This window comes from Ovis canadensis, chromosome 13 (assembly GCF_042477335.2).
Source record: "Ovis canadensis isolate MfBH-ARS-UI-01 breed Bighorn chromosome 13, ARS-UI_OviCan_v2, whole genome shotgun sequence".
NCBI lineage: Eukaryota > Metazoa > Chordata > Mammalia > Artiodactyla > Bovidae > Ovis > Ovis canadensis.
In genome coordinates, this window is record NC_091257.1 from 58,610,969 (window position 1) to 58,752,635 (window position 141,667).

Sequence of the window (141,667 nt, forward strand, 5' to 3'; positions counted from 1 at the left end):
TGGAAAACAAAACTAAAACAAGGTGCCAAGTGGAGAATAAAGCAATGAAAACAAAACTATCAAATATGTTGAAAAGAAAAGAAAGGATATGCAAAGTGAAATAGATACAGATGAAGAAGATTTATACACATTAAAGATTAACTATAAGTGGAAAAGAACAGTAGGAAAGGCAAACGAAGGAATAAATGTAGAAAAAATATGATAGGTTTAAAAAATTAAAAATTATGATTATAAAAAAGAGAAAAGAGAAAAAAATAGAAGAAGAAAGAAAAAAGGGGCAAAAAAGGAAAACTCCACAGAACTGCAAAAGCCTAATGTAGAGGCAGAGGTTTATAACAACAATAGAAGATGTGATTGAATATACACATATACATAGACACTCATAAGCAAAATCAAAACAGTACAACAAAAATTAAGTACAATAATAGATTGATCTGGTGAACAAAGGAAACCAAAAATTATGTCTATCAGAACAAAACTAATTAAAGCACAACCTGGAAAACAAAACTAAAGCAAGGTGCCAATTGGGGAATAAAGCAAAGAAAAAAGACTAATATGTTGAGAGGAAAGGAGAGAAAGAAAAGAAAGAAAGAATAGACATGCAAAGTTAAATAGAGGTAGATAAAGACTTTTATACATCAAAGGTTAACTGCAAGGGGGAAAAAAAGTAGGAAGAGCAAACAAAGAAATAAATGTAGAAAAAATAGTAGTAGGTTTAAAAAGTTAAATTTAAAAAAGAGAAAAGAAAATAAAAGAGGAATACGCCACAGAACAGCAAAAGCCCAGCGTAGCGGCAGAGGTTCATGACAACAATAAAAAAATGTGACTGATGAAAAAGAAAAAAAAGCTCAAAAGTTTAATTAAATTTCTTAGTGCCAATAAAACTGACAAAAACAACAGAGGGGGCAAAAAAGTAAAAAAAGAAAAAAGAAAATCCAAGAGAATCTACAGAACAAGTAAAAAAATAAGAATAATAAATGCTTTTCTTGAGTCACTGCTGTCAGAAGCCTCCTTGCTGGAAATCACAGTCCACCTCACCTCCAGCACTGTACTGATCTCTGGACCTGCTGTTGGGGCTGCTCAGATTCTAATCTGGTCCTACCCCTGTGTGTTCTTGCCTCCAATGTGCACAGCTATCAGAGCTAGTGCGTTTTCTTTTGTGGGAGCTCTCAATGGCCTTTTATGTATTCCATAGACACAGAGTCTGCTTAGTTGATCATGTAGATTTAATCTGCAGCTTGTATAGCTGGTGGGAAGGTTTTGTCTACTTCCTTAGCCACACTGCCCCTGGGTTTCAATTGTGGTTTTATTTCCACCTCTACATATGGGTTGTCCACTGGGGTTTAGCTCCTGAGGCTGTCCTGGAGGGCTTGGGTTTGCCCCTGAGAGGGCCAGGTGTGGAGGTGGTGCAGCTGCTTGGCTTGCGGGGACCATGGCGGCACCAGGTGTACAAGGACATGGACTGCCTCCATGGCAGGGGTTACGGCCCTATCAGAGTCTTTTTTTGAGACTCTTGTAGCTCGCGATCAGAAGACCTCTTTGGCCAGTCTTTGTCCATAGCTCTGACTGTTCAGGCACTTAGAGGGCTCCCTTGCTGGGGGTCCTTCTTTGTTGTTTGGCATATCAGGCACTTAAAGGGGCACCCTGGGTCCTACTCTGTAGTTCAGTGTCGCAGGGCTTTGATGGGCCAGCCTCTCTGCTGTTCATCTGCCAATGCTGGCGGGTGGGGAGAGAGAGGCTATGGTGATGGTTCCACCCCTCATGCATGACTCAGCAGTATCGCCTTGCTTCCACAGCTGCCAGGTTTTCCTCCACAAGCATTTCCCACCACAGTCTCCTCCCGCACATCCCCTCGATCTGTCTGTCCACAGTCAAGAGTAGCCCTCTCACTGGGATTGCTCCACAATCCCTAAACTCCAGCTCCCAGCCACTGTCCCTTCCAGGAGACCCATGTTCCTGCCCACATATATATGGCTGTGTCAAGGACTGTCTGATTCTCATTCCATTTAGGCTGCCACAGAGCAGCTGTTTCACTCTCAACCTTAAATGTTTCCCCTCTGACTCAGACAATTGCCCTGCTCTGGGGATCAGACCCCTGCTTTAGTTCCCACACCCAGCGAGGGCAGGGCCAGTCCTACAAACACTCCTGTTTTTCCCTCTCATTCCTTTGTCCTACTGAGTTTTGCGTGTTTCTGTATATTCTTTTCCACTTGTCAGGTACACCTGTCTGCTCTCAGCTGGTGTTCTGCATGCACTTCTGTGTCTGAAGGTGTATTCCTGATTTATCCAAGGAGAGAGATGTACTCCATGTCCACCTACTCCTCTGCCATCTTGTTCTCCCATGGTCAGCGTTTTGATGAATTCTTCATTCATTGATTTACACAACAAAACTTTATCAAACACTTTTAATAAGACAGTGTTTTGTCAATACATAAAGCAGACAAGAATGAAATGAAAGGAAGAAGTGTCTTGAGGTGACAGTCTAGTGGAGGGTGAGGATGGTGAATGAAATCACAAGTCTTTAGCTGTTAGAAATGGATCAATGCCCTCTGGGAAATGACTGTTTGCAGAATCTTGCATTTCTGACACCTGAGATGCAGAGGCACTGACTAACCTTCTTGCCACACTAATTCTTATTTGTACAGGGAACAGTCTTGCCACATAGAAACTGGCTCCCTCCAGAGAAATGGAGGGTGTCCTCACTGGCCAGTAATATGAAGAAAACATCTCCATCCAGAGAAAGGGCAGGCATGCTGAGTGCTTCGTGTTGTTGGTCCAGGCCCCTAGACTTAACCTTTTCCTCCTATAATCCAATCCATTGCCTATTTAGATGTCATCTTGTCCCACCACTTCAACCTTTAGAAATGAAGAATCAAGGATGAACCTTGCTGTGGTGAACATTTTCACAATATTTATGTACACCAGATCACATGGTAACCTTTAAGACTACACACTGAGATATGTCAACTATGTCTCAGAAAAGCTGAAAAACAATATTCTTACATTGGCTATGGCATTTGTTGTGGGTGATAAACATTCTGTCTTTTACCAGCATCCATGAAACTGGGGCAAGGTGATTTGAAGGCCTGCAAAATTTTATATTCTTCATGACTTCTAACAGTGATATGGAGAGAAAGAAAGCAGGGAAGGGAATGGGTCATGCTGGGAAGTGGGAGGGTTGGGTGCTCTTACAAGAGAACATTCTTGTGTTCTAACCTTTGCTCCAGTCATACTGCATTCTGACTGTTCTAATCTCTAAGTAAACATAGAAATGAAGCACGGGTTGATATAAGTTCAAATCTTATTAATTAAGAAAATATAATTATTGCTGAATCACATTGTTGTATGGCAGCAACCTACACAACATTGTAAAGCAATTTTCCTCCAACTAAATGAAAATTTTAATACATAAAAAAAATGCTGCATAGTTCTGGGCTATAGGGAATGGAGGAGTGAATTTTACTTAATAGGGGCAGGCTTTGTGTCTTTGACCCTGGAACTGAACAAGAATTGCAAGAGCAGTTTTGCATCAGTTTGCCAAAGCCATGTCTGTGTACATGTGACTGGGAATCTAGTGTTACCTGGGTGGCGAGTAATGAGCTCTCTTCCTTGGATCCACTAGATGTGTTGTGTACCTTAAATGTGTTGCGTCCACCAGGTCAGGGTTCTCCCCCAAAAAGGAAAGATGTGTTAGAGATGAGGAACACAGACTTGACTGAAAGCAACTTAAAAAGTTTGTGACCAAATAATGAGATGAATGACCCTGAATTTCTGTATGTTTGAGGAGTAGTCCTTGATATGTTTCTACTGTGAATGCCAAAATTCAAACATGAAACCTTCCGGATACTGTCTGAGAGAGACTTTCTGTGACCTGATGTGGGATCTTTTCTCCCAGCTTGGTCTGAAGTTGTCTTATAGCCACGTACTCTTAGGTGGTTGTATTAAGACTTTTTCCTTGTTTCTGTTTTGTATCAAAAATTAGACATTGAGAGCCCGAAGCAGTAACCCTCTCTTTTCCCTCTGTAGCTGGGCTGACCACCATGCAGGCAGCTGGACCTGAATGCACAAAGGACTTGGGACAATGGGAGTCTCTGTGAAGCTAGTCCCTGAAGATGGGGGTACTCCCAAGTCTTGGCTCTGTATCTAGAAGAGAGGATGTTCTTCAGCTACAATTTTGCAAGAAAGATCAATTCCAAGAAAAATGAATAACTGTATTTTCTTCTTATTCATTTGAATTTGTGGGTGGAAACCATGAACACTATATTGAGGAGAATTTTCTAGTTATCAGAACAAGATCAATAGGTGTGCTTGCTCCAGGACATGAAGAAATAGTTCTCATTGAAGATGGAATGGACGAACACCCAGCAGATGTTGAAATGCACATTACCTAAGAAGAGATCTTTGAATGCTTGCTCGCATATATGAGCATTTCTTGTACACTATGATCAACCCCTTCTATAAGAAAGATGTTTATTGATGTAACACTTTATTCCTGTTGTGATCTGCTCACACTTATTCTGTGAAGGCAGGAGGAGAAGGGGATGACAGAGGATAAAATGGCTTAATGGCATCACTGACTCTATGGACATGAGTTTGAGTAAGTTCCAGGAGTTGGTGATGGACAGGGAAGCCTCGTGGGCTGCAATTGATGGGGTCACAAAGAGTCAGACACAGCTGAACAACTGAATTGAACTGAAGAGGAGCTCCTTGAACACTTCCTTGAGAATCTGAGATTTCTTTTATATTATTATCAGCGCCTTCTATAATAAAGATGCTTAATGGTGTAGCACTTTATTCCTGTTGTGATCTGATCACACTTATCCTCTGATTGTGACTGGCTTTCAAGTTTCCTCAAACTCTGAGATCCAGTAAGTGCAAGAATATAAAGATGAAGAAGAACAGGTGGTGGTTCTGAGACGTGGAGGGGAGGGAACAGAAGCAGGAGCCAGGGAACATGACCACAGCACCAGGGCCACCGTCACCTGGAGCTTACCATCATCCTGTCCACAGTTACTATGGTTTGGGATGCACTGTGTAGAAAACTGGAGTTAAAGAGAAACAGAAATGCCTACTGGAGGGTGTGGAGAGAATATACCAGAGTGCTTGGTGTGATGTTTGTGGAACAATGTGTTTCCATTCTTGGGTGTCAGCTGTTCACATAAAGACTGACACAATTTCTGCCATGTCCATGTCTGCTGGTGGGGAAACACTAGGACTAGTTCAAGGTGTAAATCCAAATGCTCTTAGAAAATGCTTTGAATTCAGTAAGGAAGAGAAATGGTGGTAGTCATCACAAACTCAGAAAGAAGAAATTAAAACTTTACTTTTTTCTTCAATAGGTAGGGAAATTCAGAAAGTTAATTATGGAAATAGACAGCAAGGAGATCCAACCAGTCCATGCTAAAAGAAATCAGTCCTGAGTATTCATTGGAAGGACTGATGTTGAAGCTGAAACTCCAATACTTTGGCCACCTGATGTGAAGAGCTGATTCATTTGAAAACACCGTGATGCTGGGAAAGACGAAGGCAGGAGGAGAAGGGAGACAGAGGACGAGATGGATAGATGGCATCACCGACTCAATGGACATGAGTTTGAGTAAACTCCGGGAGTTGATGATGGACAGGGAAGCCTGGTGTGCTGCAGTCCTTGGGGTCACAAAGAATTGGGCACGACTGAGTGACTGAACTGAACTGAACTGAAAACATTAAAGAATAAAGGTCACTAAGAGAATTGGCAGTTGAGCCAAGTGATTTGAGATAAAGTATTAGGGTGTTTCCAGAAAGTTCCACTTCATTAAGCTTTATCATAAATGTGATTTGCAGGTTTTTTCCCTTTCTGTGGACTGAGTTTTCATAACCTTTGTGTTTAGTTTCCTTCAATGCAAAAGCATTCTGAGTTTTGATGAATACTGATTTACCTATTTTTTCTTCTCTTGCCTGTGCTTTGGTGACATATCCAAATCTAGTGGCATGAACTTCCCTTCTAGTCTTCTAAGGGGTCCATATTTGTGTCTTGTATGTGTGAATCTTTGATGCATAGTGAGGTTTATGTCTGTGGGAAGTGAGTGTGTTCACAATTGGGCACTTGAAACAAGTGTAAAATACCCACTCTTTGCAGATTTGTGCCATGTCTTGACTGGCCTTCACTAGTTAACTTGGCATGCTTTAGTCCTGGGATTAGCCCAATAGTCAAGCTGAGGGCACTCAGTTCATTTCTGAGTGAGCCAGCATCTTGCCTGGAGGAGGTGTGCCTCTTTGGTTCCCCTGAATGTATGGCTGTTTTAAAATGTTCTGTCCCCAAAATCCACACTCCGTGTCTACTCAGGGTTTTATATGTTCTAGCCTACCTCTCCACTCTTACTCCCGTGTCCCTAGCACCATATATATAGTCTCCCCTGCAACAGTAATGAGCTATTTTGGCTGCTCTTCAGTTTAAGCCTAGGCTTAGGTGAAACAGACATCAGTCTTTGGGCAGCCCCAAACAGGTTGGAACATTGCATTAAGGTTTTTGTGATCAGTCTTGTTTGCTGGAGGCAGCTGGGAACAGTTCTGCCACCCATTATAGATCAAGACTTCACTCTTCAAGTCAGGGAAGAGGTAAGTGTGAAGAAAAACACAATAAAATGTCCTTCCTCTCTGTTCTGGAATTTTCTTGATTGTGTGTTCAATGTGTTCCTATAGATTTTGATTGTTTGATTTCATCTGGTTTCTGATTGATTTCTCACATTTATAAGGGAGAATTCAACACTTCCTAGCTCACCATTTTGCTGACCTCACTCCACGTGTTAAATTTTATTTGACTTCAAAACATCCCATTGTATCAATGCATCTTGATCTCCCTAACTCTTCCCTTATTTGTTACAATTTAACTTGTGTACAACTTCTTCATTTATGACTAACTGTTGAGCAAGATAATAAAGTACATGAACTCATTATCATTTCCATTATGATATCTTTCTAAAAGTTATGTAACTAAGTCCAAGGATTAACCCCTGTAAAGGTCTGTTTGCACACTGCATATGGTATCCAAAAACTATTAATAATTAATCTCCAATAAACACTTTGTCAGAATGTGTGGTTTTAATATTCTTTTCAGGATCTCACCACTGTTGGGTCTGGATAGCAACATAACTAGGCTGGTGGGAAAAGTAAAAAGGCAAATTTATTTTGCTTTGGTTTTCTTTATTAAGAAATAAGATTTTATAAAATGTTTATTAGTCACTCCCTTAAATTGTGTGATTCTGTGAATGTGTGTATGTATGTATGGTAAAATAGTTAAATTTTTTCAATTGATGTTTGATAAACATTAGGCTTAATATTGGAAAAATGAAAAAAATTGTGTGGAAGTTTCTAGTCTAACATATGGTCAATCATTGTTCAATCTCATCATTATATAATTTAAGATTGCATTCATAAAGAAGCAAACAAGTCAATTGGCTTCAACCCTCTTCTTATGCCCTGGGATTGGTTTCACCTTGCCCCTCCTACAATATGTCTGCTAACATTGGAGAGTGCAGCTGGGGCGTGACCGTCCTGGTGTTTATCAATTGTGAAGGCAGAAGGGAAAAATCAGAGTCTGCTTAGTCAGAGAAATGACAATGGATCCCAAATACCAGAAGAAAGTGAAGCTTAATGATGGCCACTTCATTCCTGTTCTGGGATTTGGCACTTTTGCACCTTCAGAGGTAAGAGTAGTGATTTGGGGTTGAGATAACAATAGTAAGTGGCTGTAACATGAGTGGAAGAGAACTTCAGTTGCCAAACACTGAGCTCCTGTGGGACTCTGGGAGGATATCGTGGTTCCACTAACCAGGCTAGAACCATGCCCTGTAAAAGGGGAGAGAGCATCCAGTCTCCACTCTGCATCAGGGTCTGAGGCTGTGCTCACCTGCAGATTACTCTGGGTTCCCCTTCAGTTTCCATCTCTTTCCCAGCTTGGCAGAAGAGGTGAGACTCGGCTGTTGAGAACACTGACTGTCAGCTGTTTGGCTTGGAGGGCAAGTGCAATGGTGGGGTTTCTTTGTATATTTCATTCCAGAACTCTTCCCTCCTTCCAAATTTCACCCAGAGCAGTATTTGAGGTGGAAGGTCCTGAAGATGAGGTGACTGGAATCTAATAGGAGAGAATTGCTTTTCTACTGTGGGATACCTGCTCGGTCCAGGCGACACATGGCAGCTATGCTTTGCCTTGTGATTCTGTTTCTGCTTGGAAACTTTTTCCAGTGGGAACTATAGTATCATTTGAAGGGGTAAGCTACAATATTACAGGTCAGGCTTCATACTGTATCCTTGGGTTTTGTAGTGTATTTTTATTAGAATATAGTTTTCAGTGCTTGGGCATAAGAGAGACTAGTGGACAAGTCTCTAGACTGGAAGCCAGAAACTTTGCTGTCCATCTTGTCTTTAGAGTACATAGTTGTGACAAGGGACTGCTCTCTAAACTTTGAATCTCACTTTTCTAATTTATAGAATAAAAGAAACTATTCAAAGACATTTTGCAGATAAAAGACAGGGATTGTTCACTTTGCAAAATATGATGAGTGGAGGGAAGGGTCCAGTTTAGTACTGGGCTCTCTACATTCCACAAGGCACGCGATTGTCAGGAAAACCAGGACTAGACCCAACAGGGGGAACTTGGACCAAGCAACTACCTCCTTGAAACAGGAAGGATCCTGGATTGCAGAAATATATTGAAATAGTATTCAGCTTGAAAAGGGAAGTTAATTCCACCATTTGCAACCACACAGGTGAACCTGGAGAATAGTAAGCAAAGTGAAATAAGCCAGAAATAGAAAGACAAATACTGCATGTTCTCTTCATATGTAGAATCTAAAATATTGGACTCATAGAAGCAGAGTGTAGAGGAATGGTGACCAGAAGCTGGGGACACGGTTGGGAAGTATGGAAAGATGTTGGTCAAAGGTCCAGACCTTTTGTAATGTGATGAATGTCTGGAGACCTGATGTACAGCATGGTGACTATACTTGAATATAATGGGTTATATTTTGAAATTTTATAAGCGAATATATATTAAGTATCCTCACAAACACTCCCCAAAGTTAGCTATGTGAGATGATGGATCTGTTAACTATCTTGATTGTGTTAGTCATTAACAATAGATAGTTACATGAGAACATCACTTTGTATAGATTTAATAGATACAGTTTTTCTTTGGTGTTTTCTCTGTGATATGCTGGTACACATGGATCTTAGAAGATTTCACCTGGTTTCTTGATGCCTTTCAGTTCAGTTTAGTTGCTCAGTCATGTCCAAACTCTTTTTGACCCCACGGACTGCAGCATGCCAGGCTTCCCTGTCCATCACCCATCTCCCAGAGCCTGCTCTTACTCATGCCTATCGAGCCGGTGATGTCATCCAATCATCTCATCCTCTGTCATCCCCTTCTCCTCCTGCCTTCGATCTTTCCCAGCATCAGGGTCTTTTCCAATGAGTCAGTTCTTCACATCAGGTGGCCAAAATTTGGAGCTTCAGCTTCAGCATCAGTCTTTCCAATGAATATTCAGGACTGATTTCCTTTAGAATTTACTGGTTTGATCTCCTTGCAGTCCAAGGGACCTTCAAGAATCTTCTGCAACACCACAGTTCAAAAGCATCAGTTCTTTGGTGCTCAGCTTTCTTTATGGTCCAATTCTCACATCCATATGTGACACTGGAAAAAAATCATAGCTTTGACTAGACAGTCGTTTGTTTGCAAAGTAATGTCTCTGTTTTTTAATATGCTGTCTAGGTTGTTGGTCCTAGCTTTTCTTCCAAGGAGCAAGCGTCTTTTATGCCTTCATGGCTGTAGTCACCAGCTGCAGTGATCTTGGCGCCCAAGAAAATAAAGTCTGTCACTGTTTCAATTGTTTCCTCATCTATTTGCCATAGATGCTTATTGATACCACCTTTAGGTAATAGGATCAGTAGTTTGGTGAATGGTGCTTATTGGTACCTCTTTTTTCCTCACATATTTCTATCTGAAATCTAGTACATGTCTCCTCTCACCATGCCCCCCTCAAAGAGAATAATTGTAACTTTCTCATCATTGGTGTGTGGGAATTTTAATTTTAATTAAAGTCTCTTTACATCTTTGAACTTAGACCATAGCAGTGTGATTTAATACGGGCTAATGAATCTGAGCTTCCCTAGTGGCTCAGATGGTAAAGAATCTGCCTGAAATGTGAGAGACCTGAGTTCAATCCCTGGGTTGGGAAGATCCCCTGGAGAGGGAACTGGCATCCCACTCTAGTATTCTTGCCTGGGAACCCCATGGACAGAGGAGTCTCATGGGATACAGTCCAGTCTTGATGCTTTTATCATACCTCTTGTACCTTTGTTGATTTTGCTTCAGACATCTCACAGTATAAATCCTATCCATGACTACAAGTTTATTCTGAGTCCTTTGGATTCTTCCAGCAAATCACTGAAACTACTGGTGGGCTTGGGGCCCTCTGATGCCTGTGATCAACCACTGATTACATGGGGTTGAAGGGTTCTTGGGTGCCCATTTAATCACTGACCAGGAATGTTCAGGGAAACTGTCATGGGTCCGTCACTATACATACAGATCTAAACAAAGGCATGAAGAAATGTTAGTTCTTAGTAAGATCAAGCTTTGTCTTAGCAATCTCTTAATCATGTGGATATTCAACAACTGCTTTTCTTGCTTACATAGGTTCCTAAGAGTGAAGCTCTGGAGGTCACCAAATTTGCTATAGAGGTTGGATTTCGCCATATTGACTGTGCTTATTTGTACCAAAATGAAGAGCAGGTTGGCCAGGCCATTCGAAGCAAGATTGCAGATGGCACTGTGAAGAGAGAAGACATATTCTACACTTCAAAGGTGCTGTATGTGTTGTGTGTGTGCACGTGTGTGCAAGTGACTGGGGGCAGATGACAATTACATAATAGGACCAGTAGTTTGCTGAACAGTGCTTATTGGTACCCCCATTTCACATATATTTGTATCTTAAATCTAGTATCCTTCTCCTTTCACTGTGTCCCCTCAAACAGAATAATTATTACTTTCTCATCATTGGTGTGTTCAAATTTTAATTTTAAATTAAAGTCACTTTACTTCTTTGAACCTAGAGCAGAGCAATGTGGTTTAGTATGGACTAATGAATCAGGGATTCCCTGATGGCTCAGATGGTTAAGAATCTGTCTGAATTGTGGGAGACATGAGTTCAATCCCTGGATCAGGAGGATCTACTGGAGAAAGAAATGGCTACCCATTCGCGTATTCTTGCCTGGGAATCCGATGGACAAACGAGCCTTGTGGGCTACACTCCAGGGGTCCCAAAGAGTCAGACACAACTGAGTAGCCAAAACTATACTACATTTACTTAATGAATCAGACAACCTGGGAGCAGATATAGCTTTTCTTACCATCTGGGAAACTTCTCGAATTTCTACACATTCTGAATCTCAATTCTCAGCTCCAAGAGCAAGAGAGCATTTGAGAGGCACTTTGTACATTACACAAAATCTAGCCAAAGTGTCTTGAATTATGTTCTTCTCACATTAATATGTTCAAACCACTTTTCCCTACAGTTATATAAACAAGATAGCAATTTACTTTGAGAAGATGGATTGTTTGATCAAAGTAAACTAAGTTTGTGCTTTTACACTCCATCAAGCATAGTTCAGTTGGTGGGCATGGTAATTATTTGATAAAGTTATTTATATCTTGATTCATTTCATTCCATTGTGAAAGATACACTGATGACAAATTCAATCAAATAATGAAATTTACATGGCTAAGTTAGATAAAGAATGGAACTCAAGAAGAAATGGAATGGTTTTTCCCATGGTCATCTCTTTCTAACAGATAATAACGCCTAATTATTAAGTAAATGAAGACAAACTCAATTACATATAGCAATCATTTCCCACAGCTTCCTTTGTTTAATCACTACAGGTTTGGTCCACTTTCCTTAGACCAGAGTTGGTCCGACCAGCCTTGGAAAAGTCACTGAAAGATCTTCAACTGGAATATGTGGATCTCTATATTATTCATCTTCCAGTGGCTCTGGTGGTAGGTGATTTGTGTGATCAGCTCTGTTTTATTTCTTGGGTCAGAATGTCTATAACTTGCATGGATGGTTGACAAGATTTTTCTTAGTAAGTTGAAGGAATGATTACACTAGAGTTCAGTTCAGTTCAGTAGCTCAGTCGTGTCCAACCCTTTGCAACCCCATGAATCACAGCACACCAGGCCTCCCTGTCCATCACCAACTCCCGGAGTTCACTCAAACTCATGTCCATCGAGTTGGTGATGCCATCCAGCCATCTAATCCTCTGTCATCGCCTTCTCCTCCTGCCCCCAATCCCTCCCAGCATCAGGATCTTTTCCAGTGAGTCAACACTTTGCATGAGGTGGCCAAAGGATTGGAGTTTCAGCTTCAGCATCAGTCCTCCCAATGAACACCCAGGACTGATCTCCTTTAGGATGGACTGTTTGGATCTCCTTGCAGTCCAAGGGACTCTCAAGAGTCTTTTCCAACACCACTGTTCAAAAGCATTAATTCTTCAGCGCTCAGCTTTCTTCACAGTCCAACTCTCACATCCATACATGACCACTGGAAAAACCATAGCCTTGACTAGACGGACCTTTGTTGGCAAAGTAATATTTCTGCTTTTCAATATGCTATCTAGGTTGGTCATAACTTTCCTTCAAAGGAGTAAGTGTATTTAATTTCATGGCAACAATCACCACCTGCAATGATTTTGGAGCCCAAGAAAATAAACTCTGACACTGTTTCCACTGTTTCCCCATCTATCTGCCATGAAGTGATGGGACCAGATGCCATGATCTTAGTTTTCGGAATGTTGAGCTTTAAGCCAACTTTTTCACTCTCCTCTTTCACTCCACTTGGCCTTGGAGTACACTAGAGTAGTAAATAATCATTTGTGATCATCATTTTAGGGAGGTTCTTTGAATCTCTTACCTGCCTCCAAGAGAAATGTGTTAAATAATCTGAGTGTCTCTGCCTCAAAATCTTGAGGACGTAGAAATAGGCAAGTTATGTGCATGGTGCTGATTAGGGATCTAATTGGGGATCTCACTGCAGAGTTCGATGCAGAGCACTGAGTGCTGACACGGCCTCACACCTGTACAAATGAGGTCTTCTCATCTCTCCCCCAGTCATGTTTCATGGATTTGGTGGTGTCCTTCTGGGTGGGTCTAAACCTCACAGTCTTCTCAGGACTCCAGAGAACTTGCCTCCGCTGTTGCCTGTGTTCATGGTGATGTTTGCAGACTGCACTTAGCCATTAAGAACTGTACTAAGTAGAGGGGAATTTTTCCAGTTGTTTCAGTGGTTAAGACTGTGTGCTTTCAGTGCTGAGTCAGGGTGTTTTGAGGGAGAGGGTTCAATTCCTATTCCGGGAAATAAGATACAGCAAACCCATGGCACAGGCAAAACAAAGTAACAAGAACAAAGTTTACTATGCAGAACTCGTTTTTAGAATGTAGAATTCTGCTAAAGCCATCCTTTGCCAAAGAGTTTATTGGACTATGTAGATGGCAATTCCCATCTACATAGATTTAAGGATTCCTAATACTTGACAGACATGCTTCCCTTGTGGCTCAGACGGTAAAGCGTCTGTCTACAATTCGGGAGACCTGGGCTCAATCCCTGGGTTGGGAAGATCCCCTGGAGAAGGAAATGGAAATCCACTCCAGTACTATTGCCTGAAAAATCTCATGGACAGAGGAGCCTGGTAGGCTACAGTCCATGGGGTCGCAAAGAGTTGGACACGACTGAACGATTTCAGTTCACTAATACTTGACAGAAATTTCTCTGTTTTTCTATTCCTTATAATGACATCACTCATGGTTTCTTTTATTTTTATCTCAGCATTTTCCATGGGTGGCAGGATGACCTTGATCTGTTCAAGCCCCATTGTCCAGAATATTGAGAGTATATCTGCTTCTTCCACATAGCTTATCAACCTAAAGAGAACCTTGCTGGATCATGTGTATGCCCTGTAGCTATCAGTTGTTCAGAGTGAAAAGGAATTCTGATATTTAGTCCAGGTCAAGATTGCAATATTTCTGCCAGCAGTAAGGCATAACTTACTGTCACTCCCTGCACAATAGAGGCGTTTTGCAAGAGGAAAGTATAAAGGGCACAAAAAATTTCACTTAAGGCATTGAGAATTCCCAGGACAATGTAGGAAAATTATATCTATCAAAACATATAGTATGTATAAGAGAATACTGGAAAACTGCCTTCTAAAGACATTGCTGATAACTCCATTTGCAAACCTCTTAGCAAATATTAGTATGAAGAATGTAAAGAACCTCACGGAGGTTTAGCGTCCTATTCCCAGATGTGCCTGGCAGGCTGGCTAAATGTGGAGAAATCATTTGGTGACATCTTGAAATGACTGCTTCTGTTCCAGCCAGGGGAGGCAATTCTTCCAACAGATGAAAATGGAAAACTGATATTTGATTCAGTGGATCTCTGTCACACGTGGGAGGTGAGTCTGGGGAGGAGAGAATGAGAGGAGGAGCCAGAAGAGGGGGAACCTCCATCATCTCTTCCACCTGTGAGAATGGGCTGTGAACCATCACACTCTGCAGTTCATGAATCTAAGGGCTGGGATGCTGGGGTTGTGGGGAGGGAACCATTGTTGAAATGTTCACAGAGAGGAATGGAGGAGGAGAATTTGGGACAGTGTATATAGGCATCTCTTTCTTTCCATGTGACTGTCTTCTCCAGGGTTTTCTAAGAAGGAGATGCTACTTCTTCTTCTTGTGTCATGACCTTTCCCCCCTTTATCTCCTTGATAAGCAATGCTAATTCTTTACCAGAGACCCTCTTAACGATTTTTCAGCATTTCTTATTGCTATATTACCCATGCCAAGTGACTGCTCACCACCCCTCCCTCCCAGGCCCTGGAGAAGTGTAAGGATGCAGGGCTGACCAAGTCCATCGGGGTGTCCAACTTCAACCATAAGCAGCTGGAGAAGATCCTGAACAAGCCAGGGCTCAAGTACAAGCCCGTCTGTAACCAGGTGAGCAGTTTGGCTCTTTTCCCTCCTGCTCTTCAGAACCTCCTTCTTGCACTGGAGCCTGATATCTGTCTGTCCTTCCCTCTTGCTCATCTGACATTTGTGGACAGAGGATTCTACAGAGCTCAGCCTATGTCTGGACTGTGTGAACAGAATCTATAACAGTATCTTTGATAAACTCTGGGTGGAAAAGTTGGGAATGGCTTCCTGCTCAATCGTGTTGGGACTGAGGGAAGGTAACAGAGGTGAAGGAGGTGAAATTCCTCCAGAACTTAGAGGAAGGAGGCATTTCCCTGAGTTGAAAGCATGACCAGAAATCAGGTGTGAAACTGCTTGGATGAAACTGTGTACAGGAAGGAAGACCATGAAAACATGGAGAGGGAAGTAAATACAGAAAAAACCAGGTGAGACAGGTGTTGTTTGTGTGTGGTTTAGATGCCTGAATCCTTAGTCTTGGTGTCCCAGCTTCAACAGGGAGCACAGTACAGAGAAATGTGCTGGAGACTATGAGAGTCACCCAGGGTAGAGCATGAAGTTAAACACTTATGTTGATCCTAACAGGTGATGGAAGAGTTACTCTGGAATTAGAGCAGACCTTGTGATTTCAGTTCAGTTCAGTTCAGTCCCTTAGTCATGTCTGACTCTCTGCAACCCCATGAACTGCAGCACGCCAGGCCTCCCTGTCCATCACCAACTGCCAGAGCTTATTTGAACTCAAGTCCATCGAGTCATTGAGGCCATCCACAAATCTCATCCTCTATTGTCCCCCTTTTTTCCTGCCTTCAATCTCTCCCAGCATCAGAGTCTTTTCCAATGAGTCAGTTCTTTGCATCAGGTGGCCAAAGTATTGGAGTTTCAGCCTCAGCATCAGTCCTTACTATGATCATTCAGGAATGATTTCTTGTGAGATTGACTGGTTGGATCTCCTTGCAGTCTAAGGGACTCTCAAGAATCTTTTCCAACACCACAGTTCAAAAGCATCAATTCTTCGGCCCTCTGCTTTTTATGGTCCAACTCTCACATCCATACGTGACTACTGCAAAAAGCATAGCTTTGACTAGACGTTCCTTTGTCGGCAAAGTAACATGTCTACTTTTTAATATGCTTTCTAGGTTGGTCAATTTTTCCTCCCAAGGAGCAATCATCTCTTAATTTCATGGCTTCAGTCACCATCTGCAGTGATTCTGGAGCCCCCGTAAATAAAGTCTCACACTGTTTCCATTGTTTCCCAACTATTTGTCATGAAGTGATGGGATGGGATGCCAGCATCTTCATTTTTTGAATGTAGAATTTTAAACCAACTTTTTCACTCTGTTATACTTTCATCAAGAGGCTCTTGGTTCATCTTCACTTTTTGCCATGAGGGTGGTGTCATCTGGATATATGAGGCTATTGATATTTCTCCCAGCAATCTTGATTCCAGTATGTGGTTCATCCATAAGCAGGATGAAAACATACAGCCTTGACTTATTCATTTCCCATCTGGAACCTGTCTGTTGTTCCAGGCTTCCCTGGTGGCTCAGATGGTAAAGCGTCTGCCTGCAATGTAGGAGATTTGTGTTTGATTCCTGAGTCAGGAAGATCCCCTGGAGTTGAAAATGGCAACCCACTCCAGTACCCTTGCCTGGAAAACCCCATGGACAGAGGAGCCTGGTAGGCTACAGTCCATAGGGTCACAAAGAGTTGGACATGACTGAGCAGCTTCTTTTTCCTTTCCTGTTGTTCCATATCCAGTTCTAATTGTTGCTTCTTGATCTGCATACAGATTTCTTAGGCAGGTAATGTGGTCTCGTATTCTCATTTCTTGAAGAATTTTCCAGTTTGTTGTGATCCACAGAGTCAAAAGCTTTGGCACACTCAATAAAGCAGAAGTAGATTTTTTTCTGGAACTCTCTTACTTTTGCAATGATCCAGCAGATGTTGCCAATTTGATCTCTGTTTCCTCTGCCTTTTCTAAATCTAGCTTGAATATCTGGAAGTTCATGGTTCACGTACTGTTGAAGCCTGGCTTGGACAATTTTGAGGATTACTTTACTAGTGTGTGAGATGAGTGCAACTGTGTGGTAGTTTGAGCATTCTTTGGCATTGTCTTTCTTTGGGACTGGAATGAAAACTGACCTTTTCCTGTCCTGTGGCCACTGCTGAGTTTTCCAGATTTGCTGGCATATTGAGTGCAGCACTTTCACAGCATCATCTTTCAGGATTTGAAATAGCTCAACTGGAATTCCATCACTTCCAATAGCTTTGTTCCTAGTGATACTTCCTGAGGCCCACTTGACTTCCCATTCCAGGATATCTGGCTGTAGGTGAGTGATCACACCATTGTGATTATCTGGGTCGTCAAGGTCTTTTTTGTATAATTCTTCTGTGTATCCTTGCCACCTCTTCTTAATATCTTCTGCTTCTGTTAGGTCCATATCATTTCTGTCCTTTATTGAGCCCATCTTTGCATGAAATGTTCCCTTGGTATCTGTAATTTTATTGAAGAAATCTATAGTCTTTCCCATTCAATGATTTTCCTCTATTTCTTTGCATTGAGCCCTGAGGGAGGCTTTCTTATCTCTCCTTGCTATTCTTTAGAACTCTGCATTCAAAGGAGTATATCTTTCCTTTTCTCCTTTGCCTTTCAGTATTCTTCTTTTCATAGCTATTTGTAAGGCCTCCTCAGACAACCATTTTGCCTTTTTGTATTTCTTTTTCTTAGGGATGGTCTTGATCACTGCCTCTTGCACAATGTCATGAATCTCTGTCCATAGTTCTTCAGGCACTCTGTCTACCAGATGTAATCCCTTCAATCTATTTCGCACTTACACTGCATAATTGTTATGGATTTGATTCGGGTCATATCTAAATGGTCTAGTGGTTTTCCATACTTTGTTCAATTTAAGTCTAAATTTGGCAATAAGGAATTCATGATCAGATCTACAATCAGCTCTCAGTCTTGTTTTTGCTGACTGTATAGAGCTTCTCTATTTTTGGCTGCAAAGAATATAATCGATCTGATTTTGGTATTGATCATCTGGTGATATTCATATGTAGAATCTTCCCTTGTGTCGTTGGAAGAGGGTGTTTGCTATGTCCATTGTGTCTCTTGGCCAAACTTTGTTAGCTTTTGCCCTGCTTCATTTTGTACTCCAAAGCTAAATTTACCTGTTACTCCAGGTGTCTCTTGACTTCCTACTTTTGCATTCCAGTCCCCTATAATGAAAGGACATCTTTTTTAGGTGTTAGTTCAAGAAGGTCTTGTAGGTCTTCATAGAACCATTCAACTTCAGCTTCTTCAGCATTACTGGTCACAGCACAGAGTTGGATTATTGTGAGATTGAATGTTTTACCTTGTAAACAAACAGAGATCTTTCTGGTTTTTTTGGAGATGCATCCAAGTACTGCATATCAGACTCTTTTGGTGACTATGATGGCTACTCCATTTCTTCTAAGGGGTTATTGCCCACAGTAGTAGATACAACTAATGCTCATCTGAGTTAAATTCACCCATTCCAGTCCACCCAGCCCACCCATCCAATCCAATCATGATTCCTAAAATGCTGATGTTCACTATTGCCATCTGTTTGACCACTTCCAATTTGCCTTGATTCATGGACCTAACATTCCAGGTTCCTATACAATATTGTTCTTTACAGCAATGGACTTTGCTTCCATCACCAGTCACATCCACAACTGGGTGTTGTTTTTGCTTTGGCTTTGTCTTTTCATTTTTTCTGGAGTTATTTCTCCACTGATCTCCCGTAGCATATTGGGCACCTACTGACATGGAGAGTTTATCTTTCAGTGTCCTATCTTTTTGCCTTTTCATGAAGTTCTCAAAGCAAGAATACTGAAGTCGTTTGCCATTCTCTTCTCCAGTGGATCATGTTTTGTTAGAACTCTCCACCATGACCTGTCCATCTTGGGTGGCCCTACACAGCATGGCTGATAGTTTTATTGAGTTAGACAAGGCTATGTATGGTCCATGTGATCAGTTTGGTTAGTTTTCTGTTATTATGGTTTTCATATGTCTGTCCTCTGATGGATAAGGATAAGAGGCTTATGGAAACTTCCTGATGGGAGAGACTGATTGAGGAGTATGGCAGGTCACTGCTGATCGGTACCTCTGTAGGAGGGACTCAAACATAGTTCTGGCTCAGTCTCTGTGTCCTGGCGCAGAAAAGGTTTGTTTAGGCCCTCCGAGGTCCCTGGCGGGTATGAGGTTTTATTCTAAATGTGATTTTGCCCCTCCAAGATGGAGAAGCACTAAACAGTCAGCAAAAACAAGACCGGGAGCTGACTGTGGCTCAGATCATGAACTCCTTATTGCCAAATTCATACTTAAATTGAAGAAAGTAGAGAAAACCACTAGACTATTCATGTATGACCTAAATCAAAGCCTTTATGATTATACAGTGGAAGTGAGAAATAGATTTAAGGGACTAGACAGAGTGCCTGATGAACTATAGACTGAGGTTTGTGACATTGTACAGGAGACAGGGATCAAGACCATCCCCATGGAAAAGAAATGCAAAAAAGCAAAATGGCTGTCTGAGGAGGCCTTACAAATAGCTGTGAAAAGAAGAGAAGTGAAAAGCAAAGGAGAAAAGGAAAGATATAGGCATCTGAATGCAGAGCTCCAAAGAATAGCAAGAAGAGATAAGAAAGCCTTCCTCAGTGATCGATGCAAAGAAATAGAGGAAAAAAAAACAGAACGGGAAAGACTATAGATCTCTTCAAGAAAATTACAGATACAAAGGGAACATTTCATGCAGAGATGGGCTCAATAAAGGACAGAAATTGTTTGGACCTAACAGAAGCAGAAGATATTAAGAGGTGACAAGAATACACAGAAGAACTGTACAAAAAAGAGCTTCACGATCAAGATAATCATGATGGTGTTATCTTTCACCTAGAACCAGTCATCCTGGAATGTGAATTCAAGTGGGCCTTAGAAAGCATCACTACGAACAAAGCTAGTGGAATTCCAGTTGATGTGTGATGGAATTCCAGTTGAGCTATTTCAAATCCTGAAAGATGATGCTGTGAAAGTGCTGCACTCAATATGCCAGCAAATCTGGAAAACTCAGCAGTGGCCACAGGACTGGAAAAGGTCAGTTTTCATTCCAATCCCAAAGAAAGGCAATGCCAAAGAATGCTCAAACTACCGCACAATTGCACTCATCTCACACGCTAGTAAACTTATGCTCAGAATTCTCCAAGCCAGGCTTTAGCAATACATGAACCGTGAACTTCCAGATGTTCAAGCTGGTTTTAGAAAAGGCAGAGGAACCAGAGACCAAATTGCCAAAACACTGGATCATAGAAAAAGGAAGACAGTTCCAGAAAAACATCTATTTCTGCTTTATTGACTATGCCAAAGCCTTTGCCTGTGTGGATCACAGGCAAAATTCTGAAAGAGATGAGAATACCAGACCACCTGACCTGCCTTTTGAGAAACCTGTAGGTAGGTCAGAAAGCAACAGTTAGAACTGGACATGGACCAACAGACTGGTCCAAATAGGAAAAGGAATACGTCAAGGCTGTATATTGTCACCCTGCTTATTTAACTTATATGCAGAATACATCATGAGAAATGCTGGGCTGGAAGAAGCACAAGCTGGAATCAAGATTGCCGGGAGAAATATCAATAACCTCAGATATGCAGATGACACCACCCTTAGAGCAGAAAGTGAAGAGGAACTAAAAAGCCTCTTGATGAAAGTGAAAGAAGAGAGTGAAAAAGTTGGTTTAAAGCTCAACATTCAGAAAACGAAGATCATGGCATCTGGTCCCATCACTTCATGGGAAATAGACGGGGAAACAGTGGAAACAGAGTCAGACTTTATTTTTTTGGGCTCCAAAATCACTGCAGATGGTGATTGCAGCCATGAAATTAAAAGATGCTTACTCCTTGGAAGGAAAGTTATACTAACCTAGATAACATATTGAAAAGCAGAGATATTACTTTGCCAACAAAGGTCCATCTAGTCAAGGCTATGGTTTTCCCAGTGGTCATGTATGGATGTGAGAGTTGGACTGTGAAGAAAGCTGAGCGCTCAAGAACTGATGCTTTTGAACTGTGGTGTTGGAGAAGACTCTTGAGAGTCCCTTGGACTTCAGGGAGGTCTAACCAGTCCATCCTAAATGAGATCAGTCCTGGGTGTTCATTGGGAGGACTGATGCTGAAGCTGAAACTCCAATCCTTTGGCCACCTCATGCAAAGAGTTGACTCATTGGAAAAGACTCTGATGCTGGAAGGGTTTGGGGGCAGGAGGAGAAGGGGAGGACAGTGGATGAGATGGCTGGCTGGCATCACCGACTCAATGGACATGAGTTTGAGTGAACTCCGGGAGTTGGTGATGGACAGGGAGGCCTGGCATGGTGCAATTCATGGGGTCACAAGGAATCGGACATGACTGAGCAAGTGAACTGAACTGAACTCAACTGTCTTGCTGGGGTTTCTTTTTTGCCCTTGGATGTGGGGTATCTTGTTTTGGTGGGAACCAACATTCTCCTGTTGACAGTTGTTCAGCAGCAAGTTGTAATTCTGGAGTTCCCACAAGAGAAGACAGGCACATGTCCTTCTGCTTTGCCATCTTGAAGACTTGTAGATTCATCATCCCCTGAGGCAACATTTTTTCACTGGTACTGTTTCATGGGGGCCTTTTGGTTAATAATGTGTACCGAAAATGCAAATTTTTCTTTGTCTTGTGGAGCTAAGGGAATTGTTGAAAACAATCTTTAAGATCCAGAACTATAATTGGCCAATTCTATGGTATTGCCGAAGGGGATGGGAGTCCAGGCTGCAAGGTTCCCATGAGTTGCATTATTGCATTAATAGCTCAAAGCTCATGAAGCAGCCTCCATTTGCCTGATTTTTTATGGACTGTGAAAACTGGAGTATTCCAAGGACTAATACTCTCCTCTATGTGTCCTGCTTGAAACTGTTCTATCAAGGCTTGTAATTGTATAAGTTTTTCCCTTGCTAGAGGTCATTGATCCACCCAAACAGGTTTAGATGTAAGCCATGTTAGAGATGTGGCGTGTGGTAGCAGAGAACTTTAGTGGTGTTTTAGTCACTAAGTCGTGTCTGACACATATGACCCCATGGACTGTAGCCTGCAAGGAGAGTCCATGGGATTCTCCAGGCAAGAAATCAGGAGTGGGTTGCCATTTCCTTCTCCAGGGGATCTTCCTGACCCAGGAATCAGACCCGGGTCTCCTGTAGGCAGATTTTTACCAACTGAGCTATGAGGAAAGCCCAGAGAAACTTTGCTGCTGCTGCTGCTGCTGCTAAGTCTCTTCAGTCATGTCCGACTCTGTGCGACCCCATAGATGGCAGGCTACCAGGCTCCTCCATCCCTGGGATTCCCCAGGCAAGAACACTGGAGTGGGTTGCCATTTCCCTCTCCAATGCATGAAAGTGAAAAGTGAAAGTGAAGTGGCTCAATGGCCCTCAATTAGCCCTTTTCTGTCCAGTTTCAGCCGAACAGATAAAGGAGACGGATCTCCCTATAAATTCTTTCCTAGCTCTTTTGCTGGTTGGCATCCCATTCTCGCCATCATATGATCTGCCTTTTCCTCATTGGAGGGAACTAGGTGCCAATGGGCAAGCGGATCTCTGCCCCATAAATTACAGGGAATGTCTGTACTAAAAGGTTGAAAGTGAGCAAGTGGTTTTTTGGGCCCTAGGCAAGGAAGAACTGTTGCACTTTAAGCAAATTGTTGAGGTTCCCCCAAGCCTGATTATCTTTTCCTGGGGTTCAGTCAGGGGCCAATCAGCTGGCCATCGAGGAGAAGTAATGATGGAAATGTCAGCCCTAGAATCTACGATTTCAGAGAACGTTTTTGCTTGGATTTTAGCCTTACACGTGGGCCGATCTGAGAGTATTTGTTGAGTAAAGCACACTACTTGATCACCTGTGCTCCCAAATCCTTGTTCTCCTCTGGTGACAGGATTATAGTTGTTAGGGGCATGGTAAGGCAAGAGAAGGGGTTTAGCAATTTGTTGAGCTTGCGGAATGACATGAATTAATGAGAGAGAGCCATTACTTTAATTTCTCCTGAATAGCTGGGTCAATAAGGCCAGGAAGAATTTGGAGGCCCTTAAGGGTAAGGCCTGGAGAAGGCAATGGCACCCCACTCCAGTACTCTTGCCTGGAAAATCCCATGGACGGAGGAGTCTGGTAGGCTGCCGTCCCTGTGGTCGTTAAGAGTCAGACACGACTGAGTGATTCACTTTCACTTTTCACTTTCATGCATTGGAGAAGGAAATAGCAACCCACTCCAGTGTTCTTGCCTGGAGAATCCCAGGGACAGGGGAGCCTGGTTGCTCCCGGCTATGAGGTCGCACAGAGTCGGACACGACTGAAGCGACTTAGCAAGGGTAAGGCCACTTCTGTACAGAATGAGTTTTATGGTGCCTGGTGGAATGGGATCTTGGATCCTAGTAGGGATTGCTACTGGATGGTGGTAGGAGGGGGATCCAATTCACTAATTTAGACAGTTACTCAGGTTGGGAGGTCCAACCCAAAACTTCCACTGATAGAGACTGAGAGGCTGGAGATAGCCTGAAGGGTGTGCTGGAGGTCCTCACAGTGTATGCCCACACTGTTTGTGGGGCCTGGCGCGGTTTCCGGGCTGCAAAAGGGAACTGTTTTTATGGAATTTTGATCTGCATTGATTAGCCCAATGATTGCCTTTTTGGTACCTAGGATGCAGGTGTTTTATTTTCACCAGTAGGCGGAGCTATTGTAACATCTATTTTGGGCCCAGAACAGCAAACCTTTTTCATATGTCCAGGTTTTCCACATTGAAAGCATTTGGCATGAGAAGAGCTAAAATTATTTTTAAAGGCAGCACAAATTGCTTGGGCTAGCTTGATTTGTTTGTGAGTCTGTGTACGAACATTTTGACACTTTCGAACAAAATCGGCAAGGCTGCCATTTTGACGAATAGTGTTAAGGGCGGCCTTGGAATCTTTATTGGCATTTTTATAGGCTAATTGTTTTACTAAAATGTCCTCTGCTCTAGGACTATTAATTTGATAGCGGAGAGCAGATGAGAGCTGATCTAAAATTCAGTGAAGTCTTTTCTGGGTCTCTGTAATATTTTAACAAATGAACCAGTAGGCTCGCTGAGTCTCATACTGATTGCCGCCATTTCAGTAGCATTTTCAATCTGTACATATGCTCCCACCAGTATACCTTAATAAGTCAATTAGGCTATTGGACTGGTAAATTGCCCTGTGCCTATGACCATTTCAAAAGTAAGATTATCTCCATTGGCCAAATTAATACAGACTTGCTCTTGGCACAACTCAGTATAAGAGATAAAAATCTGTAAATTTTGGGGACCACTTAAAGCTGTTTTGGCTAGCATTTTAACATCATAAGGAGAGCATCTCCTATGCAAACAAATTTCCAACAGCTCCCATGTATGGATACAGAGAATTGACCCCGTTCAGTCTAACACTAGATTAGTTCCTTTAAAACCTGAAGTCAAAAGTTTCATGGGTTGCAATAACCTGAGTGGGATTATTGGGGTTGGGCCTGTAATCAATAGGGAAAGCAAGATGGTCTTCAATGTCAAAAGCACCCATAGGAAGGCCGGAGGCCATGGCCTGCTGAAACCACGTCAGCAGCTTGCCCTCCAGAGACATTTCTGGACCCAGTGGAGGCGGCGGTGGTGGAAAATTGAGCTTGGGTGGCAAAGGGGTGGAAGGGTTAACAAGATGTTTGAGGACACCATCTTCTCACATTATTTCTCAGTCTGTCAAGGGCATAGAACCAATCGCACTAGCCCCCAGGTGTTGAATACCATCACAGGTATGCAATCCCCTCTCCTGTGTGCTGATTTCAAATTTTCTTCCACTGGATCCCAATTTTCAGTATCTAGAGTGCCTTCTTCTGGAAACTAAAGATTCTATTTAACAACCTCTCTTAGCAATTGTGTCAATGGCTCCTCTTTCACCTGCACTCCTGCGGTCTGGAGGAGGTGCCTTAAAAGCTGGAGATGATGTTTCTCAGCTTTACTCAAGTCCTTCCCCATGGACACCCTGATGTGGACAACAAGGGGCTTCCCACCCTTAGAGTTTGAGGGGCTGGTTGTGATCCAGGCATCTCAGCTACCGCTCACTGTCTTTACTTTGAGTTTTTTCCCTCTGGGGAATCCTTCCCGACTTCAGGTCCCTGTACTCGGGCCACCTGCCATGGCCAGTACAGAGGGTGAGAAAGACCTGAACCAGGGGCGAGTGCGTAATGAAAAGACAGACACATCTAATTTGCAAGCAGGGAATCAGGGGACCCTCCTGCTCTCCATGGCAGAAAGCCTAGACATCTCCTTTCAGCCCCCACTTTTATGGGCAAAAGTCATGAGATCACTAGGAAAGAGCTATACTGGGGAGTTTGATCAGCACACCATAAAGAGGGAGTAAAGGTGAGGCTCTGCTGTTGATCAGGAACATTTGTTTTGTTTCCACGGGGATGGACGCAGGGGCTGGCAGTGAAGCGGAGCAGAGAGCATGCCCAGCCCCAAGTCTGTCCATTTAACATGCTTACTAGCACAATCATGAGGGCACCGTTTGCCGCACCCTCGAGCCATGGGGCAGGTTCTGGTGTCTACTCTGCCAGGCTGCAACAATATTTGCTGACCTGTGTCTGATTGTGGTTCACATGTAATTTTGAGTCATCTGAAGCTCTTTTAATGTAAAACGGTCACTCAGTCATTGTGTTACCAAGATATCCAGACAAGGTTTTCAGAAATACACTGTATTTATCATTGATACTTTGTGATGCTAATTGACTTCTTTCTGTAATCCTAGATTACGTAAATTAGTAGTTAAATCTGAACTCCTTGCTACATCAAGTCTAAATATTTTGACAAGACAATGTTAATTCATTCTTTGTCCCTAAATGAACCCGGGTAGGAAGTGCATGGTGACAAGTTGTCCCACTGAGAGTGACAGTACTTTTGGTTTCTGGTAAAGCTATTAGTAGCTGGATATTTTATTTGGAAATGTGTATTTTCCCTCTTGAAATTATCTAGTCATCTGTTGGATGATAACCATCACCAGGGGAAGGTTGATTTCCCCCAAGTTTTCATGTAATGGTTGAGAATCCATTGATGACTTTCAACTGAATTAATTATTTCATTGGAACGTTTTTCATTATTGTCCATTTTAAATGCTCTTTTTAATCTTCTGACCTGACATTTTATTGTAAAAGTAGAATCCCCTCATTATTCAGGATAAAATACATCTATTCCTATCAGACAGGGGAAAACACTGCACTCCTTCACATTAGCTGTCAGTTTCTGAGAAAAGATGCATTGTAATAATCACCATCTGTGGAGAGAAGCGTTTTTGCTCTTTCTTCCTCTCTCAGGGATTTATTTTGCCTCAGTGTGCTACATTTGCTTTCACTCATGATTCCCTTTGGTGCTCAAATCTACTGAAATGTCACCAATGGGAATTCATCACACTGGTTCTTTTGACCTTCAGATATTTCTTCATAAGACTGTGCAATTTCTTTCTTTCTGGAGTTGTTTGATGTCCCAAGCTTAGACAGCTCTTTTCCTGTCCCAGGTCTGGAATTAAGCATGTGTCTTGGTCTGTTCAGTGGTGTTCAGCAACCAAGATCTGGTCCGTAGAATTACTTGTTCTCGGTAATGTCATTATTTTTTACCTTTTCAGGGGACAGAAATATAATTTTAAAAAAATCTTTCCTTGATACTTCCAGTTGCAATTTGATGTGACAGTTTTTCTTTAGCATATATAATTCTTCCTTTCAAGGTTTCTCTGGTGTGTTACCTTTTCATATAATCTGACACTCTTCTCTGTTGGCTTCTACAGGTGGAATGTCACCCTTATCTCAACCAGAGCAAACTGCTGGAGTTCTGCAAGTCACACGATATTGTCCTGGTTGCCTATGGTGCTCTGGGAGCCCAACGAACATTACAATGGTAATGAACATTATGGATGGCCACAAGGAGTTTATCTAAAACTCATTTTTTGAAGAAAATATTATTATTCTGTACTCAGTGCTTTGGAGATAACTCTCAAAGGGTAGAGGAGAGAGAAGACAGATGGGAGAAATACTCTTTTGTCTTTTCATCACCCAGCTAGATTTCTTACATTGCATGTGTCTTGTATATAGATTTTAACACAAGTGTCTCTGTTAAAATCTCTATATAATCCCCCAGTTTATAACTATGCCATAAGCTTTGTCATAATTTACTTATTTGTGGACTAATGATCACATTACTATAATAGAGTATAATAGACTTACCAAGGCTCCCTCATCTTATGTCTAAAATCAGGATAATAGTACATAATTCCAGGTCTATCATGATTGAAAAATAAGTACAAGTTGAACCATTTTTATAAACATTTCTAGGAGAACTGCACAATGTAAATAATTATGAAATGCACGGTCTTCATTTTCAAACTACTCAGCTTTTATCAACACCTGAGACTAGTGAAAATTAGAAAAAAATGAAAAACAAAATATTTCCCATCACATTCTCCTTTCATACCATTGTCTTTACTTTTGAGCATTGATTGGAGATGAAAAGTAACCATAGAGAAGTAAAAAATGAAATAAAATCCATGAGTTTGGCAGTCCTGGTTTCAACTCAATAATGCATCTGAATCACCCTCAGAGATCTGTAATCATAGAATGGGAGGTGACATACTTGAGGTTCTGTATCAAGTTTGTCTTCAGCTAAGCCATGGCATTTTGTGCTTCTAACAAGATCCGAGGTGATGCTGATGATGCTGATTCATGGACCACACTTTGAGAAGCACTGGTCTAGAGGTGACATACCTGATCTGTTTGGGAAGCCTCTTCATAAACTGACTTAGTCGTAGCTCCTTGGCATTTCTGAATTTCCTTCCAGGATGAACCCAAACTTCCCCTTTCTCTTGGAGGACCCGGTTCTCTCTGCCATTGCCAAAAAGCACAAGCAAACCCCAGCTCTGGTCGCCCTTCGGTACCAGATACAACGTGGGGTTGTGGTTCTGGCCAAGAGTTACAACAAGAAGCGGATCAAAGAGAACATACAGGTGATGAGTGGGGCTGTAGGCTCCTAAGGAATATTCTTCATGAGGGGCATTCTTTGTCTAACTGAGGACAGACATGGCTTCCCTTTCCCCTCTTGTTGTCCCCATCCAGCTGGAAAGTCCTCCAGTCCCCAGGGGGAGGCTGGCTCCTTGGGGGAAAGATTAATATGATTCTTCCTTCTTTCAAGGTGTTTGATTTTGAACTGACTCCGGAAGACATGAAAGCAATCGATGGCCTCAATAGCAATATAAGATACTATGATTTTCAACAGTAAGTGACTTGTATATGTTCCACAAATACTGTTTTCTCTAGCATATAGAGCAGCAGAGGTATAAGCTTTCTTAAAGCTTAATTTCAGGGAGACAGCCCTGGTTTCCAGTGTAGGAGTATACCAGGGGCTTCCTGCAGACCTCAGACCAGAGGTTTCCTCTAGGTTTCTGTCTCTGATAAACAGAAATGTGACTGGGACCGAGGACAGCCAATCAGTAAAATCCCCAGTGTTGAGATTGTGGTGAATTCACTACGTTGTGCCCCTAATCCCTGTGCCTGGTGTACCTCCTCTCAGGGCCCAGAGACTCAGGAAACACAGAGGGCACAGGGCTTGCAGCCCGTTCTTCTTTCGGAAAGTGAAAGCGTTAGTTGCTCAGTCTTGTCTTTGGACCCCATCAACTGTAGCCCACCAGGCTCCTTCTTTCAGGGACTGATGCAAATGTTTCATCTTTAGTTCTTTTTAGAATCAGGAGGAAATGATACATAACAATGTGTAATAAGGAGTCCATCCTGAATTACATTCCTGCTTATCCTAACACATTTGTGAACACATTGTTGATATTTCTGGAGGAGGGCCCCATGAAGGCCAACATGCTTCAGTGTGAGAAGTCACAGTGAGCCTGGCTCCACTCCCTCTCCTAAGTGTCTGGTGGATTTTCTCCCTGATGGACTTTTCTTTACCAAGACATCATCTATTTCTTCCAAATTTATCCCTTTATTGACCTTTTCCCCAACACATCTCCCATTTCCTCATCCTTAAAATATCACCAAATGAAGTTTGAGCATATCATGGACTGACCCTCCAGAGAGAGACTTCTGTTCTTAGCTGGACACACCTGGTAAGATCGTCTGGGTCTCTCTGGTTTCTTGAGTCAAGACTCACCTCAGTGTAGACTTTTTCCCTCAGGGGTCCACCCACTGGGGAGCTCCTACCTCCTTGACTTTACTTAGTTAGTACCATGGAATTCCAGCTGCCAAATACTGCTGGAGGAAGTCAGGACTGAAGAGACAGAAGACTACTCAAACAGAGACATGCTGGGAGGGAGTTTAGAGAAAAGGGAACACAAATTAGTGATACAATGAAGATTTAGTTTCAAACGGAAAATCTTACAACTCTCCTTGTTTGTAGTGTTCAGTTGCTTCTGTTGTGTCTGACTCTTTGCAACCCTATGGACTATAGCCCGCCAGCCTCCTCTGCCCATGGGATTCTCCAGGCGAGAATACTCGAGTGGGTTTCCATGCCCATCTTGTAGGGATAGTCCCAATCTGGGGATTGAATCCATGTCTGCTGTGTCTCGTGCATTTCAGGCAGGTTTTTTACCCACTGAGACACTGGGAAGCCTCCTTGTATGTAAAGAAGATATATATATTTATATGTACATTTACATGTAGACTTCCTAGTTGGTGCGAATGGTGACAAACTCACCTGCCAATGCAGGAGACCTAAGAGGTGCAGGTTGGAGCTCTGGGTTGCCAAGATCCCCTGGAGAAGGAAATGGCAACCCACTCCGGTATTTTCTGGAGAATCACGTGGACAGAGGAACCTGGTGGGCCACAGTCCATGGAGATACAGAGTCAGACACGACTGAAGCAACTTGGCACACAGCACACACGCACATGTATATGGGCTTCCTAGGGGGCGGTAGTGGTAAAGAACCTGCCTGCCAATGCAGGAGGCATAAGAGATGCAGACTGGAACCCTGGGTGGGAAGATCCCCTGGAGGAATGCAGGCAACTCACTCCGGTATTCTTGCCTGGAGGATCTCATGGACACAGAAGCCTGTGGGCTATAGTCCATAGGGTCACTAAGAGTTGGACACAACTGAGCGACTTAGTATGCCTGCTTACTTATGTATATGTATATTATGATTCTGAAAAAAGAGAAAAGATAGCAAGTTACTTTTCTGTCCTCAAGAGCTTTGTGTATATTCTGTGCTCTCCTTCATTATTCTGTGAATGCCTAGACTTACTCATCCTTGTAGGTTTATGTTGATAGCACAGCTCCTGGCACATGGAATGGCTCAGGATGCACTCTTTAATGAACTGAGTTGAAAAGAACAAATTTAGAAAGAAAAATCAGACTATAAGGAAGGAAAACAGCAGTAATATTAATTAATAAAGAGTGTAGTTATATGATACAAATTAAGAAAGCAGTAATCACATTTTATAGGTAAGACTGTTTAGGTGTATGTGGTATTTCTTCAATTTAATAGTAATTCCTTAATGGAATTGGAGGGGTGCTTGACATGTTTTTTTTTTTTTCTGTTGAGCGGATTTATGAAAAACAGCAAAGAATTCCTTAACTGTGATCCTTCTCACCACTTAGGGTCAAAAGTTCCACCTGTGTCTGAAATGACCTCCACAGTTACCCCTGGGTCTGTGCCCTCTTATAAATTGTAACCTGAGTCAAACGACCTGTCACTGTGGGGTGAATATCACACATGAATGTTGGGATTGGACATGCAGGTGCCATGTGCTCATGGAGAAGAAACCTGATGTGTGCTTGTTGGGGGAGAAGATGGGATATATTTATAGATTTAGAGCTTTAGCCCATCCTGACTGTATCCACAGAGTAATGCTTGGGGGAGAAGATGGGATATGTTTATAGATTTAGAGCTTTAGCCCATCCTGACTATATCCACAGAGTAATGCTCTCTGTGACAATACGACAGATTTAATAAATTATTTCTCCTCTTTCTCTTTCAGGGCAGTTGATCATCCTGAGTATCCATATTCTGAAGAATATTGACTGTGAGCTGTCCACTATGTTTTTTTACCAGAACTTCTTTTCTAGGGTTGTGAAGAGCATTTCTGTACTTGGTGGAGATGTTTAAAAGAGGTGTCTGAACTTATGAAGCTTGTTTATCATTAAAAAATCTTTTATGAAATAAAGAATATTTCAAATATGAATTCTAGTCTTCTGTGATAACAAAATAATTGGAAAATAAAAGAAAAAGGATAGAAAATAAAGATAACCTCCTGGTTCCTTTTCCTTTGTAGAAAATGAACTCATTGATCTAAGAAAGAAATGGAAAATTTTATTCGAGTCAGATTTGAGAACTATAACCCAGGAAGAGCATCTCAGAAGGCCTGAGAACTGTTGTGTCCTCCAGAAGTCAAGGCACAGGGATGTAAGTTTTGGAGACAGAGGGCTCTGCATGAAAAGACATTATTGACAGTGTACATAATCCAGATCTAAGCATCATCATGGTGGGTCATGTGACCCCTTATAAGGTCAAGAAGGAATTTATCTTTTAAGGAGCTGTCTTACTGATGCTAGGAGTCTGTTGCTCTTCAAGGTCAAGCAGGTCTTCCCTCTGATGTGGGAGGTCTGGTCCATGCATCATGCAGACACACAACTTACAGTGAGGGAGAGGAGTGCAAAGGTAGAGAAAAGTTTTCAATGTTTAAATTATTCATGCCATAAAATATAAATTTAATTTCGTACTTTCTTGACTCTCCTACATAAAAGTATTTGGATGTTTATTTACAATTTGAAATAATCTTCAATATACAGGTTTTACACTTTTTTTAAAACTTACTGTAAGTATTTTTGTAAGCTATCAAGTATTATCTGATGATTTCCGGGGAGGAAGGGCTTGGGAATGAATTGGACTGGGAAGTTGGGGTTAGCAGATGCATACCATTGCATACAAATTGGATTAACACAAAGTCCACCTGTACAGCACAGGGGACTATATTCAATATCTTATGGCAAACCATAATGGAAAAGAAAAAGAAAAAGAATATATATGTGTGTGTATATATATATATATATATATATATATATATATATATAAATATATATATATATAACCATGTCACTTTGCTGTACTGCAGTAATTAACACCACATTGTAATTCAACTATTCAGTTCAGTTCAATTCAGTTCAGTCGCTCAGTTGTGTCCAACTCTTTGCGACCCCATGAATCACAGCACGCCCGGCCTCCCTGTCCATCACCAACTCCCGGAGTTCACTCAGACTCGCGTCCATCGAGTCAGTGATGCCATCCAGCCATCTCATCCTCTGTTGTCCCCTTCTCCTCCTGCCCCCAATCCTTCCCAGCATCAGAGTCTTTTCCAATGAGTCAACTCTTTGCATGAGGTGGCCAAAGTACTGGAGTTTCAGCTTTAACATTATTCCTTCCAAAGAAATCCCAGGGCTGATCTCCTTCAGAATGGACTGGTTGGATCTCCTTGCAGTCCAAGGGACTCTCAAGAGTCTTCTCCAACACCACAGTTCAAAAGCATCAGTTCTTCGGTGCTCAGCCTTCTTCACAGTCCAACTCTCACATCCATACATGACCAGCGGCAAAACATGAAATGAAATAGTTCCAGTATTATATTTTATTTCTTATAATGCTTCCCAGGTTGCTCAATGGTAAGTAATTCTAAAGAATGAAGGAGACTCCGGTTCACCCCTGGCTTGGGGACATCCCTTGGAGAAGGACATGGCAACCTACTCCAGGATTTTTGCCTGGGAGGGCCCATGGATAGAGGAGCCTGGTGGGCTACAGTCCATGGTCACAAGAGGTGGACACAACTTAGCCACTGAGCATGCACACATATTACAAAGCAGTGCATCTCACCGATTTAATTTTTTAAAACTGTTAGAAGTTCTTTATTTAAAAATTTTTGTTGAAGTTGTAATACTTCTACTACCATTGTAGTTGGTTTATAATGTTCTGTTAATTTCTGCTGTACGGGAAAATGATTTAGATATGTCTGGAAATGGCAACCCACTTCAGTATTCTTGCTGGGAGAATCCCATGGACAGAGAAGCCTGGAAGGCTACAGTCCAAAGGGTCACAAAAGGTTGGATATGAATGACTTCATGCCTTTTTATGCTAAACATTTTGATTTGTTCTCATATGTTTTGCCATTCATTCCTTGATTTATTCAGCAAAAGTTCATTGAACACTTTAGGGAAGACATTGTTTTATCAATAAATAAAATAGAGAAGAATAAAATAAAACAAATTCTTGAGTTGGTAGTCTAGTGGAAGGTGACACTGTAAATGAAATTAGAATTTAGCTCTTAGAAATAGGTAAGTGCCACTAGGAGATATTTCTACAAAATCTCTCCCATTTCTGTTTATCTATGAGGCAGAGGCACCAAGTGCCATTCATCCCACACAAGTATTTGTCTGTACAACAAACACCCTTGCAACACAGAGACAGTGGCTCCTTGCAGAGAAATGGACCCCGTGTTTGCTATGCAGTAATGTAAAGAAAACATCTCCCTCCTGAGAAAGAGAGGGATCCTGCGTGCCTACTGCCATTGATCCAGGATCTCTAGACTCAAGGTTTTTCTCCTGTTAGTCCACCCCCTGAATATTCATGGGTTGATATAAGTTCAAGTCTTATCAGTTAAGAAAATGTTACTATAGTTTTGGGCTGTAGAGGGTGGATAAGTGTGCTTTAATAGGTGCAGGCTTTGTGTCTTTGACTTTGGAACCCAGCAAGTGTTGCAAATCAGCTTTCTATTGGTTTGCTCGAAGCCGAGTCTGTGTATATGTGACAGTGGTGTTTGCTGGTTGGTAAATAAGCAATGAGCTGTCTCACTGGGATCACGCTAGAGGGGTTGTGTACCTTAGACGTGCTGTATATCAAGAGGTCAGGGTTCTTCCCCAAAAGGGAGACCTAAAGATGTTTTTGAGATAATCATGATGGTGTGATCACTCACCTAGAGCCAGACGTCCTGGAATGTAAAGTCAAGTGGGCCTATAAAGCATCACTACGAAGAAAGCTAGTGGAGGTGATGACATTTCAGCTGAGCTATTTCAAATCCTGAAAGATGATGCTGTGAAAGTGCTGCTCTCAATATGCCAGCAAATCTGGAAAACTCAGCAGTGGCCACAGGACTGGAAAAGGTCGGTTTTCATTCCAATCCCAAAGAAAGGCAATGCCAAAGAATGCTCAAACTACTGCACAATTGCACTCATCTCACATGCTAGTAAAGTAATGCTCACAATTGCCCAAGCCAGGCTTTAGCAATACCTGAACCGGAAACTTCCAGATGTTCAAGCTGGTTTTAGAAAAGGCACAGGAACCAGAGATCAAATTGCCAACATCCACTGGATCATGGAAAAAGCAAGAGAGTTTCAGAAAAACATCTATTTCTGCTTTATGGACTGTGCCAAAGCCTTTGACTGTGTGGATGACAATAAACTGTGGAAAATTCTGAAAGAGATGGGAATACCAGACCACCTGACTGGCCTCTTGAGAAACCTATATGCAAGTCAGGAAACAAGAGTTAGAACTGGACATGGAACAACAGACTGGTTCCAAATAGGAAAAGGAGTACACTAAGGCTGTATATTGTCACCCAGCTTATATAACTTATAGGCAGAGTACATCATGAGAAATGCTGGGCTGGAAGAAGCACAAGCTGGAATCAAGATTGCCAGGAGAAATATCAATAACCTCAGATATGCAGATGACAACACCATTATGGCAGAAAGTGAAGAGGAACTAAAAACCCTCTTGATGAAAGTGAGAGTGGAGAGTGAAAAAGTTGGCTTAAAGCTCAACATTCAGAAAACGAAGATCATGGCATCCGGTCCCATCACTTCATGGGAAATAGATGGGGAAACAGTGTCAGACTGTTTTTTTTTTTTTTTTTTTTGGCTCCAAAATCACTGCAGATGGTGACTGCAACCATTTTAACCATGAAGTTAAAATACGCTTACTCCTTGGAAGAAAAGTTATGACCAACCTAGATAGTATATTCAAAAGCAGAGACATTACTTTGCCAACAAAGTGTGTCTAGTCAAGGCTATGTTTTTTCCAGTAGTGATGTATGGATGTGAGAGTTGGACTGTGAAGAAGGCTGAGCCCCGAAGAATTGATGCTTTTGAACTGTGGTGTTGAAGAAGATTCTTGAGAGTCCCTTGGACTGCAAGGAGATCCAACCAGTCCATTTTGAAGGAGATCAGCCGTGGGATTTCTTTGGAAGGAATGATGCTAAAGCTGAAATTCCAGTACTTTGGCCACCTAATGCAACGAGTTGACTCATTGGAAAAGTCTCTGATGCTGGGAGGCATTGGGGGCAGGAGGAGAAGGGGATGACCAAGGATGAGATGGCTGGATGGCATCACTGACTCGATGGAAGTGAGCCTGAGTGAACTCTGGGTGTTGGTGATGGACATGGAGGCCTGGCGTGCTGCGATTCATGGGATCACAAAGAGTTGGACACGACTGAGTGACTGAACTGAACTGAAAGATGGTTTAGAGATGAGGAAGACAGTCCTGATTGGAAGCAATTTCAAAAGTTTAGAAGAGTTGAGGAAGATGCATTGACATATATATACTATCTATTTTACATGTGTAAAACAGATAGTGAGAAGCTGCTGTATAGCACAGAGAGCTCAGCTCTGTGCTCTGAGAGGACCTAGATGGGTGGTGGGGGAGAGGGTGGGAGGGAGGCTCAAGGGGGAGGGGAAGTACGTATAATTAGGGCTGATTCTCAATACTGTACAGCAGAAATCCCACAACGTTGTAAAGCAATTATCCTCTAACTAAAACAAAATAAAATCCAAAAAAATTGTTTAATCAAATAATAAGATAAATAACACTGAATTTCTATACATTTGAGCAAATAGTCCTTGATAGCTTTTACTGTGATTGCCAAAATTCACATGAAACCTTCTAGATACTGTCTGAGTGAGACTCTCTGTGGTCTGGAGAATAATAAAAGGGTCTTCTGATATGGGGTCTTTTCTCCCAGCACGGTTCCAGCTGTCCTCCATCCTCACACTCATATAGGCAATTATGTAAAGCCTTTTTGCTTGTTTCCCTCTTATATCAACATTGAGACGTCAATACTTTCAAGCCGCAGCCCTGTGTATTCCCTTTGGATCTGAGCTGACCACCATTCAGGCAGCTGTACCTGAATGGAACACATAACTTGGGACAATGCATGTCTCTCGCAGCTGTTACCAAAACTCTGCCCTTGTTCACTGGTGTCAAATAGAAACACAGAGACAGAATATTGGGTGAAGTAGCAAAGAGTTGCTTTACCAGGCAAAGGGAGCCACAGAGGACTAACGCCCTCAAGATTGTGTGACTCTCCCTGGAGCAGTTAGTGAAGAGCTTCATGGTGTTTAAGGATCAGGGCAAGACCAGCTCATGCACCTGTTGGCTTCAAGGCGAAGTTTCAAGCATTATCAACCTCCTACTTTCAACAAGTCTAGGGTCTACATGCTTGCTGTCACCAGTTCTCATTTGGTGGGGGCTGCTTACTGTAAAAATGACTGAGGAATGTATGTCAGACCTCTGTCTATAAATTTCAGGGAACTGAGAGTTGGTGATTCTGCAATGTGGCAGAATTATACTCTAACTTGTTACCAGTTCCCTCCACTACAGCTGTTCTTTGTTTCTGCATCTTCACATTTCTCAATCATTAACCCCTGAGTCAGCATTTTACTTCAGACAGCAAAGACACAGAAACTTGTGCCTGGTTTCAGAGCTAGTCCCTGATGATCAAGGTCGCCCTCAAGTCTTGCCTTTTTACCTAGAATGCAGTATGTTTTTCATCTATGTTTTCCAAGAAAGATCAATTTTGAAACAGCCCAAATAAAATCAATTCCAAGAAAAACTAAGAACTTGGATTTCTTCTTACTCATTAAATTTGTGAATGGAAGTCATGAACATTATGATGAAAGATCTTTGTAGTTATCAGATCAAGAATACTAGGTGTACTTGTGCCAAGACATGAAGAAATTGTTCTCATTGAAGATGAAATTAGATGAACACCCAGATGATGTTAGGATGCAAGTTACATAAGAAGAACTCCTTGAACGCTTGTTTGAGAATCAACCTTTTCTCTTATATTATGATCAACTCCTTCTATAATAAAGATGCTTTTTGATGTAACACTTTATTCCTGTTGTGATATGATCACAATTATTCTGTGACTGTTCTTCAAGTTCCCCCAAACTCTGAGATCCAGTAAGTGCAAGAATACAAAGATGAAGAACAGGTGGTGGTTCTGAGATGTGGAGAGGATGGAATAGAAGCAAGAACCAGGGGGCATGACCAAAGCACCTGGGTCACTCTCACCTGGAGCTTAGCATCATCCTGTTCACACCGTTACTTTGGTTTGGGATGCACTGTGCAGAAAACATGAGTCAAAAGAAAAACAAGAGATACGGATGTGACTACTGGAGGTATGGAGAGAATACACCAGAGTGCTTGTGTGATGTTTGTGGAACAATGTGTTTCCATTCCTGAGTGTCAGCTGTTCACATAGAGAGTGTAAAAACTTCTACCACATCCGTTTCTGCTAGTTGGAAACACTAGGACTAGTTCAAGGTTTAAATCCAAACTCTCTTAGAAAATGCTTTAAAGCAGTAAGAAAGAGAAACGGTGATAGTCAAGACAAACTCAGAAGGAGTGAGGGAATATAAAATCTATAAATTTTGCATCAATAGGCAAGGATAATCAGAAGATTAATTGTGGAAATATTAGCCAAAATAAAGAGCAAATGTCACCAACTGACCTTGGCAATTGAACCAAGCAATTTCAGATCAAGTTTTAGGATGTTTCCAGGAAGTTCCAGTCAATTTATCTTTATCAGAAATATGATTTGCAAAGGTTTTTCTTCCCATTCTGTGGATTGATTTTCACTCTCTTGGCAGCTTATTTGATGAGTTTTGATGAATACTGATTTACCTATTTTTCTTCTGTTCCTTGTGCTTTGGTTACACTAGTGGCTTCCCAGGTGGTGTTAGTGGTAAAGAACCCACATGCCAATGCAGGAGAATTAAGAGATGCAGGATCAATCCCTGGGTCAGGAAGAACCCCTGGAGAAGGGCATGGCAATCTACTCCAATATTCTTGCCTGGAGAATCCCATGGACAGAGGAGCCATGGGTCGCACAGAGTCTGACATGCCTGCAACATGAAAATTACCACACATGCACGCCTGTACTTTGGTGACATATCCAAATCTAAGGTCATGAAGCTTTCCCTCCAGTTTTTCTTCTAAGAGCTCCATATTTGTATCTGTATGTGAAGGCCTTTGATGCATTTGTTGGTGTGTGTGTGTTCATAATTCCGTACTTAAAACAACAGCAAATACCCACTCTGCAGATTTGTGTCATGTCACTGACTGGCCTTCACTGATAAACTTGGCATGTTCCTAGTCCTGGGGTCAGTCCAACAGTTCAGCTAAGGGCAACTCAGTTCATTTCTGAGTCAGCATCTTGCCTGGCATACATGTACCTATTTGATTTTCAGAATATGTGGCTATTTTTGAATGCCTAGTGTCCACTAAATCCATACCCCAGTTTACTCAGGGTTTTACAAATTCTAATCTATGTCTCCACCCTTAGTCCTTTGTCCTTCCTACTTCCCTTGAAGTAAAACACACTTGAGTCTTCAGGGAGCCTGCAAATAGCCTGGAACACTGCATATTTTTTTTTTGTGATCAGTCTGGTTTAAGGCAGGTAACTGAGAGCTAAACTGTCATCCTTTAGAGGTAAAGACTGCCCTGCACTGCCAGGAGAAGGATACAGGTGAATAAAACCACAATGAAATGTCCTTCCACTGTGTTCTGGATTTTTCCTAATTGTGTGTTCACTTTGTTGCTGTAGATTTTTTCCCAAACTTTAAGTTTTTTATTTTGTATTGGGGTATAGCTGATTAATGATGTTGTTGTAGTTTCAAGTGAACAGAGAAGAAACTCAGCCGTACATTCCATATATCCGTTCTCCCCCAAACCCCCTCCTGTGCAAGCTGCCACATAACACTGAGCAGAGTTCCATGTGCTATACAGTAGGTCCTTGTTGGTTATCCATTTTAAGCATTGTTGTTGTAGATTTCTGATTGAGTGTTTTCCAGAGCTCCTATGAGGTTTCCCATCTGGTTTCTGGTTGCTTTCTTATCTTTCTAAGGGAGGCTTCAATGATTCCTGGCCCACCATTTTGCTGCCTTCACTCCATGTGTTAAATTTTATTTGGCTTCACAACATCCCATTGTATCAATGCCTCATGATTTCCATAACTCTTCCTAAATTTGTTACAATTTAACTTGTTTACAGGTTCTTCTTTTATGAATAACCACTGAGCAAGATAGTAAAGTATGTAATAAGTATTATTTTTGTTATGAAAGATTTCTAAAAGTTACATAAAGTATAAACCCTCCAAGAGTCTGTTTACACACTGGACATGGTATCCAATAGCTATTAATAACTAATCTTCAATAAGGAGATCAAACCAGACAATCCTAAAGGAAATCAACCCTGAATATACATTGGAATCACTGACCCTGAAGCTGAAGCTCCAATACTTTGACTACCTGATATAAAGAGCCGACTCACTGGAAAATACCCTGATGCTGGGAAAGACTCAGAACAGGAGGAGAAGGGGGCAAAAGAGGGTGAGATGGTTGGATGGCATCACTAAATCAATGGGCATGAGCTTGAGCAAAGTCCTGGAGATAGTGAAGTATGGGAAAGCCTGGTGTGCTACCATCCATGGGGTCACAAAGAGTTGGACACCACTTCATGACTGAACAATAACAAAATATCTGGGTTTTGTGTCCTATTCAGAATTTCACCACTCTCAGAATAAAACAAAATTATCTTGCTGATGGGAAAGGTTAAAAAGCAAATTTATTTTCATTTGACATTTTCATGCATTTTTTAGGGATAAGATTTTGAAAAATTTTTATTATAACCCCCTTAAACTGTATGATTCTGTATGTGTATGCATTTTTACTGTAACTAAGTTAACTATTTCAGCTGATGTTTGATCAAGATTGAGCTTCATAATCAGAAAAATGCAGAAAGATTGCTATGTGGAAGTTTCTAGTCTAACATACAGTCAACACTTGTTCAGCCATTCTCATCATAATATAACTTAAGATAAAGCTGATTAAAAAAAAAAAGCAAACACGTTAACTGGCTTTGATTCTGTTCTGATTTCATGGGTACTGATTTCACCTTGCCCCTCCTACAATATAACTACTGTCCAATATAACATTGGACAGTGCAGCTCAGGCATTACGTTCCTGTTATTTATAACGCGTTAAGGCAGAATTAGAAGAAGAAGAAGAAAATAAAGTCTGTTTACTCAGAGGAGCAACAGGCAGTGGATTTCAAAAGCCAGAAGGTGAAGCTTAATGATGGCCACTTCATTCCTGTCCTGGTTTATGGAAACTGTGCACCTCCAGAGGTAACAGTAGTGATTTGACATTGAGATATAAATAGTAGTGGATGTAACATGAGTGAGAAGGGCTTGGATTGTCAAGCACTGAGTCCCCGTGTGACACTAGGAGGGTCATTTGGTTCCACTAGCCAGGCTAGAACCATTCCCTATGAAAGAGGAGAGAGCATTTAGTCTTCAGTCTGCATCAGGGTTTGAGGCTGTGCTCACCTGCAGATTACTCTGGGTTCCCCTCCAGTTTCATGATCTCTATCCCTCAGAAACTTGTGGAAATAAAAATAGGAGAGTTCAGCACCATCCTGATTACAATGCCTGAGTCTCTTGGGGATTTTCTGAGCCCATAGTTTGGTGCAGCAGTGGTGAGCAGTGACACTCTCTTACACTTGAACACGATGACTTTATCTCCTCTTTCACCCTTTCAAGTTGAACAAATTGATGGTGCTTCCTCTGGGTGGGTCTAAACCTAGGACCTTTACAGGGACTTGGAGACCTTGCCTACAATGATGGCTGTTTTCATGATGAGGTTTGTAGACTGCACTCAGTCACTAAGAACTGTATCATGTAGAACTCTTGATTTTAAGTTATAGAAATCTACCCAAGCCATCTGATGCAAAATAGCTTAGAAGACTATGTAGATGGCAGGTCCCAACCATGGAGATCTAAGGATTTGCAGAACTCTTCAGATATGTCTCCTTTTTTTCACCCCTTATTGAGGCATTACTCTTGGTTTTCTTTATTTTTAATGAACATTTTCCATTGCTGTGAAATATGCCTTGGGGCAGCTCAAGGCTCATGATCATGAACATTTGATCGTCCACATTCCATACCAACCTAAAGAGAACCTTGCTGGTTCATATGACTGCCCTAGGGCCTCTGATGCTCAGAGGGAAAAGGAAACCTGATTATCTAGCCCAGGTCAAGATTGAAATTTTTATTCTGGAATTAAAGCCATGTAACTTACTGCCATTCCAAGCTCAGAAGAGGCATTTCAAAATAGGCAAGTACAGGGAAGAGAGAAAATTCACATAAGCCACAATGAGCCCCTTTTAGAACCTAGAAAAATTGTATTTATTGCAACATATATTAAGCTCTTCCCTGGTGGTTTAGTATCTGCCTAAAATGCAGGAAACCTGGGTTTGATCCCTGAGTTGGGAAGATCTCCTGGAGAAGCAAATGGCAGCCCACTTCAGTATTCTTGTCTGGAGAATCCCAGGGGCAGAGGAGCCTGGCAGGCTACTGTCCATGGAGTGGCAAAGACTCAGACACGACTGAAGCAACTGTGTGTGCGTGCATGCATGCAAAGAAGGTAAAAGAGGGTTAGACAAATTACCCAGAACTTAGAGGGAAGAGGCATGTCCCTAACCTGAAAACGTGGCCAGAAATCAGCTCAGGAGAATTGCATACAGGAAAAAGACCACGAAAACATGGAATGGGAAGTCAAAAGAAGAGAAAAATCAGATAAGATGGGTTTAAGAGTTTGTGTGGGGTTTGGATGCCTGCATCTTAATAACTGGTATCTGCATTTATGAGTCTTCAACAGGGAGCACAGTACAGAAAATTCGCCAGAGGCTGTGAAAGTCATTTATCTTAGATAGGTCACAATAAAGGCTCATGGTGATACTAATAGTAGATGGAAGAGCCACTCAGGAACATTGACTCAAACATAGAGCTCACTTTGTGATTTACTCAATCTTGGACTGGTTCTCCCTTTGACGTTCATCAGAAAATTAACTGTTTAGACACACTTTTCTCTATTGGGCTCTGTATTCTCATACTTTCTGTTATATTTTCACTGTTTCATGGTTGGTTGTGGCAGCGGTTTAGTTGCTAAGTCGTGTCCTACTCTGGCAACCCCATGGACTGTAGCCCACCAGACTCCTCTGTCCATGGGATTTTCCAGGCAAGGATACTGGAGTGGATTGCCATTTCCTTTTCCAGGGGATCTTCCCAATCCAGGAATCGAACCCAGGTCTCCTGCATTGCAGACAGATTCTTTACCAACTAAGCTATGAGGGGTTAGGAAACAATATGAGATCCATCCACATAAAAAGATTTTATGCATACAATACTCTTCAACACAATGTAGTGTGGTATAATATTATTAACTTTAGGGAAAAAGTTGTACTGCAGATCTCTAAAATTTATTCATCTTGTATAATTGAGACTTAGCAAATCTTGATTTCTCCCTCCTCCAAGCCCCTGGTAACCATCACTCTCCTATTTGACTCTTTCAGTCTGACCAATTAAGATATGTCATATAATGTGTGTTGACATAAAATTATTCTTTTTCTGACAATCTTATTTCCTATAATGTAATGTCCTCAAGGTACAAGCTAAAATCAGTGAGGAGGAGCATTCTATGAAAAATACAACTTTATGAATTAAAGAATTATATATATGCAAATGTATATTTATATAGACATAAATATTTTCAATTATGTTAAAAACTTAATGTTATTTTAGTATTCATTTTTTTCTTGTTTTTATTGTGAAAAATTTTCAAATAAAAACAAAGGGTACTATGAAAAAAATCACTATTTTCCCTTTTATATGCAAAATTTTTGCCACATTGCCATATATGTACACATAAGATTTTGCTGACATAGAACTGATTGTGCTTCACATGTCACTTTAAGCCATGTTTCTCAAGCTCTTTTAGCCTAGAATGGTCTTTCTATCATTTTCTGTTTGTTTTTTGTTTTTTAAAATTGAAGTATAGTTGACTTTGTCAACTGCTTCAGGAGTTGGTGATGGACAGGGAAGCCTGGCATGCTGCAGTCCATGGGGTTGCAGAGTCGGACACAACTGAGCGACTGAACTGAACTGATAGTTGACTTGTAATGTTTCAAGGGTACAGCAAAGTGATCCAGTTACATATATATATATATATATATATATATATATATATATATATATATATATAAGACCTGGGTTCGATCCCTTGTCAGGAAGATCCCCCTAGAGGAGGAGGGCATGGCAACCCATTCCAGCACTCCAATATTCTTGCCTGGAGAATCCCATGGACAGAGGAGTCTGGTGGACTATCGTGCATAAGGTCACAAAGAGCTGGACACGACTGAGCACAACACAGCACGCTTTTTCAGATTCTGTTATAATAGAGGTTACTGCAAGGTACTGCCTATAGTTCCCTCCGCTATACAGTTAGGTCCTTGTTGTTTGCCTATTTGATGAATAGCAGTGTGAATCTGTTAATCCTAGTTTCCTAATTTATCCACACCCCCACTCTGGCCTCTTGTCCTGTTTGGGAACTGAGTGTTGGAGTGGAAGCCCCCAGACCTGGTTCAAAGCTGAGTGTGAGGTGGGGGGACTGGGGTACTCCTGCCAGAAAGCATCCATGCATGCCCCTCTCTAAGAACTGTCAGCAGGGCCACTTGCTCTGTGAGGTCACCAGCTGCCCAGCATTCAAAACGCACAAGTTGACAGCTGGCACTGCACCTGGCTTCACCTCCACTGTGAAAACACTGGAATGGGCTCAGGTTTCAGCCCATGCAAGTGTGCATGCCCACAAAGCCCACTGCTTCTGCTGGGGGCAGACCTGCCTCAGCTGTGGGGACATCCACCTGCTTAGCGGTTCCCAGGCACCAGGCTCATGAAGCTGCAGGTGTGCATCTACCCAGATGGTACACTCGCAGGGCTGTGGGGGTGCCGGGAATTTCTCAGGTTTCAGCCCCACCTCTGGGAGTGGCTGCTCCCTGGGGCTTCTGTGCTCACAGAGCTCTTAGCAGCGGAGCCCAGCTCCCTAGCTGCGGCCACAACCCTCCCTTGCCCACCCTTTGACAGTGGGGCTCTGAGGGCAGGCCCAGGCTCTGTCCTGCACGCACCCCCAGGTGAGGCCCCAGCCACACTCCAGTCTCTTTCTGGGGGGCTGTCTCCTCATGGGCAAGGAGCATCCTCTCCCTAGTCTGTCTGCTGCAGTTCCAGCACCCAGCCTCTGCACGCACTAGCAGGCAGATGCAGGGACAGTCTGTCGGTCTCTCTCTGCCCTGCCCGCTGCAAGCCAACAGCTCCACACCCTTCTCGGTCTCAGAAGCTCCTTACCTGTCCCAGAAGCCCACCCAGCCTGTGAAGGAGGCTCCGAGGGTGAGGGACCCTTTCCTCTTTCATAGTTCCCTCCCTGGGGTGCAGATCACTTGCCCACTCCAGTTATATTCTTTTCCTCCTACCTGGTTCCACAGCAATTTTCTTGTAGCTTTGGTTGTACGAGATCTTCTGCAGCATTTTTTTGGTCCTCTGTGAGAACTCTTGGACACGTGGATGTGGATGTCTTTTTGATGTATTCATGGGAAGGTGGGATCTACTCTGCCATCTTGACCTCCATCTTCGAAAAGTCTTGCTTTCTGCACAGTTGGATGTCCAAGGCGTAACAGTTGAGTACTGTCCCACTGTGGAATTAGGCATGCCTCCTGCTAGAGCACAGTGATCTTAGCAATCAAGATCTGGTCCCTGCTTATTCTCAGACAGGTCATAATGTTTCACCTTTTCAAGAGACAGAGGTATAAAATGTCTTTTATTAAAAAGCTCATTACTTGATGTTGATATTTCCAGGTCATATTTACTGTTCTGGTATTTCCTTTAGTATTTTTTAAACTTTTGTTCTTTCTCTGTCGTATTATCTTTCCACATAAACTGACGCTTTTCTCTGTTGGCATTCTACATGTAGAATGCCACCCTTATTTCAGTCAGAGCAAACTGTTGAATTTCTGCAGGTCATGCAATACTGTTCTTGTTGCCTATGGTTCTCTGGGATCCTAACAAATCAGGGCTCTGGAGATAACTCTCATAGGCAGGGGGCAGAGAAGGGAGGGCTGGAGCAAATTCTTTACTTTCGTCTTGTAGCACCCGGCCAATTTCTTTACTGCAATCCACTGGGTGACAAAGAGTCGGACAAGACTGAGAGACTAAACTGAACTGAATTTCTCTACATTGTGTTAGTCTTATAGAAATATCAATTACAAATGTCTGCATTAAAATCTATATATGTTCTAAGTTGCTACGGGCATGTCTGACTCTTTGCGATCCCATGCACTAGAGCCCACCAAGCTCCTCTGTCCATGAGATTCTCCAGGCATGAATACTGGAGTGAGTTGCCATTTTCTTCTCCAAACACATAAGCTATGTCACGATTTTGTTGTTCAGTTGCTCAGTTGTCTCTGACTCTTTGTGACCCCATGGACTGCAGCACACCAGGCTTCCATGTCCATCACTGGCTCCCAAAGCTTCCTCAAACTCATGTCCACTGAATCAGTGGTGCCATCCAACCATCATGTCCTGTGTTGTCCCTTTCTTTTCCTTCCTTCAATCTTTCCCACCATTCAGTTCAGTTCAGTTCAGTCGCTCAGTCGTGTCCGACTCTTTGCGACCCCATGAATCACAGCACACCAGGCCTCCCTGTCCATCACCAACTCCCAGAGTTCACTCAGACTCACATCCATCGAGTCAGTGATGCCATCCAGCCATCTCATCTTCGGTTGTCCCCTTCTCCTCCTGCCCCCAATCCCTCCCAGCATCAGAGTCTTTTCCAATGAGTCAACTCTTCGCATCAGGTGGCCAAAGTACTCGAGTTTCAGCTTTAGCATCATTTCTTCCAAAGAAATCCCAGGGTTGATCTCCTTCAGAATGGACTGGTTGGATCTCCTTGCAGTCCAAGGGACTCTCAAGAGTCTTCTCCAACACCACAGCTCAAAAGCATCAATTCTTTGGCACTCAGCCTTCTTCACAGTCCAACTCTCACATCCATACATGACCACTGGGAAAACCATAGCCTTGACTAGATGAACTTAAGTCGGCAAAGTAACGTCTCTGCTTTCGAATATGCTATCTAAGCTGGTCATAACTTTTCTTCCAAGGAGTAAGCATCTTTTAATTTCATGGCTGCAATCACCATCTGCAGTGATTTTGGAGCCCCCCCCAAAAATAAAGTCTGACACTGTTTCCACTGTTTCCCCATCTATTTCCCATGAAGTGATTGGACCAGATGCCATGATCTTCGTTTTCTGAATGTTGAGCTTTAAGCCAACTTTTTCGCTCTCCTCTTTCACTTTCATCAAGAGGCTTTTTAGTATCTCTTCACTTTCTGCCATAAGGATGGTGTAATCTGCATATCTGAGGTTATCGATATTTCTCCTGGCAATCTTGATTCCAGCTTGTGCTTCTTCCAGTCCAGCGTTTCTCATGATGTATTCTGCATATAAGTTAAATAAGCAGCCATTAGGCTCTTTTATAATGAGTTGGCTCTACGCATCAGGTAGACAAAGTATTGGAGCGTTAGCTTCAGCATCAGTGCTTCCAAGGAATATTTCAGGACTGATTTCCTTTAGGATTGACTGGTTTGATCTCTTTGTAGTCCAAGGGACTCTCAAGAGTCTTCTCTGACACCAGAGTTCAAAAGCATCAATTTTTCAGTGCTCAGCCTTCTTTATAGTTCAACTCTCACATCCATACATGACTACTGGAAAAACCATAGGTTTGACTAGACATAACTTTGTTGGCAAAGTAATGTCTTAGTTTTTTGATATGCTGTCTAGGTTTGTCCTAGCTTTTCTTCCAAAGAGTAAGCATCTTTTAACTTCATGGCTGCAGTTACTATCTGCAGTGATTTGGGAGGCCGAGAAAATAAAGTCTGTCACTGTTTCCATTGTTTTCCCATCTATTTTCCATAAAGTGATGGGACTGGATGCCTTGGTCTTAGTTTTTTGAATGTTGAGTTTTAAGCCAGCCTTTTCACTCTCCTGTTTCACCTTCATCAAGAGGCTCTTTAGTTCCTCTTCTCTTTCTGTCATAAGGGTGGCATCATCTGCATATCTGAGGCATGTCATGATTTACTTATTTATTAACTACTACTGAACACATTTCTAAAAATGGACTTTCCAAGCCTCACTTACCTTATGTCTAAAATTGGGAAAATAATATGTAACTCCTAGGTCTCAGTTCAGTTCAGTTCAGTCGCTCAGTTGTGTCCAACTCTTTGTGACCCCATGAACCTCAGCACGTCAGGCCTCCCTGTCCATCATCAACTCCCAGAGTTTACCCAAACTCATGTCCATTGAGTCGGTGATGCCATCCAACCATCTCATCCTCTGTTTTCCACTTCTCCTTCAACCTTCAATCTTTCCCAGCATCAGGGTCTTTTCAAATGAGTCAGTTCTTCACATCAGGTGGCCAAAGTATTGGAGTTTCAGCTTTAGAAATATTTCCTGCCCTGTCTCTAAACAAAGGATGTCTTAATTCTCAGCAACTGCAGCCACCAGCTGAAGAAAATGAGCTGTGAGGCCTGAGGGAACTCAGGAAGGAAACAAAGAATACCTGCCATCTAACACACATCTAGCAGCCATGCTGTTCAAACTGTGGTGCTGGAGAAGACTCTTCACAGTCCCTTGGAGAACAAGGAGATCAAACTAGTCACTCTTAAAGGAAACCCACCCTGAATATTCATTGGAAGGACTGATGCTGAAGCTGAAGCTCCAGTATTTTGGCCACCTGATGCAAACAGCTGACTCATTGAAAAAGACCTTGATGATGAGAAAGATTGAGGGCAAGAGGAGAAGGGGGCAATAGAGGATGAGATAGTTGGATGGCATCACTGACTCAATGAACATGAATTTGAGCGAACTCTGGGAGATAGTGAAGGACAGGGAAGCCGGATGTGCTGTAGTCCATGGGGTCACTGGGAATGGGACACGACTTAGTGACTGTTAGCAGCCATGAGACTATATCTGTTCCTTAAGGTGAGCCTTGAGGAAACTCAGGATATAAAAACATAGGAAACTGGCCCCATGCAGCTGAGATGCATATCAAAAGAATGATTTCGGTGAGCTCAGACTCTTGCATCTTCCCATAAGTCGTGTGTGTATGTTAGTTGCTCAGTCATGTCCGACTCTTTCAGACCCCATGGACTGTAGCCCACCAGGCTCCTCTGTCCATGGAATTCTGCAGGCAAGAATACTGGAGTGGATGGCCATTTCCTACTCCATGGGATCTTTCTAACCCAGGGACTGAACCCAGGTCTCCTGCATTGCAGGCAGATTCTTTACTGTCTGAGCCACCAGGGAAGCCCTTCCATAAGAAGAAAGGCACTAAACTCTTTATCTTGGGATATCTGGTTTTCTTTAATTAACAATAATCATTTTACATTCAGACTACCTGTCCTCTGTTGCAAAACTCCTATATAACCAGGCTCTTTCCTTGGATTTTCGGAGCATTTCTCTCAGGGTTACTTGAGATGCTGCCTCCCAGGTTTGAGGTTGTATAAATTTCCACTGAATAAAATATAACTTTCAACTTTTAAGCTGTGAATAATTTTTTTGACAAGTAATTGAAAAAATTGTTTGAAGAAAGACACAAATATTGGAAGGACAACCATGTTCATGACTTACCATTAAGATGACAATACTAACCAAAGTGATCAACACACTCAATTGAATTTTCTATGTACCCCAAGGTCATGTTTTGCAGAAGTTGGAAAACTCACCCTAAAATTCATATGGGATCTCAAGACACCCTGAATATTGCTGACCAAAATTCTTGGCTTTCTCTGCCCACCAAAGCCAAATAAAAAATAAGGGGATAGAATTTGGAGGAAATAGAAAGGTGACCTACATTCTCAGCTGGCAGAGAGGGGAACACAGTAGACTCAAGCTGCAAGAACGGTGGCCCGCCCCCCATCCATGAGGAGTCTGGGCGCTTATATAAGCTGAGAGCTCACAGTCAGGAGTCAGTGAAGAGGAACTGAGGTGATAGGAGTCTCAGTAACCTGCTAATTGAGTCTGGCAGTTCGGTGGCTCTGCAGCCTCCTTTCTGATATATATCTATGAGGGGAAGGGTGTTGTAAGGGTAAACACCAGATACAGGATGAATTTACCAGAGTCAAAAGAAAATAGGTGTGACGTGTAGCATCTGCAAAGTTAGGGGGCAGAAAAGCAAACTCAGTTACAGAAATGCAGAGTTATGAGCAGTTAAATTACAAAAAAAAACAAAAAAAGCATTCTCACTGTTTTCTCTATATTCTTTGCTCTCAGGAAAGGGAAAGAAAAAAACTCATTCTTTTTCTTTTCCCCTTTTCACTGCAACTAAGGGAAATAATAATAATAACAAAAAACTCACTCTTTTTTTTTTTTTCCCTTTTCAATGCAACATGAGCAAACAAAGCAATCTTGAAAGAAATACATTTTGGAAAATAAAAAGTAAAGTAAAAAGAGAGAACAGATTTGGATTTGCCACAATTCCAGATTTTATAACTTACTCCAAGTGTGGAATGGAGTATTTCCTGCCATATCAATAAACAAGGATGTCACAGCCATCAGCTATTCCAGCCCTCCAAATATGAGTTTCTGAGCCCAGAGAACACCCAGGAAAAACAACGCCTGCTATCCAATGGCCGTTGAGTTGCTGGCTTCCTTGCAAGCACTGAGGGGCTCAGTGAAATGTGAAAAGATGCAGGACTCTGGCCCCATATAGCTAAGATACATACAAAAGAAATGATTTCAAGTGAGCCAAGACTCTTGCATCTTCCCATACATAGAAAATCACTTAATTCCTTAATTTGAGATATCTGAACTTCCTTAATTAATAATAATCTTTTGATGTTTGGACTACCTGCCCCTTCTTGCAAACTTCTATACAACCTGACTTCTCTCCCCAAACCCAGCCTTCATGGACCACTTCTCTCAGGGTTACTTGAGATACTGTATCCCAGGCTTGAAGTCCTAAAAATTACCAGTGAATAGAGCATAACTCTTACCCTTTAGGTTATGTATATATTTTCAGTAAACAAATGCTACTCTTATCAAAACAGTGTGAGTAATGGTATAAAGACAGATATAAAGACCACCGAAATAGAACAGAATACAAAAGTCAACTAAATGTAAGTAATGTTGTTTGACAAGGTTGCCAAGATCATTTATAGGAAAAGTGCAGTCTTTTTAATAAGCAATGCTGAGAAAACTATATATCAGTGTGCAAAGGAAAGAAGTTAGACCTCTCTAGATCTCTCTACCTTACACCACACACACACACACACACACATACAAACACACACACAGAAAATTCAAGCTGCATCAAAGACCTAAACACCAAGCATTCTGATGTATTCTCTCCCCACCATGTAGTAGTCACCTCTGTTTCTCTTCTGTTTCTCTTTGACTCCAGTTTTCTGCACAGCGTATCCCAAACTGAAGTAACTGTGTGGACAAAATGATGATAAGCTCCAGGTGACAGTGGTCCAGGTGCTTTGGTCATATTCCCCGGTTCCTGCTTCTGTTCCCTCCCCTTCACATCTCAGAACCACAACCTGTTAGTCTTCATCTTTGTATTCTTACACTTAATGGATCTCAGAGTTTTGAGTGAACTTGAAGACCAGTCAGTCACAAAATAAGTGTGATCAGATCACAACAGGAATAAAGTGTTACATCAGTAAACATCATTATTATAGAAGGAGCTGATAATAATGTATAAGAAATGCTCAGATTCTCACACAAGCATTCAAGGAACTCTTCTGAGGTAACGTGCATTTCTACATCTACTGGGTATTCATCCAACCCATCTTCAATGAGAACAAAGTCTTCATGTCCTGAAGTAAGTACATCTATTATTCTTGATCTGGTAACTAGAAAAGTCTTCTCACTACAGTGTTCATGATTTCCACCCACAAATTCAGATGAGTAAGAAGAAAACAGAGTTCTTTGATTTTCTTGTAATTGATTTTATTTGGGCTCTTTTGAAATTGATCTCTCTCAGAAAAGGTACCTGAAGAATATACTGTATTCTAGATAAAGAACCAAAATTAGGGGGTGCCCTGATCATCCGGGACTAGCTCTGAAGCCATGTTCGAGCTTCTGTGTCCTTGTCCCTTGAAGTAAGATGCTGCTTCAAGAGTTAATGATTGGGAAATGTGAAGATGTAGAAACAAAGAATAGCTATAGGACTAGCGAACTGGTAACAATTTAGACTATAATTCTTCCACACTACAGAATCAGGGAACTCACAGTTTCCTGATAGATACAGATAAAGGCCTGACACACATTCCTAAATTGTTTTTACAGGAAGCAGATCTCTTCCAGATGAAAACTTCTGACCAGAAGAACATATACCCTAGACTTTTATTTGTCCTCACTCAATCCCTAGAAGAGACTTGCCAGTATAGAGAGAAAAGCAAATATCTGCTCATCAAACAGCACACTGTCATGATTTTTTAAAAAATAAAATGATAGAGCCAGTGGTATTTGTCTCAAGAAAGTGGTCTCTTGCTTAATGAGGCATTTGTGGTGAGAGTGGGGTATTTCGTGTTCTGTAAGAACGGAACTAGATTGCACTTGAACTTGACAGAGGCTGGTGAGCAGGGAAGTGCTGGCCAATGCTTTGGAAGGTGAGGGAGAAGCTGGGAGCTGCAAGGGACAAGTGATGGGAAAGAGAGGGAGGATGTAGAGAGGAGAAAAGACTGTTGTCCTGGGAGGAATCTGTGGGAAAAGAACCAAGATATTTATGAGGTTTTAATTATGATGCTTGATGAAATTAGTAGCCCTGGAATTTTTAGTAAAATCCACTACCCTCACTAATGTGTCATGGAGTGGGTCCAGACTGAAGAACAAAAGCTATCTCAAATGTGGCCTCAGGATGAGTGAAGAAGTAAGCCGATGCTTTTTTGCTTCACTTATTACTCATATCACTCAGTACCATCCATCAAATCCTTAGAGTCCATTACAGAAATAGGCTCAAAGATGACTCAGCAATTTCCTCAGGTTCTGAAACTCTTGACTAGGTGCAAAGTGCAGGAGGGTTGTCAACGGAAAATTGATAACTTTGATAGCTGTTTGAGTTCTGAAGCAGAGCATGAAAGAAAGCCCAAGTCAAGAACAGTTCAGTTCAGTCACTCAGTTGTGTCCAACTCCTTGCGACCCCATGAACCGCAGCATGCCAGGCCTCCCTGTCCATCACCAACTCCCGGAGTTCACTCAGACTCACGTCCACCGAGTCAGTGATGCCATCCAGTCATCTCATCCCCTGTCATCCCCTTCTCCTCCTGCCCCGGATCCCTCCCAGCATCAGGATCTTTTCCAATGAGTCAACTCGTCGCATGAGGTGGCCAGACGTTTCAGCTTTAGCATCATTCCTTGCAAAGAAATCCCAGGGCTGATCTCCTTCAGAATGGACTGGTTGGATCTCCTTGCAGTCCAAGGGACTCTCAAGAGTCTTCTCCAACACCACAGTTCAAACGCATCAATTCTTTGGTGCTCAGCCTTCTTCACAGTCCAACTCTCACATCCATACGTGACTACTGGAAAAACCATAGCCTTGACTAGACGGACCTTAGTCGCAAAGTGATCTCGGCTTTTGAATATGCTATCTAGGTTGGTCATAACTTTTCTTCCAAGGAGTAAGCATCTTTTAATTTCATGGCTGCAATTACCATCTGCAGTGATTTTGGAGCCCCCCAAAATAGTCTGACACTGTTGCCACTGTTTCCCCATCTATTTCCATGAAGTGATGGGAACAGATGCCATGATCTTCGTTTTCTGAATGTTGAGCTTTAAGCCAACTTTTTCACTCTCCTCTTTCACTTTCATCAAGAACACTTATCTCAAAATTGGCCGAGTCCCCACAGAAATGCATTACCTCCATAACAGGAATGCATTGCCTCCAGAGGCAGCTGACTTGCTGTCCCTTAAATGTGACAGGGGACTCTTCCTGGACTGAAATTTTCTGTTCTGTGTCCCACTTGTCCACAGAGCTCACTGTTTGCCTTCATATTTGCTCAGTGAAATCTTTTCTAATCATCTTATAATAGTGCCCAACCCCCCAACTCCCAGCATGGCCTGTTCTCCTCCCTGCTTTCTTTTTCTTCCTTTCACAGTTAAGAGTTATGAAGAATCTAAGATTTTAACCTGATATGCAAGCCTAAAAATCACCTTGCCTTGGTTTCATGGATGCTTATAGAAGGTGGACTCTTTATCACCCAAAACAAATGCTGTAGCCAAAATAGGAGTGTCATTTTCCAGCTCTGTTGAGGCATAATTGACATATAACATTGTATAGGCTTAGTGCTTACAACCCCTAACAAAGGTCCATCTAGTCAAAGCAACAAAGGTCTGTCTAGTCAAAGCTATGGTTTTTCCAGTAGTCATGTGTGGATGTGAGAGTTGGACCATAAAGAAGGCTGAGCGCCAAAGAACTGATGCTTTTGAACTCCGGTGTTAGAGAAGACTCTTGAGAGCCCCTTGGACTGCCAGAAGACCAAACTAGTCAATCCTAAAGGAAATCAGTCCTGAATATTCATTGGAAGGACTGATGCTGAAGGTGAAATTCCAGTACTTTGGCTACCTGATGTGAAGAACTGACTCCTTGGAAAAGACCCTGATGCTGGGAAAGATTGAAAGCAGGAGGAGAAGGGGATGACAGAGGATGAGATGGTTGGATGGCATCACCGACTTGATGGATATGAGTTTGAGCAGGCTCTGGGAGTTGGTGATGGACAGGGAAGCCTGGCGTGCTGCAGTCCACGGGGTTGCAAAGAATTAACACAACTGAACTGAACTGAGGTTTTATAATGTGATAATTAGGTGTGCATATATATGGTGTGTTGTGCTAGTTCCTGGGTCCCCATTTCTAAAGTTGAAGTGAAGGTCCCAGGTGATACCTGAATACTCAGTGAGTTGAGTGACGGGAGAAAAACCTTGAGTCTAGGGATCCTGGATCAATGACTGTAGGCACTCAGCATCCCTCCCTTTCTCAGGAGGGAGGTGTTTTCTTTACATTACATGGCAGCAAACACGCCCTACATGTTTCTGCAGGGCAAGGCTATTTGTTGTACAGATGAAAAGTTGTATGGGATGATGGATAGTTAGTGCCTCTTCCTGATGAATGTACAGAAAACTGAGAGAATGTGTAGAATTATCTCAACAGGCACGTACTAATTTCTAACAGCTAAATACTCCTGGTTTCATTCATAGTCTTACCCTTCACTAGACTATCGATTCAATAATTTATTTTAGTTTGTTGTCCATTTTATTGATAAAACAGTCTCACTAAAAATATTCAATAAACTTGTGCTGAGTAAATCAATGAATGAATGGCTAAACATATAATAACTAATCAAAGTGTTTAGCATAAAGAAGAATGTATATATATATGTACGAATCATTTTGCTGTACAGCAGAAATTAATGCAACATTGTAAACCTCATTAAAAATGTTTTATTGTATACCGCAATAAAAATGTTTTAAATAGAGAACTAACAGTTTTTAAAAATTACATAAATTGAAAAGATGCACTGCTTTATAACATGTGTGCATAATCAGTCACTAAATCCTGTTCAACTTTTTTCCACCCCACAGACTGTAGCCCATCATGATCTTCTGTCCTTGGGATTTCCCAGGTGAAAATACTGGACTGAATTACCATTTCCTTCTTCAGGGACTCTTCCCTATCCAGAGATCAAACCTGTGTCTCCTTCATTGACAGGCAGATTCTTTACCACTGAGCCACCTGAGAAGCATTATAAGAAGCTAAATATAATACTGTAATTTTTAGTTTATATTCTATTAAAGTATAGTTTAATTACAATGTTGTTTCAATTGCTAATGTACACAAAAGTGACTCAGTTATGCACATATATACATTCTTTTTCATATTTTTTCCAATTATGGTTTACCATAGATAAATATTGTTCCCTGTGCTATACAGTAGGACTTTATTGTTAATCCATTCCTTATATAATAGCTTGTACCTGCTAACCCTAGCCTCCCAATCCAACCCTCTCCCAACCCCTTGACCCTTGGCAACCATCAAATAACACTTGAAAGCTTACAAAAAAACTTATGCTAAGTAAAAAATAAGTAGACAACCTGCATATTGAAAATGATTCAAATTATAAACAGACCCACACTTTTGTATAGGGGAGTCATGAAGGTATGAAATAAAATTTATATTTTATGGCAAAAATTTAAATATGAAAAATTCTTTTGTGCCCTTTGCAGCCCTCTCTCCTTACTGTGGGTTGTGTGTCTGCATTATATATGTACTGGACCTCTTCCATCAATGCGAGGATCTGCTCAACCATAAAGAGCCACATTCTCCCAGCATCAGTAAGACAGCTCCTTAAAAGACAAATTTCTTCTTGATCTTATAAGGGGTCACATGACTCAACCTGATGACACTTATATGTGTATTATGTACACTGTCAATAATATGTCTTTTCATGTAGAGCCCTCTGTCTCCAAAACGTACATCCCCAGTGCCTTGACTTCTAGAAGACAGAACAGCAATCAGAGTTTTCTGGGTTATAGTTCTCAAATTTGGCTCGAGTAAAATTTTCTATTTCTTTCTTAGATTGACTGATTCATTTTCAACAAAGGAAAATGCACCAAATTTATTAAATGGGTCAATCAGGTTATCTTTATTTTCTATCTTTTCCCCTTTATTTTTCAAATTATTTTGTTATCAGGAAAAACTAGTACTGATATTTGAAATCTTGATTATTTCATAAAAAGTTTTTAAAGAAAAACAAGCTTCCAAAAGTTCAGACACTTCTTTTAAACACCTCCACCAAGTATAGAAATGCTCTTCACAGCCCTAGAAGCAAGACGTTCAGGTAGAAGGCATGGTGGACAGCTCACCCAGTCAGTATTCTTCAGAAAATGGATACTCAGGGTGACCTGTACTCCTGAAAGAGAAGGAGGAGGATTGACTTATTAAATCTGTCTTGTTGTCATAGAGAGCATTACTCTGTGGATGCAGTCAGAATGGGCTCAAACTCAAAATCTACAAAACATGTCCCTCCTTCTCCCCCAACAAGCACACACCAGGTATCTGCTTCATGTACAAACTGCACCTGCATGTCCAATCCCAACATTCACATGTAACAGTTACTCCACAGTGACTTATACAATATATAAATGCATACAGTTTATATGGAGTACAAGACCTAGGACTGACTGTGGAGGTCATTTCAGACACAGCTGGAACTTTCGGCCCTAAGTGATGAGAATAATCACAGTTAAGGAATATCTTGCTCTTTTTCATATAAACATTCAATGAAAAAATGTTGAGCATACCCAAAATACACGGTGCCTCCATTGAGGAATTACTATTAAGCTGAAGAAATGCCACATACACCTAAATAACCATACCTATAAATTGTGATTACTATTTTCTTAGTCTATATGACAACACATTATTTATTCACTAGTATTACTGCTGTTATCTTTTCTTATGGCCTGATTTTTCTTTCTAACTTGGTGCTTTTCAATTCAATTCATTAAAGAGTGCATTCAGAGCAATTCCATGTGCCAAGAGTTGTGCTGTTGACATAAACCCACAAGGATGAGTAAGTCTAGGCATTCACAGCATAATGAAGGAGAACACAGCACACACATAAGCTTTTGAGAACAGAAAAGTAACTTTCATTTATCATTATGTCTTCTCTCAGAATAATGGTATACTTATAAACGCATGTATATGTACATATAAACATCTTCTTTACAAACAAGGAGAGTTTTGAGATCTTTCATTTGAAACTAAATATTCATTTTATCACTAATTTGAATTTTCTTCTTTCTAAACTGTTTTCCAATATCTCTCTGTTTGATTAGCCCTGTTTCTCATCAATCCTGACATCCTCCTGCAGTAATCAGGAAGCTGGAATCCTAGGTTTGTGACGAAGTAAAAATCAAGGAGATAGGAGCTCCCCAGGGGATGGACATCTGCTAGACAAAGGCAGCACGAGATTAAGTCTGGACTCAAGAAACTAGAGACTCAGATGATCTTACTAGGGTGTGTCCTGCTAAGGACACAGCAGTCACTCTGTCGAGCGTCAGCTAAGTTCATGATCTACTTGCAACTCATTTGGTGACATTACAAGGATGAGGAAATGTGTTGTAACAGGGGGGAAAGGGATTGATTTGGATGAATTGATTTGTCTTGGTGCAAGAAATGCCCATTAGGGAGAAAAGCCATCAGACACTAGGAGGAGGGGGTGGAAGCGGGCCCACTGTGACTACTCAGCAATAATGTCTGTTGGCCTTCATGGACCCCTCCCCCAAAACACATCAGCAACACATTTACAGTTGTGTTAGGATAAACTTGGGGACTCCCAGGTGGCTCACTGTTAAAGAATCCACTTGCCAATATAGGAGATGCTGAAAATGTGGGTTTGATCCCCAATTTGGGAAGATCTTATCCCCTAGGTAAGAAAATGGCAACCCACTCCAGTATTGTTGCTGGGAAATTCCATGGACAGAGGAGCCTGGAGGGCTACAGTTCCTGGGCCTCCAGGAGTCAGACACAACTGACCATACTCATACATTAGGATAAACATGAATGTAATCCAAGATGGATTCTTTATCACACAGTCCTTATTTATCATTTCCTCCTGATTCTAAAAGGATTTAAAGGTGAAATATTCGTGTAGGTCCCTGAAAGAACAGTGGACTACAGGCACTGTGCTTTCTGTGTCTACTAGGTCTCTCAGCCTTGAGAGGAGGTACATCAGGCACAGGGATTACAGGCACAACGTAGTGAATTCACCACAATGTCAAATCTGAGGATCTTACTTACGGGTTCTCCTGGGCCTCAATTACATTTCTGTTAGTGATAAATGGAACCCTGGAGGAAACTTCTGGTCTGAGGTCTGCAGGAAGCCCCTGGTTTACTCCTATGCTGGAAATCAGGACATCCTCCCTAAAACTAAGTTTTAAGAAAGCTTATTCCTCTGCTGAGCTATATGCTAGAGAAAACTGTGTGTGCAATATATACAAGTCACTTACTGTTGAAAATCATAGTATCTTATATTACGATTGAGGCCATCAATTGCTTTCATGTCTTCTGGAGTCAGTTCAAAGTCAAACACCTAGAAGGAAGGAAGAAACACATTAGCCTTTCCTCCAAGGAGCTGGCCTCCCCCTGGGGACTAAAGGACTTCAAGTTGGATGGAGACAAGAAGAGGTGACAGGGAAGCCGTGTCTGTTCTCAGCTTCCAGGTGAACAAGCCTGGGACCCTCTGCTGAGTTTTCACTTCTCCTTCCTACACCTTCTCCTTTTCTGTCCACCTTAAACAGATTATAGTGCATCAGTCCCTTATCTTTCTAAGTGAATTATTTGAGACAGAAAATTGAAAAAAATAATCTTCTTTCAAAAACAAAGGGGCAGTTGGACAATTCAGACAAAATACCTGCATTTCACCATGAATTAAGCTGTTTTTCTTCTTCCCAACACCCCCTAAATATGATATACCTTTGAACTTAATAAGAATTGTAAGGAGGACCCCTCCCTTCAAAAACCTACCCAATAATCCCTTAACAAACTTATTCATTATCTACGAGTAAATCTAACCCAAAAGGATTACGTAAACCCTTTAAGGAAAAAAGTTATGAAATGTGCTTAAAATATTAAAGCACACCTAAATAATTAGAAATTCATCTCATAATCATAGCATGGAAATCTCAATTTGTAAAGAAATCAGTTTTCTCCAAAGCATTCTAGTGTTTCAATGCAACATGAACCTAAGACTTAAATATGTATTCTTTTGTGGGAGTTGGGAAAGTGACACTAAATTTACATCAAGGAACAGCTAATGAAAAGTAGCAAAGATCTCTTTAAGGAAGGAGAATGTACCACTCCGAAAAATAAGACTTGTTTTCCACTATAATAAGACAGTACAGAAAACTGAATCGTTAAATAGAAGAGAGGTCAGAAATGTACTTATGGACACTTGATATATGACAGAGTTGACAATGAAAATCTGTAGAAAAATATGGACCTTTAGATTTCTATTTAAATATACATATATATATATATATATCCCTTTTCATATCTTATTAGAAAATCAGAACGATGGTACGGGGAGGGAGGTGGGAGGGGGGTTCAGGTTGGGGAACACGTGTACACCCGTGGTGGAATCATGTTGATGTATGGCAAAACCAATACAATATTGTAAAGTAATTAGCCTCTAATTAAAATAAATAAATTTATATTTAAAAAAAAAGAAAATCAGTTTCAGCTATATTACAGAATCAAATTTAAATGGAAACAGTTTTTCAGGGGACAATTTCCCTTCTGCTTGACCTGAGCGGTAACCTGCCTTGGACAGTGATATTTGCATTGGACTGGAGAAGGGAATGGCACCCCACTCCGGTACTCTTGCCTGGAAAATCCCATGGATAGAGGAGCTTGGTGGGCTGCAGTTCATGGGGTCGCTAGGAGTCGGACCCGACTGAGTGACTTCACTTTCACTTTTCACTTTCCTGCATTGGAGAAGGAAATGGCAACCCACTCCAGTGTTCTTGCCTGGAGAATCCCAGGGACGGGGGAGCCTGGTGGGCTGCCGTCTGAGGGGTCACACAGAGTCGGACACAACTGAAGCGACTTAGCAGCAGCAGCAGCAGCAGCAGTGATATTTCCCAGAAGTGGTGAGTTAGTTCTGAGTCCAGACATGAAGAGGATTTTTCCCCACTAGCTGACTGGGGATCATAGCACTGTGCTGAAATGAAAGACCAGGTTAGTTGACCACAGCATAGCCAAACATATATGAAAAACTAGATGGAAAAGTGTGCAGCTCCTCTGACAAGAGCCACATCCATCTGCTAAAGCAGAACTACCGAGCTGCTCTGCTGCTGCTGCTGCTGCTGCTGCTAAGTCACTTCAGTCACGTCCGATGCTGTGCATCCCCATAGATGGCAGCCCACCAGGCTCCCCCGTCCCTGGGATTCTCCAGGCAAGAGTACTGGAGCTGCTCTGCACTAAACTGCAAATACACAAGAGCCCAGCCAAGAGGACAACAGCTGAGCTGAGTGCAGGCTGATCATCAAACTACAGAATCAAGAGAAGCATAACTGATCTCTGCATTAAACCCTGAAACGGGGGAGAGTTTCCTGTACAGCTATGGCTAAGAGTACGATAATGGTCTTCTACACACAAATCAAAAGACAACTCAGCAAAAATGGGCACAGTCTTGCACAGGAACTTTGCAACAGCAAAAACTCATGGAGATTAAATGTATAAGAATGAATCTACATTACTATTCAGGGAAATGTAAAATAAAATCATGATAATTTAGAGGTTCAAGATCACTGCTGTAACTTGTGTGTCCCCCAAATTTACCTGTTGGGAACCTTACCCCACTGTGATGGTGTTAGAAATGAGCCCTTGAAGAGTGATTAATTAGGCTATAATGGTGGGGCCCTCATGAATGATATTTAAACAATATCATATTCATATAAGAGGCTTGGGAGAGCTCTGTTGCCCCCTCTACCAAGTTAAGATACAAGGAGAAGCCTGTGACCTGGAGGAGGGCCCTCACTTGACCACATGGAAACCCTGATCTCAGATCTCCACCTCCAGAACTGTGAAACTACAAATTTCAATAGTTTCTATGCCACACAATCTGTGGTGTTTGTTCAGTTCAGTTCAGTTCAGTCACTCAGTCGTGTCCAACTCTTTGCAACCCTATGAAAAGCAGCATGCCAGGCCTCCCTGTTTACCACCAGCTTCAGGAGTTCACACAGATTCACGTCCATTGAGTCAGTGATGCCATCCAGCCATCTCATCCTCTGTCGTCCCCTTCTCCTCCTTCCCCCAATCTCTCCCAGCATCAAAATATTTTCCAATGAGTCAACTCTTCATATGAGGTGGCCAACGTACTGGAGTTTCAGCTTTAGCATCATTCCTTCCAAAGAAATCCCAGGGCTGATCTCCTTCAGAATGGACTGGTTGGATCTCCTTGCAGTCCAAGGCACTCTCAAGAGTCTTCTCCAAAACCACAGTTCAAAAGCATCAGTTCTTCAGTGCTAAGCTTTCTTCACAGTCCAACTCTCACATCCATACATGACCACAGGAAAAACCATAGCCTTGACTAGATGGACCTTTGTTGGCAAAGTAATGTCTCTGCTTTTGAACATGCTATCTAGGTTGGTCATAACTTTTCTTCCAAGGAGTAAGCATCTTTTAATTTCATGGGTGCAGTCACCATCTGCAGTGATTTTGGAGCCCAAAAAATAAACTCTGACACTGTTTCCACTGTTTCCCCATCTATTTCCCATGAAGTGATGGGACTGGATGCCATGATCTTCATTTTCTGAATGTTGAGCTTTAGGCCAACTTTCTCACTCTCCTCTTTCACTTTCATCAAGAGGCTTTTTAGCTCCTCTTCACTTTCTGCCATAAGGGTGGTGTCATCTGCATATCTGAGGTGATTGATATTTCTCCTGGCAATCTTGATTCCAGCTTGTGTTTCTTCCAGTCCAGCGTTTCTCATGATGTACTCTGCATGTAAGTTAAATAAGCAGGGTGACAATATACAGCCTTGACGTACTCCTTTTCCTATTTGGAACCAGTCTGTTGTTCCATGTCCCAGTTCTACCTGTTGCTTCCTGATCTGCATACAGATTTCTCAAGAGGCAGGTCAGGTGGTCTGGTATTCCCATCTCTTTCAGGATTTTCCACAGTTTATTGTCATCCACACAGTCAAAGGCTTTGGCATAGTCAAGAAAGCAGAAATAGATGTTTTTCTGGAACTCTCTTGCTTTTTCCATGATCCAGCGGATGTTGGCAATTTGATCTCTGGTTCCTGTGCCTTTTCTAAAACCAGCTTGAACATCAGGGAGTTCAAGGTTCACGTATTGCTGAAGCCTGGCTTGGAGAATTTTCAGTATTACTTTACTATGATGGTGTTTGTTAGAGCAGCATAGATGATCTATGCTGCTAAGTCATTTCAGTCGTGTCCGACTCTGTGTGACCCCATAGACGGCAGCCCACCAGGCTCCCCTGTCCCTGGGATTCTCCAGGCAAGAAAACTGGAGTGGGTTGCCATTTCCTTCTCCAACGCATGAAAGTGAAAAGTGAAAGTGAAGTCACTCAGTCGTTTCTGACCCTCAGCGACCTCATGGATAGTAGCCTTCCAGGCTTCTCCATCCATGGGATTTTCCAGACAAGAGTACTGGAGTGGGGTGCCATTTGGAAATCACATAATTCAATTTTGTCAATTGAGAACAAAGCAAATGAGGTGTCATTTGCACAAGATGACAATATAAATGGCTGATGTAATGATGAAACAAAAATCTCTGTTTTCTGCCCAACTTGAACCCTCTCCCACCATGCCACCTCTCCTGTTGCCACATCAGGAGGAGAAAATCACCAGGAACACACAACACATTCATGCATGGGGAAGAATAGGTAACTTGTGTTGACTCAAGGAAAGTCTTGAGAGACAGACAAAGAATGACCCTCATGAAGGATATTCCCTAGGAGCCCTCTGCCCACAGCCCCACTCATCATCACCTGCATGTTCTCTTTGATCCGCTTCTTGTTGAAACTCTTGGCCAAAACCACAACCCCACGTTGTACCTGATAGCGAAGGGCAACCAGAGCTGGGGTTTGCTTGTGCTTTTTGGCAATGGCACAAAGAACTGGGTCCTCCAAGAGAACGGGGTGGTTCTGGTTCACCCTGGAAGGAAATTCAGAAATGCTGAGGAGCTGAGACTAAGTACTCAGTTTCTAAGGAGGCTTTTCAAAAAGACCAAGTAGGTTCACTCTAGACCAATGTTTCTCAAAGTGTGGTCCATTGGCCAGCAGCATCAGCATCACCTGGGATCTTGCTAGAAATGCAAATTCCATGGCTTAACTGCAGACAAACTGAATCAGAAACTCAACTGTGGCACCTGGCAGTCTGTATTTACAAAGCTCTCCCAGGCATTTGATGCATACTTGTGAGTACTGCCAATCTTGTGGAAATTTTTTTCTGTTTTTACGTCTCAGTGGTTGTTTTTCTTTTATAATCACAACTCTAAAGTAAGTACAAGGGCATGAAAAGAAAATGAGATGGAGAAGACCAGGAAATTTTTAAATTTTCGCTGTTCTCAAGTGTTGATAAAAATCAAGTAGTCCAAAGATGAGAACTATTCATTTCATTGTTGTTTGCATTATGCAATAGTCCTACAAATAAATGCTTACTAAAATGATTCAACTTGTTAATTTTTGATCATCATAAACCTGGGAGGTACTTAATATTATCCTGATTTTAGACATAAGGTAAGGGAAGCTTGAGAAGTTTATTATTCATTAGTAATTTGGAGAAGGCGATGGCACCCCACTCCAGTACTCTTGCCTGGAAAATCCCATGGATGGAGGAGCCTGGTGGGCTGCAGTCCATGGGGTCGCTAAGAGTCGGACATGACTGAGCGACTTCACTTTCAATTTTCACTTTTCACTTTCACGCATTGGAGAAGGAAATGGCAACCCACTCCAGTGTTCTTGCCTGGAGAATTCCAGGAACTGGGGAGCCTAGTGGGCTTCCATCTATGGGGTCGCACAGAGTCGGACACAACTGAAGCGACTTAGCAGCAGAAGCAGCAGTAATGTATTCATTAGTTAATAAATAAGTAAATCATGACTTAAGTTTATGTCTTAGTTCTCAACTATGGAATTATATATAAATGTATTGCAGACTTTGACATTTTACAACAAGATACATGAAATGTAAAAATTGGCTGGGTGATGGATGGGAAGACAAAAGAGAAGGGTTTCTCCCATCTCTCTTCTTTTCCCCTGCCAAATGAGAGTTATCTCCAGAGTACTGTTACATTAAGATAAAAATATTTCTTCAAAAATTGAATTTTAGAGAATCTCCTTGTCTTCAGTAATGTTCATACCATTCTGATGATAGTTGGGATCCCAGAGCAGCATAAGCAACTAGGACAATATCATGTGACTTGCAGAACTCCAGCAGTTTGCTCTGGTTGAGGTAAGGGTGACATTCCACCTGTAGAATGGAAGATAGAAGAGTGTCAGTTTAAATGAAAAGACAATATTAATACTACAAAGATTAAAAGTTTAAAACGTGCTAAAGAAAACACTGTGTCACATCAAATTAGAACTTAAAACATCAACCTTGTCATGATATTTTTTAAAAAAAGAAATTTTATTACTGTCTCCTGAAAAGATAAAACAAAAAAATAATGACATTCTTGAGAAGAAGCAACTCTAGGAACCAGATCTTGGTTGCCGAACACCACTGGATACCACCAGGACACTTGCCTAATTCCAGATCGGGAACAGGAAAAGAGCTGTCATAATCATGGACATCAAACTGTGCCAGACAGCAAGAAATTGCACAAAGACTTATGGACAAATGACTGAAAGAAAAAAGAACCACTTTGATGGGGAACCCACTGGTGACATTTGGGTAGACTTGAGCATCAGAAGGAATCATGAATGAAAACAAGTACAGCACACAGAGTAAATAAAACTCCCCTGAAGCGCTAGTGATGAGAGAGGTGAAAAGAACAAAAATATTTTCCTCCAGGGTTGATGATTATTACAATAAATCCTTTCTTAGAAACTGACAATTAGTGACAAGGAGTCAAGTGTTTACCCTGTCTTGTAGGAATAAGTGTGGAGGCTTCCCGAGTGGTGCTAGTTGTGAAGAACCCGCCTGCCAATGTGAGAGATGCAGGTTTGATCCCTGGGTCAAGAAGATCCCCTGCAGGAGGGCATGGCCATCCACTCCAGTATTCTTGTCTGGAGAATCTGGCAAGCTACAGTTCACAGGGTCGCAAAGAGTCGGACACAACTGAGCACATGCATATGCATACTAATTAATGTCACAAAACAACAATGAATACAGTGCATCTGTCAAAAGCTTGTCTAGATATTCTGGTAACAGAATGCTTTAGTGGTCATTCTAGGTGAAAAGACCTTGGGAAACGTGGCTCAATGTGACATGGGAACCACATAAGATACAGGTCAACAAAGTGTTATAGATCTTTATTTGTAAAATATATAATACATAATAAATAAAATTAAATATATGTATATTCCCTGTTGTAATCTTAACTCTTCTAATATCTGAAATTTTTCATAATAAACAAATATGGGCAAAATTGATGTTAGAATCACATAAATATTTTAATTTCTAAAATTGAATATATATGTATAATTGATATATGTATATTTCTTGAATTATGTAAGCTACACTTGGCTTGCAAAGAATTCTGCTATAGGAGATTTGTTATCCTTGACTTCAAGTTGTATATTAGAGACATTATGATACATTTGAAATAAGACCATTTCACCAGGATAAAGATTACATTACGTATATGTCACATCTCGGTTATATATGTAGATAGGTCAAACTTAGAATTAAACATTAGAGAGATGGTCACCAGGGGCTGGGAGGAAGGAGGAATCCAGATTTGCTAATCATGGGTGTGAAGTCTCAATTATACAAGATCTGCTGTACAACACTGTCTGTATAGTAAACAACACTGTCTGTATTATACTGAATACTTGAACATTTTTATGAGATTAAATCTCATGTTAAGTTTTCTCACCACAATAAAGTAAAAATAGAACCAAAACAATAAGAGTGCAGAAACAAACATAGACAAGTGTGCTAAACCAGTTAATTTTATGATGGACATTGATGGGAGAACCAGTCCAAGACTGAGTAAATGATCAGATGTGCTCTAAGCTAAGTAAATGTTCCTGAGTGAATATCTACAGTTGGTGTCACCATAAGCCTTTAACTTCATCCATCTGACTTGACAGACCGTCACTGTCTCCAGCAAACTTTTCTGTACTGTGCTCCATGATGAAGACCAATGAATGTAGAGACACCAAGACTAAGGATTCAGGCATCTAGACCCCACACAAACACTTAGCACCTATCTCAGCTGATTTTTCCCTTTGTTATTTACTTCTCATTCTGTGTTTTCATGGTCTTCGTTCCTGTACACAGTTCCCTCTGAGGAACTTTCGATCATCCGATTAGTGATCACCCTTTCAGCTCAGGGAAAGGCCTCCTTCCTCTAAGTTCTGGGGGACTGGTCTAAGCCCCTTCACCCCCATTACCTTCCCTCAATTCCTACCGCAACTTAGTGGTAACTCCTCCCCGTATTTTCCACCCAGATTTTATCAAAGATACTGCTATGGATTCTATTCACACCATCCAGACAGAGGCTCTGCTCTCTGGAACCTTCTGTTCCCAAAAGTCAGATAAACAGGAGGGGAGAACAGACAGACATCAGGCTCCAGGGCAAGAAGGAGGTTCTGAAGAGCAGCAGAGAGAGGAGCCAAGCTGCTCACCTGGTTGCAGACAGGCTTGTACTTGAGCCCCGGCTTGTTCAGGATCTTCTCTAGCTGCTTGTGGTTGAAGTTGGACACCCCGATGGATTTGGTCAGTCCTGCATCCTTACACTTCTCCAGGGCCTGGGAGGGAGGGGTGATGAACAGTCACTTGGAATGAGTGATAGATCAAGAATAAATGTTGGAAAAAATTTGTAAAAAGTGTCTCATGTCAATAATTAGCATTGATTTTAAGAAAGAAAAAAGGAGAAGAGGGTCATGACACAATAGAAGAATTATCATCTCCTCGTTAGAAAAATCCCAGGGAAGACATATCACAAGGAAGGAAATAGATGCCTGTCTTCACTGTTCCATATTCTCCTCCACTGTTCTCTGTGAACATTTCAGCAATGATTCCTCCCCTCAACCCCAGCATCCCAACCCTTAGATTCATGGCTTAGTCTGATGGTCCACAGCCCATTCTCATAGGTGGAAGAAATGAAAGAAACTCCCCCCTCATGGCTCCTTCTCTGGGCTTTCTTCTCCCCACACTCACCTCCCACGTGTGACAGAGATCCACAGAGTCAAATATCAGTTTTCCACTTTCATCTTTTGGAACAAATCTATTCCCTGGCTGGAATAGAAGCAATCATTGTAGAGCTGTTACCAAATGATTTCTCCACATTTAGCTAGGCTGCTTGGCATGTCTAGACCAGGCACTAAACCTCTATGAGATAGGTAAAGCAATATTCTAGATACCAATATCAGAAAAGTGATTTGCAAATGGAGTTATGAGCAATGTCTTCAGGAGGCAGGCTCCCACTAATCTCTTACACCTAATATATGTTTTAATGAAAATAATTTTCATACATTGAAATACTTATGTGAATTTTTTTTCTGCCCCTTATACTTTGCTCTTGCAAAATGCCTCTCTTGTGCTGGGAATGGCAGTAAGTTACATGGCTTTATTTCCAGATTAAAGATTGCAAACTTGATTTGGGCTAGATAATCAGACTTCTTTCCCCTCTGAGTATCTGACGCGCTAGGACAGGCACATGAACCAGCAAGACTCTGTTTAGGTGGATACGGAAAGTAGAAGATCCAGACATGCTCTCAAATTTCATGAATATGAACCTTGAGTTTCCCCAAGGCTATATTTGCCACCAATGGAACATGTTCAGTAAAAATAAAGCAAACCAAGAGTAGTGACAGAATAAGGGATTTTTTTAAAGGGTTACATTACTGAAGAGTATTGCAAATCCTTAACTCTATCCATGGCTGGGATATGCCATCTATACAGTCAAATAGACTCTTCTGCATAGGGTGGCTTGAGTAGATTTCTGTAACTTAAAATCAAGAGTTCTACGTAATACATTTGTTTTGTTGATGCTGTTGTTTTGTTTTTGGCTACAGCTTGCCAAATCTTAGTTCCCAGAACAGGATTGAACTCCTTCCCTCAACTTGACTTGCCTCAGCAGTGAAAGCATGGAATCCTAACCACTGGACTGCCAGGAAATTCCCATTGCAGTTTTATTTTTTATAATCTCAGTTTTATTTATTTATTTATTTACTTTACAATATTGTATTGGTTTTGCCATACACTGACATGAATCCGCCATGGGTGTACATGGCAGTTCTTAATGGCTAAGTGCATTCTATAATCCTCATTGTGGAGTCAGGCAACAGTGTAGGCAATGTCTCTCAAGTCCCTCTAAAGGCTGGGAGGTTTAGACCCACCCAAAGGGAGCACCACCAAAGCTGCTCCTCTTGAAAGAGTGAAAGGGGGAACAACTCAGTCTGTGCAAGTGTGAGGCAGAGGCATTGCTCATCACTCTGTACCAAACTGTGTTCATGAAATCCCCAAGAGATTCAGAAATCATAATCAGAGCTGTGTGCTAAAAATGCCCATTTATATTTTCCCAAGTTTTTGAGCAAAGCATATGAGATTATTGTTGAACACCTTTCTCTGGGAGGCATGTAATAGAATTAAGGATTCAAGGAAGCTCAGTAAAAAGATGATCAGAAATGATTATTTAGGGGATTCTACTCTAGTGTAATCATCTCTTCAACCTACTAAGAAAATCTTAAGTCAACCATCCATCCAAGTTTATAAGCACTCTGAGGCAAGAAAAAAAAATACATATGATTGAATACAAAAGCAGATTGCTAACCTTCAGAGACACAGGAGAATGAATAATATAGAGATCGACATAGTCCAGTTGAAGATTTTTCAGTGACTTTTCCAAGGCTGGTTGGACCAATTCTGGTCGAAGGAAAGTGCACCAAAGCTGCAGAGGTTAAAAAAGGGAAGTTGTGTGAAATGAACACTGTAGCTAATTTTGTCTGTCTCATTTCACTCTATAATTAGACATTTTCTATTGGATAGAAATGGGTGACCACTAAAAAAATGCCCGTTTTCTTCTAGAGTTCAATTTTAAGTCTGACCTACCCATGTAAACTTTATTATTTGAATTTGTCATCATTCCACTATTCACAAAAAATAAAATGAATCAAGATATAAATAACGCTATCAAAAGTTACCAAGCCCATCATCTGAATTATGTTTGAAAGAGTGTCAGAGGACAAACAGTCTAATTTGATCAGTCAATTTTCTCAGATTAATTAGCATTACATTACCTAGGGGACCAAGCAGAAGCAGAAGATATTAAGAAGAGGTGGCAAGAATACACAGAAAACCTGTACAAAAAAGATCTTTAATGACCAAGGTAATCACGATGGTGTGATCACTCACCTAGAGCTTGACATCCTGAAATGTGAAGTCAAGGGGCCTTAGAAAGCATCATAACAAACAAAGCTAGTGGAAGTGATGGAATTCCAGTTGAGCTATTTCAAATCCTGAAAGATGATGCTGTGAAAGTGCTGCACTCAATATGCCAGCACTCAGCAGTGGCCACAGGACTGGAAAAGGTCAGTTTTCATTCCAACCCCAAAGAAAGGCAATGCAAAAGAATGCTCAAACTACCGCACAATTGCACTCATCTCACATGCTAGTAAAGTAATGCTCAAAATCCTCCAAGCCAGGCTTCAGCAATACTTGAAACATGAACTTCCTGATGTTCAAGCTGGTTTTAGAAAAGGCAGAGGAACCAGAGATCAAATTGCCAACATCCCCTAGATCATTGAAAAAAGGAAGAAAGTTCCAGAAAAACATCTATTTCTGCTTTATTGACTATGCCAAAGCCTTTGACTGTGTGGATCATAATAAAATGTGGTAAATTCTGAGAGATATGGGAATACCAGACCACCGGACCTGCCTCTTGAGAAACCTATATGCGGGTCAGAAAGCAAGAGTTAGAACTGGACATGGACCAAGAGACTGGTTCCAAATAGGAAAAGGAGTATGTCAAGGCTGTATATTGTCACCCTGCTTATTTAACTTATATGCAGAGTACATCATGAGAAATGCTGGACTGGAAGAAGCACAAGCTGGAATCAAGATTGCCAGGAGAAATATCAATAACCTCAGATATGCAGACGACATCTCCCTATGGCAGAAAGTGAAGAGGAACTAAAAAGCCTCTTGATGAAAGTGAAAGAGGAGAGTGAAGAAGTTGGCTTAAGGCTCAACATTCAGAAAATGAAGATCATGGCACCTGATCCCATCACTTCATGGGAAATAGATGGGGGAACAGTGGAAACAGAGTCAGACTTTATTTTGGGGGGCTCCAAAATCACTGCAGATGGTGATTGCAGCCATGAATTTACAAGATGCTTACTCCTTGGAAGGAAAGTTATGACCAACCTAGACAGCATATTCAAAAGCAGAGACATTGCTTTGTCAACAAAGGTCCGTCTAGTCAAGGCTATGGTTTTTCCAGTGGTCATGTATGGATGTGAGAGTTGGACTGTGAAGAAAGCTTAGCGCTGAAGAATTGATGGTTTTGAACTGTAGTGTTGGAGAAGACTCTTGAGAGTCCCTTGGACTGCAAAGAGATCCAACCAGTCCATTCTAAAGGAGATCAGTCCTAGGTGTTCTTTGGAAGGACTGATGCTAAAGCTGAAACTCCAATCCTTTGGCCACCTCATGCAAAGAGTTGACTCATTGGAAAAGACTCTGATGCTGGGGGGCATTGGGGGCAGGAAGCGAAGGGGATGACAGAGGATGAGATGGATGGATGGCATCACCGACTCGATGGACATGAGTCTGAGTAAACTCCAGGAGTTGGTGATGGACAGGGAGGCCTGGAGTGCTGCAATTCATGGTATTGCAAAGAGTCGGACATGACTGAGCGACTGAACTGAACTGAACTGAACTGAACCTAGGGGAAAATGCTTTGAACATATTAATATGTGCAGAACATAATTCTACACACTTTGGCTAGATCTTGTATAATATGCAAAGTGAAGCCCTAATGCCCTCTTACTGATAGAGTTGAGATCTGAGATTCAGAATGTGAAGAAATTTGAGAAAGTCTCCCAGATGATAAGGAAACTATAATCTAATCATACTTCTTTCTGTTTGATTCACTCAGTTCAGTTCAGTTCAGTTCAGTCGCTCAGTTGTGTCCGACTCTTTGCAACCCCATGAACTGCAGCACACCAGGCCTCACTGTTCATCAGCAACTCCTGAGTTCACTCAAACTCAGTCCATCGAGTCAGTGATGCCATCCATCCATCTCATCCTCTGTCGTTCCCTTCTCCTCATTCCCCCAATTCCTCCCAGCATCAGAGTCTTTTCCAATGAGTCAACTCTTCACATTAGGTGGCCAAAGGATTGGAGTTTCAGCTTTAGCATCCGTCCTTCCAAAGAACACCTGTGGCGGATTCATATCGATGTATGGCAAAACAAATACAATATTGTAAAGTAATTAGCCTGCAATTAAAATAAACACATTTATATTTTAAAAAATTTAAAATAACTCTAGTGGTAATAGTTTTCATAAAATTCAGGTTCACTAGGATATGAAACAATTTGTAACTTTAAGATTCGCTATTAAAACTAGTAAAAAGTTATTCTAAATTAAATCAATGAAAGACAACAAAAACAACAACAACAACAACAACAAAAGAACACCCAGGACTGATCTGCTTCAGAATGGACTGGTTGATCTCCCTGCAGTCCAAGGGACTCTCAAGAGTCTTCTCCAACATCACAGTTTAAAAGCATCAATTCTCAGTGCTAAGCTTTCTTCACAGTCCAACTCTCACATCCATACATGACCACTGGAAAAACCATAGCCTTGACTAGATGGACCTTTGTTGACAAAGTAATGCCTCTGCTTTTGAATATGCTATCTAGGTTGGTCATAACTTCCCTTTCAAGGAGTAAGCATCTTGTAATTTCATGGCTGCAATCACCATCTGCAGTGATTTTGGAGCCCCAAAAAATAAAGTCTGACACTGTTTCCACTGTTTCCCCATCTATTTCCCATGAAGTGATGGGACTGGATGCCATGATCTTCGTTTTCTGAATGTTGAGCTTTAGGCCAACTTTTTCGCTCTCCTCTTTCACTTTCATCAAGAAGCTTTTTAGTTCCTCTTCACTTTCTGCCATAAGGGTGGTGTCATCTGCATATCTGAGGTTATTGATATTTCACCTGACAATCTTGATTCCAGCTTGTGCTTCTTCCAGTCCAGCGTTTCTCATGATGTACTCTGCATATAAGTTAAATAAGCAGGGTGACAATATACAGCCTTGATGTACTCCTTTTCCTATTTGGAACCACTCTGTTGTCCCACATCCAGTTCTACCTGTTACTTCCTGACCTGCATATAGGTTTCTCAAGAGGCAGGTCCAGTGGTCTGGTATACCTATCTGTTTCGGAATTGTCTATATTTTATTGTGATCCACACAGTCAAAGGCTTTGGCATAGTCAATAAAACAGAAATAGCTGTTTTTCTGGAACTCTCTTGCTTTTTCTATGATCCAGTGGATGTTGGCAATTTGATCTCTGGTTCCTCTGCCTTTTCTACATCCAGCTTGAACAACTAGAAGTTCACATTTCACATATTGCTGAAGCCTGGCTCAGAGAATTCTGAGCATTACTTTACTAGCGTGTGAGATGAGTGAAATTGTGCAGTAGTTTGAGCATTCTTTTGCATTGCCTTTCTTAGGGATTGGAATGAAAACTGATCTTCTCCAGTCCTGTGGCCACTGCTGAGTTTTCCAGATTTGCTGGCATATTGAGTGCAGCACTTTCACATCTTTCAGGATTTGAAACAGCTCAACTGGAATTCCATCACTTCCACTAGCTTTGTTCATAGTGATGCTTTCTAAGGCCCACTTGACTTCACATTCCAGGATATCTGGCTCTAGGTGAGTGATCACACCATCGTGATTATCTTGGTCATTAAAGATCTTTTTTGTACAGGTTTTCTGTGTATTTTTGCCACCTCTTTTTTTTTGTTTGTTTTGTTTTTCTTTCTTTTCTTTTCTTTTCTTTCTTTTTTTTTTTTTTTTTTTACTTTATTTTAATTTACAATACTGTATTGGTTTTGCCATACATTGACATGAATCCACCACGGGTGTATACAAGCTCCCAATCCTGAATCCTCCTCCCATCTCCCACCCCGTATCATCTCTATGGATCATCCCCATGCACCAGCCCCAAGCATCCTGTATCCTGTATCCTGTATCAAACATAGACTGGCATTTCGTTTCTTACATGATAGTATACATGTTTCAATGCCATTCTCCCAAATCATCCCACCCTCTCCCTCTCCCTCAGAGTCCAAAAGCCCATTCTATACATCTGTGTCTCTTTTGCTGTCTCGCATACAGAGTCATCATTACCATCTTTCTAAATTCCGTATATGTGTCGATATACTGTATTGGTGTTTTTCTTTCTGGCTTACTTCACTCTGTATAATCGGCTCCAGTTTCATCCATCTCATTAGAACTGATTCAAATTTATTCTTTTAAATGGCTGAGTAATACTCCATTGTGTATATGTACCACAGCTGCCTTATCCATTCTTCTGCTGATGGACATCTAGGTTGTTTCCATGTCCTGGCTATTATAAACAGTGCTGCAGTGAACATTGGGGTACATGTGTCTCTTTCAATTCTGGTTTCCTCGGTGTGTATGCCCAGCAGTGGGATTGCTGGGTCATAAGGCAGCTCTGTTTTCAAGTTTTTAAGGAATCTACACACTGTTCTCCATAGTGGCTGTACTAGTTTGCATTCCCACCAACAGTGTAAGAGGGTTCCCTTTTCTCCACATCCTCTCCAGCATTTATTGCTTGTAGACTTTTGGATCGCAGCCATTCTGACTGGTGTGACGTGGTACCTCATTGCGGTCTTGATTTGCACTTCTCTGATAATGAGTGATGTTGAGCATCTTTTCATGTGTTTGTTAGCCATCCATATGTCTTCTTTGGAGAAATGCCTATTTGGTTCTCTGGCCCATTTTTTGATTGGGTCTTTTATTTTTCTGGAGTTGAGCTGCATAAGTTACTTGTATATTTTTGGGATTAGTTGTTTGTCAGTTGCTTCATTTGCTATTGCTTTCTCCCATTCATAGGGCTGCCTTTTCACCTTGCTTATAGTTTCCTTGGTTGTGCAGAAGCTTTTAATTTTAATTAGATCCCATTTGTTTATTTTTGCTTTTATTTCCAGTATTCTGTGAGGTGGGATCATAGAGGATCCTGCTGTGATTTATGTCGGAGACTGTTTTGCCTATGTTCTCCTCTAGGAGTTTTATAGTTTCTGGTCTTACATTTAGATCTTTAATCCATTTTGAGTTTATTTTTGTGTGTGGTGTTAGAAAGTGATCTAGTTTCATTCTTTTACAAGTGGTTGACCAGTTTTCCCAGCACCACTTGTTAAAGAGATTGTCTTTACTCCATTGTATATTCTTGCCTCCTTTGTCGAAGATAAGGTGTCCATAGGTGTGTGGATTTATCTCTGGGCTTTCTATTTTGTTCCATTGATCTATATTTCTGTATTTGTGCCAGTACCATACTGTCTTAATGACTGTGGCTTTGTAGTAGAGACTGAAGTCAGGCAGGTTGATTTCTCGAGTTCCATTCTTCTTTCTCAATACTGCTTTGGCCATTTGAGGTTTTTTGTATTTCCATACAAATCTTGAAATTATTTATTCTAGTTCTGTGAAAAATACCACTGGTAGCTTGATAGGGATTGCATTGAATCTGTACATTGCTTTGGGTAGTATACTCATTTTCACTATATTGATTCTTCCAATCCATGAACATGGTATATTTCTCCATCTATTAGTGTCCTCTTTGATTTCTTTCATCAGTGTTTTATAGTTTTCTATATATAGGTCTTTAGTTTCTTTAGGTAGGTATATTCCTAAGTATTTTATTCTTTTTGTTGCAATGGTGAATGGAATTGTTTCCTTAATTTCTTTTTCTACTTTCTCATTAGTGTATAGGAATGCAAGGGATTTCTGTGTGTTGATTTTATATCCTGCAACTTTACTATATTCATTGATGAGCTCTAGTACTTTTCTGGTGGAGTCTTTAGGATTTTCTATGTAGAGGATCATGTCATCTGCAAACAGTGAGAGTTTTACTTCTTCTTTTCCAATTTGGATTCCTTTTATTTCTTTTTCGGCTCTGATTGCTGTGACCAAAACTTCCAGAACTATGTTGAATAGTAGCGGTGAAAGTGGGCACCCTTGTCTTGTTCCTGACTTTAGGGGAAATGCTTTCAATTTTTCACCATTGAGGATAATGTTTGCTGTGGGTTTGTCATATATAGCTTTTATTATGTTGAGGTATTTTCCTTCTATTCCTGCTTTCTGGAGAGTTTTTATCATAAATGGATGTTGAATTTTGTCAAAGGCCTTCTCTGCATCTATTGAGATAATCATACGGCTTTTATTTTTCAATTTCTTAATGAGGTGAATTACATTGATTGATTTGCAGATATTGAAGAATCCTTGCATCCCTGGGATAAAGCCCACTTGGTCATGGTGTATGATCTTTTTAATGTGTTGTTGGATTCTGATTGCTAGAATTTTGTTGAGAATTTTTGCATCTATGTTCATCAGTGGTATTGGCCTGTAGTTTTCTTTTTTTTGTGGCGTCTTTGTCAGATTTTGGTATTAGGGTGATGGTGGCCTCATAGAATGAGTTTGGAAGTTTGCCTTCCTCTGCAATTTTCTGGAAGAGTTTGAGTAGGAAAGGTGTTAGCTCTTCTCGAAATTTTTGGTAGAATTCAGCTGTGAAGCCATCTGGACCTGGGTTTTTGTTTGCTGGAAAATTTCTGATTACAGTTTCAATTTCCATGCTTGTGATGGGTCTGTTAAGATTTTCTATTTCTTCCTGGTTCGGTTTTGGAAAGTTGTACTTCTATAAGAATTTGTCCATTTCTTCCACGTTGCCCATTTTATTGGCATATAATTGCTGATAGTAGTCTCTTATGATCCTTTGTATTTCTGTGTTGTCTGTTTTGATCTCTCCATTTTCATTTCTAATTTTATTGATTTGATTTTTCTCTCTTTGTTTCTTTATGAGTCTAGCTAATGGTTTGTCAATTTTATTTATCCTTTCAAAGAACCAGCTTTTGGCTTTGTTGATTTTTGCTATGGTCTCTTTTGTTTCTTTTACATTTATTTCTGCCCTAATTTTTAAGATTTCTTTCCTTCTACTTACTCTGGGGTTCTCCATTTCTTCCTTTTCTAGTTACTTTAGGTGTAGAGTTAGGTTATTTATTTGACTTTTTTCTTGTATCTTGAAGTATGCCTGTATTGCTATGAATTTTCCTCTTAGCACTGCTTTTATAGTGTCCCACAGGTTTTGGGTTGTTGTGTTTTCATTTTCATTAGTTTCTATGCATAATTTGATTTCTTTTTTGATTTCTTCTGTGATTTGTTGGTTATTCAGAAGCATGTTGTTCAGCCTCCATATGTTGGGATTTTTAATAGTTTTTCTCCTGTAATTGAGATCTAATCTTAGTGCATTATGGTCAGAAAAGATGCTTGGAATGATTTCTATTTTTTTGAATTTATCAAGATTAGATTTATGGCCCAGGATGTGATCTATGTTGGAAAAGGTTCCGTGAGCACTTGAGAAAAAGGTGAAATTCATTGTTTTGGGGTGAAATGTCCTATAGATATCAATTAGGTCTAACTGGTCTATTGTATCATTTAAAGTTTGCATTTCTTTGTTAATTTTCTGTTTAGTTGCCCTGTCCATAGGTGTGAGTGGGGTATTAAAGTCTCCCACTATTATTGTTTTATTGTTAATTTCCCCTTTCATGCTTGTTAGCATTTTTCTTACATATTGTGGTGCTCCTATGTTGGGTGCATATATATTTATAATTGTTATATCTTCTTCTTGGATTGATACTTTGATTATTATGTAGTGGCCTTCTTTGTCTCTTTGCACAGCCTTTGTTTTAAAGTCTATTTTATTGGAGATGAGTATTGCTTCTCCTGCTTTCTTTTGGTCTCTATTTGTGTGGAATATCTTTTTCCCCACCTCTTCTTTATATCTTCTGCTTCTGTTAGGTCCTCACCATTTCTGTCCTTTATTGAGCCCGTCTTTGCATGAAATGTTCCCATAGTATCTTTGATTTGCTTGAAGAGATCTCTAGTCTTTCCCATTCTGTTGTTTTCCTCTATTTCTTTGCATTGATTGCTGATGAAGGCTTTCTTATCTCTCCTTGCTATTCTTTGGAACCCTGCATTCAGATGCTTATATCTTTCCTTTTCTCCTTTGCTTTTCACTTCTCTTCTTTTCACAGTTATTTGTAAGGCCTCCCCAGATAGCCCTTTTGCTTTTTTGCGTTTCTTTTCCATGGGGATGGTCTTGATCCCTGTCTCCTGTACAATGTCACAAACTTCCATCCATAGGTCATCAGGCATGCTATCTATCAGATCTAGTCCCTTAAATCTATTTCTCACTCCCACTGTATAATCATAAGGGATTAGATTTAGGTTATACCTGAATGGTCTAGTGGTTTTCCCTACTTTCTTTAGTTTAAGTCTGAATTTGGCAATAAGGAGTTCATGATCTGAGCCACAGTCAGCTCCCGGTCTTGTTTTTGCTGACTGTATAGAGTTTCTCCCTCTTTGGCTGCAAAGAATATAATCAATCCGATTTCAGTGTTGACCATCTGGTGATGTTCATATGTATAGTCTTTTCTTGTGTTGTTGGAAGAGGATGTTTGCTATGACCAGTGCATTCTCTTGGCAAAACTTTATTATCCTTTGCCCTGCTTCATTCCGTACTCCAAGGCCAAATTTGCCCATTACCCCAGATGTTTCTTGACTTCCTGCTTTTGCATTCCTGTCTCCTATTATGAAAAGGACATCAGTTTTGGGTGTTAGTCTAAAAGGTCTTGTAGATCTTCATAGAATTGCTCAGCTTCAGCTTCTTCAGTGTTACTGGTCAGGGCATAGGCTTGGATTACCATGATATTGAATGGTTTGCCTTGGAAATGAACAGAGATCATTCTGTCATTTTTGAGACTGCATCCAAGTACTGCATTTCAGACTCTTTTGTTGACCATGATGGCTACTTCATTTTTTCTAAAGGATTCCTGCCCACAGTAGTAGATTTAATGGTCATCTGAGTTAAGTTCACCCATTCCAGTGAATGGGTTTGATTCATTAGCCCATACTAAATCACACTGCTTTATTCGGTTTTGAGAAGTAAAGTGACTTTAAATTTAAAATTTGAGCACAGCAATGATGAAATTGTTATAATCACTCTCTTTTTTGGGAGGAGGGAGAGAAGAGGATACTAGATTTAAGATGTAAGTATGTGCAAAAAAGTTTTATCAATAGACAACATTCACCTAACTACCGATCCTATTTCCTAATTGTCACCTTCACACAATCACTTGCACATGTGTGCACACACACACCACATACAGCACCTTTGAAGTGTAGAATACATCTTCTCTCTTCACAGTGCCATCTGCAATCTTGCTTCGAATGGCCTGGCCAACCTGCTCCTCATTTTGATACAAATGAGCACTGTCAACATGGCGGAACCCAACCTCTATAGCCAATTTGGTGGCCTCCAGGGCTTCACTCTTAGGAACCTACATGAGTAACAAAGGTAGAAGCTGAATATCCACATGATTAAGAGATTGCTAAGGCATGAGACTGATCATCCCAAGAACCAACTTTTCTTCATGTATTTGGTTCATTCTGCAAGTGTGTGGTGATGAACCCATGACAGTTTTCCTGAATATTCCTAGTCAGTGATTAAATGGACACCCAGGAACCTTTCAATTCCAGGTGACCAGTGGTTGATCACAGGCATCAGAGGACCCAAGCCCACCTCCAGGTTCAGTGATTTGCTGATACAATCCAAAGAACTCAAAATAAAGTTGTAGTCATGTATACAAATTATACTGCGAGATGTCTGGGTCAAAATCAACCAAAGTATGAGGGCATGGTAAAAGCATCAAAGGGCTTCACTTGTGGCTCAGCTGGTAAAGATCTGCCTGCAATGTGGGAGACCTGGGTTCGATCCCTAGGTTGGGAAGATCTCCTGAAGAAGGGGAATGCTACATACTCCAGTATTCTGACCTAAAGAACTCCATGGACTGTACAGTCAATGGGGTCACAGAGTCAAATACAACTGAGAGACTGTCACTTCAATTCATTTGAAAAGCATCAAGAAACCAGGTGAAAGCTTTTGAGACCTCTATCTACAGGTGAAGCCACGCTGAATACATCTAAAACTATCTATTCAAGGTGTAAAAAGTGACGTTCTCATATAACTATCCATTGTAAATGATTACCACAATTAAGCTACCAGAAGATCCATAACCTCACATAGGTTACTTTTGTGTGTGGTGAGAACATTTAAGATTTATTAACTATAGTCACCAAGCTGTACATCAGGTCTCGAGCCTTATGTATCTTATAACTGAAGGTCTGTAGCTTTGATAAACATCTTTCCATTCTTCAGAGCCTCGTCCTCAGTTTCTGAGCACTATGTCTCTACTCTGCTTCTATGAGTCAATTTTTTTTAGATTCCACCTATAAAAAGATCATGAAATATTTGTTCTCTATGCCTGCCTTATTTCATTTAATGTTCTCCTGGTTCATCTGTGTGGTTGCAAATGGTGAGATTAACTTTCCTTTTAAGGCTGACTTTTTCCAGTGGTCATGTATGAATGTGAGAGTTGGACTGTGAAGAAAGCTGAGCATGAAAGAATTGATGCTTTTGAACTGTGGTGTTGGAGAAGATTCTTGAGAGTCCCTTGGACTGCAAGGAGATCCAACCAGTCCATTCTGGAGATCAGCCCTGGGATTTCTTTGAAGGGAATGATGCTAAAGCTGAAACTCCAATACTTTGGATACCTCATGTGAAGAATTGACTCATTGGAAAAGATTCTGATGCTGGGAGGGACTGGGGGCAGGAGGAGAAGGGGACGACAGAGGATGAGATGGCTGGATGGCATCACTGACTCTATGGACGTGAGTCTGAGTGAACTCCGGGATTTGGTGATGGACAGGGAGGCCTAGTGTGCTGCAGTTCATGGGGTCACAAAGAGTCAGATACGACTGAGCAACTGAATTGAACTGAACTGAACTGAACTGAATATTGCATTTATGTTTCTGTAATTCAGAATCTTTTATTTTCAAGGAAGTAGATGTTTGGTCTAACTTTCCTCTGTTGGGTCTCAGTCCTGGTTTTCCTTAAGATCACTTGCCTTGTGGGATGTATTAAGGAATGAATAAATGAGCTTCAGTAATAACCTGGACCATTTCCTCTCCTCATCACACTTTGCACTACAAGTAAACAAGCCCTGTCTTCTGCTGCAAAATGTTTCTGAATATTATCTTCTGTTTTATAAATCAGAAAAGTGAGACTCAAAGTTTCAGGACCAGTCCCTTGTCACAACTACATACTCTAAAGACAAGATGGACAGCAAACGTTCTGGCATCAGGTCTAGAGACGTGTCCACTAGTACCTCTTATGCCTGAGTATTGCAGACTATAATAAAAAGAAACTGAAAATCCCAAGAATTCAAAGTTGGGTGTAAGAGAGTAGCTTGTCCCTTCAAATGATACTAAAGCTTCCATTAGGAGAAGTTTCCAAGCAGAAACAGAAGTACAAGGCAAAACACAGCTAGTGTGTCTTGCCTGGCACAGAGCAGGCACCCCACAGTAGAAAAGCAATTCTTCCCATTAGTTTTCAGTCACCTCATCTTCAGGAAATTTTTCCTCAAATACTTCTCTGGGTCATGTCTTTTTGGAAAGAGGAAAGAGTTCTGGAATTAATGAAATACAGAGAAACCATTACAATCACCCTCAAAGCAAAGCAGCTGACAGTCAGTGTTCTTGACAGCTGAGTCTCACCTCTTTTGATAAGCTGGAAAAGAGACGGAAACTGGAGGGGAACCCAGAGTAATCTGCAGGTGAGCACAGCCTCAGACCCTAATGCAGAGTGGAGACTGGATGTTCTCTCCCAGTTAGTGAAACCATGTGATCCTCCCAGGGTCACACAAGAGCTCAGTGCTTAACAACCCAAGTCCCCTTATGCTCATGTCACATCCACTACTATTTATATTATATCTCAACCCCAAACCACTACTCTTACCTCCTCAGGTGCATAGGTTCCAAATCCTAGGACAGGAATGAAGTGGCCATCATTAAGCTTCACCCTCTGGCTTTTGGGATCCATTGCTTGTTGCTCTTCTGAGTAAGCAGATTCTGATTTCTTCTTCTGCCTTCAGAGGTTATAAATAACAGGAAGTTAACATGCCAGCTGCACTGTTCAGTGTTAGCTGATACGTTGTAGGAGGAGGAGCATGATTAAACCAGTACATTTGGAGGTAGAAGAAGACTGAAGTCAGTTAACTCGTTTGATTTTTTTTTATCAGTATAACCTTAAGTATCATATAATGATGAGATGGGCTAACAATTATTGACCATATGTTGCATGGAAACTTCCACATAACAATCATTTCATTTTTCTGATTATGAAGCCCAATCTTGATCCAACATAAGCTGAAACAGTATTAACACCCACACATATATGAATCACACAGTTTAAAAGTGTTTAATATTAATAAGCGTGTTTCAAAATGTAATCCCTTAATAAAGAATCAAAACATCAAATAAAAAGAAATTTGCCTTTTTGTATTTCCCAACAGCAAATTATTTTTCTTTACAGACCTGAGAAGGGTGAAACCCTGGAAAGGATACTAAAGGCAGGCATTTTGGCAAAGTGCTTAGTGATGTGTGCTGTGCTTAGTTGCTCACTCGTCTCTGACTGTTTGCCACCCCATGGACTGTAGTTTGCTAGGCTCCTCTGTCCATGGGATTCTCCAGGCAAGAATACCGGAGTGGGTTGCCATTCCCTTCTCCAGAGGATCTTCCTGACCCAGGGATCAAACAAGAGTCTCTGCATTGCAGGCAGATTCTCTACTGTCTGAGTTATAAGGAAGTCCCCTGCAGGGAAAGCTATGTATGTATGTATATATATATATATATATATATATATATATATATATATATATATATACATATACATATACGATGCCAGGGACAAAGGATTAAGGGTGGAGAAATAGACAAGACCATATATTAATAAAACCCTGAGTAGAACTGGTATGTGGTTTTGGGGATAGTAAGGCATTCAAAAACAGTCACAAATTCAGGAGAATCAGAAAGCTACCCAACGGGCAGGGCAAGATGTTGACCCAGGAATGAACTGAGTTGCCATTAATTTTCCTGTTTGGCTGATCCCAGGAGTAGGAGCATGGGAAACCAACTAGCTAAGTCTAGTCAGGACAAAGAATAAGTCTGCCAAGAGCAAGTATTTGCCTCGTGTTTCAAATAGCCAATATGAACACACACAGACACACAAGAACATTCACACCTGACATAGAAGAAAGGAAGGAAAGGAGGGAACGAGGGAGGAAGAAAAACAGAAAGGGACGAAGAAATAAAGAAGAAAGAGTGGAAACCATGGTCCAGGAAAGGAAGAAAATAAACCGGCACCAGCTCTTTCTGCACAATCAGAGGAGCCACACTTAGCGCACAGTGAGTGTCACAGACTGTCCTGGGGAGGAACTCCAGGTGGGGCAAGAGGACAGGATGCTGAGCTAGCTCCTGCAGGAGCTGAGGAACAGGGGCTCAGAGGTCCTCCCTGGAGAGACCCGCGCACACCACGCACTGGGCACCGCAGCCCTGGGATGACCCCAGGAGGTCACGGCCCCGCAGCCACTGTGAACCCAGGGGCACCCACAGGAGGCCTGAGAACCTGACTCCTCTCCTGAGACACGCACCTGCTCCTGCTCCTAAAACAGACTGAGGGGGCAGCCAGATGCTACCCAGGACTCAGCCAGTTTACTGGGCAGCCCGTGTGCCCCCTGGCCCACAGATGCCCCCTCATTGCCTCTGGATCCAGGTCACTCCCCCTGGGGCAAGGGCTGCCCATGCTGGGCAGAGTGGGCAGTGGGGTTGGGGGGTGTACAGAGCCAGCTCAGACCAGCAGGATGTCTGGATAGGGCAGGGTGGCCATCAGAGAGGGGCCGGAGGAACAGGGTCTGAGGCTCTGACGGTGTGCCAGGGCTGCACCACAGGCACGGCCACCAGCACCAGGGGCTGCTCCAGCATGCCTCCCTCCAGCTCTGCCACCCTCTGGGGCAAAGGTGCCAGAGTAGGGGAGAGGGGTGCACACTTACAAGGTGGAACCAAGTTAAGCCCAACAGTTAGGGCTTCTGCTTCAGCGCCTTGGGACATGCCTGGTCCAGTAGGGTGTGGACAGCCACAGAGCATAAGAAAAGCCTCTGCTCACACTTGGCTCTGGATCTAGCCTCCCTTTCCACTTCCCACCATACTGCCAGCTGCCAGTACCCTGGGGAAGGCATGACCTTGGCCCACTCTGCTCCAACTCTGTCCCAAAGCCTCCAAGCACACAGACTGCACAGGGACATGTCCATGCAAGAACACCCCTGCAAGACTGGTACAGGTAACTTCTTCACTAATTTCATACAGTTGGAGGAAGTTAAGCAAATTGAGAAGACAGAGAAATTTGTTTCAAGTTAAAGAATAAGAAAAAAAAAAAGTCCTGCAAAAATAGCTAATAAGACAGATAACTCACCAAAATAATGTACCATGTTTCAAAGAATTGGTAATAAGAATTCTAACTTCACAAGGGAAAAATAGATGAATACAATGAGAGTATTAAGAAGTATAACTAGAAAATATTAAAAACAATAACCAGTCAGAACTGAAGAATATGATAACTCAGAGGGAAAAACACACTAGGAAGAAATAATAGCAGGCTAGGTGATACAGAATTCAGAAGTAATCTGAAAGATACCACTATTGAAATCATGCAATAAAAACAGCAAAAAGAAAAGCAAATTTTAAAGAAGAGAATAGTTTAATGGGAGGGAGGCTCCAACGGAAGGGGACTTATGTATACATGGCTGATTGATTTTGTTGTACAGCAGAAACTAACACAACATTGTAAAGCAATTATCCTTTAATTAAAAAAAAGAGAACTGTTTAAAGGACAACTGGGACAACATCAGGTTTACTAATATCCACATTCTAGGAGTCCCAGAAGGAAGAGAGAGAGAAAGGGGCAGAAAAGACATTTGATGAAATTCTGACCCCAAATAACCAGAACCCAAAGAAGGGAAAAATTATCCAGATGCAGGAATCACAGAGAGTCTCAAACAACATAAAACCAAAGCTGCCCACACCAAGATGTATCACAGTCAAAATGGCAAATGTTACAGATAGAGAATTCTCAAGGCAGCAAGAGAAAAACAACATGTCACAGACAAGGAAAAGCCCATTAGATTATTGGTTGATTTTCCTGCAGAAACTATGTAGGCAGAAGACTATTCCATGATCTTTCTGAAATACCAAAAGGAAAAAAATGCAAGATAACCTACAAGATTATCATTCAGAATTGAAGGAGACCTAAAAAAACTTCTCAAACAAGCAAAAACTAAAATAATTTATCAATAATAAAATAATCAGAAAAGAAATGTTAAAGGATCTTCTCTAAGTGGAAAAAAAGATGCCACCAAGAAGTAAGAGTTTATAGGAAAGGAAGAATATGACATCAAGAACACAAAATGTGTGAGAGAAGAGTAAAAAAAGCAAATCCTTTAAAATGTGTTTGAACTTAAATAGTTATCAAATTAAAATGAGGACATACAGCTTGAATTTAACATATATGGACCCCACAGGAATCACCAGTCAAAAATCTACAATCAATACACAAAAACGAGAGAGAAAGGAACACAAGCATACAACTAGAGAAAATCTTTAAACCACAAGTCACTGTTGTTCAGTTGCTCAGTCACGTCTGACCCTGTGACACCATGGACATGCCAGGCTTCCTTAACCTTCACCATCTCCTGGAGTTTGCTCAAACTCAAGTCCATTGAATCGGTGATGTCACCCTACCATCTCATTCTCTGTCGGCCCTTTCTCCTCCTGCCTTCACTCTTTCCCAGCATCGGGGTCTTTTCCAATGAGTTGGCTCTTCACATCAAGTGGCCAAAGTATTGGAGCTTCAGCTTCAGCATCAGGCCTTCCAAAGAATATTCAGGGTTGATTTCACTTAGGATTGACTGGTTTGATCTCCTTGAAGTCCAAGGGACTCTCAGGAGCCTTCTCCAGTACCACAGTTGGAAAGCATAAAGTCTTCAGTGCTCAGCCTTCTTTGTGGTCTAACTCTCACATCTGTACTTGACTACTGAAAAAACCATAGCTTTGACTATCTGGATGGACCTTTGCTGACAAAGTGTTGTCTCTGCTTTTTAATCCACTGTCTAGTTTTGTTATAGATTTTCTTCCAAGAAGCAAGCGTCTTTTGATTTTGTGGCTACAGTCATTGTCCACAGTGATTTTGGAGCCCAAGAAAAATCCAAGTGATTTTTGTCACTATTTTCATTTCTGCCCATTCATTTGCCATGAACTGATGGGATCAGATGCCATAAACTGTTTTTGAATGTTGAGTTTTAAGCCAGATTTTTCATTCTCCTCTTTTACCTTCATCAAGAGGCCAGGCAAAGAAGAATAAAAGAACAGCACAAAACTAGGGGAAAGAAAACAGAAAACAAGTAACAGAATGGCAATTAGTACAATCCTATTAATAATCACCTTAAAAGCCAATGGAATAAGCTATCTGGTCAAAAGATGGATTGGCTGATTGATTAAATAATAATAATAATAAGAAAACACAAATCTATCTATATGCTGCTTACAAGAGACTCACTGCAGAGCTATGTGTCTTTAGACACAGAGACTGTCAGCAAAGGGGTGAAAAAGACATTTCACAAAAATGAAAATGACGAGACAGTAGGGGGTGGCAATACTCATATAAGACAAAATAAACTCTAAAATACAGTCTATAACAAAGGGCACAGAAGAGCATTACAGAGTGTTGAAGGGGTCAGTACAGAAAGAGAATATAACATTGGTTAACATATACGCACCAGGATGTTGAGGAATATAACTGATGCTGTCACTCCATCAGCATGGCATTTCACCTCGAGTATGTCTATGATTAAGATCATTTTTATTTTTACCTCTACTCCTTTGCAGACCTCAGCCATGGGCAGTTTTCCATGCTTTGGAAAGGGACAGCAGTTATTGTTTTAATTAATTTCTGAAAACCAGGAGATCAGACTCTTTTTTACTTTATTTTCTGCAGGACATACAGTTTCTGTGGCAAATAAATGCTGAGGTACAGAAAATGCCATACCTTTTTATCCTTACATACATGTGACAGTAAATCTGGGGTTTGCTGGATGGTGAGGAATGAATGAGCTCTCTTCCACTGATATACCAGATCTGTTGTGTACATTGGACGTGTCATGCATCCACAAGGTCAGGGTTCTTCCCTGAAAGGGGGAACTAAAGATGTTTTAGAGATGAAGACCACAGTCTTTATTGAAAGCAACTTCAAGAGTTTGTGAACAAATAATAAGATAAATGACTTGAATATCTTATATTAGAACAATAGTCCTTGATACCTGTTTCTGCTGTGAATGACAAAATTCATGTGAAACCTTCCAGGTACTGTCTAAGAGAGACTCTTTGTGGTCTGGAGAATAAGAAAAGGGTCTTCTGAAGTGGAGGTCTTTTCTCCCAGCATGGTCCCAAGCTGTCCTCCATTCACATACTCGTATAGGCCATTATGTTAAAACTTTTTCACTTGTTTCTCTTTTATATCAATAATTAGATGCTGAGATCTCAAAGCAGTAACTCTCTTTTTCCCTGGAGCTGAGCTGACCACCATTCAGGCAGCTGGACTTGAATGCACAAAGGACTTGCAACAGTGGGTATTTCTGTGGAGCTAAGTCCCTGACGATGGGGATATTCCCAAGTCTTGGTTCTGTATCTAGAATAGAGTATGTTCTTCAGCTACCCTTTCCATGAAAGAGCATGTTTGAAATGAAAAACTGTGCTTCCTTCCCACTCATCTGAATTTGTGGATGGAAGTCATGAACACTATAGTGAGAAGACTTTTCTAGTTACCAGATCAAGAACAATAGATGTACTTACTTCAGGACATGAAGACTGTGTTTTTACTGAAGATGGATTGGATGAACACTCAGCAGATATTGAAATACATGTTACCTAAAAAGAGCTCCTTGAACGCTTGTTTGAGAATCTGAGCATTTCTTATACATTATTATCAACTCCTTCTATAAAAAGATTATGTTTATTGATGTAGCACTTTATTCCTATTGTGATCTGATCACACTTATCCTCTGATTGTTACTGGCCTTCAAGTTCCCTCAAACTCTGAGATCCGGTAGGTGTAAGAATATAAAGATGAAGAAGAACAGGTGGTGGTTCTGAGACACGAAGGGGAGGGAACAGAAGCAGGAACCGTAACCAAAGCCCAGGTGATCAAACACCAGGGCCATCATCACCTGGAGCTTACCATCATCTTGTCCCCACAGTTACTATGGTTTGGGATGCACTGTGTAGAAAACTGAAGACAAAGAGAAACAGAAGTTGGTATTGGAGGGTGTGGAGAGAACACACAAGAGTGCTTGGTGCTATATTTGTGGAAAAACGTGTTTCCTTTCCTGTGTGTTGGCTGCTCACACAGACAGCAACAGTTTCTACCATGTCCATGTCTGAGTGAGGGAGTGAAGTTGCTCAGTTGTGTCCGACTCTTTGCCACCCCATGGACTGTAGCATACCAGGCTCCTCCATCCATGGGATTTTCCAGGCAAGGGTACTGGAGTGGGTTGCCATCTCCTTCTCCAGAGGATCTTCCCAACCCAGGGATCGAACCCGGATCTCCCACATTGCAGGCATACGCTTTACCGTCTGAGCCACCAGGGAAGCCTTGTCTGCTGGTTGGGAAACACTAGGACTAGTTCAGAAGAAGGCAATGGCACCCCACTCCAGTACTCTTGCCTGAAAAATTCCATAGACGGAGGAGCCTGGTAGGCTGCAGTCCATGGGGTCGCTAAGAGTCGGGCACGACTGAGCGACTTCACTTTCACTTTTCACTTTCATGCATTGGAGAAGGAAATGGCAACCCACTCCAGTGTTCTTGCTTGGAGAATCTCAGGAACGGCAGAGCCTGGTGGGCTGCCGTCTATGGGGTTGTACAGAGTCGGACACGACTGAAGCGACTTAGCAGCAGCAGCAACAGCAGGACTAGTTTAAGGTGTAAATCCAAATGCTCTTAGAAAATGATTTGAATTCAGTAGGGAAGAGAAATGGCGGTAGCCAAGACAAACTCAGAAAGAGTGAGGAAATAAAAACACTTTACATTTTGCATCACTAGGCAGGGATAATCAAAAGTTTAATTATGGACATATTAAGGATTAAATAGTAAAGATCACCAACAGACCTTGGTGAATCAAGCAATTTGAAATAAGGTTTTTAGGGTGTTTCCAGGAAGTTCCATGCTATTCAGCTTTATCGGAAATACAATTTGCAAAGAATTTTTTCCCCTTTCTGTGGATTGTCTTTTAGGTCTCTTGATAATTTCTTTGATACAAAAACATTCTGAATTTTGACAAAATTTATTTATCTATTTTTCTGCCTGTGCTTATTATGAAACATCAAATCTAGTATCCTGTGGCCTTCCCTCTAGTTTTTCTCCCAGGAGTTTCATATTAGTGTCGTGTATGCTTAGGTCTTTGATGCATTTTGGTGTGTATATGTGCGTGTGTGTGTGGTTTTGTGTGTGATATAACTTAATGGGTAACTTCTTTATTTTGAATATAGAGATGAAGTTTATTCAGCACTGTTTGTTAAAAAGACTGACTTTTTCCCCATAAACGGTCTTTGCAACCTTGTCGATTATCATATATTATGTTTGTTTTTATTTCTGTATGAGTTCTATTTCATTAGTCTTTATATCTGTCTTTATGCCATTACCCACAGTTTTGGTTATAGTAGCTTTGTAGTTAATTATAAAAGCTCAAATTGTGAGAAACCAAATTCTGTTCTCTGTTTTTTCTTTACTTTCTTCTTTCCAAGATTAATTTCTTCCTTTTCAAAATTGTTTTGTCTATTCAGTCTCCTTTGTAATTCCAGATGCATTTTAGTGTTAGTTTTTCTGCTTCCCATTCCCCCAAATAATGTTGGCATATATAAAGTTCAATCGAACGTATAGATAACTTTGATTAGTTTTCTCATCTTAATATTAACTCTTTCATTCATGAAACATAGTTGCTGTCTTTACTTCCTTCAAACAAATTTCGTATTACTAATCATTCTTTTTTCTTTTTTCTTTTTTTTTTTTTTGCCTTCTTGGTTATTTCCAAATGCATTATTTTTTCACGTTTTTTTTTCCAGTGGAATTGCTTCAAAGTTTTTCTTTTCAGATTGTTCATTCTTAGTGTATAGAAATGTAACTGACTTTTCTGTTTTGATATTGCATCCTACACCTCTGCTAAAATTATTTATTAGCTGTAACAGTTTTTTGTTTTATCTTTATGGTTTTCTACATACATGATCATGTCATCTCAGAACAGAGATAATTTTCCTACTTTTGAATGCATATTTTTTTTATTACTGTAGCTGAAACTGATGATTGCATGTTTACCATGAGTGGTAAAAATTGGTAAAACTTTTATATAATTGATCTTAACCAAAAATGCTTTCAGTCTTTTATCACTGAATCTAATGTTGTGGTTTTTCATGTATAGGCTTCATTATGTTGAGAAAGCATCTTTCTATTTCTGGTTTATTGAATTTTTTATTATAAAAGGATATTGAGTTGTATCACGGTCTTTTTTCCACATCACTTGTTATTATCATGCGATTTTCCCCCTTCTTTTTGTTAATATGGTGTATTGCTTTTACTAAAATAAGTATGTACACAGTTGTTGCCCAGGTAAGAGTCTCATTTGGTCATAATGTATAATTTTTAGTATGCTCCTGAATTCAATTTTTGAGTATTTTATTGAGAATTTTTATAGCAATCATCATCTGAAACATGTTTGTAATTGATTTTTCTGTAGTATCTTTGTCTGCGATTGGTCTCTGGCTAATGCTGGCCTGATAGAATGTGTTGGAAAGTATTTCTTCCTCTTCAATAATTTTTGGAGAATTTAAGAATGATTGCTGTTAATTCTGCTATAAATGCTCAGCAGAATTTACTAGTGTGATCATCTGTCCCTGGGCTTCTCTTTCTTGAGAGTCTCCTAATTACTGATTCAATCTGCTTGAATAAGTAGGAGTAAGTCTACTCAGGCTTTCTGTTCCTTCAGGATTTTGTCTTCATAGACTGTGTGTCTCTAGAAATTTTCCATTTCAACTAGATTATTCAGTGTGTTGGCATACTGTTGTTCATAGCATCTCTTTCTATTTCCTCATTGGTCTTCCGTCTAGTTGTTTTATTGGTTATTGAAAGTAGATATTAATGTCTCCAACTAGTGCTATAGTGCTGTCTATTTTCCCCTTCAATTCTATCTATCTTGGCTTCATATATTTTGGAACTCTGATGTTTGGCCCATCTATGTTTGTGATTTCTCTATATTCTTGGTGGATTGACCATTTATCAGTATAGAATATCCTTCTTTGTCTTGTCTTCCCTGGTGGCTCAGTGGTTAAAGTGTCTGCCTCCAATGCAGGAGACCCAGGTTCAATCCCTGGGTGGGGAATATCCCCTGGAGAAGGAAATGGTAACCCACTCCAGTATTCTTTCCTGGAGAATCCCATGGATGGAGAAGCCTGATAGGCTACAGTCCATGGGGACGCAAAGAGTCGGACACGACTGAGCAACTTCACTTCATTTTCTTTGTCTTGTCACAAATTTTATTTTAAAACCTTTAAATGTTGTCTGTTATACACAGAAGAATTATACAAAGAAAGATCTTCATGGCCCAGATAATCATGATGGTATCCTCCCTCACCTAGAACCAGACAACCTGGAATAAGAAGTCAAGTAGGCCTTAGGAAGCATCACTATGAACAAAGCTAGTGGAGGTGATGGAATTCCACTTGAGGTATTTCAAATCCTAAAAGATAATGTTGTTAAAGTGCTTCACTCAATACTCCAGCAAATTTGGAAAACTCAGCAGTGGCCACAGGACTGGAAAAGGTCAGTTTTCATTCCAATCTCAAAGAAGGGCAATGCCAAAGAATGTTCAAATTACCACACAAGTGCACTCATCTCATATGCTAGCAAAGTAATGCTCAGAATTCTCCAAGCCAAGCTTCAATAGTATGTGAAACATGAACTTCCAGATCTTCAAGCTGGATTTAGAAAAGGCAGAGGAACCAGAGATCAAATTGCCAACATACAATTTGCTCATCAAAAAAGCAGGAGAATTCCAGAGAAACATCTACTTCTGCTTTATTGATAACGCCAAAGCCTTTGAGTGTGAAGATAACAACAAACTGTGGAAACTTCTTCAAGAGATAGGAATACAAGACCACCTTAGGTGCCACCTGAAAAATCTGTATACAGGTCAAGAAACGACAGTTAGGACTGGACCTGGAACAATGGACTGGTTCCAAATTGGGAAAAGAGTATGTCAAGGCTGTATATTGTCACCCTGCTTATTTGACTTATATGCAGAGTATATCATGCAAAATGCCAGGCTGGATGAAACACAAGCTGGAAACAAGACTACCAGGAGAAATATCAATAATCTCAGATACGCAGATGATACCACCCTTATGGCAGAAAGTGAAGAAGACCTAAAGAGCCTCTTGATGAAAGTGAAAGAGGAGAGTGAAAAAGCTGGCTTAAAACTCAACATTCAAAAAGCTAAGATCATGGCATCCGGTCCCATCACTTCACGGCAAATAGATAAGGAAAGAATGGAAACAGTGAGAGACTTTATTTTCTCGGGCTCCCAAACCACTGCAGATGGTGACTGCAGCCATGAAATTAAGACACTTACTCCTTAGAAGAAAAGCTATGGTCAACCTAAGTAGCATATTAAAAAGTAGAGACATTACTTTGTCAACAAAGGTCCATCTAATCAAAGCTCTGATTTTTCCAATAATCATGTATAGATGTGAGAGTTGGAATATAAAGAAAGCTGAGGGCCAAAGAATTGATGCTTTTGAGCTGTGATGTTGGAGAAGAGTCTTGAGAGTCCCTTGGACTGCAAGGAGATACAACCAGACCATCCTAAACAGTCCTTATTCACTGGAAGGACTGATGCTGAAGCTGAAACTTCAATACTTTGGCCACCTGATGCGAAGAACTGACTCACTGGAAAAGACCCTGATGCTGGGAAAGATTAAAGGCAGGTGGAGAAGGGGACTACAGAAGAAGAGATCATCATTGGATGGCATCATCGACTCACTGGACTTGAGTTTAAGAAAGCTCTGGGAGTTGGTAGTGGACAGGGAAGCCTGGCATGCTGCAGTTCATGGGGCTGCAAAGAGTCAGACACGACTGAGCAACTGAACTAAACTGAGTGTGGTCACACCAGCTCTCTTTCAGTTACTGTTTACATAGAATGTCTTTTGTCACTTTTTTCTTTCAAAGAATTTGTGTCCTTAGATTTACAGTGAATCACTTATAATGACATAAATTTGATATATTTTTAAAAAATCTATTCTGACAATATATACTATTTGAACTTGGAGTTTATTTACATTAAACATAATAATTGATAGGAAAATACTTTTGCCTTTTTATATTTTTTGGTGTGACTTAGTTCCTTATTTCCTCCATTACCACTTTCCTTAATGTTCAGATGATTTTTCATAGTGACATCTTTGATTCTCATCTCTTTTATATTTATGTCCCATATACTCTATTTTATTTTCTTTGTTGTTATCATAGGAATCACATATAACATTAAGTTATAATAATATCTTTTGAAAAGAACAGAGAAACACAGTGAGAACGTCAACAAAGAGCTAGAAAATATAAAAAAAAAGACTCAATGAGAGCTGAATAACACAATAGATGAAATAAAAAGTACATTAGAAGGAGTTAACAACAGGTTAGCCAATACAGAATAATGCATAAGCAAGCTAGAAGACAGAATAATGGAAATCACTCAATCAGAACAGTAAAAAGAAAAATCAGTTTTTCATAAGCGTGGTCTCCTGGGACAACATCAACTCTAGTAACATTCACAGAGTAGTAGTCCCAGGAGGCGAGTGAGAGAAAGGCACAGAAAAATGCATTTGATGAAATTATGACAGAGAATTTCCCAAACCTAAAGAAAGGAAAAGACATTCAGGTGCCAGAAGTACAGAGAGTCCCAAACAAATGAAACCAAGGAGACCCACACCAAGACTTAAAACTGTCAAATATTAAAGAGAAAATTTCAAAGGGAGCAAGAGAAAAACAGAGTCTCATATAAAGGAATCCCACAAGGCTCTCAATTGATTTGCAGCTGAAATATTATAGGCCAGAATGGAGTTATATAATATATTTAAAATACTGAAAGGATAAAAATATCTACAACCAAGGACCTTCTACCCAGTAATACTGTCATGCAGAACTGAAGAAGAGATAAATAGTTTCCTAGAGAAGCACAGCTGAGATCCTCACTAAACTGATCCTACAGTAAATGGTAAGTGTCGGTCTCTCAGTCATGCCCGACTCTTCGCAACCCACCCCATGGACTGTAGCCCGCTAGGCTCCTCTGCCCATGGGATTTCCCAGGCAAGAATACTGGAGTGGGTTGCCATTTGCTTTTCCAGGGGATTTTCCCAACTCAGGTATCAAACCTGGGCCTCCTTCATTGCAGGCAGATTCTTTACCATCTGAGCCACCATGGAAGCCTGTTTTTTTCTTTGAAAATAAAAGGCTATTTCTTATAGAAAATAAGGAAATACAGAAAAGGAAAAAAACCCATAGCAAAAGCAAATGTATAGCAAAGGAAGTGCATGTACCACTGAAATAAACTAGTAAAAACTATAGTAAACAGTTAAGAGATAGACTTGAAGATATAAAGCATGACATCCAAAACACAAAACACTTGGAAGTGATGTAGATCTTTCAGTGTGTGTGTGTTAGTCGCTCAGTCGTGGCCGACTCTTTGCGACCCCATGGACTGCAGCCCACCAGGCTTCTCCGTCCATGACATTTTCCAGACAAGGATACTGGAGTGGGTTGCCATTTCCTTCTCCAGGGGATCTTCCTGATCCAGGGATCAAACCCAGGTCTCCTGCACTGCAGGCAGATTTTTTACCAACTGAGCTACAAGGGAAACGCAGATCTTTCAGAGTGTGCATGAACTTAAATGACATCTGTTTTAAATAGATAGATACAGTTATAAAGGACAGTGTTTTCAACTATCAGTGGTGGGAAAGCTAGATATCCACATGTAAAAAGAAGTTGAGAGTTGACCTTATAGAAAAAACAACTCCAAATGCTTCTGAGATCTAGACACACAAAATATAAATATGAAACTCGCAGAAGAAAACCTCTGGAAAAAGTTTCTCATCATTGGATATGCTCACAATTTGGGGGATTTGACACCAAAAGTACAGGCAGTAAAAGAAAAAATTATTATTAGTCTTTATCCAAATTCAAAACTATTTTGCACTGAAACAAATTACCAGAGAGGGGAAAGACAAACCATGGGATGGAAAAAAGAATCTTTCAAATCATATTTGTGATAAAGCTGCCAACACTTTACCACACATTGTCTTTGCTCAACTGACAGACATTGCATGGTATCCCTTAGTCATTTTTGTTGCCTATTTCCATATTATTCTTGGTTATACCTTCCTGTTGATACAACATTGGGATTTTTTATATTTAATCACTTTACTTGAGTTTATCTTGAATACCACCTCTTCTCTCCTAAACTCAGAATGTTTTCTATAGTGTTTGGATTTATGCCTTGAAATAATCCTTGAACTAATCTTTGGCCATCTAGGGTTTGGAGTTGAGGCTCTTGCAGATCTCCTGCGGGTCCCCCTGGGTTCACAGCAGCTATGGGGCTGTGACCTCATGGGGTTGTCCCAGGGCTGTGGTGCTCAGTGCATGGTGTCCACGGGTCTCTCCAGGGAGGACCTCCGAGCCCCTGTCCCCGCTCCTCGTCTGGGGCCCTCCCAGAGACTCAGTCCTGATCCCTTCTCTTCCCTTCCCACCCAGCTCCGTGTGGACAGTTCTTTACAGCCTTGGTGTGGACAAGGCTTCCTGCTAGTGTCGTGTGTTTTCAGGAGATGGGACCCTGATGTGCTTCTGGGGGAGCTGAGCTCAGCATCCTCTTGCCCATCTGGAGCTCCTCCCAGGACAGTGTGTGACACTCACTGTTCACTAAGTGTGGCTCCGGTGACTGTTCAGGAAGAGTCGGTGCCGACTTATTTTCTTCCTTTCCTGGACCATGGTTTCCTTTTTCTTTTTTTCTTTCTTTCTCCTTCCTTCCTTCTTTTCTTTCTGTCATGTGTGTGTGTGTGTGTGTGTGCGTTCCTGTGTAAGTGTGTGTGTGTATGTATTCCTGGGTGTGTATGCATTCATCGGGTACTTGAAACAACAGGCAACTACTCACTCTTGGTTGATTTCCTCCACATCATGACTGGCCTTCACTAGTTAATTTGGCATGCTCCTTGTCCTGGGATCAGTCCAAAAGAAAGCTAAGGGCTGCTCAGTTTATTTCTGCATCAACATCTTGCCTGGTACATGGGTGACTGTTTTATTCCCATGAATATATGGCTGTTTTTGATTGCCCTATGTCCCCCAAATCCACATGCCAGTTCTACTCAGGGTTTTACATAGTCTAGTCTAGGTCTCCACCCTTAATCCTTTGTCCCTGGTCCCACATATGTATAGTCCCCCTGCAGCTATAATGAGACACTCCAGCTGCTCTTCAGTTTAAGTTTGTTTAGGAAAAGCAGACATTCATCTTCAGGCTGTCCCCAAGTAGGTTGGAACATTGCATTAAGGTTTTCTGTGATCACTCTGGTTTGAGGGAGCTGAGCCACCGCTCTTTGCAGATCAAGACTGCACTGCCCCAGGCAGGAGAAGGGTAAGGAGAGTAAAAACACCACAAAATGTCCTTGCATCCTGTTCTGGATTTTTCATGATTGTGTGTTCACTTTGTTGCCATAGATTTTGTTTGACTGTTTTCTAGAGCTCATATGACATTTTTCATCTGGGTTCTGATTGTTCTCTCATGTTTCTAAGGGAGAATTCAATACATCCTAGCCCACCATTTTGCTCACGTAACTCTGTTAAATTTTATTTGGTTTCACAACATTTCACTATATCAGTGCCTCACAATTTCCCTTACTTATCCCAAAGTTGTTACAATTTAACTTGCTTACAAGTTTTTCTTTCACCGATAAGGCTGAGCAAAATAGCAAAGTATGTAATATATGTATAATTTACATTATGATAGCTTTCTAAAAGTTATATAACTAAGTTCAAGGTATAAACCCTCTAAGAGTCAGTTTTCACACTGCATATGGTAACCAAAAACCAGCCAGAATGTGTGGCTTTGGTGTCCTTTTCAGGATTTCACCACCATCAGGTCTGTAAAGCAAAATAATTTTGCTGGTGGTAAAAATTAAAGGCAACTTTATTTTCATTTGAAGTTTTCATTCTTTATGAAGGGGTATGAGTCTGAGTGAACTCCGGGAGTTAGTGATGGATAGGGAGGCCTGGCGTGCTGCGATTCATGGGGTTGCAAAGAGCTGGACACGACTGAGCAACCGAACTGAAGATTTTTTTAAAATGCTTATTAATCACTCCTTTAAACTGTGTGATTCTCTGTATGAATGTATTTGTACTGTAAGATTCAGCTTCATAATTAGAAAAATGAAAAAAGATAACTATGTGGAAGTTTCTAGTCTAACATACAGTTAATACTTGTTCAGCCAACCTCATCAAAATGTATCTTAAGATGATACTGATTAAAAAAACCAAGCAAGTTAACTGGCTTTAATTCTCTCTGACTCCATGGGAAATAATTTAATCAGGCTCCTCCTACAATGCATCTGCTAACATTGGACAGTGCAGCTGGGGCGTTACCTTCCTATTATATATAACCTGTGAAGGCAGAAGAAAAAAAGTCAGTCTGCTTACTCAGAGGAGCAACAGGCAATGGAAACCCAATGCCAGAGGGTGAAGCTTAATGATGGCCACTTCATCCCTATCCTGGGATTTGGAACCTATGCACCTGAGGAGGTAAGAATAGTAGTTTGGGGTTGAGATATAAATAGTAGTGGATATAATATGAGAGGAAGGGGACTTAGGTTGTCAAGCACTGAGTTCCTGTGTGACTCTGGGAGGATCACATGGTTCCACTAACCAGGCTAGAACTGTGCCCTGTAAAAGGGGAGAGAGCATCCAGTCTCCACTCTGCATCAGGGTCTGAGGCTGTGCTTACCTGCAGATTACTCTGGGTTCCTCTGCAATTTCCATCTCTTTCCCAGCTTGGCAGAAGAGGTGAGACTCAGCTGTCAAGAACGTTGACTGTCAGCTGCTTTGCTTTGAGGGACATTGTAATGGAGGGGTTTCTCGGTATGTTTCATTAATTCCAGAACCCTTTCCTTCTTCCAAAAACACATGACCCAGAGAAGTATTTGAGGTAGAGACCAAGGATCTACCTCCCTGAAAAAGGGAAGATTCTAAATCACATTAAAACAAATGGAATATTGTAAAGTAATTAGCCTCCAATTAAAATAAGTAAATTTAAATTAAAAAAAAAACAAATGGAATATTATTCAGCCTTTATTAAAGAAGTTAGCCTTTTGCCATTTGCAACAACAGGGAGGAACCTGGAGAATATTAAACTAAGTGAAATAAGCCAGAAGTAGGAAGACAAATACTGCCTGATCTCTTTGTTGGTGGAATCTAAAACAGTGAAACTCAGAAGCAGAGTGTAGAGGAATGGTGACCAGAAACTGAGTACATGCTGGGGAAAATGGCCAGATAATGGTCAAGGATACAGACTTTCAGTTATAAGATAAGCTGTGAGATGTAATGTAGAGCATGGTAACTATAGTTTAAAAAATGGACTGTATTCATGAGATTTGCTACTACTACTACTACTAAGTTGCTTCAGTTGTGTCCGACTCTGTGCGACCCCATAGAGGGCAGCCCACCAGGCTCCCCCGTTCCTGGGATTCTCCAGGCAAGAACACTGGAGTGGGTTGCCATTTCCTTCTCCAATGCATGAAAGTGAAAAGTGAAAGGGAAGTCGATTTGCTAAGAGACTGGATATTAAGGATTCTCCCCACAGCCAAAAGTTATCCACGTGAGGCGACAGATCTGTTATCAGCTTGATTGTGTCAATCATTAACAATGGATGCTTATATGAAAACATCAGTTTGTACCACTTGAATAGATGCAGATTTTATTTGATGTATTCTATGTGGCTTCACTGGTAGACAGAGGTCCCAGAAGCTTTCACCTGGTTTCTTGATGCTTTTCAGCTCAGTTCAGTTGCTCAGTCATGTCCAACTCTTTGTGAACCCATGGACTGCAGCACACCTGGCTTCCCTGTCCAACACCAACTCCTGGAGCTTACTCAAACTCATGTCCATCAAGCCAGTGATCCCATCCAACTTTCTTATCCCCTGTTGTCCCCTTCTCCTTCTACCTTCAATCTTTCCCACCATCAGGGTCTTTTCCAATGAGTCTATTCTTCACATCAGATGGCCAAAGTATTGGAGTTTGAGCTTCAACATCAGTCCTTCCAATGAATATTCAGGACTGATTTTCTTTAGGATGGGCTGGTTTGATCTCCTTGCTGTCCGAGAGACTCAGGACTCTTCTCCAACATCACAGTTCAAAAGCATCAATTCTTCTGCACTCAGCTTTCTTTATAGTCCAATTCTCACATTCATACATGACTACTGGAAAAACCAGGGCTTTGATTAGACAGAACTTTGCTGGCAAAGTAATGTCTCTGCTTTTTAATATGCTATGTACATTGGTCATAGCTTTTCTTCCAAGAAGCAAGCTTTTTTTTAAAAAAAAAATTTCATGGCTGCAGTCACCATCTGTAGCGATTTTGGAGCCCAAGAAAATAAAATCTCTGACTGTTTCCATTGTTTCTCCATCTATTTGCCATGCAGTGATGGGATCGGATGCCATGATCTTAACTTTTTGAATGTTGAGTTTTAAGCCAGCTTTTTCACTCTTCTCTTTCACTTTCATCAAGAGGTTCTTTAGTTCCTCTTCATTTTCTGCCCTAAGGGTGGTGTCATCTGCATATCTGAGGTTATTGATATTTCTCCCCAGCAATCTTGATTCCACCTTGTGCTTCATGCAGGCCAGCATTTTGTATGATATACTTTGCATATGTTACATAAGCAGGGTGACAACATACAGCCTTAACATACTCCTTTCTTGATGCTTTTACCAGCTACTTTATACCTTTGTGGATTTTGCTTCAAGCATCTCACAGTATAAATTGTATCCATGACTATAACTTTATGCTAAGTCTTACAATTTTTTCCAGAAAATCACTGAATCTGGAATTTTTCTTGGGGTCATTGGATACCTGTGATCAACCACTGATTGCCTGGGATTGAAGGGTTCCTGGTAGTCCATTTAATCACTGACCAGGAAAGTTCAGGAAAACTGTCATGGGTTCATCACCACACATACTGAATGAACCAAAAGCACAAAGAAAAGTTGATTATTGGAAAGATCAAACTTGTGGCTCAGCAACTTGTTAATCATGGGGATGTTCAATTCCTACCTTTGTTGCCTATATAGGTTCCTAAGAGTGAAGCTCTGGAGGTCACCAAATTCGCTATAGAGGTTGGGTTCCACCACATTGACTGTGCTCATGCTTACAGAAATGAAGAGCAGGTTGGCCATGCCATTCGAAGCAAGATTGCTGATGGCACTGTGAAGAGAGAAGACATATTCTACACTTCAAAGGTGATTTGTGTGTTGTGTATGTGCACATGTGCACAACTAGTTGTATGCAGGTGACAATTATGTAATAGGATCAGTAATTAGGTGAATGTTGTTTACTGATACAGCTTTATTTCCACACATATTTATATGTTAAATGTAGTTTCCTCCTCCCCTGCCCCAAAATAGAAAGTGATACCAACTTTTTCTTCACTGCTCTGTTCAAATTTTAAAGTCACTTTCCTTCTCTGAGCCTAGACCAGAGGAGTGTGGATTTAGTATGGTCTAAGGATTCATACAGAAGTGTGAATAGATTATAGGTTTCCTTATCATCTGGGTGGGTTTCTCAAATTTCTTCACATTCTGAATTTCAGTTCTCAACTCTAAGAGTAAGAGAGAACATTAGGAGAGGCATTTTGTATATTCCACAAGATCTAGCCAAAGTGCCTTGAATTATGTTCTGCTCATGTTAATATGTTCAAAATACTTTTTTTCTACAGTTATGTAAACAAAATGCTAATTAATTCTGAGAGGACTGATTGATTGAATTAGACTAAGTTTGTGCTTTTACGCTCTATTAAACACGATTCAGATGATAGGCACGGTAATTATTTTATAATGTCATTTATCTTGATTAATTTTATTCTATTATGAATGATGTACTGATAATAAATTCAGTCAAATAATAAAGTTTGCATGGGTGGGTTAGATAAAACAATGGAACTCAAGAAAAAAAGGAGCATTTTTCCCAGTGGTCATCCATTTCTAAGCAATAAAAATGTTTTATCATTAAATGAAACAAGACAAACAAAATGACCTACTGCCTTCATTTAACATAACTTCTATTATTTAATCTCTGCAGCTTTGGTCCACATGCCTTCAACCAGAGTTGGTCCAATCAGCCTTGGAAAAGTCACTGAAAAACCTTCAACTGGACTATGTTGATCTCTATCTTATTCATACTCCAGTGCCTCTGAAGGTCGGCAATTTGTGTTATCACCTCTACCTTATTTCATATGTCACAATGTCTATCAGCTTCCATGGATGGTTGGTTTAAGATTTTTCATAGTACTTTTTTTCATAACACTTAAGATTTTTCATAGTACTTAAGTATTTTTCGTAGTACAGTGTAGGACGTACTCTACACTGAGGAAAGTTGAGTTGCAGTATTCTTAGAAATGGGTCCATTTTTCTATCTCTTATCATGGCATTACACTTGGTTTGCTTTAGTTTCACTGAACATTTTCGATCAGTGGCAAATATGGCCTTGGGGGCCTCAAGGCTCATGGTCATGAACAATTGAGAGCATGTCTAGATCTTCCACATTCCATATCAACCTAAGGAGAACGTTGCTGGTTCATATGCCTGCCCTAAGGCACCTGATGCTCAAAGGGAAAAGGAAATCTGATATTTAGCCCAGGTGAAGTTTGCAATTTTAATGCCAGAAATAAGACATAACTTACAGTCACTCCCAGCGCAATGGAGATATTTTGCAAGAGGAAAGTAAAAGAGGCAGAAAAAAATTCAAATAAGTCATTGACAGTCCCCATTAGAATGTAGGAAAATTGTATTTATCAGAACGTTAAGTGTAAGAGACTAGTGGAAAATTGCCTTCTAAACACATTGCTCAAAACTCCAAATGTAAAACACTTTGCAAATATTAGTATCTAGAATGTTGTAAACCTATCTCATAGAGGTTTGATGCCCTGGTCCTAGATGTGCCTGGCTGTTTGGCTAAGTGTGGGGAAATTGTTTTATAACATCTCTAAAATGACTGCTTCTATTCCAGCCAGGGGGGGGGAAATTTTGCCAACAGATGAAGATGGAAAACTTATACTTGACTCAGTGGATCTCCGTCACACATGGGAAGTAAGTCCAGGGAAGAGAGAACCAGAGGAGGAATCAGGAGATAGGGAACCTCCTTCATTTCTTCCGCCTGTGAGAATGGACTGTGGACCATCAGACTCAGCAGTTCATGAATCTAAGGGCTGAGATGCTGGGGTTGTAGAGAGGAAACTTTTGCTGAAATGTTCACAGAGAAGAACAGTGGAGAAGAATTTGGGATGGTAACATAGGCATTTATATTTTTCCATGTATTATGTATTCTCCAGGGTTTTTCTAACTGTAATTCTTCCTGTGTCTTTTCCACTTCTTCCACTTTTTTCTTCCTTATAATCAATGCTAATTTTTGACAAGAGACACTTTTAACATATTTTTTTTTCAGCCATTAATCTTGTTTTATTGCCCATTCCAAGTGACGGTTCATTACTGTTCACCACCCCTCCCTCCCAGGCCCTGGAGAAGTGTAAGGATGCAGGGCTGACCAAGTCCATTGGGGTGTCCAATTTCAACCACAAGCAGCTGGAGAAGATCCTGAACAAGCACAGGCTCAAGTACAAGCCTGTCTGCAACCAGGTGAGCTGCCTTGACTCCTCTCCCTCCTGCTCTTCAGAACCTCCTTCTTGCCCTGGAGCCAGACGTCTGTCTGGCCTTCCCTCCTGTTCATCTGACCTTTGTGGACAGAGGATTCTAGAGGGCAGAGCCTCTGTCTGGACAGTGTGAATAGAATCCATAACAGTATCTCTGACTGATAAAGTCTGGGTGAAAAAAGCAGGGAGGGCTTCCTGCTAAATTGTGGGTAGGAGCTGAGGGAAGTGAAAGGGGGTTAGACTCAACACCAAGAACTTAGAGGAAGAGGTTTTCCCCTGAGCTTAAAGCATGACCAGAAATCAGATGTCAAAATGTCTCAGAGGGAACTATGTACATTAAGGAAACATGGAACAGGAAGTAAACAAAGAGAAAAATCAGCTGAGAAGGGTGTTAAGAGTTTGTGTGGAGTTTGAATGCCTGAATCTTTTGTCTTGGTTTCTCTGCATTTATGGGTCTTCAGCCAAGTTTGCTGGAGGCTATGAAAGTTCATCAAGTTTGATGGATGAAGTTAAAGGCTTATGGAGATAGTTCAGTTCAGTTCAGTCGCTCAGTCGTGTCTGACTCCTTGCGACCCCATGAATCACAGGATGCCAGGCCTCCCTGTCCATCACCAACTCCCGGAGTTCACTCAAACTCATGTCCATCGAGTCAGTGATGCCATCCAGCCATCTCATCCTCTGTCGTCCCCTTCTCCTCCTGCCCCCAATCCCTCCCAGCAACAAAGTCTTTTCCAATGAGTCAACTCGTCGCATGAGGTGGCCAAAGTACTGGAGTTTCAGCTTCAGCCTCATTCCCTCCAAAGAAATCCCAGGGCTAATCTCCTTCAGAATGGACTGGTTGGATCTCCTTGCAGTCCAAGGGACTCTCAAGAGTCTTCTCCAACACTACAGTTCAAACGCATCAATTCTTCGGCGCTCAGCTTTCTTCACAGTCCAACTCTCACATCCATACATGACCACAGGAAAAACCATAGCCTTGACTAGACGGATCTTTGTTGGCAAAGTAATGTCTCTGCTTTTCAGTATGCTATCTAGGTTGGTCATAACTTTCCACTGATGAAATATTCATTCAGGAATACTTACTCAATGGTAGAGCACATCTTGTGATTTACTCAAGCTTGGACTGGTTCTCCCATCAATGACCATCACAAGATTAACTGGTTAAACTCACTTTTCTTTGTCTGTTTCTGTCCTCGTACTTTTTTTGGTTCTGTAGTTTACCTTATTGTGGTAAAAGAAGACCGTGAGACCTAACCTCATAGCAAGTTTTAAAAAGTATTCATATAATAAAATAGTGTTGTTTATTATAGGGACAGTGTTGGAAGCAGATCTAAAATTCATTCATCTTGTATAATTGAGACTTCACATCATGCTTATCAATTCCAGATTCCCCCCTCCTCCCAGCCCCTGGTGACCATCTCTCTGTTGTTTAATTCTAGTTTGACAGATCTAGATATACCATATAACTGAGATGTGATACATATGTCATGTAATCTTCACCCTTCTGCAACAGTCTTATTTCGTTATGTATCTTAATGTCTTTAAGTTACAAGTTGGAGTCAAAGAAAAAGAATCTTATATGGAAAGTGTAGCTTACACAATTCAAGAAATATATATATATATATATATGTTATAAAAGTTAAGAAATTAATGTGATTCTGGTATCAGTTTTACTTCCATGTCTTTATTGTGAAAAATTTCAGATATTAGAACAGTTAAGGATACAATAGTGTGTATATATACATATATATATTTAATTCTATGGATTATATAATAAATATATATATTATGTTTTGATGACCCAGATCTGATATGGTTCACATGTCACTTTGAGTCATATTTTTCATGGTTTTTAACCTAGAATGGTCACTCAATCATTATGTCACGAAGATAGTGAGACAAGTTCTCAACAAACACACTGTATTTATCATCATTACTTTGTGACATTGATTAACTTGTTTGTCTGGTTCTAGTTTACGTAAATTAGTAGTTAAATCTGAATTCCTTATTACATTTGACAAGAAAACGTCCTTTTATTTTCCCCCTTGTTCTGATGGGCAGCACCATTCTCCATAAATCTTAATTTTTTTAATTTATTTTAATTGGAGGCTAATTACTGTACAGTATTGTGGTAGTTTTTGCCATACATTCACATGAATCAGCCGTGGGTGTCCTTTGTGTGCTGTGCCTCTCACATACACCCGAGTAGGAAGCATGTGATGACAAGTTGTCCTTCTGTGAGTAGTGGTATTTTGTTCTCCTGGTAAAACTACTGGTAGCTAGATTTTTTTGTTTGGAAGTGTGTAATAATTTCCTGTTGAAATTATCTAGTCATCTGTCAGATAATAACTTTCATCAGGGGAATTTCGATTTCCCCCAAATTTTCACAAAATGGTTGAGACTCCTTCAATGACTCCCACGTGCATTAATTATTTCATTGGGATATTTTTCAATATTTTCTATTTTAAGCAATATTTTTAATCTCCTAACCTAACATTTTATTGTAAAGACAAAATTCCCTCATTAAGTCAACATAAAATGCACTTATTCTTGTAAGACAGGGTAAAAACTTAACTCCTTCCCGTTAATTGTCAGTTTGTGAGAAAGGATTTATTGTAATACTCACCATCCATGGAGGAAAATAGTTTTGTTCTTTCTCCCGCTCTCATCACTAGAGCCTCAGGGATTTTTATTCACTCTGTGTGCTACATTTGTTTTCACTCATAATTCTTTTTGATGCTCAAGTTTACCCAAATGCCACCAGTGGGACCTTCCCCTCCCATCACACTAGGTCCTATAGTCCCAAGATTCTAACAGCTCTTTTTCTGTCTCCAGTCTGGAATTAGACATATGTCTTGGTGGTGTTCAGTGGTATTTAGTAACCAAGATCTGGTTCCTAGAGTTGCATGTTCTCAGGAATTATTATTATTATTTAATCTTTTCAGGGAACAGAGATAAAATTTGTGTTTTTTTTTTTTAAACATTATTGAGGTTGATGTTTCCAGTTGTAATTTGATTTACAGTTTTTTTTGTTTCTTTAGCATATGTAATTTTTACTTTTAAGCTTCCTTTGGCATGTTACCTTTTCATATAACTTGACAATTCTTCTCTGTTGGCTTCTACAGGTGGAATGTCACCCTTATCTCAACCAGGGCAAACTGCTGGGGTTCTGCAAGTCACACGATATTGTCCTAGTTGCCTATGGTGCTCTGGGATCCCAAAGGTTATCAAAATGGTATGAACATTACTGAAAGCCACAGGGTGTTACTCTGAAACTCAATTTTTTTAAGTCTTTACTGAATTTGTTACACTACTGTTTCTGTTTTATGTTTGGTTTTTGGGCTTCAAGGCATGTGGGATCTTAGCTCCCTGACCAAAGATCAAACTCTCAACCCCTGAACTGGAAGATGAAGTCTTAACCACTGGACAACCAGGGAAGTCCATAAAACTCAAATTTTGATAAAATATTTTTATAATAATGTACACGGTGTTTTTTTCATACTGTTCATGGGGTTCCACAGGACTGGAAAAGGTCAGTTTTCAGATTCATTCCAATCTCAAAGAAAGGCAATGCCAAAGAATGCTCAAACTACCTCACAATTGCACTTATTTCTCATGCCAGCAAAGTGATGTTCAAAATTCTCCAAGCTAGGCTTCAACAGTACGTGAACTTCCAGATGTTCAAGCTGGATTTAGAAAAGACAGAGGAACCAGAGATCAAATTGCCAACATCCACTGGATCATCAAAAAAGCAAGAGAATTCCAGAAAAACATTTACTTCTGCTTTATTGACTACACCAAAGCCTTTGACTGCGTGGATCACAACACTTGGAAAATTCTTAAAGAGATGGAAATACCAGACCACATGAGTTGCCTACTGAGAAATTTGTAAGCAGGTCAAGAAGCAACAGTTAGAGCTGTACATGGAACAAAAGAATGGTTCCTAATCAGTAAAGGAGTACATCAAGCCTGTATATTGTCACCCTGCTAATTTGATTTATATGCAGAGTACATTATGTGGAATGCTGGGTTGGATGAAGCACAAGCTGGAATCAAGATTGCCGGGGAAAATATCAATAACCTCAGATACACAGATGATACCACTCTTATGGCAGAAAGTGAAGAAGAACTAGAGAGTCTCTTGATAAAAGTGAAAGAGGAGAGTTAAAAAAGTTGGCTTAAAGCACAACATTCAGGAAACTAAGATCATGTCATCCGGTCCCACTATATCATGGCAAATAGATGGGGAAACAATAGAAACATGAAAAGGCTTTATTTTGGGGGGGCTCCAAAATCACAGCAGATGGTGACTGCAGCCATGAAATTAAAAGACCCTTGCTCCTTGGAAGAAAAGCTATGACCAACCTAGACAGAATGTTAAAAAAGCAGAGACATTACTTCTCCAACAAAGGCCCATCTAGTCAAAGCTCTGGTTTTTCCAGTGGTGATGTATGGATGTGAGAGTTGGACTGTAAAGAAAGCTGAGCACCAAAGAATTGATGCTTTTGAACTGTGGTATTAGAGAAGACTCCTGAGAATCCCTTGGACTGCAAGGAGATCCAACCAGAAAATCCTAAAGGAAATCAGTCCTGACTATTCATTGAAAGGACTGATGCTGAAACTGAAACTCCAATCCTTTGACCACATGATTCGAAGAACTGACTCACTGGAAAAGACCCTGATGCTGGGAAAGATTGAAGGCAGAAGGAGAAGGGGATGACAGAAGATGAGATGGTTGGATGGCATCACTAACTCAATAGACATGAGTTTGAGTAAACTCCAGGAATTGGTGACGGACATGGAGGAATGGCATGCTGCAGTCCATGGGGTTGCAAAGAGTCGGACACGACTGAGTGACTGAACTGAACTGAGCTGAATGCAGTGCTCTGGAGATAACGTTTAACTGACAGGAATAGAAGAGAGATGGGACATAATCCTTCTGTTTTGTCTTACAATCACAAGCCAAATTGATTTTTTTACATTTCATGTGTCTTGTTGTATGTAGATTTTAATGCAAGTGTCTCTGCATTGAACACTTAAGAGAAAGCTTAAGTCATGACTTACTTATTTTTTAACAAATGAACATGGTGCTAGTAATAAAAGTTTCAAGTCTCCCTCACGTTATATCTAAAATCAGGATAAGAAATGTACCTCCTAGGGACTGCAAGGAGATCAAACCAGTCAATCCTAAAGGAACTAAGTCCTGAATATTCATTAGAAGGACTGATGCTGACTGAAGCTTCAATACTTTGGCCACATGATGTGAAGAACCAACTCATTAGAAAAGACCTTGATTCTGGGAAAGATTGAAAGCAGGAGGTGAATGGGTGACAGAGGACAAGATGGTGGGATGGATAATTGACTCAATGGACATGAGTTTGAGCAAGCTCCAGGAGATAGTGAAGGACAGATAAGCCTGGCATGCTGCAATCCATGGGGTTGCAAATAGTCAGACATGACTGACTGAACAACAACCCAGATCTATGATGATCAAAAAAAATCACAAATTGAATCATTTTAGTGAAAATTTGTTTGTAGGAGTATTGCACAATGCAAATAATGATGAAATCTCATTTTTGGACTACTCAATTTTTATCAACACTTCAGAAAAGTGAAAATTAAAAACAAAACATTTCCCTGTCTCCATCTCTTTTTTATTTTCTTGTCCTTGTACTTATTTTAGAGCTATGATTATTAAGAAAAATAACCACTGAGAAGTAAAACAGAAAAAAAGAAAAAAGTCCACAAGTCTGGCAGTACTGGTCTCAGCTGAAGCATGCATCCAAATGACTGGGAGAACTTCATAAATGCAGATTGGGAAATGACACAGTTGAGGTTCTGATTCAGTTTGTCTTCAGCTAAGCCATGGAATTTGTATTTCTAACAAGATTCCAGGTGATACTGATGCTTCTGGTCCCTGGACCACACTTTGAGAAACATTGGTCTAGAGTAGACCTACTTTATCTGTTTGAAAAGCCTCCTTAGAAACTAAGTATTCAGTTTCAACTCCTCAGCATTTCTGAATTTCCTTCCAGGGTGAACCCGAACTACCCTATTCTTCTGGAGGACCCGGTTCTTTGTGCCATTGCCAAAAAGCACAAGCAGACCCCAGCTCTGGTTGCCCTTCGCTACCAGATACAATGTGGGGTTGTGGCTCTGGCCAAGAGTTACAACAGAAAGCGGATCAAAGAGAACATGCAGGTGATGATGAGTGGGGCTGTGGGCAGAGGGCTCCTAAGGAATATCCTTCACAAGGGTCATTCTTTGTCCAGCTCTCAGACAATCCTTGAGTCAAGACAAGTTACCTGTTTTTCTTAGCGCATGAATGCCTTGTGTGTGTTTCTAATGGTTTTCTTCTCCTGCTGTGGCAACAGGAGAAGTAGCATGGAGAGGCTTCAGGAAAGGGTTCTGGAGAGGGTTCAGGTTGGACAGAAAATAGAGATTTTATTTCCAGCACTGTATCAATTTATTCTGTCACCTCGGGCAAATGACATCTTATTTTCTTCATTCTCAATTGACAAAATTATATTTGATTTTCTTTTTTTTAAAATATTTTTACTTTATTTTACTTTACAGTACTGTATTGGTTTCGACATACATTGACCTGAATCCACCACGGGTGTACATGCGATCCCAACATGGACCCCCCCCCCACCTCCCTGCCCACAACATCCCTCTGGGTCATCCCCATGCACCAGCCCCAAGCATGCTGTATCCTGCATCAGACATAGACTGGTGATTCGATTCTTACATGATAGTATACATGTTTCAATGCCATTCTCCCAAATCATCCCACCCTCTCCCTCTCCCTCTGAGTCCAAAAGTCCGCTATACACATCTGTGTCTTTTTTGCTGTCTTACATACAGGGTCATCATTGCCATCTTTCTAAATTCCATATATATGTGTTAGTATACTGTATTGATGTTTTTCTTTCTGGCTTACTTCACTCTGTATAATCGGCTCCAGTTTCATCCATCTCAACAGAACTGATTCAAATGTATTCTTTTTAATGGCTGAGTAATACTCCATTGTGTATATGTACCACAGCTTTCTTATCCATTCATCTGCTGATGGACATCTAGGTTGTTTCCATGTCCTGGCTATTATAAACAGTGCTGTGATGAACATTGGGGTACATGTGTCTCTTTCAATTCTGGTTTCCTCGGTGTGTATGCCCAGCAGTGGGATTGCTGGGTCATATGGCAGTTCTATTTGCAATTTTTTAAGGAATCTCCACACTGTTTTCCATAGTGGTTGCACTAGTTTCCATTCCCACCAACAGTGTAGGAGGGTTCCCTTTTCTCCACACCCTCTCCAGCATTTATTGCTTGCAGATTTTTGGATCGCAGCCATTCCAACTGGTGTGAAGTGGTACCTCATTGTGGTTTTGATTTGCATTTCTCTAATAATGAGTGATGTTGAACATCTTTTCATGTGTTTGTTAGCCATCCGTATGTCTTCTTTGGAGAAATGTCTATTTAGTTCTTTGGCCCATTTTTTGATTGGGTCGTTTATTTTTCTGGAATTGAGCTGCATAAGTTGCTTGTATATTTTTGAGATTAGTTGTTTGTCAGTTGCTTCATTTGCTATTATTTTCTCCCATTCAGAAGGCTGTCTTTTCACCTTGCTTGTATTTTCCTTTGTTGTGCAGAAGCTTTTAATTTTAATTAGATCCCATTTGTTTATTTTTGCTTTTATTTCCAGAATTCTGGGAGGTGGATCATAGAGGATCCTGCTGTGATTTATGTCAGAGAGTGTTTTGCCTATGTTCTCCTCTAGGAGTTTTATAGTTTCTGGTCTTACATTTAGATCTTTAATCCATTTTGAGTTTATTTTCGTGTGCAGAGTTAGAAAGTGATCTAATTTCATTCGTTTACAAGGGGTTGACCAGTTTTCCCAGCACCACTTGTTAAAGAGATTGTCTTTTCTCCATTGTATATTCTTGCCTCCTTTGTCAAAGATAAGGTGTCCATAGGTGTGTGGATTTATCTCTGGGCTTTCTATTTTGTTTCGTTGATCTATATTTCTGTCTTTGTGCCAGTACCATACTGTCTTGATGACTGTGGCTTTGTAGTAGAACCTGAAGTCAGGCAAGTTGATTCCTCCAGTTCCATTCTTCTTTCTCAAGACTGCTTTGGCTATTCGAGGTTTTTTGTATTTCCATACAAATCTTGAAATGATTTGTTCTAGTTCTGTGAAAAATATCACTGGTAGCTTGACAGGGATTGCATTGAATTTGTAAATTGCTTTGGATAGTATACTCATTTTCACTATATTGATTCTTCTGATCCACGAACATGGTATATTTCTCCATCTATTAGTGTCCTCTTTGATTTCTTTCATCAGTGTTTTATAGTTTTCTATATATAGGTCTTTAGTTTCCTTAGGTAGATATATTCCTAAGTATTTGATTCTTTTTGTTGCAATGGTGAATGGAATTGTTTCCTTAATTTCTTTTTCTACTTTCTCATTATTAGTGTATAGGAATGCAAGGGATTTCTGTGTGTTGATTTTATATCCTGCAACTTTACTATATTCATTGATGAGCTCTAGTAATTTTCTGGTGGAGTCTTTAGGGTTTTCTATGTAGAGGATCATGTCATCTGCAAATAATGAGAGTTTTACTTCTTTTCCAATTTGGATTCCTCTTATTTCTTTTTCTGTTCTGATTGCTGTGGCCAAAACTTCCAGAACTATGTTGAATAGTAGCAGTGAAAGTGGGCACCCTTGTCTTGTTCCTGACTTTAGGGGAAATGCTTTCAATTTTTCACCATTGAGGATAATGTTTGCTGTGGGTTTGTCATATATAGCTTTTATTATGTTGAGGTATTTTCCTTCTATTCCTGCTTTCTGGAGAGTTTTTATCATAAATGGATGTTGAATTTTGTCAAAGGCCTTCTCTGCATCTATTGAGATAATCATATGGCTTTTATTTTTAAATTTGTTATTTTCATAGACTATTTAGGCTGCTCTAACAAAATACTTAAGATCGGGTGGCTTAGAAACAACTGAAATTTGTTTCTCACAGTTCTAAAGCTGGAGGTCTGAGGTCAGGGTGCCTGTGTGATCAAGTGAGGGCCCTCCTCCAGGTCACAGGCTTTCCCTTGTATCTTAACATGGTGGAGGGGGCAACAGAGCTCTCCCAAGTCTTTTATATGAATATGATATTGTTTAAATCTCATTCTTGAGGGCTCCACCATCATGACCTAATAACCCTCAAAGGCTCTAATTTGTAATACCATCTCAGTGGGGTGAGGCCCCAATATGTGAATTTGGGGGCATGCAAATTATAGCAGTGATCCTTAACTTAACAAATCATTGTGATTTTGTTTTGCATTTTCCTAAATATTAATGTTTCACTTTCATGCATTTAATCTCCTTGAGTTTCTGCTTTTGCAAATTTCCTGTTGTCTTTTGATTTGTGTGTAGGAGACCATTATCGTACCCTTAGCCATAGCTGTACACGAAACTCTCCCCAGTTTCAAGATGTAATGCAGAGATCATTATGTGTGTCTCTTGATTCTGTACTTTGGCAAACAGCCTGCACTCAGCTCAGCTGTGGTCCTCTTGGCTGGGCTCTCGTGCATTTGCAGTTCAATGCAGAGCAGCTCAGCAGTCCTGCTTTAGCAGGTGGATGTGGCTCTTGTTAGAGAAGCCTGAACACTTCTCTGTATATATTTTCTAATATATTTGGCTTAACTGTGGCAACTAACCTGTACTTCATCTCAGCACAGCACTATGCCCCCTCATCAGTGAACGGGGAAAAATCTTCTTCATATCTGGGCTCAGAACGGACTCACCACTTTTTCTGGGAGCAGGTTCTCAGTCTGGAGTGTCCAAAGACTGTGTGTTTGGAAAAACAGGATTTTAGTTTGTTTTCTGTCTCAAGTGATTCACTTAGAAAGACTGATGCACTATAATGTTTGTGAGGTGGACAGAGAAGGAGAAGGTGTGGGAAGGAGAGATGAGAACTCAGCAGAGGCTCCCAGGCTTGGTCACCTGAAAGCTGAGGACAGACTTGGCTTCCCTGTTCCCTCTTCTTGTCTCCTCCATGGAAACTCCTCCAGTTCCTAGGGAGAGGACGACTCCTTGGAGAAGAGGTTAATGTTATTCTCCCTTCCCTCCAGGTGTTTGACTTTGAACTGACTCCAGAAGACATGAAAACAATCGATGGCATCAATAGAAATATGAGATATTATGAATTTCTACCGTAAGTGACTTGCTGATGTTTCACACATACACTGTTTACTATAACAGGCAGGTCAGCAGGGGAATGAGGATTTTTAAAAGCTTAATTCTAGGAAGACAGTTCTGATTTCCAGTGTGTAAACCAGATGCTTCCTGTAGACCTCAGACCAGAGGTTTTCTCCAGGGTTCTGTCTCTGACCAATAGAAATGTAATTGTGGCCCATGACAGCCCATCAGTAAAATCACCAGAGCTGATATTGTGGTGAATTCACTACTTTGTGCTCCTAGTTACTGTGCCTGGTGTACCACCTCACAGGGCTGAGGAACCCAGTAGACACATGGAGCACAGTGCCTAGTACTTTAAAGCTCTATGAAAAAATGTTCATATTTAATTCTTTTTAAAATCAGCTGAAGTGATCAAACTAATAGTGACTCTGTAATAATGAATTTGTCCTGGATTATATTCATGTTTGAAATTGAAAATGAAAGAGTTAGTTGTTCAGTTGTGGGCCACTCTTTTGTGACCCCATGGACCATAGCCCCACCAGGTTCCTCTGTTCATGGAATTCTCCAAGCAAGAATATTGGAGTGGGTTGCCATTTCCTCTTCCAGGGGATCTTCCCAACATAGGGGTTGAACCCTGGTGTCCCATATTGCAGGCAGATTCTTTACAGTCTGAGATACCAGAGAAGCCCATATTCATTTTTATCATCACACAATTGTAAAATGTCATGTCAATGTTTTTATGGAGGAGAGTCCATGAAGGGCGGCACGCGTCAGTGCTGAGAACTCACAGTGAACTTGCCTCCACCCCTTCCTTCTGGTGTCTGGTGGATTTTCTCCCTAAAGGGCATTTCTTTTCCATGACACCATCCATTTACGTCATGTTTATCTCTTCATTGGGCTTTTTCCCCCTATTACAACTCCCATGTCCATGTCCTCACGCCTGTTATTTCACAAAGCTGAATTACCAGTCGATCATGAGCTTAACTGACCCTTTAGTGAGTGACTGCTGTGTCCTTAGCAGGACACACGCAAGTAAGATCGTCTGGGTCTCTGGTTCCATGAGTCAAGACTCAACCCATTGTAGCCTTTGTTCATCACCGGTCCATCCCCTGGGGAGCCTCTACCTCCTGGACTTAGACTTATTTACTAATGCAGAATTCCAGCTAAAACTGCAGAAGGATGCCAGGATTGAAGAGACAGAAGACTAATAAGAGAGAAGTTGGAGGGGAGTTTAGAGAGAAGGGAACACAAATTAGTGATGAAATGAAGACAGTTTCAAATGAAAGAGCTCAAACTCCCCTTCTTGTTTGTAAAGCTGTATCATAATTCTAAGAAAACACATGATAAATGAACAAAATGTGTAAAGCTAATTTTCTGTACTCAGAAGATTTTAAGTATAAATCTATGTTCCCCTGGTTAGTCTTGAATGCCTAAACTTAGTTATCTTTGTGACTTTATGTCAACAACACAGCTCTTGGCACACGGATATTCTCAGAATACATTTTTTAATGAACTGAATAGAAAAGGACAAATTTAGGGAAAAAAATCAAAACATGAGAAAAAACAGAAAATAGCAGTAATACTAACAAATGAATAATAAGTGTTCTCATGAATTATAAATTAAGAAAGCAGTAATCATATTAGGTAGTTAAGATTATTTAGGTGTACTTAAAATCTCTTCAATAAATTGGAAATTCTTTAATGGAAGCATCCTGGATTTAGGGGATGATGCCTGATATTTTTTTGATGGATGTATGAAAACAAGAGCAACTAATTCTTTAACTGTGATTATTCTCATTGTTTTGGGTCAAAAGTTACACCCAGGACTGAAATGACCTCCACAGTTAGCCATAGGTCTTGTGCTATCATATAAATTGTAACCTGAGTCAAACTACTTGTCACTGTGGAGTGAATATTACATGTGAAGTTTGGGACTGGACGTGCAGGTGCTGTGTGCACACGGAGCAGACACCTGCATGTGTGCTTGTCGGGGGAGAAGGAGGGACGTGATTTGTAGATTTCAAGTTTTAGCCCATCGTGACCACATCACAGAGTAATACTCGCTATCACAACATGACTGATTTAATAAATTAGTACTCCTCTTTCTCTTCTAGTATTATCGATCACCCTGAGTATCCATATTCTGAAGAATATTAACTATGAGATGTCTACCATACATTCTACTAGAATTTCTTGCTTCTAGGGCTGTGAAGAGCATTTCTGTACTCGATGGAGGTGTTTAAAAGAAGTGTCTGAACTTTTGAAAGCTCGTTTTTGTTTAAAAAAACATTTTGTGAAATAATAAAGACTTCAAATAAGGATATTAGTTTTGCCTGATAACAAAATATTTGGAAAATAAAAGGAAAATGATAAAAAATAAAGATAACATCTGATTAACCCATTTAATAACTTTGGTGTGTTTTCCTCTGTGGAAAAATACATCAGTCAACCTAAGAAAGAAATGGAAAATTTTATTCAAGTCAAATTTGAGAACTGTAACCCAGGAAGCTCTGAGAACTGTTCTGTCCTTTAGAAGTCAGGCACAGGTATGGAAGGTTTTGAGACAGAGGGCTCTGCATTAAAAGATGTTATTAACAGTATACATAATACAGATCTCAGCATCATCATGGTGGGTCATATGAGCCCTTACAAGGTCAAGAAGGAATTAACTTTTTTTAAAATTTCTCTACTATTTATTGCAAGTTCTTACAGCCCAAGCTGCCAAAATAAATACCAAGCAATTAAGTACAGAATCTTAAATTGAACCCAAATCTCCTAAGTGCGATGTCTATGTTATTTGCACTAGACCCAGCTACTTCCTAGAAATAATTCCATTTTACTTCACTTTGGCTTCACCTAGTGTTTTCATTATTTTAACGTGACCTCTGAGATGCAAAGGGCAGGTACTTACTCTCCAAATAAGTAAAGCTAGGTTAAGAGAAGTTTAAATGACACACCAAAGATCACAGAGCTAGTAAAAGCTTAATTTCAAAAACACCCAGTATTCTTAAGACATTTTATTCACGTGACATCATATATTTAAAAAATCAGAGCAGATTTAAACTCAGATCATACCAACACAAGGAGCAGCTTCATTTCACATCTGTTGTTTAATTAAGCCAAATTTCTCGTTCCTCCTCCACTCCTTTATGCTGGTCTCCATTGCAAACAATGGCACAGAAATTGGAAGAGGAGGCTGGCAGTGGGGATATACCCCCAGGGGCTCAGGCAGCTCTTTGACAGTGATTTTCAGCAAATCTACATTTTGGGCTTGGATTCTCTTCATTTCTTTTTTTAAATATAAATTTATTTTTTTTAATTGGAGGCTAATTATTTTACAATATTGTATTGGTTTAGCCATACATCAACATGAATCCACCATGGGTATACACGTATTCCCCATCCTGAAACCCCCTCCCGCTTCCCTCCATACCATCCCTCTGGGTCATCCCAGTGCACCAGCCCCAAGCATCCTGTATCATGCATCAAACCTGGACTGGCGATTTGTTTCACATATGATATTATACATGTTTCAATGCCATTCTCCCAAATCATCCCACCCTTGCCCTCTCCCACAGAGTCCAAAAGACTATTCTATACATCTGTGTCTTTTTTGCTGCCTCGCATACAGGGTTATCCTTACCATCTTTCTAAATTCCATATATATGCATTAGTATACTGCATTGGTGTTTTTCTTTCTGGCTTACTTCACTCTATATAATAGTCTCCAGTTTGGTACATATATACAATGGCGTATTATTCACTCATTAAAAAGTATACATTTGAATCAGTTCTAATGAGGTGGATGAAACAGGAATTTACCTTTTTTGGAGCTGTCTTACTGACGCTGGGAGAAAGTTGCTCTTCACGGTTGAGCAGGTATTTCCACTGATGGGGGAGGTCTGGTCCATGCATAATGCAGACACACAACTCACAGTGAGAAAGAGATGAGGCCAAAGGACAGAGAATAATTTTTTATGCTTAAAATTTTTTGTCATGAAATAAATACATTTCATTTCATACTTTCCTGACTTACCTATACAAATGTGTGTGTGCTTATTTACAGTTTGAAATCATCTTCAATATACAGGTTGTATACTTATTTTTATGACTATACAGTGGAAGTGAGAAATAGATTTAAGGGACTAAATCTGATAGAGTGCCTGATGAGCTAGGGGCAGAGGTTCGTGACATTGTACAGGAGACAGGAATCAAGACCATCCCCAAGAAAAAGAAATGGAAAATAGCAAAATGGCTGTCTGAGGAGGACTTACAAATAGCTGTGAAAAGAAGGGAAGCAAAAAGCAAAGGAAAAAAGGAAAGATATACCCATTTGAATGCAGAGTTCCAAAGAATAGCAAGGAGAGATAAGAAAGCCTTCCTCAGCAATCAATGCAAATAAATAGAGGAAAACAATAGAATGGGAAAGACTAGAGATCTCTTCAAGAAAATTAGAGATATCAAGGGAACATTTCATGCAAAGATAGGCTCAATAAAGGATAGAAATGGTAGGGACCTCACAGAAGCAGAAGATTTTAAGAAGAGGTGGCAAGAATACACAGAAGAACTGTACAAAAAAGCTCCTCACAACCCAGACAACCACGATGGTGTAATCACTCACCTAGAGCCAGACATCCTGAAATGCGAAGTCAAGTGGGCCTTAGGAAGCATCACTCTGAACAAAGCTAATGGACGTGGTGGAATCCCAGTTAAGCTATTTCAAATCCTAAAAGATGATGCTGTGAAAGTGCTGCACTCAATATGCCAGCAAATGTGGAAAACTCAGCAGTGGCCACAGGACTGGAAAAGGTCAGTTTTCATTCCAATCCCACAGAAAGGCAATGCCAAAGAATGCTCAAACTACTGCACAATTGCACTCATCTCACACGCTAATAAAGTGATGCTTAAAATTCTCCAAGCCAGGCTTCAGCAATACATGAACTGTGAACTTCCAGATATTCAAGCTGGTTTTAGAAAAGGCAGAGGAACCAGAGATCAAATTGCCAACATCCACTGGATCATGGAAAAAGCAAGAGAGTTCCAGAAAACCATCTATTTCTGCTTTATTGACTATGCCAAAGCCTTTGACTATGCGGATCATGATATACTGTGGAAAATTCTGAAAGATATGGGAATACCAGACCACCTAACCTGCCTCTTGAGAAATCTGTATGCAGGTCAGGAAGCAACAGTTAGAACTGGTCATGGAACAACAGACTGGTTCCAAATAGGAAAAGGAGTACGTCAAGGCTGTATATTTTCACCCTACTTATTTAACTTATATAGAGTACATCATGAGAAACTCTGGGCTGGAGGAAGCACAAGCTGGAATCAAGATTGCCGGGGAAATATCAATAACCTCAGATACGCAGATGACACCACCATTATGGCAGAAAGTAAAGAAGAACTAAAGAGGCTCTTGATGAAAGTGAAAGAGGAGAGTAAAGAAGTTGGCTTAAAGCTCAACATTCAGAAAACGAAGATCATGGCATCCAGTCCCATCACTTCATGGGAAATAGATGGGGAAACAGTGGAAACAGTGGCTGGCTCTATTTTTTTGGCTCCAAAATCACTGCAGATGGTGAGTGCAGCCATGAAATTAAAAGACACTCCTTGGAAGGAAAGTTATGACCAACCTAGACAGCATATTAAAAAGCAGAGACATTACTTTGTCAACAATGGTGTGTCTAGTCAAGGCTCTGGTTTTTCCAGTGGTCATTTATGGATGTGAGAGTTGGACTGTCAAGAAAGCTGAGCACTGAAGAATTGATGCTTTTGAACTGTGGTGTTGGAGAAGAGTCTTGAGAGTTCCCTGGACAGCTAGGAGATCCAACCAGTCCATCATAAAGGAGATTGATCAGTCCTAGGTATTCATTGGAAGGACTGATTCTGAAGCTGAAACTCCAATCCTTTGGCCACCTGATCCCAAAAGCTGACTCATTTGCAAAGATCCTGATGCTGGGAGGGATTGAGGGCAGGAGGAGAAGGGGACAACAGAGGATGAGATGGTTGGATAGCATCACTGACTTAATGGACATTGGTTTGGGTGGACCCTGGGAGTTGGTGATGGACAGGGAGGCCTGGCGTGCTGAGGTTCATGAGGTCGCAAAGAGTCGGACATGACTGAGTGACTGAACTATAACTATACTTATTTTTCACTTAACATAAGTATTTTTCTAAGCTATCAAGTATTGCTTCACGGTTTCCAAAGGGGAAGGGGGTGGGAGAGGGTTGGATTGGGAATTTGGGGTGAGCGGATGCAAATTGGTATATATAGAATGGATAAACAACAAAGTCCTACTGTTGTAGGAGCTGTTATAATCACATAGGGAGCTATTACATATTCCTATGGTAAATATAAAGGAAAAGAATATGAAAAAGAATATATATATTTGTACGTATAACTGAATCACTTTGCTGTGCAGCAGAAATTAACACAACATTGTAATTCAACTCTCTCACAAGCTGCAACTGAAGATCCTGCATGCCCTATTGAAGACCCAGTGCAGCCAAATAAATATTAAAAAACAAAACCCCAGAACTATTAGAAGTTCTTTATTTATTTTAAAAAATTATTGAAGCATAGTTGACTTACAATGTTGTGTTAATTTCTGCTGTACAGTAAAGTGATTCAGACATATGTATACATATATATATATATATATATATATATTTGCTCAGTATTTTAGTTAGTTCTTACATGTTTTGCTATTCATTGATTTAATCAGCAAACTTTATTGAACATTCTTTAGTAGGACATTGTTTTATCAATAAATATCAGTAATTAAAGTAAGAAATGTCTTTAGTTGATAGTCTAGTGGAGGATGAGACTATGAATGAAATCAGGAGTATTCAGCTGTTAGAGATGGGTAAGTGCTTGTTGGAGATAATTCTGCATAATCTCTCACATTTCTGTACATCTGTTAGGCACCAGCTACCCTTCATCCCACACAACTTTTCAGAAACAGCCTTGAAACAGAGATAGTGGCTCCCTTCATTTCTCTGGAACAGAAAATGCCAAGTTCAGGAAGAAAGAGTGTTGTGTAATATTTAAGGGCCAGCAAGTCAGCTGATGTGGGTGGAGTTTAGTGAGGTGGGGAGATAGGAGTTGAAGATAAGGCCAGAGGACCAGTGGGGTCAGGGGGCCTATGTCATTAGGCTTTAGAAAGGAGTTTAGTCTCAGAGAAATGGAAAATAATACAGGTTTTGAGCAGAATAGCTACATGAGCTGACAGGTTAGAAGGACTTTAAGATAAAGAGTTAATTATCTTTATCATATAGATAAAGAAATTATCTATAAAGATAATTGAAATAAAGAGATTAGAATGTTCCTGGATTACCTGGGTAAGCCTATCGTCATCATGAATCTCTCATCCATGATACTTGGGAGGGTTACAGTCACAGAGGAGGTGGTAATATAGGAGCTTTAGATGAGAAATTCAAAGAGGCTATCAGTTCAGTTCAGTTACTCAGTCATGTCTGACTCTGCGACCCCATGGACTGCAGCATGCCAGGCTTCCCTATCCATCACCAACTTCCAGAGTTTACCCAAACTCATGTCTATTGAGTTGGTGATACCATCCAACCTCTCATCCTCTGTCGATACCTTCTCCTCCTGCCTTCAATCTTTCCCAGCATCAGGGTCTTTTCTACTGAGTCAGCTCTTTGCATCAGGTGGCCAAAGGATTGGAGTTTCAGCTTCAGAATCAGTCCTTCCATTGAACACTCAGGACTGGTCTTCTTTAGGATGGACTGGTTGGATCTCCTTGCAGTCCAAGGGACTCTTAGGAGTCTTCTCCAACAGCACAGTTCAAAAGCATCAATTCTTCAGTGCTCAGCTTTCTTAATAGTCCAACTCTCACACCCTTACATGACTACTGGAAAAATCATAGCCTTAACTAGATGGTTTGTTGGCAAAGTGATGTCTCTGCTTTTTAATATGTTGTCCAGATTGGTCGCAACTTTCCTTCCAAGGAGCAAGTGTCTTTTAATTTCATGGCTGCAGTCACCATCTACAGTGATTTTGGAGCCCCCCAAAAAAAGTCAGCTACTGTTTTCACTGTTTCCCCATCTATTTGCCATAAAATGATGGGACCGGATACCATGATCTTAGTTTTCTGAATGTTGAGCTTTAAGCCAACTAAGCCAAAGAGGCTATGCAGATGGCTTTGAAGATGGTGAAATAGTCCCCAAGGCAATAGATGAAGGAGTTCTCTAGGAGCTGGAAAAGGCAACCAAGTAGGTTTTTCCCTAAGAACTCAAGAAGAGATGCAGACCTGCTAGCCCACTGAACGGAATGTTGAATTCTTGACCTCCAAAAATGTAACAGTATTGTTTCAGGCCACAAAACTTTTGGCCATTTGTTGGAGCAGCAACAGTAACTAATATGGATGTGGTTCAAGCCAGCCCACCTCTGTGTCCTGCATCATAGGTTTCCCCTCTCTGGGGACTGTTCCTCTGATCTCAAAGGCAGGCAGTCATCTCCCCCAATAGAAACCTCGTCTCTTGATTTCGCTTTCTTCTTCAGCAACTGCCAACACAGTATCAGCCTACTCACACCACTGATAACTCCCTAAACAAGACCACCTCCTAGAAACAAATAATACTGGCCTCAAAATTTTATTTTAAAAAAATCCACATCAATATACCATTTGATGAGTAAATATTTGCTGTTCTATGTACACTGATGAGTCTCTTCAAGGGAGTGATTGAAGAGAAATAAAATCAATTATTCACTTGTGGCACAGGAGAATTCTTGTGTATAATTCAAGATTCCTCTTTTCTCCCTGCCTTCCTCTTGTCCTTTCTTCACTCTGAAAAGCATTTCTTATTAAGATGAATAATATGAAAATTTACTTGCATGTGCCTCATCTAGTCAACATAGAATTGGTAGTTTTGACTAAAATAAGAAAACAAACAAAAAGAAAATACTATACTTCAAAATAACTAAAATTATCTCTGTTCTGAGATGACATAATTATGTGTGTAGAAATCCATAAAGATAAAATTTTTTAAAGAATTGCTTAGAGCTAAAGAACAACTACAGCAAAAGTGTAGGATAAAATGTCAACACAGAAAAATCATTTCCATTCTATAAACAAATGATGAAGAACAGTCTGAGAAGAAAATTCAAAAAGCAATTTCATTGAAAATATTATCAAAAATACTCAGAAATAACCAAAAGAGAAAAGAAATGTATCATTTAAAAGTTTTGTTTGAAGAAAATAAAGACACAAATATTAGCAATTTAACCATGTTCATGAATATTAAAATGACAAGAGTGCCTGATGAACTATGGAATGAGGTTCGTGACATTGTACAGGAGACAGGGAACAAGATCATCCCCATGGAAAAGAAATGCAAAAAAGCAAAATGGCTATCTGGGGAGGCCTTACAAATAGCTGTGAAAAGAAGAGAGGTGAAAAGCAAAGGAGAAAAGGAAAGATATAAGCATCTGAATGCAGAGTTCCAAAGAATAGAAAGAAGAGGTAAGAAAGCCTTCTTCAGAGATCAATGCAAAAAGATAGAGGAAAACAACAGAATGGGAAAGACTAGAGATCTCTTCAAGAAAATTAGAGATACCAAGGGGACATTTCATGCAAAGATGGGCTCGATAAAGGACAGAAATGGTCTGGACCTAACAGAAGCAGAAGATATTAAGAAGAGATGGCAAGAATACACGGAAGAACTGTACAAAAAAGATCTTCATGACCCAGATAATCTTGATGATGTGATCACTAATCTAGAGCCAGACAGCTTGGAAAGTGAAGTAAAGTGGGCCTTAGAAAGCATCACTACGAACAAAGCTAGTGGAGGTGATGGAATTCCAGTTGAGCTGTTTCAAATCCTGAAAGATGATGCTGTGAAAGTGCTGCACTCAATCTGCCAGCAAATCTGGAAAACTCAGCAGTGACCACAGGACTGGAAAAGGTCAGTTTTCATTCCAATTCCAAAGAAAGGCAATGCAAAAGAATGCTCAAACTACTGCACAATTGTACTTATCTCACATACTAGTAAAGGAATGCTCAAAATTCTCCAAGCCAGGCTTCAGCAATACGTCAACCGTGAACTCCCTGTTGTTCAAGCTGGTTTTAGAAAAGGCAGAGGACCCAGAGATCAAATTGCCAACATCCGCTAGATCATGGTAAAAGCAAGAGAGTTCCAGAAAAACACCTATTTCTGCTTTATGGACTATGACGAAGCCTTTGACTGTGTGGATCACAATAATCTGTGGAAAATTCTGAAAGAGATGGGAATACCAGACCACCTAACCTGCCTCTTGAGCAATCTGTATGCAGGTCAGGAAATAACAGTTAGAACTGGACATGGAACAACAGACTGGTTCCAAATAGGAAAAGGAGTACGTCAAGGCTGTATATTGTCACCCTGCTTATTTAACTTACATGCAGAGTACATCATGAGAAACGCTGGACTGGAAGAAGCACAAGCTGGAATCAAGATTGCCGGGAGAAATCTCAGTCACCTCAGATATGCAGATGACACCACCCTTATGGCAGAAAGTGAAGAGGAGCTAAAAAGCCTCTTGATGAAAGTGAAAGAGGAGAGCAAAAAAATTGGCTTAAAGCTCAACATTCAGAAAACGAAGATCATGGCATCCAGTCCCATCACTTCATGGGAAATAGATGGGGAAACAGTAGAAACAGTGTCAGACTTTATTTTTTTGGGCTCCAAAATCACTGCAGATGGTGACTACAGCCATGAAATTAAAAGATGCTTACTCCTTGGAAGAAAAGTTATGACCAAGCTAGATAGCATGTTCAAAAGCAGAGACATACTTTGCCCACTAAGGTCCGTCTAGTCAAGGCTATAGTTTTTCCTATGGTCATGTATGGATGTGAGAGTTGGACTGTGAAGAAGGCTGAGCACCGAAGAACTGATGCTTTTGAACTGTGGTGTTGGAGAAGACTCTTGAGAGTGCCTTGGACTGCAAGGAGATCCAACCAGTCCATTCTGAAGGAGATCAGCCCTGGGATTTCTTTGAAAGGAATGATGCTAAAGCTGAAACTCCAGTACTTTGGCCACCTCATGCGAAGAGTTGACTCATTGAAAAAGACTCTGATGCTGGGAGGGATTGAGGGCAGGAGGAGAAGGGGATGACCGAGGATGAGATGGCTGGATGGCATCATGGACTTGATGGACATGAGTTTGAGTGAACTCCGGGAGATGGTGATGAACAGGGAAGCCTGGCGTGCTGCAATTCACGGGGTTGCAAAGAGTCGGACACGACTGAGCGACTAAACTGAACTGAACCAAAGTGATCTATACATTTGATAGAACTTTATGTATACTCCAACAAGTCTCGGAAAAGAAAAAATAAAAAGAGAGCGCATTTAGGTTTCTCACAATTACAGATTTCAGAACTTGCAACAAAGCTATTATCATCAAAATAATGTGAATAATGGCAAATATAAAGTCAGATATAAAGACCAGTGAAATAGAACAGAATACAAAAATTAACACAAATTAATGTTGATTGACAAGTTTGCCTAAGACCCATTTACGGGAAAAGTGCAGTCTTTTCAACAAACAATGCTGATAAAACTACACATCAATCTACAAAAGCATAAAGTTAGACCTGTCTATCTTAAACACAGACACATGTACACATAGAAACCTCATAACATGTCCAAGACCCAGACTTACAAGATACAGGTATGAAAGCCTTAGAAGACAACATTGAGGAACGGTTTCATTACATTGGATTTGGCTATGATTTCTTGGGTATGTCACCAAAGGAAAAACTAAATAAATTAGCATTTGTCAAAATTCAAAAATTTTTCATGTCAAAGGAAATTATGAAGAAAGTGAGAAGTCAATCCACCGAATAAGATGAAAAATCTTTACAAAATATATTTCTGATAGAGCTGAATGGAGTGGAACTTCCTGGAAACACACCCTAAAACCTTATCTCAAATTGCTTGGCTCAGTTGCCAAGGTCACCTGGTGATCTTTGTTCGTCAATACTTACTATTTCCAAAATTAATCTTTTGATTATCCCTCCTGGTGGTGCAAAATTTAAAGTTTTTTGTATTTCCTCACTCTGAGTTTGTCTTGACCACCATCTTTTCTCTTCCCTACTGAATTCAAAGTGTTTCGTAAAAGCATTTGGATTTATATCTTGAACTGGCAGACTTGGACATGGTAGAAATTTGAACAGCCGACACACAGGAATGGAAACACATTGTTCCAAAAACATCAACCAAGCACTCTAGTGTATTCTCTCCACACCCTTCAGTAGCCACTTTTGTTTCTCTTTGACTCCAGTTTTCTACACAGTGCATCCCAAACCACAGTAACTATGGGGACAGAATGATGGTAAGCTCCAGGTGACGGTGGCCCAGGTGCTTTGGTCACATTCCCCCAATCCTGCTTCCATTCCTCCCCTCCATGTCTCAGAAGAACCACCTGTTCTTCTTCATTTTTGTATTCGTGCACTTACCAGATCTCAGTGTTTGAGAGAACTTGAAGGCCAGTCACAGTCACAGAATAATTGTGATCAGATCGCAACTGAAATAAAGTGTTACATCAATAAACATCATATTTGTTATAGAAAGTGAAAGTGAAAGTTGCTCAGTCGTGTCTGACTCTTTGTGCCCCCATGGACTATACAGTCCATGGAATTCTCCAGGCCAGAATACTGGAGTGGGTAGCCTTTCTCTTCTCCAGGGTATATTCCCAACCCAGGGATCGAACCCAGGTCTCCCGCATTGCGGGCAGATTCTTTACCAGCTGAGCCACAAGGGAAACCCAAGAATACTGGAGTGGGTAGCCTACCCCTTCTTCAGCAGATCTTCCTGACCCTGGAATCAATCTGGGGTCTCTTGCCTTGCAGGCAGATTCCTTACCAACTGAGCTAGAAGGAGTTGATAGTAATGTACAAGAAATGCTCAGATTCGCAAGCTTTCAAGGAGCTCCTCTTAGGTAACATGCATTCTAACATCTGTGGGATGTTCATCCACTCCATCTTCAATCAGAACGATTTCCTCAAGTCCTGGAGCAAGTACACCTATTGTTCTGATAACTAGGAAAGTCTTCTCAATATAGTGTTCATGATTTCCACCCACAAATTCAGATGAATAAGAAGAAAACACAGTTATTTCTTCTTCTTTGAATTGATCTTTCTTGGAAAATTGTAGCTGAAGAACATACTCTAGTCTAGATACAGAACCAAGACTTGGGAGTACCCTCATCATCAGGGACTAGCTCCACAGAGACAGCCATTGTCCCAAGTCTTTTTGTGCATTCAGGTCCAGCTGTCTGCATGGTGATCAGCTCAGCTCCAGAGGGAAAAGAGAGGGTTACTGCTTTGAGGTCTCAATGTCTAATTGTTGATACAAAACAGAAACAAGAAAAAAGCTTAACATGATGGCCTATTGCAGATGGAGGACATCTTGGATCTGTGCTGGGAGAAAAGACCTCCACTTCATAAGACCTTTTTTCTTATTCTCCAGACCACAGAGAGTCTCTCTCAGACAATATCTGGAAAATTTCACAGGTGAATTTTGGCATTCACAGTAGAAACAGATATCAAGGACTATTGCTCAAATATACAGAAATTCAGGGTCATTTATCTTACTTATTATTTGGTCACAAACTTTGGAAATTGCTTCTAATCAAGTCTATGTTCCTTATCTCTAAAACATCTTTAGTTCTCTCTTACAGGGAAGAACTGAGAGAGTCATTTCCTAGGCAGGTTGATAAGAAGTCTAGGGGTCCCCAAGGAGAGAGGGGTCTGGAATTCTCAAGGAGGAAGAAAAGGACAAACTTTTTTTTTCCTTCTCTACATTCTTTAGGATTATATAACAACAATGTATTCTGCCTGAGGACAGTCTCTGGATTAAACCTTCTGGCTAATTCTGTTATGTAAATTATGGGAGTAGGTCTGGTGAGGTCTTTACAACCACCAGACATTCTTTGGATTCACTGGAGAGTATATAAACTCATTGCTAACAGTAACAAGCAGGTACTCTTTCTGCCCTCTTCTGATGCCTATGTCAGAAGCTTTCCCTATCTCCTTTATACTTTAATAAAACTGTATTACACAAAAGCTCTGAGCTATCAAGCCTCGTCTCTGGCCCCGGATTGAATTCTTCTCCTCCAGGGGCCAAGAATCCCGGCGTCATGATTCAACAACAACCTTTCAGAACCCTGACCTCATGGTTACACAACATGTCTAAGGTACCCAACACAACTGGTGGATCCAAGGAAGACAGCTCATTCATTACTCACCACCCAGCAAACACCAGATTTACTGTCATGTATGCAACATAATAAAAAAGAGATGTCCCAAGGACTTGGGACAGTGGTTGTCTCTGTGGAGCTAGTCCCTGATGATGGGGTACTCCCAAGTCTTGGTTCTGTAGCAAGATTAGAGTATGTTTTTCAGCTACCATTTTCCAAGAAAGATCAGTTCCAAGAAGTATGAATAACTGTTTTTCTTTTCTATACCTCAGCATTTATTTGCCACAGAAACTGTATATTCTACAGAGAATGAGAAACAGATATTTTGGTTTTCTATCTCTTCAGAAATTAACTAAAATTACAACTACTTCCCCTTCACAAAGCATGGAAAACTGCTCTGCTCATGCCTTAGATCTGTGAAGCAGGGAAAAAAAAAAAGAAACAAAAATAATTTTAATCACAGACACACTGGAGCAGAAATGTTGTGTTGATGGAGCAACAGCATCAATTATATTACCCAATAGTTTGAGCGATTGTTGTTTTCCAGGCAGCAGTCTTAATGATTCAAACACCCTATGAAGTAAATTCAACTATTAGCACATTTTACAGATAAAGAAACCACAGAGGTTATTGACTTGTCCAAGGCCACATGGAAAGTGATTGTTTTTGTTACTTTTGTAAACCTGAAGAGGCACTGTATTATATAAATGGTTATAAATTTCCCCTCCTTTTCTACTTTTTGCTTCCCCCCTTATCTGATAACAGTGTGGGTAAGGTGGATAATTTTGAGAAGGGGCAAGGGAACATTGGCAGAAATTTTCTTGCCTTACATTTGAACTGTATAGAAAATGGACAGCTACTTGGAAGAAGGGAGATGGCTTGAGCTCTGATTTTCCAAGTTTTCCCAAGGGCACCTCATGGGTAAAGTGTGCACACCTGTTCCAGCAGCACACCTGGACAGACACTGCAACTTGAGCAAGATGGGCTTGGCATTTGACACATATGTGCGTCATGCCAGATATAACTCCACTCTTCTCCCAATGGACCACCTGCACCAGCATTTAATGATCGTATGGAGAGTCACCATGTCCGGCGAGGAAGTTATATAGAACTAGGTGGTCCTAGTGCCTCCCTCCTATGGAGGACGGTCAGAATTTGTCCCATGATCTCAGTTATCAGTTCAGTTCAGTTCAGTCGCTCAGTCGTGTCCGACTCTTTGTGACCCCATGAACTGCAAAACACCAAGTCTCCCTGTCCATCACCATCTCCCGGAGTTTACTCTGACTCATGTTCATCGAGTCCGTGATGCCATCCAGCCATCTCATCCTCGGTCATCCCCTTCTCCTCCTGCTCCCAATCCTTCCCAGCATCAGAGCCTTTTCCAATGAGTCAACTTTTCGCAAGAGGTGGCCAAAGTACTGGAGTTTCAGCTTTAGCATCATTCCTTCCAAAGAAATCCCAGGGCTGATCTCCTTCAGAATGGACTGGTTGGATCTCCCACAAATGGATGTGATTAGGGTGAAGAATGCACTGGTTGGTGTCCCTTCCCTTGTGTGCTCTCTCATCCTGGATGTTGTTTGGATTTCAGCTGATGACTTTTCTTCTCTAGTCAGTCCTCTGAGTATTCAGCTCCCCTGCCTCTGTATCACTGAAGTCACTCATTCAAATGGCAGGTATCTGGTCAGAATGTTGTGGAATTTTAATACCCAGACACACTCCAAGAGCCATGACAGTGTTGCTGGTAGTGGTTTGGGGCTGCCCCATTCTTTCTTTGTAAGGAAGTTAACATTCCCTGATGTAATGCTATTTTCTAATCTTTGTCCTGCTCTAACCTTTGACTCAGTCATATTGTGTTCTGTCAAGAATCATGATGAATATAAGATTTCAACCTAATTTGTGAGCTAACAAATCAGCTTGCCCTGGTTTCACAGATGCTGGTAAAGGAAAAAAAAAATTATTATTCATAACAAATGCTGTAGCCAAATAAGTATCATTTTTCAGCTTTGTTGAGCCATAATTGACATAGAACATTGTATAGAATTAAGGTTTACAGGGTAATGAGTTCATGCACAGAGTATATTATGGAAATGTTCTTCACAACAAGGTGTGTTGTGCTAGTTCCTTGGGTTCCCATTTCTAAAGTTGGAGTGAAGGTCCCAGGTGATGCCTGAATATTCAGTGAGTTGAGTGACAGGAAAAAAAACCTTGAGTCTAGGGATCCTGGGTCAATGAAAGTATGCTCTCAGCATCCCTCCTTTTCTTATGAGGGAGAGGTTTTCTTTACTTTACTGCACAGCAAACATGCCTTCCATGTCTCTGCAAGGAGTCACTGTCTCTATATTGCAAGGATGTTCACTGGACAAATGTCTTGAAAACTTAGTGTGGGATGAAGCGTGGTCAGAGTCTCTGCTTATCAGGTGCACAGAAATGTGAGAAACTGCAGGGTTATCTCTCAAGGGGAACTCTCCCACTCCTAACAGCTACATACTTTTGATTTTATCCATATTCTCTATCCTCCACTAGACTATCAACTCAAGCCATTAAAAAATTTTATTTCCTGTTTTTGTTACTTGTGGATAAAAGTGTCTGGCACATAAAATATTTTCAATAAAGTTTTGCTGTATGAATCTATGAATGAGTGGCAAAATATGCAAGAACTAATCAAATGCTTAAGAAAACCCAAATGATGAAAGAATAAAGTACATTAAGACAATATACTACTCAAAAGAAGCAAAATATAATACTGGATTTTTAAAATAATATTTGAGAGCTTCAGAAGATACTTAAGTCAAAAGGAAAGCACACAATTAACATGTTGCAGATTATCTGATTTGTAAATAAAATACAAATTCACACATTTGTCAAGGCTGATTGGGCTTCCCTTGTGGCTCAGATGGTAAGGAATATGTCTACACTGCAGGAGACCCAGGTTTTATCCCTGGGTTGGGAAGATACCCTGGAGAAGAGTATGGCAACCCACTCTAGTATTCTTGCCTGGAGAATCCCAAGAACAGAGGAGCCTGGCGGGCTATAGTCCATGGGATTGCAAAGAGTTGGATACGACTGAGTGACTAATCACAACAGGCTAATTATAGGTTATATTTATTCTCTAACCTCTCCTTTCTTACCCTAAATTCTGTGATTTGTATGTATGATTTTAATGATCAGGAAAGCAAGCATTCTTGTCTTTTTCATTGAAATATAGTTGACAAAATATTCTATTATTTCAGATGTACAGCTGAGTGATTCATTATTTCATAGATTATACTCCATTTCGAGTTATTATACATTATTGGATCTATTTCCTAGTATCCTAGGTTGTAGATTTTTTTCCTTTAAGTACTTTAGGAACATCATGCCACACTGTTGTGCCTAATTTCTGCAGAATAATCAGCCGAAAGCCTGGTGTCTTTTTCCTTGTATGTGACTCATCATTTTTCTCCTGCTGCCTTTAGACTCCTCTCTTTATCTTTAACTTCTGCCTTTCTAATTTTGATGTGTCTTGGTGTGGGCCTCTTTGGTTTTATCTTATTTGGGGCTCTCTGTGCCTCTTGCACCTGGATAGCTTTTCCCTTCTGCAGGTTCAAGATATTTTTAGCCATAATTTCATCAAATGCCTTTTCTATCCCCTTCTTTCTCCCCCTTTCTTCTAGGACTCTAATCATGAGGATGTTAGTACACTTGATGTTGCCCAAGAGGCTTTTTAAACTGTTTTCTTTTTTAAAGTTTGTTTCCCTTTTTGCTGTCTTTAATGCTAATGCATGATTCACATAAATCTCTCTTCCAGGTCACTTATAAATTTTTCTGTATTACCTAGTCTGCTACTAATTCCTTCTAGAGTGTTTTTTTTTAAATCTGACTTATTGCATTATTCAGTTCTGACTGGTTATTTTTTTTTTAATAGTTTTTAGTTACTTGTTAACAGTCTCACTGTATTCATTTACTCTTTTCCCTAGTTCAGTTAGCATTCTTATTACTGACACTTTCAATTCTGGTAAATTACTTTGGTAAGCAATACATCTGTTTCATTAGCTGATTTTGCAGGTGTTATTTTCTTATTCTTTCATTTGAGACGAATTCCTCTGTCTTTTCAATTTGTTTAACTTTAACTTTCTCCATTTCTACGAAACTAGTTATCCATCCATGTCTTGCAGGTGTGTCCTTGTATGGGCACTGCCCACTCTGCCCAGCATGGGTGGCCCTCACTCCAGGGGGGTGAACTGGATCCAGAGGTGCTAAGGGGGCATCTGTAGGCTGGGGGCACACAGGCTGCCCAGTAAACCAGCCCGAGTCTGAGCAGTGTCCTGCCGCCCCCCTCAGCCTGTTCCAGGAGCAGGAGCAGGTGCGTGTCTCAGGAGACGAGTCAGGTTCCCAGGCCTCCTGCGGGTCCCCCTGGGTTCACAGCAGCTGTGGGGCTGTGACCTCCCGGGGTCGTCCCAGGGCTGCGGTGCCCAGTGTGTGGTGTTCATGGGTCTCTCCAGGGAGGACCTCTGAGCCCCTGTTCCTCCTCCTCGTCTGGGGCCCTCCCAGGGGCTCAGTCCTGATCTGACGGCTTCTCTTCCCTTCCTACCCAGCTCCGTGGGGACAGTTCTTTACAGCCCTGGTGTGGACAAGGCTTTCTGCTGGTGTAGTGTGTTTTCAGGCCATGGGATCCTGATGTGCTCCTGGAGGAGCTGAGCTCAGCATCCTGCCTGGAGCTCCTCCCAGGACAGTGTGTGACACTCACGGTGTGCTAAGTGTGGCTCCTGTGACTGTTCAGGAAGAGTCGGTGCCAATTTATTTTCTTCCTTTCCTGGACTATGGTATGCTTTTTCTTTCTTTCTCCTTCTTTCCTTTCTCTCTTTATGTCACGTGTGTGTGTATGTGTTCCTGTGTGTGTTCACAGCTAGGTACTTGAAACAACAGGCAAACACTCACTGCTGGTAGATTGGTTTCATGTCCTGACAGTCCTTCACTAGTTTGCTTGGAATACTCCTAGTCCTGGGATCAGCCCAAAGGAAAACTGAGGACAACTTGGTTCATTTCTGAGTCATAATCTTGCCTGGCATATGTGAACCTTTTTGATTCTCCTGAATTTAGGATGGTTTTTGAAATAACCTACTGTCCCCCAAATCCACACTCCAGTACTACTCAGGGTTTTACATGGTCTATGTATCCACCCTTATCCTTTGTCCCTGGCCCCACATACGTATAGTCCCCCTGCAGCTGTAATGAGATACCCCAGCTGCTCTTCAGTTTAAGCTTAAAACATAGAATGAAACAGTCACCAGTCTCCAGGCAGCCCCTAAGTAGGTTGGAACATTGCAGATAAGGTTTTCTGTGATCATTCTGGTTTGAGGGAGGCAACTGGGAGCTGAACAAGATTGCATTGCCCCAAGCAGAAGGGTACAGGTGGGTGAATCCATGATGAAATTTCCTGCCATTCTGTTCTGAATTTTCCTTAATTGGGTGTTCGTTTGGTGTTGTTGTTTAGTCACTGAGTTGTGTCTGACTCTTTTGAGACCCTATGGAACTATAGCCTGCCAGGCTCCACTGTCCAGGGAATTCCCCAGGCAAGAATACTGGAATGGGTTTTCATTTCCTTCTCCAGGATATCTTCCTAACCCAGGGATTGAACCTGTGTCTCCTGCATTGCAGGCGAATTCTTTACCACTCCATCACCTGGGAAGCTGGTTCATTTGTCATCCTAGGTGTTCTGACTGTTTCCCAGGGCTCCTATGAGGTTGTATAGCTAGTTTATAGCTAGTTTCTTTAATTTTCCTTATGCTTCCAGGGGAAAATCCAGCAGCTCATAGCTCACTGTTTAGCTAACTTTAATTTCCACGTTAAATTTTAATTGGCTTCATAACATTCCATTGTAGCAATGCTTGATGATTTTCCTCACTCTTCCAGATATATTATAATTTAACTTGTTTACAGGTCTTCCTTTTATGAATAATGTTGAGCAAGATAACAAATTATATAAAATATCATTTACATCATGGCAATTGTAAAGGTTCTCTAACTAGCTTACTCATTAGAAAAGACCCTGATGTTGGGAAATATTGAAGGCAGGAGGAGAACAGGATGACAAAGGAAGAGATGGTTGAATGGCATCAATGACTCAGTGGACATGAGTTTGAGCAAGCTCCGGGAGATGGTGAAGGACAGGGAAGCCTGACGTGCTACAGTCCATGGGGTCGGAGAGTCAGACATGACTGAGCAACGGAACAACAAAACTAGCTAAAAGATTGGAACAGAGAGTCTGTTAACATATCGTACACAGTAAAAACCATTAATAACTAGCCTCTAATAAGATCTTTGCCAGAATGTCTGATTTTCACATCATTTTCAGGATTTCACCCCCATCTATAAGCAAAATAATTTTGCTGGTAGGATATATAAAAAGGCAAATTTATATTCATTTGATGTTTTCATTCTTCATTAAGTGTTAGCATTTTGAGAAGTCCTTATTAGTCATTACTTTAAATTCTGTGACTGTGTGTATAAGTACGTATGTGTATGCACTGTAATATAGATAATTGTTTCAATTGATGTTTGCTCAAGTTGGGCTTCATAATTAGAAAATTTTAAAAATTGGTACGTGTGGTTTCTAGTCTAACATATGGTCAATAATTATTCAGCAAATCCCATGAAATAATTCACAATAATGTAAGTGGATCCAGAATTTAAAATTTACTTATTAAAAAAATAAAGTAAAGATGGTATGGGGAGGGAGATGAGAGTGGGGCTCAGGATTGGGAACTCATGTACGCCCGTGGCGGATTCATGTTGATGTATGGCAAAACCAGTACAGTATTGTAAAGTAAAATAAAAAATAATAAAAATTAAAAAATAAAGTAAAAATGTCCAAGAAATTGATGATTTATATCACTGTATCATAGGAATATTGTTCTGATAAAAAAGCAAACAAGTTAACACCCTTTGTTTATTTCTTACTCCGTGGGTATTGGTTCAATCATGCCCCTCCTACAATGTATCTGCTGACATTGGACAGTGCAGTTGGGGTGTTACCTTCGTATTACTTATAACCTGTGAGGGCAGAAGAAGAAAATCAGAGTCTGCTTACTCAGAAGAGCAACAGGCAATGGATCCCAAGTACCAGAGGGTGAAGCTTAATGATGGCCACTTCATTCCTATCCTGGGCTTTGGAACCTATGCACCTGAGGAGGTAAGAGTAGTGGTTGTGGGTTGACATAAACTGTAGTGGATGTGACATGAGTGGAAGGAACTTGGGTTGTCAAGCACTGAGTTCCTGTGTGACTCTGGGAGGATCTTGTGGTTCTACTAACCAGGCTAGAGCCATGCCCTGTGAAAGGGGAGAGAGCATCCAGTCTCCACTCTGCATCAGGGTCTGAGGCTGTGCTCACCTGCAGATTACTCTGGATTCCCCTCCAGCTTCCATCTCTTTCCCAGCTTGGCAGGAGAGGTGAGACTCAGCTGTCAAGAACACTGACTGTCAGCTGCTTTGCTTTGAGGGTGATTGTAATGGCTAGGTTTCTCTGTATATTTCATTAATTCCGGAACCATTTCCTCCTTCCAAAAAGACATGACCCAGAAAAGTATTTGAGGTAAAAATTCCTAAAGATGAGGTGACTGAAAACTAATGGGAGAGAATTGCTTTTCTACTGTGGAATACCTAGCAGGTCACAGGGAAGAAACACTTCAACTGTGTTTTGCCCTATACTTCTGTTTCTGAGTGGGCACTTCTTCTAATGGAAAGTTCAGTGCCATTTGAGGAGACAAGCTATAGTCTTACAGGAAAAGATTTCAATTCTTGGCTTTTGTAATATATTTTTATCTAACTATGGTCTTCAGTGCTTGAGTGTAAGAGGGACAAAGAGGATAATTTAGTAGACTGGAATCCAGGAATTTTGCTACTCATCTTGTCTTTACAGTATGTATTGAATAGTTGTATGACAAGGTTCTGGTCCTTAAACTTTGAATATCGCTTATTTTATGTATGAAACAGAAGGAAATACTCAGAAAAATTTTGAAGACAGAAGACAGGACTTTGTGGTGCAAACTGGGATGAGGAGAGGGAAGGGTTCAGCTATTACTGAAGCTCACTAATTCATTCCTCAGCACATCCCTGAATGCCCCTGCATTTAAGGAAAGGCAGAACTAGACCCAACAGATGGAAGTTAGACAAGCACCTCCTTTAAAAAGAAAAGATTACAAGTCACATAAAAAGAAGCAAAATATTATTCAGGCTTATAAAAGAAATGATCCATAATTTGCAACGACATGGATGAACTTGGATAACATTAAGCTGAGTAAAATAAGTTAGACATAAAGAACAAACACTGCATGATCTCTCTATGAGTAGGATCTATAAAAAAAAGTTGAGCTCATAGAAGCAGAGAGTAAAATCACAGGGACCAGGAGCTGGGGATAAAGTTGGGGAAAATGGAAAGATGCTGGTCAAATGGTAAAGGCCTTCAGTTGTAAGATATATAAGTCTGGAGACCTGATGTACAGCACAGCGGCAACTGTTAATAATAATGGGTTATATTCTTGAGATTTGCCAGAAGAGTAGACCTTAAAGGTCTCACAAACACCTATAAAAGTTAACTATGTGAGGTGATGGAACTGTTAGCTAGCTTGGTTGTGATATCATTACCCAGGGAAAGAAAGCAAAAGTGGTAGTCCATCAGTTGTGTCCAACTCTTTGCGAACCCAAGGACTATAACCTGCTAGGTTCCTCTCTCCATGGGATTTTCCAGACATGAATACTGGAGTGGGTTGCCATTCCATTCTCTAAGGGATGTTCCTGACCCAGAGATCAAACCCACATCTCCTGCATTGCAGGCGGATTCTTTGCCATCTGAGCCACCAGGATAGGCATTAAAAAATCACTTAGCACACTTTGAATAGGTATAGTTTTTATTTTGTGGAGAAGGAAATGGCACCCCACTCTGGTACTCTTGCCTGGAAAATCCCATAGACGGAGGAGCCTGGTAGGCTGTAGTCCATGGGGTCGCTAAGAGTCGAACAGGACTGAGCGACTTCACTTTCACTTTTCACTTTCATGCATTGGAGAAGGAAATGGCAACCCACTCCAGTGTTCCTACCTGGAGAATCCCAGGGACGGGGCAGCCTGGTGGGCTGTTGTCTATGGGGTCGCACAGAGTCGGACACGATTGAAGTGACTTAGCAGCAGTTTTTGTTTTGTGTATTCTGCATGACTACATTGGTAGATAGAGCACTCTTAGAAGATTTCACCTTGTTTCTTGGTGCTTTGTATCATGAACCTTTACCCTCATTGACTTTGCATAAAATATCTCACTGTATAAATCATATCCATGGCTCAGATGGTAAAGAATCGCTTGCAACTCAGGAGACACAGGTTTGATACCTGGAGAAGGGGATCTTCCTTTCTTGCCTGGAGAATTCCATGGACAGAGGAGCCTAGCGGACTACAGTCCATGAAGTTGCAAAGAATCTGACAAAACTGAACAACTAACACGTTCACTTTTTTCACTTTTATGAGTTCCTCCAGCACATCACTGAACCTGGAGGTGGCCTTTGGGGTCCTCTGATGCCTTTGATCAACCACTGATCACCTGGGATTGAAGACTTCCTGGGTGTTCATTTAAAAACTTTACAGGAAATTTCAGATAACTTATCATGGGTTCAACACCACACATGCAGAACTAACCAAAGGCACAAAGAAACATTAAAGCTTTTGTTTGTTAATTTCTCTTGGGAAAAATCAAAGCTTGTGCATCAGCAGTTTATTTATCGTGTGAATATTCAACTACCACACTTGTTGCATATGTAGGTTCCTAAGAGTGAAGCTCTGGAGGTCACCCAATTGGCTATAGAGGTTGGGTTCCGCCATATTGACTGCGCTCATTTGTACCAAAATGAAGGGCAAGTTGGACAAGCCATTCGGAGCAAGATTGCAGATGGCACTGTGAAGAGAGAAGACATATTCTACACTTCAAAGGTGTTGTGTGTGTTGTGTGTGCACATGTATGCAAGTCATTGTGTGCAGGTGATAATTATGTAGCCAGATCAATAGCTGTTTGGTGAACACTGCTTATTGGTACTTTTTTCACACATATTTGTGTATTAAATCTGGTATCCTAAAATAAAGTGAGAGTGATGATGGCTTTCTCATCATTGGTTCAAATTTTAATTTTAAATTAAAGTCAATTTGTTTTTCTGAGCCTAGACCAGAGTAGTGTGATTTAGTATGGGCTAATGAATCAGACAGAAATAATTAGATTATAGCTTTCCTTATCATCTAGGAAACTTTCTAAATTTTATTCAAATTCTAAATCTCAGTTCTTACTTTCATCTAAGAGGTGGAAATAGGAGGAGCTGTTTTTTTATTACATAAGATCTAACCAAATGCCTTAAATTATGTTCTGTACATAATAATATGTTCAAAACACTTCCTACATTTATGTAAACAAAAAGGTTCTAATTTCTCCTAAGAGGATTGATTCTTTGATAGAATTAGATTGACTTTGTGAACTGCTTTTAAATGTTATTAAACATAATTCAGATGATGGGTACATTAGTTATTTGATAATACTTTTCATTCTTGGGTCATTTTCTTCCATTGTGAATGATATACTAATGATAAATTCAATCAAATAACAAAGTTTACATGGGTTGGTTAGATAAAAAATGGAACTGAAAAAGAAATAGGGTGGTTTTCCTCTGTGATCATCCATTTCTAATCAGGAAAAATCTCTGATTTTTAGATGAAAGCATAAAAACAAAATTACCTACAATGTTAATTTCATGCAGCTTCCTTTCTTTAATCTCTGCAGCTTTGGTCCACTTTCCTTCAACCAGAGTTGGTCCGACCAGCCTTGGAAAAGTCACTGAAAAATGTTCAACTGGACTATGTCGATCTCTACATTATTCATTTTCCACTGGCTCTGAAGGTTGGCAATTTGTATGATTACAACTATTTTATTTCTTGTGTCAGAATGTCTATCAACCTGCATTGATGATTGACTTCAGATTTTTCATAGTAGGATATACTCTTCACTAGAGTAGAATTCCCAAATAATCATTTATGATTATCTTTTTACTGAGGGGTTTTTAAAAATTTTTTAATTTCTTTGTCATTCCTCCCAGAGAAAAAAGCTCAATAATCTCATGTTCTCCGCTCAAAAATTTGAGGGAATAGAAATAGGTGAGTTCTGCACACAGTACTGAATATGACTCTTGAGTCCCTTGGGGATTTTAAGAACACAGAGTTTGGTGTAGCCGTGGTGAGCATGACATTGCCTTACACTCGAACAAGATGAGTTTATCTCATCTTTCACCCTTTCAAGTTGAACAGATTTGATGGTGCTCTCTCTAGGTGAGTCTAAACCTTTATTGGGACTTAGGTGACCTTGCCTACACTGTTGCCTGTCTTCATGATGAGGTCTGTGGACTGCACTTTGCCATTAAGAACTGTATTACTTTGAACTGGTTTTTTTTTAAATTATTTATTTATTTTAATTGGAGGTTAATTACTCTATAATGTTGTGATTGTTTTGCCATACATAAACATGAATAGGCCATAGGAATACATGTGTCCCTCCCATCCTGAAGCCCCCTCCCACCGCTCTCCCAAACCTATCCCTCTAGATTGTCCCAGAGTTCTAGGTTGATGTTAAGTTGCAGAAATAAACTCAAGCCAAGCCATCCTATGGAGAAGAGTTTATTGGTTTATGTAGATGGCAAGGCCCAGCTATGGAAGATTTAAGGATCTGCAGTACTCTTCAGAAGTGTCTCCTTTCCCCCCCTACTACTTAACTTTCCATTACTCTTGGTTGGCTTTATTTTTATATCAACATTTTCCATCAGTGGTAAATTAACCTTGATTAGTTCAAGGCTCATGGCCATGAACATTTGAGAACATGTCTGGATCTTTCACAGCTCATATCAACCTAAGGATAGTCTTGTTGGTTCATGTGTCTGCCCTAGGGCTATCAGATGATCAGAGAGAAAAGAAACTGTATCACATCTAAGTCAAGACTGTAATTTTTATTCTGGAAATAAAGCCATGTAACATTGCCATTCTTTGCATCAGTCACAATGAGTCCCCTTTAGGACCTAGAAAGTTCTATTTATTAAAACATATGGTAAGTGTAAGAGATCTGGAATGTTGTAAACCTATCTTATGGACGTTAATGTCCTGGTCCTAGATGTGCCTGGCAGGCTAACTAAATGGAGAAATTTTTTTATTTTATTTTATTTTATTTTTATTTTTTAAATCTTTAATTCTTACATGCGTTCCCAAACATGACCCCCCCCTCCCACCTCCCTCCCCACAACAACTCTCTGGGTCATCCCCATGCACCAGCCCCAAGCATGCTGCACCCTATGTCAGACATGGACTGGCGATTCAATTCTTACATGATAGTTTACATGTTAGAATTCCCATTCTCCCAAATCATCCCACCCTCTCCCTCTCCCTCTGAGTCCAAAAGTCCGTTATACACATCTGTGTCTTTTTTCCTGTCTTGCATACAGGGTCGTCATTGCCATCTTCCTAAATTCCGTATATATGTGTTAGTATACTGTATTGGTGTTTTTCTTTCTGGCTTACTTCACTCTGTATAATTGGCTCCAGTTTCATCCATCTCATCAGAACTGATTCAAATGAATTCTTTTTAACAGCTGAGTAATACTCCATTGTGTATATGTGACATCTCTAAAATGACTGCTTCTATTCCAGCCAGGAGAGGAACTTTTTCCAAAAGATGAAAATGGAAAAATGATGTATGACTCAGTAGATCTCTGTCGCACGTGGGAGGTGAGTCCAGGGAGGAGAAAACCAGGGGAGGAGTCAGGAGACAGGGAACCACCTTCATTTCTTCCACCTGTGAGAATGGGCTGTGGACGGTCAGACTCAGCAGTTCAAGAATCTAAAGACTGGGATGCTGGGGTTGTGGGGAGGAAACCATTGCTGAAATGTTCACAGAAAAGGACAGAATCTGGGACGGTGAAGCCAGGCATCTATTTCCTTCTGTGTGATATGTCTTCTCTAGGGTTTTCTAAGGAGGAGATGATTAATTCTTCTTCTTGTGTCATGACCTTCTTCTCCTTTCTTCTTTCTTAAAATCAATGTCAATTCTTGACACGAGACACTTTTTACAGATTTTTTCCAGCATTTATTCTTGATCTATCACTCATTTCGAATTACTGCTCACCACCCTTCCCTCCCCAGGCCCTGGAGAAGTGTAAAGATGCAGGGCTGGCCAAGTCCATCGGGGTGTCCAATTTCAACCACAAGCAGCTGGAGAAGATCCTGAACAAACCCGGGCTCAAGTACAAGCCTGTCTGCAACCAGGTGAGGATCTTCTCCCTCCTGCTCTTCAGAACCTCCTTCTTGGACTTCAGCCTGATGTCTGTCTGTCTCTCCTCCCCTCCTGTTCATCCGATCTCTGTGGACAGATGATTCTAGGGATCAGAGCCCCTGTCTGGATGGTGTAAATAGAACCAAAAAAGGTATCTCTGTCTGAAAAAGTCTGGGTGGAAAATCTGGGGATGGCTCCCTGCTAAATTGTGGTGAGAACTGAGGGAAGGTAATGGAGGTGAAGGGAGTTAGGCTAGTCCCCTAGAACTTAGAGGAAGGAGGTGTTTCCCTGAGCTGAAAGGATCTCCAGAAATCAGATGGTAAAATTGCCTCAGAGGAAACTATGTACCCAAAGAAAGACCATTAAAACATGGAATAGGAAGTAAATAGAGATAAATCAGCTGAGACAAGTGTTAAGAGTTTGTGTGGGGTTTGGATACCCAAATCCTTAGTCTTGGTGTCTCTGTGTTTATAGGGTCTTCAACAGGAAGCATAGTACAAAAAAATTTACTGGAGGCTATGAAAATCATTCAGGTTATAGAGTGAAATCAACATCTTATAGCAATACTAACAGTAGATAAAATAGTCAGGAATTAGAGCATACCCTGTGATTTACTCAGAGCACACCCCGTGATTTACTCAGTCTTAATCTTTTTCTCCCATTGATGTTTATCATAAAATTAACTGTTTAAATACATTTTTCTTTGTTTGGTTCTGTACTCTTATATTTTTTTAATTTTTTACTGTATTGCTGTAAGAAAAGTTAAAATGATTCATTTAAAAACATTTTAAGTATATAACACTGCGCAATACAATGTACTTTAAGTTTATTGTATTGTGTTATATAATACAATGACTTTAAGCATAGGGACGATGCTGTACAGTAAGTCTCTAGAATTTATTCACCTTGTATAACTGAGACTTTGTACCTATGAATAGGAAATACTGATTTCTCCCTACTCCCCCCCCCCCACCCTGTGGTAACCATCACATTACTCTTTAATTCCGTGAGTTTGACCAATTTAGGTATTAACATCGGTCTTTCTGCAACTGCTGTATTTCATATAACATAATGTCCACAAGCTCCCTGGTGGCGCAGTGTAAAGAATCTGCCTGCCAATGCAGGAGACTCTGGTTCAGTCCCTGGGTTGGTAAGATGCCCTGGAGAAAGAAATGGCAACTCACTCCAATATTCTTGCCTAGGAAGCCTATTGGGCCACTAAAGAATCAAACGACTTAATGAGTAAACAACAACAATGTCTATAAGGTACAACCTGAAGAAAATGTAGCTTGTAAAATTCAGGATAAATATATATATATATCAGTTCAGTTCAGTCACTCAGTCATGTCCTACTCTTTGTGACCCCATGAATCACAGCAGGCCAGGCCTCCCTGTCCATCACCAACTCCCAGAGTTCACTCAAACTCATGTCCATCAAGTCGGTGATGCCATCCAGCCATCTCATCCTCTGTTGTCCCCTTCTCCTCCTGCCCCTAATCCCTCCCAGCATCAGGGTCTTTTCCAGTGAGTCAACTCTTTGCAAGAGGTGGCCAAAGTATTGGAGTTTCAGCTTCAGATCAGTCCTTCCAATAAACACCCAGGACCGATCTCCTTTAGGATGGACTGGTTGGACCTCCTTGCAGTCCAAGGGACTCTCAAGAGTCTTCTCCAACATCACGGTTCAAAAGCATCAATTCTTCAGCGATCAGCTTTGTTCACAGTCCAACTCTCACATCCACACATGACCAATGGAAAAACCATAGCCTTGACTAGACGGACCTTTGTTGGCAAAGTAATGTCTCT

At 40.7% G+C, this 141,667-nt stretch overlaps 5 protein-coding genes and 1 non-coding gene across 16 annotated transcripts in view; 5 read left to right on the forward strand and 1 right to left on the reverse strand.

Annotated features, from left to right (window-relative positions):
- The first annotated feature begins 7,067 nt into the window (after positions 1 to 7,067).
- Positions 7,068 to 31,251, forward strand: LOC138417525 (dihydrodiol dehydrogenase 3-like). Its single transcript, XM_069547893.1, has 9 exons — positions 7,068 to 7,685; positions 10,676 to 10,843; positions 11,921 to 12,037; positions 14,410 to 14,487; positions 14,903 to 15,025; positions 26,862 to 26,971; positions 27,908 to 28,073; positions 28,259 to 28,341; positions 31,048 to 31,251. The coding sequence occupies exons 1-9, from the start codon at positions 7,593 to 7,595 to the stop codon at positions 31,088 to 31,090; spliced, it is 981 nt and encodes a 326-aa protein (XP_069403994.1). The 5' UTR covers positions 7,068 to 7,592; the 3' UTR covers positions 31,091 to 31,251.
- A 24,636-nt stretch (positions 31,252 to 55,887) lies between these two features.
- On the reverse strand, positions 55,888 to 81,267 carry LOC138417526 (prostaglandin F synthase 1). 2 transcript variants are annotated; one of them, XM_069547894.1, is made up of 9 exons: positions 81,069 to 81,253; positions 78,385 to 78,552; positions 68,745 to 68,861; positions 67,130 to 67,207; positions 66,595 to 66,717; positions 64,161 to 64,270; positions 62,791 to 62,956; positions 58,284 to 58,366; positions 55,888 to 56,182 (listed from the first exon to the last, which is right to left on the reverse strand). In XM_069547894.1, the coding sequence occupies exons 1-9, from the start codon at positions 81,150 to 81,152 to the stop codon at positions 56,140 to 56,142; spliced, it is 972 nt and encodes a 323-aa protein (XP_069403995.1). In that variant the 5' UTR covers positions 81,153 to 81,253; the 3' UTR covers positions 55,888 to 56,139. The 2 variants fall into 2 exon arrangements, with proteins under 2 accessions (XP_069403995.1, XP_069403996.1); XM_069547895.1 differs by lacking the exon at positions 78,385 to 78,552 and having other exon boundaries at positions 81,069 to 81,267.
- A 9,246-nt stretch (positions 81,268 to 90,513) lies between these two features.
- On the forward strand, positions 90,514 to 90,585 carry TRNAW-CCA (transfer RNA tryptophan (anticodon CCA)). The gene has a single exon. It is a non-coding gene; the product is annotated as a tRNA-Trp (tRNA).
- Positions 90,586 to 96,953: 6,368 nt separating this feature from the next.
- LOC138416858 (prostaglandin F synthase 1-like) lies at positions 96,954 to 100,779 on the forward strand. Its single transcript, XM_069546345.1, has 3 exons — positions 96,954 to 97,037; positions 99,579 to 99,746; positions 100,585 to 100,779. The coding sequence occupies exons 1-3, from the start codon at positions 96,954 to 96,956 to the stop codon at positions 100,777 to 100,779; spliced, it is 447 nt and encodes a 148-aa protein (XP_069402446.1).
- Positions 100,780 to 101,584: 805 nt separating this feature from the next.
- Positions 101,585 to 114,747, forward strand: LOC138417527 (prostaglandin F synthase 1-like). The gene is made up of 6 exons (XM_069547896.1): positions 101,585 to 101,788; positions 102,015 to 102,137; positions 105,277 to 105,386; positions 108,187 to 108,352; positions 112,280 to 112,362; positions 114,461 to 114,747. Exons 1-6 carry the CDS (start codon positions 101,750 to 101,752, stop codon positions 114,501 to 114,503), a joined length of 564 nt encoding a protein of 187 aa, XP_069403997.1. The 5' UTR covers positions 101,585 to 101,749; the 3' UTR covers positions 114,504 to 114,747.
- A 15,755-nt stretch (positions 114,748 to 130,502) lies between these two features.
- Positions 130,503 to 141,667, forward strand: part of LOC138417528 (dihydrodiol dehydrogenase 3-like) — a 20,698-nt gene continuing 9,533 nt past the window's right edge. The window contains exons 1-8 of one of the 10 annotated variants that reach the window (XM_069547897.1): positions 130,512 to 130,555; positions 130,703 to 130,890; positions 131,123 to 131,350; positions 133,546 to 133,719; positions 136,333 to 136,500; positions 137,336 to 137,452; positions 139,243 to 139,320; positions 139,735 to 139,857. In XM_069547897.1, coding sequence (XP_069403998.1) covers positions 131,348 to 131,350; positions 133,546 to 133,719; positions 136,333 to 136,500; positions 137,336 to 137,452; positions 139,243 to 139,320; positions 139,735 to 139,857 — 663 coding nt within the window. In that variant the 5' untranslated portion in view covers positions 130,512 to 130,555; positions 130,703 to 130,890; positions 131,123 to 131,347. The other 9 variants (XM_069547903.1, XM_069547900.1, XM_069547902.1 and 6 more) reach the window with 9 other exon arrangements.

What these genes read in the sequence shown, in the direction of transcription:
- LOC138417525 (XM_069547893.1), top strand. Translation starts at nt 7,593, where the DNA reads ATGACAATGGATCCCAAATACCAGAAGAAAGTGAAGCTTAATGATGGC. An exon ending in ATCTTCCAGTGGCTCTGGTG is followed by an intron (nt 12,038 to 14,409) that starts GTAGGTGATTTG and finishes CTTCTGTTCCAG; the next exon opens with CCAGGGGAGGCAATTCTTCC. An exon ending in GGATCAAAGAGAACATACAG is followed by an intron (nt 28,074 to 28,258) that starts GTGATGAGTGGG and finishes CCTTCTTTCAAG; the next exon opens with GTGTTTGATTTTGAACTGAC.
- LOC138417526 (XM_069547894.1), bottom strand. Translation starts at nt 81,152, where the DNA reads ATGGATCCCAAAAGCCAGAGGGTGAAGCTTAATGATGGCCACTTCATT. An exon ending in ATGTATTCTACACTTCAAAG is followed by an intron (nt 68,862 to 78,384) that starts GTGCTGTATGTG and finishes TAACCTCTGCAG; the next exon opens with CTTTGGTGCACTTTCCTTCG. An exon ending in TCCCAACTATCATCAGAATG is followed by an intron (nt 62,957 to 64,160) that starts GTATGAACATTA and finishes ATTTCCTTCCAG; the next exon opens with GGTGAACCAGAACCACCCCG.
- LOC138416858 (XM_069546345.1), top strand. Translation starts at nt 96,954, where the DNA reads ATGGAAACCCAATGCCAGAGGGTGAAGCTTAATGATGGCCACTTCATC. An exon ending in GAACCTATGCACCTGAGGAG is followed by an intron (nt 97,038 to 99,578) that starts GTAAGAATAGTA and finishes TTGCCTATATAG; the next exon opens with GTTCCTAAGAGTGAAGCTCT. An exon ending in ACATATTCTACACTTCAAAG is followed by an intron (nt 99,747 to 100,584) that starts GTGATTTGTGTG and finishes TAATCTCTGCAG; the next exon opens with CTTTGGTCCACATGCCTTCA.
- LOC138417527 (XM_069547896.1), top strand. Translation starts at nt 101,750, where the DNA reads ATGTTCACAGAGAAGAACAGTGGAGAAGAATTTGGGATG. An exon ending in ACAAGCCTGTCTGCAACCAG is followed by an intron (nt 102,138 to 105,276) that starts GTGAGCTGCCTT and finishes TGGCTTCTACAG; the next exon opens with GTGGAATGTCACCCTTATCT. An exon ending in AGATATTATGAATTTCTACC is followed by an intron (nt 112,363 to 114,460) that starts GTAAGTGACTTG and finishes TTTCTCTTCTAG; the next exon opens with TATTATCGATCACCCTGAGT.